The sequence below is a fragment of the Periplaneta americana genome, chromosome 17, assembly GCF_040183065.1.
Source record: "Periplaneta americana isolate PAMFEO1 chromosome 17, P.americana_PAMFEO1_priV1, whole genome shotgun sequence".
Taxonomy (NCBI): domain Eukaryota; kingdom Metazoa; phylum Arthropoda; class Insecta; order Blattodea; family Blattidae; genus Periplaneta; species Periplaneta americana.
Genome location: NC_091133.1, coordinates 50,824,521 through 50,944,723, shown reverse-complemented (window position 1 = coordinate 50,944,723; position 120,203 = coordinate 50,824,521). Strand labels below are relative to the sequence as shown.

Sequence of the window (120,203 nt, the reverse complement as noted above, 5' to 3'; positions counted from 1 at the left end):
ATAACCATCCTTCTTTGTAAAATAGGTTATTTTATTTAGATAATTAAATAAGTATTATATAATATCTTATATTAATTAAACAAACCGATATTTATCATTTATATTCTGTTATCGTTCTCTAGTGATACTGTATAAATAATATTCTAGTTATTTATATTGTAATCGTTCTTTAGCGATATAAATAACATAAATTTAATATTAGGTTTGGAAAAATCCAGTTGCATAATACTGGTATTAGTTTTTCTTTTTGTATTATTACATTATACTATCTTGAACCACAATAAAATTAAAAGGAGTAACGAGGAATTTAACCTGAGACGTTGACATCTAAATTTCGACGTTCGTCCGCTGAGCTACGAGGGCAAAAGTGTGGAAACATTTTCGGAAAAATTGGCCCAATCACACTCTAAGATTTTCTGATAATTCGTAGAAGCTAGTCCAGGATGCGGGGGGCAAAGGCTAATTGAGATTTCCCGGTCTCTGATCGGGTCAAACATCCTGATAGAATTAATATTTAACCCTTGCCGTGACTTTCGGTGAAGTCCGGAGGGCCCCATTAGTCAAATCCACTCTCCTCATCTCCACGCTTGGGCCCCCTGGAATTTAATAAGATGCGAAAGAGATAGTGGTGTGCGGAAAGCAACGGGATGTTACCGCATTTAGGCCTATCCTTCCCAAGAAAAACTGCAAACATGAACAAAGGAAGCTTTTAATAGAAGAAGAAGGATATTCTGCGGACCTCTGGAAAAAGAACTAAGGAAGAGACTAGTGAAGTGCTTTGTGTGGAGTGTGGCATTGTATGGGGAAGAAACATGGACATTACGACGAAATGAAGAGAAACGAATTGAAGCATTTGAAATGTGGATGTGGTGAAGAACGGTGCGTGTGAAGTGGACAGACAGAATAAGAAATAAAACTGTGTTTGAAAAAGTGAGTGAAGAAAGAATGATGCTGAAACTGATTAGAAAGAGAAAAAGGAATTGGTTGGGTCTCTGGTTGAAAAGAATAATAGAAGACATTAGGATATGTGGATCATATGCGGAGACTAAGAGGAAGGCAGAAAATAGGAAAGATTGGAGATTGCTGGGTTTGCAATGAAAGACCTGCCCATGGACAGAACACTTATGTATGTTCAGAATGCCTGGAATATCGTGTCTAAGAACAGTCGCTATTTGCAAAGACTAGTCGATTCCATGCCCACTCGACTGCAAGATGATCGAGATAAGAGGAAGATAGACTAAATATTGAATTGTGGCTTTTTGTTTTGTTTTTTGAATGCTTAATTGTTTGAATGTTTTAAGGCCGACTCCAGTAAATTTGTTTTGTTTATGCCACGAAAGATATTTTTATTGAGAATAAAATCTTTTTTCTTTCCATTTGCTGCCACAATATCATAATGATAAAGTCATGGCATAATATATTAATGAACCTGATGTTAATTACTAAAATAATCGTAAAGGAGAAAGGAGCCATTATGTATAGTTTGTCTCTCTCAAAAACATAACAAGAAAGAACATAAAAAGCACGAGGTTGTAGTCGAACGCAGGACCTCATGAATAAGAGGCCTGAACGCTACCATTACGCTATCGAATCACAGAGAGAATACTTCAATTATAACTGTAGATATCAGGCAACGTGGTCCAACAACATGTAACATCGCCTGTCTCCGAATTATAGCGAAGATACCCGAAGGGAACTTTGTTCCAGGAGAGCGGCCACTTTTTCTTTTGACAGCTGTACACAAGATCCTTCGCACGAGCCCGTACGGCCATTCATGCTGTAACTATGCACAGTTTGAATCTTCAAAGAAAACAAAAATAATACTACTAATAATAAAATAGTAAAACAACAGTTATTATTATTACTACGTTATCATTAATTATCACAATTACAACTAATCTAACTTCAGAACAAATTTAAAAAAAAATAATAAAAATAAAAATAAAATAAAATAAAATGAATCTAAGATATGAAAAGAGAGAGAAAAAAAACACAGTGAAACATATATATATATATATACACACACACACACAAACAATTCAATTCAATTCCTTATTGAGACTGCACGAAATAATCCAACTAATAAATATAAAGGTAATACATAAAAAACATACAGACGCGACAAAAAACACAATAAATACAAAAATAACATTATCCACTAATTACTTCATCATTCCAACACTAATTAATAACTCTTTCCCTTATTTTCTCGGCTCCCTCCCCCTCGGCCAGTTCCACCCTCAACTGTCGAAATTTTGCCATAAATTTTCCCACACTGTCACAAAATTTAACGTTATTTAACATATTGTATGTTGCCAAGTGCCCCCTGCTAGATGTAATGAAGGACTCTGGCAGGAATCGTTTCCACAGAGCTTCTGTGGCTTCACACTCCGACAAAATGTGGTGTGATGTCTCGCCTTTACCTCAAAGAGGACATATTCTCGCCCCCTCTTCGTTGACGGTTTTAAGTGCCCTCCAGGCTCCTAGACGAAACCAGATTAAACCCAGTCTACCTTCTTTGCTACCTCCATAGAGATATAGTTCGGCCCCCCAATTTGTTTTGATCATCGATTGGATCTCCAGTGCAACCTTAGCCCTACATTCCCCTTCTGTTATTTGCCTGTCTATATCCTTCAGGCGTTTCTTGACTTTCCGCCAGACATTTCGCTTGTTCCTGCAATCTTCCCCGATTATAAATCCCATGCCTATTTCCTCCAACCCTCTGTGTAATCTACCTGCCCAGGTTACTTGGTCTCTCCTCTCGAGTTGCTCCCTATAACAGACCGCTCTAATAAGAGACTAATCTCCATGCACAATCCTCAAGTAGTACTTTAAAACTTTTATCTTGCATTCTATTGAGTCTCTATGGTATCCGAATTCTCTTAGGATTCCGCTGTTAGCCGTTCCCCTCCCCACCCCCACCCCCGCTATCTGTTTTAAAAAGTCGCTTTGTACCTGGTTAAGTTTTTCCGTTCTTCCCCAACCCCAAATTTCTGCTCCATACGTAATTGTAGATCTAACTACCGCGTTGTATACTTTATCTAATAAATTTAGAGAGACTTCCGGGATTTTGTTACGTATCTTCAGCGTTTCCATCGCTTTTATCAATGCCCTGTGTTTTGTAGTGTCTATATGTTTATTCCATTTTCCGTTCATCGTCATTGTTACCCCTAAGTAAACAAAACTTTTCACGTTGTTCAGTGCTCGGCCTTCGTATGTCCAGGTCTCCGTTTTACTGTAAACACATCCGTTCTTAAAGGTCATAGTCTTCGTCTTTTCAGTATTTACTTTCAATCCCCAGTCCCTAGAGTATATTTGGAGCTTGTCAATTCCTTTCTGCAATCCCTTAACACTTCTAGAACATAATGTCAGATCGTCCGCATATAACAATACTGGAATATTCACGCCCCTATGACTGGGGCGTCAATGTCCTCTCGTAACATAATCTCTGTTATATCGTCAATAAACAGGTTAAAAAGTAAGGGAGACAGTATGCAACCTTGTTTCACACCTCTGCGACTGGTAAAGCTTTCAGACACTCTGTTCATGTCGTACTTAACACAAAATTCCACTTTATTATAGATCCCTTGAAGTGCTCTAATTATCTTGCCCGACATCCCTTTCATCCATAATTTATACCAAAGAGCTTCTCTCTCCAGTGTCGAAAGCCTTTCGAAAATCCACGAAAGCGCAGTGCAGTTTCCCCACCTTTCTAGACATTTGTTTCTGTTTCAGTTAATCCAAAATAAATATGTTGTCGACTGTGCTACGACCTTCCATAAAAGCCCATCTGAAATTTTGAAATTTTGCCATTCCGAGACACCCACCCCTCCATTCTTTCATACAAGATTTTACAATAGATTTTACCCATAGTAGGCAGTAGGGCCACGCCTCTATATGAGTCTGGAGATCCAATCAAAACCTTACTTTTATAGATTGGATGAATGATGGATGTATCCCAAATTTCCGGGTATTTCCCATACTTAAATAAATCATTAAACACAATTTGCACCCTTTGTACAAATTTATCATTGACAAGAGCAGCCTTAAATATTTCCGATGGCAGACCATCCCAGCCTGGTGCTTTATTATTCTTCAAAGAGGAAACCGCTTTTCTAATTTCTGTCCATGAAATCTCTGCGTCCAGCTCCGGAACCTCCGGAAACCCCAATAATTCTTCCGGTCCTATCACTAATCCCCCCCCACATCTCTCCTTCCCCATAAACGCCCCTAAAATATTCCCGCCATACTTCTGGTGTAATTTCGTTCCTTACCCATCCCCCACCTTTTATTCTTTTAATAGTGTGCCACATTTCAGATATATCCCCGTTCTCTACCACTCTACTCAGCTCACCTGCTTTCCTGAGTTGCCGTTTAGTCTTTTTGAGCTGAATGATATCTTTGTAATTTCTCCTCAATTGAACATGCCTTATCCTACTTTCATCATTCCCCACCCGTCTAAATACCCTTAGGGCTTCTTCAGCCATCTTCTCAGCCATCCTACATTCGTCGTCATACCAGTCATCCCGTATGCTCCCCTTATTCTTTCTTCGTTCCACCATACTATCCGCTGCCGTTCTTAAAATATTTGTCAGCGTCTCCGTCGATTCCCCCCGCCCCCCCCCCCACTGAAGCTGTTCATTTAAGTTAGTGAGAAATATGTCCTGTAGCTCGCTCTTCCATTTATATCTGTGCACTTAACTAGGAACCGCACTGTAAGGACTTTCTCTGAAATCAGCTTATTGTTGCATATTTTCCAATGTCAGTTAGGTGCGCAGTTCACACGCCTACGACAAAGTATAAACGGGAATTAAATTATCCTACGATTCTAGTATACACTACTAAAATTATTCATAAGCGAACTAATTTCAAAGAGAAATTTGTCTCTAAATAAATTCAAACTCTAAATGCGGGTATGATTTCGTGAACTAATTTGTGCATATAGTCGTTGTTCCTGCATTAAATCCTATGTGCAAAATATAAAATTGTTCAGTAGGAGGAAAAACACGTTTATTCATTCCATGGCAGTAGTACATAAGAGACAGTGAATTCTTAAATTTTCGAAAGAAAGAAAGAAAGAAATATAATTACATATAGGAGAGTTTATTATTTGCTGTATCACTATTTAAGTTATTTAATAGAACAAAAATCTGAAAATCGATAAATATGTCACATAGGAGTTATTGCAGGAACAACGATGATATATACAGTAGCGTGCAAATTAATCCGAACACGACATATTTTTACATTTTCTGTCATTGTTGGCCTCGCAGCTGCTCATACCGCTTTAATTGACATCTGTACTACGTGTAATTCCATTGTTGAAGGTCTGTCATTATTTTTTTTATAATATGTGACATTTTGCTTGTCGTTTTGTACTTATAAGCATTTCAGTTGTGTTGAAGACTTAATACTGCAATCCTGTGTACATTCTGTCGTCTTCACAAATGGATACAACTCCACGAAAACGGTCTAAAATTATAACATTAGCACAGCATTCTTCTATGACACAGAGGCAAATTGCTGCAGAATGTCACATCGGTTTGGCTACTGTTAATTCGATCATAAAACGATACAGGGAGACTGGATCCATCACACCCCAGAAAAAAGGAAACTGTGGCAGGAAAAGGAAGACTTCGCCTGCAGATGATCGTTTAATTGTCAGGAAAATTAAATTAAATCCTAGACTAACTGCTGTCGACTTAACCCGCGAGTTAATGGCTACCACTGGGGCGAATATTCACGTCACAACAGTGCGGCGTAGGCTTTTGGGAGCTGGACGAAGGGCTCGAAAGCCTATTAAGAAGCAACTGCTAACCCCTGTTATGTGCAAAAAACGCTTAATGTGGGCAAAATTACATCAACACTGGACAGTGAATGACTGGAAGAATGTACTTTTTTCCGATGAGTCTCATTTCGAGGTCCACGGCCACCGTGTTTCTTACGTACGGAAAGGATCCGAAAAAGTAACAGCAGCTCATCTCCAACAAGCACCCAAATACCCCCCTAAAGTAATGTTTTGGGGTTGTTTTACACATGAAGGGCCTGGAGCATTAATACCTATCAATGGAATGATGAATTCTGACAAATATATTCACTTACTGGAAAACAGAATCGTACCCCAGCTGCAAAAAATCATTTCCGGATGGCAGAGGTGTGTTCCAACAAGACCTGGCACCATGCCATACGTCTCGAAAAACTACAGAATTCTTCAACAAGAAGAATATTCAGGTACTCCCCTGGCCAGGCAACTCACCCGACATCAACCCCATTGAGAACTTGTGGTCAATTTGCAAAAGAAGAATGCAAAAAATGGATTGTTCTACAAAGGAGAAGATGATTTCTGCCCTCATTGGTGTATGGTTTCGCGATGAAGAAATGAAGAATATTTGTGGGAAATTAGTGGAATCCATACCAAATCGTCTCAGAGCTGTTATTAGGAACAAGGGAGGCCACATAGATTACTGAGGTATGTCTTAGATCCTTTTTTTCTCTCCCGTTTGAGTGTTTTTGCATAAGTAATTACGTTGTTCGGATTAATTTGCACGCTACTGTATGTCGTGTATAATACCTCTGTATGTAATATGTATGTGTGTTTATGTATATATGTATGTATGTCCAAATTCACTTAGGAAAACAACATAAATATCTTCTTAAATTATGAAAGCTTCCCTTATTAAACCACCGAAAGTGTTTAGAAGTAATGATACAGTACTTAGAAGTTCTGTCGTAAATTAATTTATTCTCACTGAATTAGGTTAGTTTGCTAGTGTTTATATAATAATAATAACAATAATAACAATAATAATAATAATAATAATAATAATAATGGTGGTGGTGGTGGTGATAGCGAGAGCAGCAAAAGCAATTTTAATTACTTTGTTGTAATGTCGTGGAGGGATTGAATTTATATTTATGATACGTGTGACTTATAAACATTTAGACATTTTATTATATCATTCTCTATTTCATAAGATAAATTGTACCCCAGGTATACTTGTTACATACATTTATTAATTATCTACTCTCTTGGGCCTTATGGGATCGTTTCCTCTGAAATCCATGGTTTTGCTCTTATCCGTAATATTACTGTATAAAATCCATATACAGAGTGATTGAAAAGTCCGACGACACAAACTCCGGACAAAACATGACAGGATTTATCTCCTAAAAGAAGTTTATGAAATAATAGTAAAATCAAGTTCCTCCCGAATGTTCTCTGTTACTAAGGTGGACACGGACCTTATAATGAACTTCAAAAATTGGCGGCCTAATCTTTATAAGAAGATAGTTAATTCTACAGAAACTGAACATCTTCCAAAAGACAAGCGTACTTCATTTCAAATCAGTACTTGCAGATATTTTAAGAACACAAAACAGTTCCCTGTAACTGTAACAACAGCACCGTTTATTGGGACCATTTTTGAGCACACATTCATTTTTCGAGGCACTGGTAAACGGAATGTAACTTTGCCACAAACTAGGGCTTACAGGGATGAACTGAAACTAAATGATGCTGAAGTGAGTGACCTTAAGAGAATCTTGCAGTATATATCTGAAGAACAAATAATTTTATACCGATATTTTGGAAAAAAAATTCATAAAAGTAGTGTTTATTCTTTGGGTTGAACGCTAATATAAACCTCAACTGTATTGAATTAATTTTCATGCACAGACTTTTTCTATGTATAAAAATGAGAACATTGTTGTCAAATATGTAGTAATCTCAAATAATTTTATTTAGTAATTGACAGTTACAATGTAAAAAGTATCATTTGTAACAGTTCTTTGATTTATTTATTATTAATTATAATCTGGAATTTAATTTTATATATATATATATATATATATATAATTTATTTCAAGAAATAGTCTGCCCAGGCATCCTGGGTTGCCAAAAACACAGAATAACACACATATAAGAATAGTAATGATTACAGTAAGATAGATGAGCCAAATTTAAATGTGAACTAGGAGCTTAAGTTTAAGAAATAATAAATTTGTACATATATTTGTAACAATCACACACTAACGAATAGAAAAGGGGGGGGGGGTATTATGATATTCCGTATAAATGATTTTTCAGAATTGCCACAGACCCTTTAATGGTTGAAGTAATTATTTTTGGAATGATGTCATGGATTCCAAATGTTTTGATAGTGTTTACAGTTGATCGTGGGATGGTGCCCCTCGCTCCGATCATTAAACCATGTACTTCCCAGGTGCCTTCCATCTGATATTTTTCTCGAAAATACGGAATAGTAGGCGCATAAATTTGTTGTTTTTCTTTGTTGACCTCGGATGGTTGGGTCTGGCTCATCTCAAATCTAACAGTTGGGTCCAGTATAAAGCCTTTACTATTAGTCTTGTCTAGAGCCACGATGTCCGATAAAAATTTTGTCTTATATTTTGTGTTAAGTTTAGAAACAAAGTAACTCCTGAACGTTTGGGCTTAAATTTAATACATTATATATTATATTTCGTATTTGCATTATATGTTAAATGATCTGTTTAACAGTTTCTTTCAATGTGCAAAAATGCCATTGTAGTAGCTACCTGCATATTTTCATAAATTTGTTTTTTGTCATTTGTGAAAAAAATTATATTTGTTGAGTTACGTTGTTTCTAAAATTACCGATTCAAATAGTGTGCAGATGGCATGCCCAGACGAGGCAGAACTAGCCTGCAATCGAGGTGCAACAGTGACGTAGAATCTCAGAATATCATGCAAACATACGCATAAAATATATTCTACGTCATTGTCGCACCTCATTTGAAAGCTGGAGTTGCCTCGGCTGGGCATGCCTGGTGTACAGTCTCCTGACTCTATAAGTTAAGGCTTACATTGAACTCAGCTGTTTGATTTGTCTTACGGTGTGGTATATGTGAAAATTTCCAATTACCAATTTTCTAACACGTAATTTCTAAAAATCCGAAGCGTTTGAGCATGAATTGTCTTAGTTACAGTCAACCTCGTTGGCGAGTTGGTATAGCGCTGGCCTTCTATGCCCAAGGTTGCGGGTTCGATCTCGGGCCAGGTCGATGGCATTTAAGTGTGCTTAAATGCGACAGGCTCATGTCAGTAGATTTACTGGCATGTAAAAGAACTCCTGCGGGACAAAATTCCGGCACATCCGGCGACGCTGATATAACCTCTGCAGTTGCGAGCGTCGTTAAATAAAACATAACATTTATTCTTAGTTACGATGAATCGCAGTCCTTCAAGGTGCAATGAAATTTTCATCTGTTGAGAGTAATAAAACATACAGTAGAGAAGTTCCCCAGTATTCGAAATTTCAAGAGAAATTAAGCCAATTTCTTGCTTCATTGTATTAAAATTTATGCTTTTAGTACTGTGTACTCTATTTTCTTGGTTACTGATTATACAACAATATGAAATGAAATCGAGAAATTATAGTTACATTAATATAAATCTGTGGTGTTCAGGTAAATGGGTATAAGTCATTTTTGTGCAAATTAAGTTCTGTTCCCTAGGGAAATACACAAATTAAATTCTACAAGTGGATGTGCAAGAAACAAGGGAATTCTAGTATTGATGTGTTTTATTTATGGAGAAAATTATTTGCAATAAGGGTTCGATGTTTAATTTTCATTTAACTTAAAACTAATTTTATGACATATATCTTTATCCAAAACCACAGAAATTTCCGGAGATCGACCGGTTTTATTCGATGTTACATAGGTGTGAGGACTATATGGATTACTCAACAAATTTAATTTATACAGATTTTAAAGAAATTTATAAATATAGTTTACTAACTTACTACCTCAGAAATCAAATAAAACATAAATCTAATCGACATGAATATCGTACTCGAAAACAAAGTCTACTTTCCCATTAATTGAGCCTAAATGTCATACAAGTGCAGCTCTAACACATGGTGCTAGTTCCGGCCCGAGACTTTATAATAAAATTACAAACCATTTTCCAAATCTGAAATATTTTAAAATTTAAAAAATAAATTTATAAAATTATTCATGATATATAGTAGTAACAAATGTGTGTATTTTTTTATCTTTTAATTCCATCGACTATATTCATGTTTTTATTGAATATCACTGGCTTCTGTCTGATTGTCAATATAGGCTATATTAACCCTTTCCAGCCCAATGATTCCATATGGCATCATACACTTTACCTGCTCTGAGAATGCATGTAAAATGCCAAATGACTCCATATGTTATCATAGCCATATTCTTAGTTATTTTTAAGATAGCTGGCACCCCTGAAATCCCGAAACAAAATACTGTCGGGCAGCGTTTCTCCTTCATGTCAAAATATTTTTTTTAATTTTCAATTTAATTTGGGCTGGAAAGGGTTAAATGTGTTTTCCCTCTTTTTCTCTTCCCTTTTTTTTTTAAGACCACATCGTACACGAGCCTGGCTCTTACGGCAGTGACTTGAAACATTTTTGTTTTATATATTTAATTTGCACTCACTTTGCTAGCTAAATAAATACATTAGAAATATAAAATATTGGAAACACAGAAATCAAAAAACGAAAATGAACACGTATAGACGTTTTCCTCAAAATCGTTCGCGTTTATTCCTCTCTCAGTATACTGAACTCAACGAAATTCTGACAATGTTCATTTTTTAAACACTTTGTTATAGGAAAATGCTTTCAACATTTGTTGTCCATTTCCGTATGATTTGTTTCCAACATCATTACGCCGGTGTACCGCGCCTTAATTCGTGATGGTAGCGGCCTAATTTCAATCGGGAGAAGCGTCTCAAAGTAGCCTACAGCTAAATTTGAACGCACAGTGTAGATAAAGAATCGCATTGGTTCCATTGCCGATTTTATGTTCGCAGCCAGATTCGCAAGCTGTGAGACGAAACGCACGAAGCTAAGAAACAAAGATAGAGACGGCTAGATGGTGTGGTGAGGGGTGTAGATCGATATTGAATTTCCCGCGCGAGACTTGATCCAGATAGCTTATTACGATGCGACGCAGCCGAAGATGGGGAATCGAATATCTTCATCTCGGAAATATTATACAACACCTAAGCAGAAACAGCAGCTCTCTATCTCCGCAGCGCTAGCCAATTCAGATACAGTCACTTGTACCTTTGTATCTGCGGAAATGGAAGACTTTGGTTCTTTACCAAACGTTCGAAGTTTATTCAATTGCTTAAATAGCCTATACATATTTTTACTTCAACACGCACGCAAATGTATCCCTTCGTACTTATCATGCAAAAATACAGTCTTTCTTACAAGTGCATACAAGGTGCAATCAATATATTTCCGAACTGCACTTGTATTTATTGTAGCCTACCATTAAATATACATGCGCGCGTCACTAAAGATCATTGCTTTCATGCCTTTTGATTCAACCTACCAAACAACGTCAGATTGTTTTTAAGAACTGAGCTTCTACACGTGATTTTGTGCAAACATGTCAACGATCAATTTTGAGGCGATAACCGTAAAAAGGACCCATAAGCAAAAGTCATGTTTCGAGAAATCAGTGATTAAAAGATTTATTTTTATATAATTGTGATTTGAATGCACTCTTATCAAAATAACAATTTTCATACTGTTACAATAATATGTGTCTACAAGTTTTTGTTAAATAATGCATTCCGACTTTAATAGTGACATATATATTTTTTTATTGGAGCATTTTATAGGCCCTTTTTCCAGAGAACAAGTTTATATTATCAAAATACTTTCAATATGATTACATTTTAGCAGATTTTAAACATCGGTTGAACAGCACACATTACAGAGGTTTACAAGTTCGTAACCATTTTAGTCAAATTATATTTCTTACATATATTTTATAGTTACGTCATAAATTGTACAGAATACGTAAAAGTCAAGAATATCTTTTGGGTACAGAATACAGATTATAAGTTACTTAGTATTAATATAGAATGGATTCACACTCACTCCAAAGTTTATCTTCAGCGTGCACTTTACACTTTAATGCGCATCCTGATGGACTCTCACTCACTTTGAGGATCATCTTCACTGGTGTTTGCTGAGTTCCACAGCTATGCAAGGGTGCATGGGTTCATTCAGTTAGCTACCCTGCCCTTTGTTTACAAGATATTGAAACGAAACTAAGTAAGGAAGTATATTTTAAAACGGAGAATGGAATTGAACATTCTCTCGAAAAAGGGCCTATAGACTAATGAGCCCATTTTCCGGCTGCCACCTCAATTGCAATTTTTCCTGGAATCTCTCCATATACGCCTTATGACTAGTCTTCTTCTCTGCCTTTGAAGTGATGCATTCAGCATTGATTCCAGGCGTTTGCTTGGTTCTAGATAACTTCTCTGTTTTCTATGTCCTGTATGATACCTACAATCAGGGTAGTCCGAAAACTTATTGATTACCTCTTGTACTTATACATTTACGCATACATTTCATGCATACATTACATTCAGAAAAGATGATCCAGTTATTATACATGGGTTGTAAATAAAGTAGTGGAAACACTGCCGGGATTAGGTCATGCGCTTTTGCACATTCACATAAGAAAACTTGAAGCACGCTGAGTTCCTCATAATCCGACAGAAGTGGCATCGATACGCAATAGCTCCACTTCACCTACAGAGATACCACAACTAAGGGGACGTATTCCTGCAACGTATTGTTGTCATTGATGAGACATGCGCACGGGCATACGAGCCTGAACTAAAGCGTCAGTCTAATGAATGGCACCACAAAGGATCACCACATCCAAAAAAGAGTGCGATAGGAACCCTCTAGGGTGAAAGTCATGCTGATAGTGGCATACGACAGTGAAGATATTATTAACCATGCCGTACCTCAGGACCAAAATGACAATGCAGCGTACTACCAACATCTTTTCGAATACAACCTATGTCCAGCTATGCGATGCAAACGTCCACATTTCCTGAGAGACAATCCATCTTTCACCTTGCATGATAATACTCGTTGTCATGTCGCAGGAGCAGTGACTGAATTGCTACAGAGATGGTATAGGGAAATATTCCTCCTCCATATTCCCCTGATTGGGTTCTTGTGACTACTACTTGTTTCAACGGTTGAAAGAACCACTTAGAGGCAAGAGGTTTCCAGATATTGCATCAGTGCTTCATGCAGTAGGGCAGTCCATCAGAGAGATCAACAGAAACAACCTCGCTAAAGGCATTCAACGGTTACCACGGATTTGGCGAAAGATACAGAAACACGCTAGTGATTATTTTGAAAGGATGTAAATTTATTTTCCATGTAAGTTCAATAATATGTTCGTACTTTCTATGTTGCCACTACTTTATTTACAACACTCGTATATATAATTATATTGGCTTCACATTGCTTTTATCGAGAGCTGGACCAGAAACGGACCCATGCACTTAGCCTTATATCGGCCATTGTCACCCTATGTAGTCTATACAAGGAAAAAAATCTCTGCAACATCGTCTCTGCCTACCACAAATTTCATTACAGTCTAGACGCAGATCATACCCTGACCGCCAAAATCGAAGACCAACAGCTTGGAATCTCGAGAGACAGACGCTCAAAACTTTGGCCAATAACAAGTCTGACATTTTGCATGTATGTGATCAGTTGTCTTTGGAAAATAAGACATGTTATAACGAAGTGTGGAAATTGTGAAACGAATTTATGAAAGTTGGCCTATTATCACTGTGAGGCGTGAATTTAGAGCGAAATTCGAATGCACAGAATCAGAAAGCAAGTCTGCTGTTAAGATATTAATGTGAAGGAGATGAAGAATACAAGAGCGTACTGAATGACTGAAAGTGTAGAGGTAAGAAGAGGTCAGTAAAATTCCGAAAAACAGTTAAAGTTTTGACACAGTATTTAAAAAAGTCAATAAAGCGTGTTGCTCAACAACTCAATTATTCACAATCGACAACATGCACGATGATTCGAAAAGATGTTAAACTCTTTCTGTACAAAACTAAAATAAATCAAATCCTTCAAACAGGCGATGAAGATAGAAAAGTTGATTTCCATAGTACCTTTAAGATGTCTGTGGAAACAAATCCTAAGATACCGCAGAACATGTGATGCAATGATGACTGATGGCGTAGACCTTGGACTTTTAGGCTCGTTTAGCGTAGACTGAAACCCCAGATCACATATAGATTGTTCATTCCTATGTTAAAATCAGTTGCACTTTGAAGAGAACAACCTCCAGGATCGCCACCCGTCCGCCGTAAACGAATACGAGATGGCAGTACAGTCGCTAATGCAATTCAAGTTGAGTTTTTAGATGTTTTTATTAAAAGTACGAGGTCTCTTGGACCCTTGCCTTTTACAAAAATATGATTATACAAATTGAAATGTAAAATAGGTTAATTTAAGAAAACGTATTAATAAGACCGAATGCAATTTAAATGGGAGTTATGACGTGACTCCTTATGTAACAACTAGATGGCAGCATAGTAAACCTGACAAAAGTTGTTACCGTCGAAGCCTATAACGCCGAGCAATCTGGGTATACATGATCTAGGCTGAAACATGCGTTCTTTAATTCACCTAGTTTTAGACAATATCATTGCTCGAGAGTGTCTCGTGTTGCATACATTTAGAAATTTTTACATGAGATTGTTGCAATCTATCCTATTCGAGCCTAAAAATTCGAGGTCTACTGGTACATTTCCATTTTAATGGATATATATATATATATATATATATATATATATATATATATATATCAACAAGCAGAATATACGCATCTAGGACAGTGAAAATTAGTCTACCATAATAGGACGTCGTTACATACATTATAATGCTCATTATAGTTTGTGTATTAGTATTAGTAAGCCTATATGGTATTGTTGGGCCAATATTTCTGACAAATACAAGTAAATACGGTGCATATCGTTACTCGTTTAATTAAACAAAACTTTCTTTCTTTTCTCTAAGGAATGAGTGTTTTTTTTTTAAATACGACCCGATACTGCAAATTGCAATCCTGAATATTTCCAATTAGCATTTTGAGCACAGAGTGTTCTCTGATCGGTTTCCAGACCAATTCGGTTATGGATGACCCTGGAAACCATATTCATCCGATCTCAAGCCCTGTGAATACTGCCTTATTGTACTTCCTTAAGTATAATATGTACAAAGATCACACGTACACTACTGAATAGAATATTGCAATTTCGATGTTATTGATCCACAACACAGGAGAGCCTTGTTAAAGTTATGAATAAATTTAAAAATGACTCGTAGTTTCAGACGATTTTGTATGTCAATGAAAAATATATTAAAAATGTAATCACATGATTATCATTTCCTCAAATTTACAGATCTCATAAACACAAAATAGTCAAATTAATTATGTAGTTTTGGCATAAAATTCAGTTAAAACTAAGGTTTCTGTTTTGAAAGGTCACATGCATAGGCCTACATACACACATCCATTCACTTGTACTATTCAGAATGACGACTTCCCGTGTTGTTCGGAATGGTCACGTTAATGTGTAACTTCATTATTTCATAATATAGTCCGGAGCGGTAGGCGTGGTCTCTTGTCCATATCCTGTGCTGGAGATTGTCAACTAGATCTTGTCACATCGTGCGTCTAACATTAGGCCAGTGATATGAATGGACATGTGAGGAACTCAGGAGAGTTGTAGGTAAATGATACGATGCTCTTATTCGACCATCAGTATAAATAGACGAAATCGACGTGATATTTCACAAGTTAATTGAAGGGTTCAGAGCCATAGTGGGCCAAGCGCCATTTATTAAAAACGGAGAAAGCGAGGGTTAAAGTTATGTGAATACTACAGTTTAATGAAGATTGACATATCATTTAGTTTTAATATGTATACTTTATATTACTTGCTATATGTTTCCATTGAATTATGGTAATAACTTCATTTTAACCCTTATTTTCTACGGTTTTTGTAAATGGCGCTTGGCCTACTATGGTTCCGAACTCTTCAATTTAAACTGATCTGTCTGTCCTGCAATTGTTAACGTAACAGTTCCAGTTCATTTTCCACAATGCAGACTGAATGATGTAATTTCAGAAGACAAATTGCCCTTCATCAGAAATTGTGTGAGTTTGTTTGGTTATAGAATTTAATCTTCTGATTCCATGACCTACTCTGATGACTTAACGTTCTGGTCCATCAAGAATTTAGGCTATTCTTATTGTTGAGCTTCTACAAGCGTAATTTCTAATTAATTAAAAATTAAGCTCCAATCCATTATCTACAAACAAACAAATTGACTTCGTGGTCTGTTCCATCCCCTTTATAAATTGTTGTATCAAACTTTTTCTGTATCTTACAAATGTTTTTTTTTTTCTTTTGATCTATAGTGGGGGAACAGCGTTTAAGATACGTGTTTCTCACATTCGACATGTATGTTCTCTTTATTGTTCCAAATAAACTTCAATTTTTAATTTCCTCCTTCTACCCTTATTTCTCATATTCCATAGTATGCAAATTAATTTAGGAATTCTTTCCTTCTCGAATAAGCTCTTTTAACACTTCTTTAAGCACTAATATATTATTAGGTTATTTATATTAAATAAATAACAACAGAATTCAGAAGATAATGGATATAACATTGGAACTAGTCAGTCAGGTAAAATAACACCATAATTTAAATATTAGCACAGTGAAAATTTTCGCCTAGGAGTGTTCCATTCCACTGGTACTATTTTCCCAACTATTTCTTTTAGCCATTGTAACATTTTTATCTGCTATGCTTTTCTTTTATAATCTATTTTTCTATCTTAGACATCCGGCAAGTCTAACAATTCCATATACCGATGCGCTACTTTTTACTTAATAACTCCTTACCGTTTTTTTTTAACTTAAAGTGCTTCTCTTCATACTTTTATTATTACCCATATGTTACACTTTCTCACCCTAAACTGACCTCATTACTCTTTGGGTTTGTATTCATGTTTAACGTTAATTTATTATGAAGTAATAAGCAAACGTAACAGTACCGAGTTTAGATATGAATTGATGCTCTGGGCTACGAATTCATGCTTTTTAATATCCACAAATGAACGCGTAAAAACTGTCCATGCAGATGTGATAACTGCACGTGACACCGCAAGAGAGCGGTGAGGTGTCAGGCGTGTAACATCTGAAAGCCACGTTCTGCACAATGGATTGTTACTACACTTCAGGTCGAACAAATTCCGTGACCCACAGTAATATAGTTTTCAGTTCGTCTGAAAAAGTACTTTATGGAGCAATTTGAAGCTTTTTGTGTGCCTTTATAAGAAAGGGTATTATTCTAAACTCGTAGAATACACTGAAAACATAACCGCAAGTTACAGAATAAGTCATACCGTTCTTTAAAATGCATTAGTGGAAATGAATATAAACAGAATTTGTTTGTTCTATGTGAAAGTAATTACATTATTTTGCAATTACCGTGCTGTTGACTAACCTACGTTCTTATTGTTGATTTCATGTGTACTTAGCACGTAGTTAATCTAAGCATGTGACAGATTAAGCAGTTGTAGATAAAATAATATCTCTCATCCACAAAAAAGTGGTTTTGGTCGTAGATTCTATAAATGTTTGTATTTAGCAATTTCTTTTTAACTATTGGACGGGCTCCGATCATATTCACTATCTACAAACCATTTTTGTGAGTATGATGCATAGGAAATATAATAATTTCTAATTGTAAAATGATCTATTTGAAATCAGTAACACACTGTAGCTTCACATAAAATTAAATTATGATTTTTTTAATTTTCGTATTCCTTAAAATAAGCCTAAACTGACTAATGAGACGGTGAAGATTGTACAGACGTCAAGTTTTCCTAAGAGAATTGATTATTACTCGTATATAAAAAGTATTTATTCTTTTCGTTGCGAATTTTGTCAAAATTATATGCACTACGACTAGATTTTAGCCAAGAAAGGACCAGAGAGTCCTTTATTGTAAGTATTGTACGTGTCAAATCGTTTGTTACGTCTGGGTGAACTACTGATGAATGAAAATTCAAGCATTTTGTCAAGTCTCACTGTAATCCACAGATATGTTAACAGTTATTTAATTTCTAAATGTGATTTCTGTATATAGAAAATAATTTTAGTTATGAGTGAATATTATACGTATAACATAGTTATTTCATCTAATTACGTGCAACAATTTTAACCGTATAGTGTAAGAATTAATTCAGGTGTCTTATTTCTGGAATCATAGAACATGAATTTAGTATACAATTCAACAAACTGAAATTTATCTTCTTATTTAAGTATTTCTACCTATATTAAATTATTTTATTTATGCATATCTTCCCGAATAACAGTTCAGGAAAATAAAATATTAACAGTAACTCTATTCGCAGCATGATAAACTTAATTGTTTATAAACATTGAAAACTCGCATGAAATAAATTAATAAAAATATTAATTACAAATTATTTTCTATATTTTATTTTTTAGTGTGTGTTAAAAATAACTAAACACAAAATGTATTGTTTTATTACTAACAATTATTTGAAAAGAAAACATCAAGATGGAAATGTTTTTACATACTGACCATGTCCAGCTTTATATACCGTAGCATTCATGTGCTAGCCAGCGGTCATCAGCACAGTGCACCCTCGCGTTAGCGTCTCTTACCCGCGGATAAGACATTGCATTGACGTGCATTCGTGGCTGCTGGCGGGTATGTTTCTTCCCTCTCTTTTCTGTACGACGGTGCAAGTGCGAAACACAAACATATACATAAATACAGAATATATAATAGAAATAGAATGAAATAATACATAATTATAAACAAGAGGATACTATAATATTAATAAATTTGAGTACCGAATGAGCAGCGCGTATGTTTGACGTAAAATACGTATTTCCCCCGTATGGGTAGGCCTACACATTCTGGGATCCGTGGTGAAACAAAGAGTGCTATAATTTCAAAGGCTTATTATAACAATGCTATGAGCCACAGTCGAATGATAATGTTGTTAGTAGTTAACAACATGCCCGTTGACAGCATAAGGGCGCTGAAGTTGTGTGTAAAATTAGCTGTGACGCCTGACTTCTCTCACTTATATCTCGGCATCGAGAGCAGCTAAAAACTTGTGCTATAGCTAGTTTTATTCGTGATCGCGAATTCTGCAATATTAAAATGTTAATAGATACTTATGACACATTTTTAACTATAGCAAAAAAAAATTGTTGTGAACTGGAACTAATTTTTGGAATGTCGCTTCATATCGGGAGAAAAATATTGCATGCCGTTCATTAATAACTTCTTATTATGGACCCATATTCTTGATTTGTGAACCGAAATAAAAGCAGAACATTCAAACCAACACAACTGTAGTTTCATTCCCGAAACTGGGTCAATTTTACATGTCGGTGTATCCGAGATACAACACAGAATTGTTTTTACTTAACTTTTAAACCAAGAGATTAATCCGTAGAGACGTCTGTCCTCGACAGAGGAAACTTCATGGCATGAAGAACAATTTATTGGTTTACCATCAAGTCCTTGAAGTCCAATGCGTACACATTAAGCTAGAGAAAATTATACTGAAAATTTACAGTCGCCTCCCAAATTTCCACACGTCTTGGTACAACAGCTCAATAAGTTATAAGAAATATATTTTTTTATTGGGTTATTTTACGACGCTGTATCAACATCTAGGTTATTTAGCGTCTGAATGATATGAAGGTAATAATGCCGGTGAAATGAGTCCGGGGTCCAACACCGAAAGTTACCCAGCATTTGCTCGTATTGGGTTGAGGGAAAACCCCGGAAAAAACCTCAACCAGATAACTTGCCCCGACAGGGATTCGAACCCGGGCCACCTGGTTTCGCGGCCAGACGCGCTGACCGTTGCTCCACAGGTGTGGACTATAAGAAATATAAAATACCGTATTCAAAATCTGTTATTGAAGATTTTTAGCTATTTTCAGCATGTCTAAAATTATAATTAATGAATTTCCCTAATCTGTGAGTGAAATTAATTTGAATGTACTGTACATTAGTTGAATGGATTGTTAGGTTCAGTCAGGGATTATTAAATCTGATACTAAATCAGTGATAGAAGAATATAATAGTACATTATGCAACGAGCCTATAATGAAGGTAATTAAGAAGCGAGTATGGATATTTATGAAACGAGCGCAAGCGAGTTTCATAATTTTCATACGAGCTACTTAATTACCATTATAGGCGAGTTTCATACGACTTTTTATGCTTGACCATATTTCTAACATATTATTAATTTTCTTTGTATCTGACCTTGACCAATGTCCCGTATGTTGTGAGATGTGCGCAGACGCGAAAGTATTGATTTTTTCCGAGGAACAGATGTCCACATTGACCTTGCTAGGCCATAAGAACCTACAGAGATAAGATTGAAATTAAATTAGACATTGAAAAACGAGATGACAAATTGAATTTATTTGAATATTATTTACAATTAACGCTAATTATTATAGTAACAGAACATAACCTTCTGCGACAGTATTGGATTTCCAGCCTCCGTGACTTTTCGCTAATTCTCTTTCGATTGCATATCCGAGAATAATCGATACTTGCGGTTTTATAACGGTAGAAAGCTGACCTGTCATTGGCTGAACAGTTGTAACCTGAGTCGTCATTGGCTGAAAGACCTGACCTTTAATGAGTAGGTGTACTTCAATGACATGCATTAAAGGTCTGCTACCAGGTGTATAATTACTACATTTCGGCATGGTCGAGCATAAAAAATATATTGCTCGATAACCTTGACTGAGTGATCTATAGTTTTCGTTCGAGTCGTGGCTCTGTGATACGGTACTTTTAGTTTAATGTTAAATTCACTTTGAAAACGTACATATAGATATAATAGTTTGATAATGCGAAATAACCAATCTCATTAGTTCTCGATTCTCACTATCATGTAATCGATTGTGCGAAGGAATCGATTGCGTGATGTTACCGTGACAGTAATTTTGTTTAAATGTTGATCATGAAGGACAGGCACTCAAATATTGAAAGTAGATTTTGCAGCGTTTTTGTTTTTGCACTGCCAAAGAAAAACATGTTAAAAATTTGATGGTAAGTTTATTCTGTGCTTCTGATCTTCCATTACTGCGTCACTCCTGTCTTGTGATTGGTTGAATTTTTCGTTTCGACGAAAATTTAAACACAAAAGCTTGAAGCTACCAAGCTTCTAAGTTTATGTCAGCATTATTAAGTGGATAATGTAATTTAATATAATGGCTCTTAGCTTTTATATCAACGTTAAGATTAGATTGATGTTTGCATTGTGGTTGAGGTCGTACTTTCGTATAAAATACACTTTATTCAATTTAATATTAATTTTTTAACTCACCGTCCTCGGCAGGTTTTGAAACCTCGATGACTGGGACAGCATAAAATGTTAGAGAAAATGTAAGTCTATATAGCACAAGTAAGAACGACCAGAAATGCGTAGTAAAGTGATTTTGTTGACAGGCGTGAAAGTAAAACACTACTGAGAAATCCATGATAGCATCAACGCTAACTGGGGTGCAAAGCTTTATGAACACGCTCCCGAATAAATTAGCCTGAAGCTTTGAAGTCTCTGCCTGAACTCTCAGGCTGGTTTTAAAATTCGACTTGTTGAGTACATGATAATTTGTTGAAAACAGGCTAAGTTTTAAGTACCGAATCGATTGTAATGACTTGAATGAAACAGAATGAGAGTGGAGGAACTTCAATTTAAATTTTAGAAACTTTTGATTGAATTATAATTTTTCATAATTATCTTTATTTTCTTTTATTGTATTGTTTTCTATGGGTTTCAATTGCTATATATAGATAGATAGATAGATAGATAGATAGATAGATAGATAGATAGATAGATAGATAGATAGATAGATAGATAGATAGATAGATGGATGGATGGATGGATGGATGGATGGATGGATGGATGGATGGATGGATGGATGGATGGATGGATGGATGGATGGATGGATGGATGGATGGATGGATGGATGGATGGATGGATGGATGGATGGATGGATGGATGGATGGATGGATGGATAGATAGATAGATAGATAGATAGATAGATAGATAGATAGATAGATAGATAGATAGATAGATAGATAGATAGATAGATAGATAGATAGATAGATAGATAGATAGATAGATAGATAGATAGATAGATAGATAGATAGATAGATAGATAGATAGAGTAAAAAAATATATACAGGATGTAACTAAAATGTATGTCAAAATTTTTTCGAGACATAGACTATTCCTCTCATATAGAAGATGAAAAAATGGTATATGAACATTGATCCGAAAACGATTTATTTCCTTTTTACAGCCATTTTCTACAATTTTGTATTTACATGATGATGCGGTACATTATAAAAAAATAGCATACCGCATGGAAATTTCAATGTTTGGCCGGGCATTGCTGGTGACGTTTTGGTGGGATCTCATGTTCTTCCACCCAGTGTCAACAGAGAAAGATACAAAATGTTCTTACAGTACACCTTGCTTATTCTGTTACATCATGTGCCGTTAGCAATATGACGAAACACGTACTTCATGCACGAACGAGCCTTCTGCTTATTTCAGTGTCAATGTTCGTCGATTTCCAAATCAAAGATCGATAGGTAGAGATGGACCATTTTCTTGGCCTCTGCGCTCTCCAGACCTAAATCCACTAGAATTTTATTCGTGGGGTCATTTAAAAGAGCTTATGTGTGGAATCCTGGTGCAAGATGAAGAGAATCTTCAAGCCCGTATTTTGGAAGACGAGACAATACAATATTATCTAAATAAAAATAAGCGCATCCAGAATTCAATGCGACGGCTCGTTAATGCATGTATCCGTGCTAACAGGAGGCTTGTTGAGCACTTTCTGTAAGAGAGATTTTCATGTGGATTTTTATTTCATAATGTACCACATCTTATAATGCAAGCAGAGTTGTAGAAAAAGGTCTGTAACAAGGAAATAAAGCATTTCCGGACGGATCTTCATAGAATATTTTTTCAGCCTCTATATGATAGACATATGCCCCTAAAGTTTTTATATATATTTTAGTTACACTCTGTATATAAATATTTGTTTCCTTGACTTTTTCTGATTCTGTGTGCTTGCATATTGATTGTTATTTAGTCAACTGTCCGAAGACAGGTTGGAATCTCATCACTCATGAGGCAACTAATTCGTAACATTACGGGGTAGGGTGGCCACTGGCCAGTGCCTTTCTCTCACATGATTATTATGGGCAATACATTTTTCTGAAGAATTTTCAAACGATGTTTCACGTATTCAACAACATATCCTTTTGCATTAAGTGAATGTATTTCCACACAAAGTTGCCAACACAGGGAATACCTAAGAAAATTCACGCCATTATGACACCAGGAAACTATAGTCGCATCGCTGCTATTTCCGGCTTGACTCCTCCTCTTTGCTTACACATTAGGAAGTGAAGGTTCTATAAAGTCTAGGTAGGTAGTATCGTTCGTCATTTTTGTTCTTTCGTTGCCGAGTTACCAGACGAGGAATCTATTTGCCGCACCGTTAAACATTATCATGTCGTAGCTCCTATGATAATAAATTAAACGCACTGTAAGTGAGCAAATAATTGAGCTGCAAATAACGTTTTCGTGCGCTTTCTGCGAACGCCAACGAAAAAGCCAAAATGGCGAGCGATTATATTAATATTTATCGAGTCTTAAGAAGTGCATAACGTCATCAGCAGCGAATGAAAAGACGCACACGTTTAAATGTAGCGGACCTGCAACATGATTGGCTGCCGGAATTAAGAGCGAAGGGACTGTAATAGCACAATTCCTTAAGCAGAGAGTCTTTGGCGTCCATGAATAGGTGCACTGTGACGGGGGAATTAGTAGAGTGGATATCGCGGCTCTAGATAAGACAAATAGTAAACATTTTATACTGTATCTAACTGTTAGGTTTGAAATAAATCAAATCCAACCATCTGAAGCAAACAAAGAAAATAAAAAGATATATATGAATCTGTATTCTAGGAAAATATTAGATGGAAGAAAGCTAGAAAGTGAGGGAATTAATGACCGGGGAAAGGGATACAATCCAGTGGTGTAGGCCTATTTCTAAACATAAAAGTGCCTGGCTCTGGAATTTCGGTTCTACCGGCAATAGTTTTCGTCGTCGCCATCATCATCATCATCATCATCTTCATAATAATCGTCATGATTTTTGTAGGAATACCTATGGAATATCAGACGAAATACATGGGTTCGAATCTATATTATAAAGAGGTTGTTAGGTCTGCGGCGTAGACCTTACTATGAAATTATTGAAGTATACAGTAAATAAAACCTGACTTTTTATAAATACAAAATTTGACGATAATGTGAAAATCAGAAAAGATCTCTGGCGCCGCCCAGCCTCGAAAAATAGTACCTTGGTGCCGCCAGAGCTCGCCAGGCCTGAAATACACCCCTGGTACCACCCCGCAATTAATTGTTGTAATTTTTAAAAGCTTTTGTATTCATGACATCATCCCATAATAATAATAATAATAATAATAATAATAATAATAATAATAATAATAATAATGTCACTTTAAACATTAAAGGGACTGTGGAAATCTTCAAAAACCATTCATATCAAATATTAAAGTCTCGCTTAATTTTTTTAGTATGTATTTTTATACGTGTGTTATTTTCCTGAACTCGACATTCTTGTTTCTGTTTGCATAACCTTGACTCAGTACTTATTGTAATTTCTGTCAATTATTGTGTGTAGGCTATATTAGTTGTGTTTTTGGCAAAACAGAAGGCCTGGGCAGATAATGTTTTGAAAAATAAATTATATATAGCCCTTATTTTTATAAAATATTTAACAGAATTGAAAAACATTATTACACGATAATATTTTGAATGATCGTATCTTAGTCCGGTTTCTTTCGAATGCCTTTCACATAACCATAAACATACTGTAGATACAGAAGTCAGATTGCTTTGGTTTACCTTTAACACAAACATACTTATTGTAAACATAAGCATAGTACATAGACAAGAAAGATAAAGAAAAGAAATCTGAGATAGCCCCACAATCTTTCGAAGTATTACTGTGTGCTGATTTTTTCAAATTTGTTAAATATTTTGTAAAAATAAGAGTTTGATAAAAAAATTTTCAGACAAAAGTTGTTTTTTATGCGCAAAATTAGAATCTGATGAAAAAAGTTATTGTGTTCCCATTTTAAAAAACAAGTTGGCCTTAAAACGACTTTGACAACACCACTAAATCAAAAATAACTAATGCCATCCCCCCTTCAAAATTTTATTTTCGCAGACATGTTGTTTTCGAAATAAGCAGCTGGGAAAATAAAAAAATCACCTTTTATAGGTTCTTTTTATAGAGAACTTCAGTTTCCTTTCTTTCGTGTTTTCAGTCAAATATTTTTTCAGCTGAATTTCCTTTCAGGATTTATCGATATGTCAAACGCTGTTTGCGAATTAAGGCTTCACTAAATGAGATTCTGACACAACCTAGCTTTTTAACTTAGTCGAGGTTGGAAGGCTAGTCGTGTCTCACAGCTGGCAGTCCATTCCGCTTGATGTCGTGACAGTATGCAATTTTTTGACGATTGTATGACAGCTCCTCACCAAATGAACATATTTCATTTCAGCCGAAGTTACAACTCAACAAATTTTACATTTCCTCTGCCAAGTTAATTCCAGGAAACAGCTCCATTATTGTATTATAGATGCTTCAGAGTTCAGACCCGTCAATTTTTATCAGGGATTTTTAACTCACTACGGACGAGAATTTGTAGATTATGTTCCATACATTTTGACCAAAAAAGAAATAATGCTTATTCACTTTGTATACTTCTCTTTTGTCTTACGTTAATGTCGGGCTTTCTTTATATTGCTATTACATGTGCCGGAAACATTCTATTTTGGTCATATAAATTAAATGATATTGCATTATTAAAAACACACCAAAGAATATAACATGAATAATTATAATACTCGTACACATAATATTAACTAAAATATGAATGCCTTATTTCATACAAAATCCAACATAATGTTTCACTTTAGAAAACGTATTATTTGTCTTTCTTTTGTTAAATGTTATATTACCTTGTTAACATGTTTCAACCTCCTATTGGCCATCATTAGAACTGGTTGTTGCTGCTCTTGGCGCCTTTTGTTTTGTTTTGTTTTCTATGGGGGTTTGTTTCTTTAGTGTAATGTGGAGTCAAAGAGTGTGTGTGTGTTCTGAAATTGAGTTGTGTGTTGAGAATTTCATTTGGATGTGTTTCTGTGTGCCTGTATATTTCGTAACAAGCAAATACAACCACGCAGGCGTATACGAACTCAAATACAACACCTGCAGCAACTTCTGTATAGGACAGACAGCCAGATCATTTCAAACACGTTACAAAGAATACATCACAGCCATAACAAAATTACAAAACACTTCCACATATGCAGAACACATCACAAATGCTAACCACACTTACAGAGACATCAACACGGACATGGAAATTCTACACATCCAACCAAAAAGCCAGGAACTAAACACACTAGAACAATACGAAATATACAGACACACAAAAACACATACAAATGAAATTCTCAACACACAACTCAATTTCAGAACACACACACTCTTTGGCTCCACATTACACTACACAAACACACCTCCACAGGAAACAAAACAAAAGGCGCCAAGACCAGCAACAACCAGTTCTGATGATGGCCAATAGCAGGCTGAAACATGTTAACAAGGTAATATAAAATTTAACACAAGGAAGACAAATAATACGTTTTCCGACATGATATAGTGTTAAAAGTTGTGTAATCAAGATATATAATGTTTCACTTTTTTTTTAATAAAGATGACGATCCCTTTTTTTATTTATAAATAAATGAATAAATTAGAACTCATATTCACGGCAGGCTGAAGGTTTTTGACATCTCTTCCTCTTGATCAGTTTACTAATATCCTGTTGAAGACCATGTGAGCTAAACTCAAAAGAACAAACAAGTGACATATCTTACGTTAGCGACATGTGTTTCATAAAATTCCTTTTGGAATATAATATTTTCAAAATCTTAATTCATATTTGAGAATAAATACAAATTAAATCCATGACTCGAGTTGGGTTAACAAAATAATAAAATGGTTTGCAACAAAGACATTTACTAAACCAACATACCGGTATCCAGAGTATTAGAAGATTTTTCACAGCATAGCCATTTCTTCAGTATTTTTTCCTTTCCTTCTGACGTCTCTTGCAGCATGAAAGCCTTATAGCAACTAAATTTACATTTAATTAGAATTTTCGAAGCTTGCATTTTGATAATTATAAGCCAGGACTTCATCGGTTTCGGTGTCCAATCTGGAATTCTAAAGAAATTTCAAAACATTTTCGTGACAATCTCGGTTATTAACTTACCATTCCAATGATAATTCTTAATTCTCTTCTTACAGCTCATAATGATCGAAAAGTAGTGGAACGGAAAAAAAAAGTCGTTGCTACTGTCAACAGGAAAGAGCGGGATGTCCAATGCTATTGTTTGCAGTGTGTGTGTCCCCGCCCTCTTAACTACCAGTCAATAATTTGAAAGAGAACGATTTGTGGAAATATTCATTATTGTACATACAAAAGTTAGAGTATTACTGCTTCTTATGCATTCATAATATAGAAATGTGAAGCATATACAAGTTTAACGTTAGCAAAGAAAGTGAAATGTTTTCTTCTATGGCAATGTAAGTTTTGCAGTACTGTACATGGATAACATATTAGTAGTTAAATTGATGTGAATTATAGTACATTCATTATTATCTATTATACGAATCAATAATTAATTTTTGTTATGAATTTTCTAAAACATAATAATAATTTTCTGGTTAATTAGAGTTTTAGATATTTCAAATTTTTTTCAATTTCTCCTTAAAGACTAAAAAGCATCCACTGTATTAGTTCAAATTGAGACGTTCTCTGAAACAAGAACTTAACTACAAAATCTTGAATTTGAGGCATAATTATTAAAAATGTTTGATCTAGTGTAAAGCATTGCGCTGAACGACATTCAAATGTTCCTAGAAGGCGCTGTGTTTGTTGGAGGGGAATAGCATTTTGTCAGGAGAAAGATCTATTATTAAGGATTGAATATATGCTGGAACGAAAAAAAGACATAACGTACGCTAATTCGTTATTCCAGGAACATCGCAATTGTAGAAATTCCGAAGCTCCTACCCGGCTGAATGATGAAGGGTCGCTAAAATGATGGTTCTTTCTCCAACAGTTATTTAAATAAGAAAAACCTCTCATGAAAGTCCTCTTGAAATTGCTCAAATAATTTATTTATATCGATGGTGTATACATACATAGGCTACATACATACATACATAGGCTACATACATACATACATACATAGGCTACATACATACATACATACATACATACATACATACATACATTCATTCATACATACAACCCGTCGTGTGCGTGTGAAGCAGAGGAACAGACCGTCGATCACCTCCTTTTCGAGTGCCCGAAATTGGACAAAGAAAGACTAGCGTTCCAGCGGGAAATGTTGAGGAAAACTGGCAAGTGGACTTTCACAAAGCTTAAAATAATGCAAGAACATGCGCATACATTCACAAACTATGTCAATGTTATAAATTTAGACGAGTAAACGTAGGATAATTTAATCTAGGATAGATAAGAGTAGGCAATAGATATAACGAAAGACTCAAATTTTCACAACAGAATAACAGACCTACATACGCCTAGAGAGTGACAGAAACGAGACATAATGTGTTATATTATAAACATACAGGTAGCAAGGCATGTAGTATTACCTTTATTATAATGGGACATGCGTTTCAACTAATAAAAAAAATACATATATACATACAGGCAAAAAAACATTAATATTCTCATTTCTTGCGGAATTTATAAGGAAAAACACGTTAACCAGAATGAAATATTACATAATTGAAGTACCTACAATACTAGAAAGTAATGGGAATGTATTTATTTCGCTCCGCTCTAAAGAAGTTGATGGTTGAGGTTGAAGGGGGAGTTATGGCGTATCGTTTCGAAGATCGACAGTTTCCCTCTCTGGCTCTTATTATTTTTTTCATTCTTCGAACTAATAAGGAGAAGGTTTTGCTATTTTCACGAAAATATACGTTTTCAATGCACTTGATATCAAAAAAGTGGTTTTCTGTGTGTCGTTCATCTTACTTACTTACTTACTTACTTACTTACTTACTTACTTACTTACTTACTTACTTACTTACTTACTTACTTACTTACTTACTTACTGGCTTTTAAGGAACCCGTAGGTTCATTGCCGCCCTCACATAAGCCCGCCATTGGTCCCTATCCTGAGCAAGATTAATCCAGTCTCTACCATCATATCCCACCTCCCTCAAATCCATTTTAATATTATCTTCCCATCTACGTCTCGGCCTCCCCAAAGGCCTTTTTCCCTCCGGTCTCCCAACTAACACTCTATAAGCATTTCTGGATTCGCCCATACGTGCTACATGTCCTGCCCATCTCAAACGTCTGGATTTTTTGTTCCTAATTATGTCAGGTGAAGTATACAATGCGTGCAGCTCTGCGTTGTGTAACTTTCTCCATTCTCCTGTAACTTCATCCCTCTTAGCCCCAAATATTTTCCTAAGCACCTTATTCTCAAACACCCTTAACCTATGTTCCGCTCTCAAAGTGAGAGTCCAAGTTTCACAACCATGAAGAACAACCGGTAATGTAACTGTTTTATAAATTCTAACTTTCAGATTTTTTGACAGAAGACTAGATGACAAAAGCTTCTCAACTGAATAATAACAGGCATTTCCCATATTTATTCTGCATTTAATTTCCTCCTGTGTGTCGTTCATCTGTATACAGGAATTTCTCCTGAATTAGGGAACGGATTTCATTCATATACGTTATCTATGGGATCGTTTGCATTCTTTATCAAGGAGTTCTTCTTATTCTTCTAAATCAAGCAATAGACTTCTGAACCTATTGACTCCTTCCCACAGTAGATTGGATCAATCGAAAATATCACTCGAGAAACGAAAGACTCTCTTACATAAAATTTCCACATTCTAAATTATCTAATTTTCTCATATAGTTCCTACTTATAACATATTACAATAACGCTTAGCTTTATACTGTGAATGAAGTCTGAGATGGTGATGCAGAACATAACTAATTGCATATTAATATGAAATTATCTTTTTGAGATTCACTGCCCTGTTCAGAGTAAATAGGGTTTAATTTAAAAACGTAGTATTTATTAAAATACATCTGTGCTGTAGCCATTGGTAGTCGCTATATGTATACGCAAAAACACGGTTGACAATCTCGTATCGTATTCTTTCTGTTTCTTTTTTTCTTCCCGTTTTTCGTGTTGGATACCGCCCAACTCACTCGCCGATTTAGCACAATTCAACCGCTCTTCCTTATATGTTTTCAATTCCGCGAAGCAATACATTTTCCAAAACACGAGTGTCGAAGTCTCTACACTGTGTCAGAGTTGATACTATACACGGATGAAAGAGACATATCTAAACAGTACACCGATCATGATTTGAACAAATCACACAGCGTTTACCAGTCTGTACCATTACAAAAAGAAACCAAAATTCAAATAACCCTGATGAATTTATTTATATTCTTGAAGTACAGTAGAACCTTGTTATACGTAAGACAGCAATCTCACACAGCTCAGGCATAGTCTAGCATATACATTCACGAAGGTCGATACATAGTAAATATGCATCCATAGATAGTTGCTAACCACTAGGATCGCTAATATCGCCTCATTACAGACAATTCGAAATAGTACCGGCACAGTCTATTGTTTCTAGCACCCTCACAACTCAAGCTTCGTGGCTATATATACTAGACCGTGGCTCAGGCATCAACAGAGCCGGCACGCTCCGTCATTTTATGCTAGCTTATTCTCTTGCTCACGAGAAAAGTTCCAAACATTGGAAAACACTTGCAGGTATCGCATTCACTCTGGCAAGCTTCTCGTTAATTTTGAATGCTCACATTTAAAAGCATTTATTTTAACATATTTCCGTTCTCGTCCCCGTTGTCGTTTCCGTTCCCGGTATATTGTGGACCAGCCTTTACTCTCTTGTGTGCAACACAGTAAGTGAATAAAAGTTTCCCTTCCTGTTTTTTGTGCACAGTAAAGGATTTCATTTCTGTAGGTACAAATAGAATTTCATAAGTGATATGATAAAGAATTTAAATACTTATAGAGTAGCTGTACCTCACTACTATGACACTCGTTTCTGATCGCTAATCAAGAAGTACAACACGAAAGAGCGCGCATTATATCTAACCTCGATTAACGCCCATGTTCAACAGAATTACTCGGACTACTTCATTAATAATGGATGACCTGCTGACACCCAAAGTGTGGAAACCGACAGTGACCGATGAGCCGCACTACGTTCACGTTTCTTGGACTTCCCACACCCGCGAGTAACCCATATGACACGCATTACTGGTGAACTGCGCGATGCATGAAGCTTCGTATTCCATTCACTCCAGTGCTCTTGTCTTGACTGTGAGTATCTCATATGAATGGGTAACGGTATTGGCACAGTCTAGTACTGTTCTCCAACCAGGAGATCAACCGTGAAAGGAATGTGCTTACTATTGCGTCATCTATTGGAGCGAAGTAGATAGATAATATTACCGTTATAACGTCAGTTTAAAAACCATGCGTTCTCCTGCATATGTTATTTCCTGTATGGAAAGATTAAAAGACCAGGAGATTAACAGTGATCTAATTTTGTAACTGGGGTAGTATCAATATGTGTGTGTATCAATGTTATAGTTTGTGCTGTGAAAGCTAGCCAATACAGATACGTGTGTGACCTTATGACATCAACATTCATTCACAGCATTACCCCACTTCGTCTCAGTCCCCAAAGACTTTCTCGTGTTTGGAGTACACTAGTAGGGTACTGGCGCCTATGATGGGCACCCCTACAGTGATGGGCACAGTGAATTTTTTATTGTAATAATAAGGATTTGCGGGTTAGTATGTAGTTACATTTTGTTCTATATGATTGGCAGTACTGTTAGCAACCATTCTAGCGCATGACCTGTGTCCTGAGAGGACGTGGGAAGCTTCATTTTCAAATTGATTGTGGTCATGTGCATACCCATGATTATTGTCGCTTAAAATTAATAATTCGTTAAGGTTCATTGTTGTCATAAATAGTGTTTGGAGGTTCTGTTGTTACTTGTGCTGTATTCGAAGCTCGATTATTAGCTCCGTCCAGTGTATCTCAGTAAAGGTAAGTGTTTATAACGACAAAAATTATCTTGTAGTGCATTAATGGCCCATGCCCATCACTATGTACTAAAATCAATTGATACACAGTGATGGTCACAGTATGCCCATCACTGTTTTTTATAATTTTACATAATTTAAGTTGTTCATCATGCATATTTGTAGATCTTGGTACTACGAATATAATATTATAAAACGGATGTTTTAGAACTATTCTAAACAGTAATGGGCACAGTGCCCATCACTAAATATTTCTAAGTGCCCATTACTAGAGCAATGACATAAAACTCAGACATAGACTACTTCATGTTTAGAATCCTTTTATGTCGGAAGATTCTGGAGTAATTTCCGTAGTCAGGACGAAACGCTTTGAGTAGCTAAAAATTTTAATATCCAATGGTAAAAATTAACGCATTAATGTCATATGCATTGTGTTTCAATAGAAGCGCACATTCTTATAAATATGCTCTTTCTTCATATAATTTCATTCCACTTTTGGAATACAATGCATAGGCTAAATACACAGTAGATTGTGCTGAACTAATCAATTTCGTTTCACGTAACTATACACAAAACATTTAAATATAGGCTATTATCTTAATTTAAGTCACATTTATTTTCTCTATTTTCGATGTCAGTAGTTGAAAATTCCTACGCTGACTATACTTCATACTGACGGCATTACGTAGCGATATGTTTACTGAGGAGCCTTGTTTCATCTTCCGAGTTGTTTATGGTTACCAGGCATGGAATGATCAAGTTCACTGTGTTATCGAAGTGAAACATTCGCTGCAGGCCAAGGGTTCACGACAAAACAAAACACTCATAAATTGCGTGGTATAACTTCTAAGAAGTCGTTCTAATTATAGTTTGTTTAATCAGGACATGTCACATGGGAAGAAAATTTAATATCATAACAATGCTTCAGAGACATTACCTTGTTCTCCACCAAAGCATAGTACAGCAATCATTCTATGACAACAAATAATCAACATATAGAGAACTTTTATTTTATGTTATTGAGTTCAAAAATACTGACATCACCAAACGATAGATTTAAATTAAAAAATATTTCCTCCAACTTGTTCCTGTTGCAGTAAACTTTAAAAATGCAATATCATAAATTTAATGATTTCCATATATGTATATAGAAATAAAAATCAGACGTGTAGATCTACAGCTTTAGTCAAACTCTATTTTATGCCTATTTTTCTTTCAGTCTCAGAATGCCTAATTTTGGAAAAATTAAGTACACTAAAGATCAGTTGATGTCAGCAGTTGCAGCAGTTCGAGATGGTGAGAGAATTAAAACATCTGCTGAGAAGTTTGGTGTACCAAGATCAACACTCCAACGGTACATTAAGGGGCAGGATAAATCTACATTTGGTCCCAAGTCTGTTCTCTCAGGTGACGAGGAGGAAGAAAACAGTGAAGAGTTCTATGTTCTCTTTAGACTGTACGAAGTATTTGCTAAAAAGAATGAAAAATATGTTGAAAGAAAGGGGACACCCGTAGAACCAGAAGAAATAACTGTTGATAGCATGAAAGTAGTGACAGATAAAGAAAGAGATCAGCCAGAAGATAACGAAGAAATAATTGAAAGACAGTTAAGCAGTCAAAGTCAAGTGGATGCAGTAGAAATAGCAAGTAACGAACATTTCCAGACAGAAGAAGTGGGTGCTAATATGGGTATTCAAGAAGATAATCTACTGAAGACACCAGAAAAAAAATCTCAGCAATGAAGAAAAGAAAACATTGAGACGATCAGAAGTCCGTACATTGGAGGATTGCTTGATATGGCCTGAAACTCCAAAAAGAAAATACATTCGTAAAACTGAAAGAATGCCATACGTTTAATAAAGAAGAAAAGAAAGCAGAAGAAGAAAGGAAAAAGGAAGAGAGGAAAAGGAAAAGGGAGATGAATAATGGAGGGAAAATAGCTAAGCGTAAAAGAAGTGTTGAATCAACAAAACACGTAAAACATGGAAGAAAAGTTACTGAATTGTCAACATTGAGCTCTCACGAGAATCCAAAAGACAGTAGTTTAATAACTGTGAGCCTTTCATATGACCAAAATGTTCAAGCAGCTACTAGTTCCGGTATTGGTACAAACATATTAGAGAAGAGAAAGGACACTTCAGAAGGAGCCGAATAAGCTGCTTTCATCAGGACTCTGTTACACATGCGGCAGGTGTTTAAATAATGAGTGGCTTGGTATTTCCTGCAAAAAATGTCTTAAAGTGTTTCACAAGAAGTGTCTTCAAAACGAATTCAGTGATAAAAATTCAGAAGATGAGAATGTATACTTTTGCAACAAATGTGTGAGAGAATTAGACGACAGTGAAAGTGATTAAGCCTAATAGATTGATGTAACAAAGAAAAACATTTAGACTCATAATTAATAGAGGCAAGGGCATCTTAGAAATTGAAAACGAATAAATTAGTGTTAATTTGAAGGTATATGTCTCATTTTTGTATCAAATATTAAAGTGCCCATCAATGTATACTTAGGTGCCCGAGTCAGAAGCTTGAGTGCCCATCACTATGTTTTTCTCCTATTTCAATATTGATGTAATTTCAAAATAATCAGACACATTATTGTAAGTTCTTTCTTGTGTAAAAGAGTCACAAATATATTCAGTTCTTTATAGGAAAAAAATGAGAAATCTACCTCTGTAAATTAGATGTTCCCAACCAAATATGTGTTGCAATGTGCTTAAAGTGCCCATCACTATATACTTTACCCGTATATACAGTCACGAAGGTCAATACGTAGGGAATATGCATCCATAGATAGTTGCTAACCACTAGGATTGCTACTATCGCCTCATTACAGACAATGCGAAATAGTACTGGTACAGTCTATTGTTCCTAGTACCCTCAACAACTCAAGCTTCGTGACTGTATATACTAGGCTGTGGTATTGGCCTCTGTAGTCAGTTCCCTCTGCAGCAAAATATTTAAAACGCTTATATTCGGCACTTCATCTTCCCTTTCATTGTATGACTGTAGGTTAGTAATGGTAAAATAATTTGGAATATTTCTCAGATTCCATTCGCTTTACATGAACATGTCATATGAATTGGTAATCATTGATAATTTTAAACTGTTTTTAATTCGGCTCTGATGTCTACATTTCTAATGTGGTAGGTCTTCTATTGTTCACTGATTCTTCAAAGGTATAAAATTTCAGCAACTTCTGCCCAAAATTTACTAATGCTGCCCCAATGCTTGCTAATGACACCTAATTCGCCCCCAACCTGCAAACTAATTCAGCACCAACATATTTGGTCACCATGAAGGTTACTAATTCGGCCCCATTAACCAACAATATTTTATTTCCCATTTTATTCAGACTTAGGACTGTTAGTATTGGTAGGCTGTGTTATTGCTGAAATTGTTAAACATTTTATTGGTAAATTTTCTTAATGTTTAGTATTATTAGTTATTTTTGTTAACATTTCTTTAAAATGTCGGTTTAAATTTTAAAATTTTATTAAGATATTAGTTGAAAATGTGTAGAATTAATATTGTTAAATGATGTCCAAGTTTCATTTATGTCAAAGTTAGCGAGAAAAAATTCAACGACTAACTTACATTTGACAAATGACTATAAACGGGACGACTCGGAAATCAGTCAAAATAAACGAACCTAAAACACCAGCGCTAAACATGACCTCACGCCACACGCATGTTTAAATTTCACGTAAAGCGGAAAAACGGAATGTATTTCCTTATGCCCATGCCGTAAGTCAGCTATCGTACTGTCGATTGTTTCATACAGTTATGCTGTGTGCTGTCATTTAGTTCATGTTCTGTATACATACATATGTGTTCTGCCCATGGGCAGGTCTTTCACTGCAAACCCAGCATTCTCCAATTTTTAATTTCTGCCTTCCTCTTAGTCTTCGCATATGATCCATATATCTTAATGTCATCTATCATCTGATATCTTCTTCTGTCCCGAACTCTTCTCCCGTTCACCATTCCTTCCAATGCATCCTTCAATAGGCAGGTTATTGTCAGCCAGTGACTCAACCAATTCCTTTTTCTCTTTCTGATCAGCTTCAGCATCATTCTTTCTTCACCCACTCTTTCCAATACAACTTCGTTTCTTATTCTGTCTGTCCACTTCACACGCTCCATTTTTCTCCATATCCACGTTTTTTAAATGCTTCCATTTATTTCTCTTCATTTCGTCGTAATGTACATGTTTCTGCCCCATAAAATGCCACACTCCATACAAAGCACTTCACTAGTCTCTTCCTTAGTTCGATGTAAGAGTAATGGAACGGAGAAAAATTCTCTCCGGCACCGGGATTTGAACCCGGGTTTTCAGCTCTACGTGCTGATGCTTTATCCATTAAGCCACACCGGATACCACCCCGGCCTCGGACAGAATCGTCTCAGATTAAGCTCCAACTCTTGGGTTCCCTCTAGTGGCCGCCCTCTGCACTACGTCATAGATGTCTATCCCGGCGCAGGAGAGAATTTTTCTCTGTTCCATTATTCTTACATCGTATGATGACGCAGAATATCTGCATGGAAATATCATATGTACTTTGGTACATTAAAATAATATCTTCCTTAGTTGTTTTTTTCAGAGGTCCGCAGAAGATGCTCCTTTTTCTATTAAAAGCTTCCTTGTGTTGTGTCAATTCTATATCATTAATGGACGTTGTCATAGATCACGTTAGGGAGACGCGACAAGTAAATAAAAGTATCATAATAGAACCACAGTCTAGTACATATAGTCACGAAGCTCAATACATAGGGAATATCGCTACTATCACACAGTCTATTGTTCCTAATACTCTCAGTTGCTAAGCGCTTGGAGCATTGTATCGCGAGAATTGCAAAAAATCACCTCAAGCTTCATGACTGTACCTATGTACTAGACTGTAATAGAATATTATCAGTTTCGGCAATGCAAGGTTTTAAAAAATGGAGTGTTTCTTTCGCTGTGTCCATCGTATCCAAAGCAACAGTATGCCTAAAGACATAGAGTAAAAATATGTCAGATCTATTTATTTATTCCAAGTCACAATGGAAGTGTGGAGAGAATATTTTCCCTGATATCTGCTCAAGGGACAAAAGAACGAAATCGCATGCTAATGGAGACAGTCAGAGGTATCATCATGGTGAAATATAATTTCAACGACATGAATTGTGAACAGTTCCACAGTTATTTGGTACAAGAAATAAGTTTGAATAATTTCGAGGGAAAAATTGTTCCGGGGCCGGGCATCGAACCCGGGACCTTTGGTTAAACGTACCAACGCTCTCCCACTGAGCTACCCGGGAACTCTACCCGACACCGATCCAATTTTTCCTCTATATCCACAGACCTCAAAGTGGGCTGACAACCGTCAAGCAACCAACATTTAAGTGCACACTAACTTTGTGTGACTTAGAGGAAAAATTGGATCGGTGTCGGGTAGAGTTCCCGGGTAGCTCAGTGGGAGAGCGTTGGTACGTTTAACCAAAGGTCCCGGGTTCGATGCCCGGCCCCGGAACAATTTTTCCCTCGAAATTATTCAAATTAACTTTACAGGGAGTTATTCCTGAAAGCTTAATTTGCATAATACACGTCACTGTATGTAACAGAAAACCACAATTTAAAGTCACACAAAGTTAGTGTGCACTTAAATGTTGGTTGCTTGACGGTTGTCAGCCAACTTTGAGGTCTGTGGATATAGAGGAAAAATTGGATCGGTGTCGGGTAGAGTTCCCGGGTAGCTCAGGGGGAGAGCGTTGGTACGTTTAACCAAAGGTCCCGGGTTCGATGCCCGGCCCCGGAACAATTTTTCCCTCGAAATTATTCCAATTAACTTTACAGGGAGTTATTCCTGAAAGCTTAATTTTCAAGATATAAGTTTGTCTCTTCAGGTTCTTGTGTACAAAGTGGGCTCCACCGATAAGTAGGATACAGATGTAACACTGATCCAGCAACTAGTGAGAAAACTAACTAAAGGTGAGCCATTGTTTTTATCTTTAATTTTGTTCATACCAATTTTTGAAAAGTCCTCCTTTTTTCAGCAATGTCCTCTGATTTTAGATTCCATGTCCTCCTATAGAATTTCTTCTCATGGTAACCCTATTTCGAACTAAGTAGTAAAATAATTACCCCTCATGAAAAGAAACTGAGGTAGAAAATTGTGATTTATTTTAACGTTGCAGCTCTTCACATAACACTTTCGTGTTCATCTCTTTCTATATAAATCAGGGGATTTCATTTATTTGTACAGTGGAATGGTTTTCTTTCGAACTCTGAAGGGAATCTGAAAAAATTAAAATTGAAAACAGAGTTTCAAGAAAATTAGTTGCATAATGAACACGAAATAAATTTTACATTCGCACTCATTATTACATACAAGATTGAAAAAGTTCTCATAGAAATTCAGCTGGCTAGAGCTGCTAGATATTCGGAAAGGAACCAGAAGTGCTTACAAACAGCTAATTTAGCTGTTAGTGAAAATGGCTGCTTGGATAAATTAATGGTCAGAATGTTCATAAGTTCATTATCATTATATGGAGCCCGGATAACCAAAGGTGCTTCATTCCACTGTTTTACATATATCAGACTAACAAACAGAGTCAAATCTGTTATTTTGCTTAAGTCACTTGCCAACAAATTAAACTGAGACCTGAACAAATATACCCATATCTTCAATACATAAATTCCTTTTCCCATCCATTGAGCTTGATGAGTTAGTCTAGGTGCTCGAAATGACTCACTGCCTGTACCTCTAGTTTGGAACAATAAACACAAAATTAAGTACCTCTTGATAATCTTATCTATTAATCTTTAAGGACTCGAAGGATATAATCTAATATTTCTGTTAATAGTCTTATGAACACTGCATCCTGGAAAAGTTCCGTAGGAACTACAGAATATAAGCCTTTGTTCATTGACTGGCAATCTTTCTTAAACCTTTTAAAAAGTTCATTTTCTGGACAACTTGTTGAGCCAAAGATGCTGGAGAAGATAGAGATAGAATAACTTCCATAAAATGGAGACAGTAAGTTATCCAAACCACCTCAGTATCCAGAGATGCTTCTATAAAGCTGTAAAGTCCAGTATTACTGGCAGTAGTATCGACTACAAGTCTTTTAATTTTGTTTCCAAGATTCCACTTCTTTGCTGTGTCAATACATGCTTTCGCCTGAAATTTTTCCATATCTCTATCAGTCTTGGAAATTCCAAACAGCTTTTCTTTCCCATTTCCAGTAAAAATTGCAATATGTTCGTCTTTTTCTATGGAATTATCGATACAGGGCAACAATTTTCCATTCTAATGTAGAAAAAGCGGTCTCATACTCCTCCATCTTGGCAGCATCTTTTCTTGCCACTTTCTTGGAACACTTCACTGAACTCCTAGAGAGAGTCATATTTGATATGTTATGTCCAAGAGCCTTAGCAACTGAACCAGCAACAAACACAACTGCACGATCTGGTAGATTGACTCAGTCTAAAGCTGAAACTACTTGGGGAGTTTTGAGTATATTCTTAGGTGTCTTTATAACTGCTGTAGATGTTGGGCCAGGTTTGCATTCTGCTTCACTTTAATTTGACTAGGAATCCTAGCACGATTCCACACAGCCACTATTTTCTCACACACTGAATTACAAAAAAAATTGCAATGGTTTTCCTTATGCTAAATGGTGAAATTGAATGTCAGAGTGCATTCAGTATACGTGACAGCCTTATTGTAGATAAATGTTGCGTTGGTTTTCCTAACAGCCAGAGTAGGTGCAGACGTCACAAAATTATCATAAGGACATTGTATTTGCCAGCCACAAATAACTCGGTTATGAGTAATTTAAAAATAAATTCTGTCCCCTGGGGCGACCTCTAAACATTAATATTTTTTGCTAAAATTTTGTATGTGCTTGTTTTAGATAAAAATAAATAAAATTAGTTTTGCGGAGTTACACATTTCCAACTTTAACTTTTTTTTGGACCACCCTAATGTCCATACTGTAAAAAATCTGTTAAGGCTATGGATCAGTGAAATTTCTAACTTGTACATTTTGCACCAATTAACCTGAAACGTTTACCATATATCTCTTACAATGAGGACATGCTGCTATACACAAATTTTCATTTTGATATTCCAATTAGTTTACTTATAATTAATTTTTGTATTTTTTTCAATACTGAATTATAATTGTCCCAATGTTCAAAGTTTATAAATTTTTTTAAAAATTTATATTTAATTTATTCCTGACAGATGTATGTAAAATATGACATATGCTTTTCACATTTTTGCAATTATTTGTTAATTTTTCTATTTTTTAAAGCTTATCACATCCTCAAGATATGGTTGGTGATTTCAATACTTATAAAACAGAAGAAAACACATATGTCACTTTACATCACATGCGTTTGTGGACTTCTGTGCAAAATTTCACTGGGATTGGAGGAAAACTGCATTCATTAGAGCATTTTGAATGTTACAAAATGTTGAAAATTGGAAAATCGAGAAAACGAGTGTCAAAGTACAACATGTATATGATATGTTGTTGTTTTCTAATGCCAGGCGTTTGACAATAAAGTAATTTGGCCTATGTATATGATATACAGTATACTATCGATATCTTCCTTCCTATGCACGTCTACCACATAAATTTTTCTCCTACATAACAGCGTGACATATGAACTGACTGAAAAGTAAAATTAATTGGAATTAAGAACAAAGCCAGTCAGAATGACAGCTGAGTGTCAGTTTAAAGGGCTGCAGGCCACGCATGCTCTGGTCTCTTTAAATTCGTTCTGAGGGGCTTTAAATTGTCATAGGGCCAAAATAAGCACAGATTTAGAAAACTGAAACATAATTTTTGTTGTTTAGAGTTGAAAACAAAATTTCCATTCTTTAAAGTTTTTTTTTTTTTTTTTCGTTAATTTCATCGATCCATAGCCTTAATTACTGGTTTCTCTCGACATGAATAAGGACACTTAATTTTTAAGACAGTCCAGACCTAGCACTATCCCGTCTGGGCTGCAGCAAAGCTGCAGTTGTTGTTCTTTTATAAACAAACCAAGCTGTCTCATACAACATTTATATGTCAAGCAGTTCTATTAAGTGCCATCTACTCATTCTCTCCGCCATATCTTGCTACTGGACTGTTTATGTCTTTAGAATCAGTGAATGTTGACGTAGGTGTATCATAGTCTCCAGAGTGCCCTGTCATGATCTTGTGTACACTTTTGCTGGCCGAAATGCGTAACTTCCTTTGTTGGAACCACTCAGAACATCGATATTGCGCCATTGTCTCAACTGGAATTTTATGCTTCTGCGAATTTGTGATTTTCTCATTGTCACAATAAAAATTCAATTGAATACTTGGCAACGCTCACTCATATTTTTGTACTAGCGATATCTTACCACTACTGGACTGATAATGAACTTCATAGCATCTGAACAGTTTGTGAAATCTTTGATTATCTAATTGGTAAAGACACCGGAAAAGTAGTCCCTTTTCGCCCAGTTCTACAGCACCATCTACGATTTGTTTAACAGTGGAAGTGGAGATAATTGCAGATTCATTTTCACATTTTGACTTCAAAATGTTTTAAAAAGGACAGTCTATATTTTTTATTTGCTCGTAAAGTACTGTTTTGCATAACACTTCCTTGTTTTCACTTTCTAACACGCAATAAATACGTCGCTTTTCTGATTTGTGTTTGAACATTTCTCCTACATTTAGAATATTCTGCAGCAACACTATTAGGCCTCTCCCATTGTTGCAGAAAAGATGTTTTGGGATAATCTCTCTCAGTATTAACATGCTTGTTTCTCTCGAGCCTAAGCCGGATATTTCTTCTCTCAGCTTCTCTTTCACTGGGAATATGTAATTAGGCTACTTTTAGCGAGTTGTGCACTTTTCTTTAGTGTAGAAGCTCTGAAATACGCTGCATCCACTGAATTTTTGTAAAACCCACATATATCTCCATAGACGACGGCATGTGTATATTCAATTGTGTGCTGTGTACTCGCACGACTTATCTCCTGCATCAGCAATTAAGGGTGCTCATAGTCAAATTATCGCCATGCGCATACAGTCTATACTAGTACACATAAAACTCATGACTAAATACCATAACAATTGCTATCAGTGGGTGTCATGCCCTGGTTGAATTTAATAATTAATCAATCAATCAATCAATCAATCTTCCTAATGTACAGCTGTTTACTAACAACATAAAGTCCACTATCGTCCACTGTAGTCTATTCAGTTTTTGTTTTTCATGAGACGTCAGGAACTGGTAGAAATTAAACAGTAAAATTGTTAAGTGCGAAGTTCCTGACCTAGCTTTTGTGTGCGAATGATATGTGCTATGAAAATAAATATAACTCTTAGGGTCGAGTGGGCTTACATCACAGTAAGAAAACCCTAAATTCTGTACCATTGCACTCTGTATTTGATATGGATTGGAGTGTAAATAATTTTATTTTGTATTTTTCAAGCCTAGAAATTGTATTTATTTTCATAACAGTAAGTTTAAGTTACATAATCGGGGAATACTAAAACGTTCTAAGTCACTATTTTTACAAAATCAATTTAATGGTGGGAAGTCATTCTTTGAAGGTAAATACAATTATGTATGCAAAAATATTCTAAGTCAAGTCTCTTTTTATGGTGATATAAGGGTTCTGTATTGCGTAGTGAAAACAAAAACGTTCTGAGTCAGTGACGCAGAACCATTTTATTTCCTTTGGCCAGACTGACTCAGAACCTTTTTGTTTGTATTGGCTAGATTGTTCTCCCGGTAAATTGAAACGTTGACAGCTGAGTTTGTTTTGTAAGATTTCAGTGTTAGTAAGAGATTGAAAATGGATGAAGAAAGTAGAAGGAGAATTAACCAAAAAAGTTTTATTCACAGCTTCAGTCTGAGGTATGTCCTGACAAATCTAAAGATCAACATCATGTTCTTGCCATTGCATTCGAGTATATGTAGAACATGTCATTGCCAGTTATCTCTGTACAAGGCACATTTTATCTGAGACAGCTAAATGTAAACTCATTCTGTATTCATGATGTCAAGAAAAACACCATGCAACTTTGTACATTTACCATGAAGGCATCGCAAAAAAAGGCCCTAATGAGGTGTGTTCTTTCGTTTTCGAATACATCAGCTCTGTCCTAAATGATATAAAAGAAGTTCTTGTTTACTCTGACAACTGTGGAGGCCAGAATAAAAACCACGCTCTTAATAGTGTATTTTTGGCCTTCATAGATTCGGGGAGATTTGAGAAAATTGAACAATTCTATCCTATCAGAGGGCATTCTTTTTTGCCCTGTGATAGGGATTTCGCAATTGTCAAAAAGACAATGAGAAAACATGATAGACTTTACAGCATGCATCAGTTGACCAAAATTATTATAACTTCAAGTTTGTCTAGAAAGTTTATAGTAGTAGAAGTTGAAATATGTGACATTAAAAATTTTAAAGACTGGTGGCAAGAGTTTTACAAGAAGACATGTTTATCCGAGGAAAAAGGAGGGCGACAGGTACAGAAACAAGACAAAGTACAATTTGGTATAAGCTCTGTAATACATTGTACTTATGGTGGTGACACAGCTGTTAAAGGTACCATAGTCACAAGAAGCCACATTGATGGGTTACTGGTAAATACGTACAAGCTATCGCACAACAATGATCCTCGACCACCTTTTCCAGTGCAATTAGCGTACGAGACAGGTAAAGTACATATAAAACCCCAAAAAGTACAAGACGTTAGATGACTTGCCATATGTACCTCCAGAGTACATGGACTTTTATGAAGAGTTGTTAAACTGGCCCACTGGAGGCGTGGATAGTGAAGCGGAGGAGCAAGAAGTAGATTAAAATAATAAGAAATACCTAAAATACGTTTCTATCCAGTACATTTTGTTAAAATGCGAGTTTGTACACAAAATAGTTTAGACAAAATAAATATTCCATTAACAATTTTTCAATTTCTTATTAATTTTCCTAAAAGTAAACTAAAAGGTTCTAAGTCACAAACCCTAATTTTAATTTTTTCTGGTACATTTTGTTAAAATGTGAGCTTTAGTTGACACTTTTGTTCGTACACATAACAGTTTATACAAAATAAATATTCCATTAACAATTTTTCAATTTCTTATTCATTTTCCTGAAAGTAAACTAAAAGGTTCTAAGTCAGACACCCTAATTTGATTTTTTTTTTTTTAGCTTTAAAGAAGAAAAAAAAAATGATTTTGGTCATGATTTAGCTCAAGTTTAGGTCATGTATTAAAATGTAATTTTTTTCATATTTTTAAACAAACTCTGAAAGTAAAGAAACAGTTTTTTTTTTAGCTTTCCAAAAAACAAGGTTGGATGACTTAGAACGTTTCAGTATTCTCCGATTCTGATCTTCGAGTGAAAAAGCACACATACACACACACAAACACACACACACACACACTCACACTATATACATAATAAAAAAATTAAGTTATTGACTAAGATATTGTATTAATTTCAGTTTTTTTATTGAATTAATACCATAAGATTATATCAGATATTTACACAAAAATTCTGTGGGATGTCAATAATATTTTATTTTAAGCTGTAAATAATGTAAAAGTAAGTTTCAAGTACAGTGACAAATGTATGTGTTTTTATGTTAATCATTTTGTTACCTTTAAATATACACTGAAAAAAGTTATTTCTTAGTGTGCAAAACATTTTTAAAATACTTACAGATTGAGAAAAATTTACTTTTTGACTTTGTCATCTGGAGTGACATTTTGTTCTCTCTCACTGGACCCTCAATCCATATATAAGTCTGTAGTAAAGAAGTGCTAGAAACTATTTACACCCACTTCAGCCAAGTAAGTTGCAAGTAGAATTGTCAACTCCCAAATGCAGAAAAACCATGTACATTTTATTTTTGCATCAATTCACAACAGGACATAGTACTAGGATTACCAACTCTAAAATGTATAAAAGAACCTGGATGTTTTTAGTTTAATGTTTAAGTACCATACAAAACTTCCATTTTTACATTTTTATGTTTCATATTTTATATTTTACTTCAGATGATGCAATCTGAAGCTACATATTTATGTAAAAATACAAGTACAATACCGTACCTTAGAATACAACATATTTTGAGTTAGGTACATACCATACTTATTGATAAGCTAATTCTTGAAACTGTAGTTTGAAGAACTTTTACTGTCCTTAGAATCTTGGATTGGCGTTTTGCATATTTCAGGAAATCATCACAAGTCATCTGTCATCGATTTGCAAAAGGGGACACGTCCAAAATAACAAAGTGTTGGGAAATCGCAAAAAAAAAAAAAAAAAAAAAAAAACCGTAACAGACTTAAAAAATTAAAATGTTCGTGGATCCTGAATGTATGTATACATAGTGATCTAATTAGAAATAAATATATGAACATTTCAATTTGTTAACTTAGTTATAGTTTTTGCGATTTTACAACACTCTGTTACTTTGGACATGTCCCCTTTTGCAAATCGACGACAGTCATGTCAAAGTTAATAACAACAAATAGTTCAGTCCTCACTAATTCAACTTTCATGCGATTTCTGGGTTTTGTCCACACTAGCCTATAATGCTGAATACTCGTTCTGGGAATGCATTTGCATTTCCAGTAGGAATTGATAACACTGCTATAATTATATGCAGGAAGTTCTTTTGTACTTTAACCTCAATGTAACTTTATGAGGAAAGCTTCTAAAACTGGACTTTGTACGTCTTATTCAATCATATGACCAGACACCGGACAATTACATTGAAAAACGAACTATCCAGTTCAAAACCAGATGATTGGCAAGCCTAGTTACAAGTGTACACACAATTTTATTATCAAAACGTGTATGTAGAACTCTACTAGGATTGCCAACCCTCTCATATTTCCTGGGATCTCCCGTATTTACTCCTAATTTTTAACAATCTTCCCGCTCCCGTATTATTCATCTTTTCGAGCATTTTTCTCCCTTATTTTTTCAAAATGTACAAAACTGTATTCTAAACATTTGATTTTGCCGTGAATGAGGATTGTTTATATGATGAATTTTGTTCTTCAAGAAATGCATTAAAATGTGCAGCCTTTGTAGAAAGTAATGCTTGCCAAAAATGAGATTTAGTGCTCACCTTTCTAAAATCAAACGGTGTTAATGTTATAAATTTCGAAAAACTGGCTAGTTTTGTCCCCTGTGACAACATGTTTTAGTTCGTATTCGCATTTAGCCTGTTGTATTGTTTATGTTTTTTTTTCTGAAGAATTTTAGATAAGGGCGCAAATAGCCAGAGTAGCTGACGCGCCCTTTTTAAACCGCAGTCACTAACTAACTAACTAGTTTTGTCCTAAGCATACTAAGTAGTAATGCTCACACAAAGAGTGTGTTTCAACTCATGAACAACAATTGGACAGATGTTCGAACATGAGCACGAGACATTTAATGAAATAAGAGCGAAAACTGCAGTTGACTGCAACTATTACGCGAGACAAAATGTCTCAAAATACTTTTAATTTAAGCCTAACTGCCAAAGTGTAGAATAAGGTTGTTTTTTAGTAACTTAGTGACTATTTTATATGTGAAATTTTTTCGATTCCTTAGTCTCCCATGTTTTCTTCAAAAAAAGTTGGCAACCCTAAACTCTATTGAACTTGAAATTGACACCTTTTATTGTTTTATATTAATATCTGGACATGTATGTAGAGGTAATAAAATAATATGTTAGTCTTATTCTCTTAATTATAAACTGAATGACGACAGAATTTTTCTACACCAATTTTCTTCATACATAAAACATTATATTAGTACCAGTTGTTCTGTATGGTTGTGAAACTTGGCCTCTCACTTTGAGAGGAACAGAGGTTAAGGGTGTTTGAGAATAAAGTGCTTAGGAAAATATTTGGGGCTAAGAGGGATGAAGTTACAGGAGAATGGAGATAGTTACACAGTGTAGAACTGCACACATTGTATTCTCCACCTGACATAATTAGGAAAATTAAATTCAGACGTTTGAGATGGGCAGGTCATATAGTACATATGGGCGAATCCAGAAATGCATGCAGAGTGTTAGTTGAGAGGCCAGAGGGGAAAAAGACCTTTGGGGAGGCTGAGACGTAGATGGGAGGAAATATTATGGTCTGTCCAAAACAACTTCTGACCTGACAAATGGCGCCTTTAGCATGTTACCATGGCAACCATTCAAATCAACCAATCACAAGAGACGCGTAACCATGGTAATGGGATGGTGTTGTCTTGTCTATGTTTACAAGTTGCACGTGAATACCAGGGCCTAGTGGTGAATACAGTGGCCGGAATGACTGAGTTGGCTGGTTAACGCATGCTTTGTGTGAATTAAAAATATTATTTAGTTGTATTATTGTTTTAGTGTATCGATAATTATTGTGTTTAAATTATATTACACTATTATCTTCGTTGTCATTGGTGGAGTGTGTGTTTTCTAGTTTCTGCTAGAGTTTTTAAATAGATGACTTGTGCAATGTCGGAAGGAAGGTAAGGCAGGCAGAGAATAAAGAATATTGGACAAGGTGTCCCGTTAAAGAGTCAAGTGCGAGAGATGGTGTGTTATGTAAGAGAGTATTTTGACAGGAGAAAAGATAATGGCGGGCCTCTTTTACCTTTGGCGCAAGTCGTAATGAGAACTGTTGCTTGTGTTAAAATTAATAAGAGCACTGTTACCAATATTTGAAAAGAAAAAGGCCTTGCAGATTTTTAATTATAAATATTTTTACAGTTTACAATTTTTTCAACGCCTTTCTAACAATATTACATTGAAGAATACCAACACTCATAAAAGTAGAGGCTTCGTATTAAATTAAAACTGTTTTTACAGTTTACAGTCCTTTCGACGCTTTTCTAACGGTATTTACATTGAAGAATACCGGTACTACTACTACTACTACTACTACTACTACTACTACTACTACTTATTATTATTATTATTATTATTATTATTATTATTATTATTATCCTATTATTATAGGCTAATAAAATAATAATGTACACAAATTTTAATGCTTAGTGTTCAACAAATTGGTTAGAAATGTATGTGTTGATGTCAGCCGTTCATTACTGCACTCCATCGGCAGCGCGCTCGCTTACACGAAAGATGGGCAACATGACAACATTGCTCCCCCTTCTCTATAAGCTGTCAAGTCGGAAGTAGTTTTGGTCAAGGTATAGAATGAATTTGAGGGAGGTGGGATACGATGCTAGGGACTGTATTAATGTTGTTTAGGATAGGGACAGATGATGGGCTTATGTGAGGGCGGCAATGTACCTCTAGGTTCTCTAAAAGCTATTTGTAAGTAATTAAGTAAGTTCTCTTCATATTTCATTACTTAGTCATTTCTCCGTTTGGACTATGTGGTAAAAATAAATCCTGTGTGCAGTCTATTTCAATATAGGAATGGTAAGCACAATAAGCCTCAGGCTGCAGTGCAAGCCTTTGGGTCCCTCCTCCGTACAAGAGGAAGAAAAAAAGATGCTTGCTCTCACTTTTCTTGGCCAATGTTAAACTCTCAGGGATAAAAGAATGGACTCTTTGGACTGGAAAGCCACACAAAATTACTTAACTTTCACTTCAACCATTAGACAAAAACTAGCTATTCTTGTTTTCAATCAGTTAATGCAAAATGATTTGTGTAAGTCAAACAACACAACTGATGATAAATTCAAGAAGAGATATAATTTTGTTAATATAATGAATGATTCTTAGTACCTATGGCAAGTATATGTTTATCCCTGATTTAATGGCAGATTCTATTAATTTCGTAAAGTGAGCTATTATACATTCACTACATTATAATATTAGTGACAATCTCAACTGTTACCCATTGAATCCTCGTTTATAACAAATGGCAATATTAAATTATATTACAACAGCTAAAATCACATTTCTTGTTCAGAGTTCTGGTAATAACTTAATTCGTAAGATAAGTCTAATATTCTTGTTCGTTAATATCTCCAGAACTAACTTTAAGTACTGGTATTATTTCTTACTTTTATGGCATTTAAAAGAAAATGTAGTTTATAAAGGAATCTTCCATGTCATTAAAAGTTCGTACTACACGAGTAAATATTACGAAAAACAAGTGATCTACATAAATGTACTCGTAGCTGCCAATACAATATATATAACATAGAAAGTAGATTTCAAATGTAGCTGAAGATGTTGAAATGTGCTGCTTGAAATACATTTCTACTTGTCAGTTAAGAAGACAAACCAGATGCGACCCATTTTACACAACAGTGTAGACAGAGATTGGTTTACTTGTAAAACTTTAAGTATATCAGTGTGTTCTATGAACTGTGTGTTGTACTATCGTTAAATCCAGTGCCTTTGCCAGCAGTAATCCAATATGACAATGCATGTCACAGACAGGATTTTTTAATTAACAGAAATGGGTGAGAAAAAAATGGACTATGGACAGGAGTGTCAAGTCCGTGTACTTCAATAGTCTGACAAAGAAACTACGGATGCTGCTTCTTGTGTCTCATTATTCCTATGAGCAGCTAATGTTTCATTTGACATTTTCTTTAAGGTGTCAAACCATGTACGGCTTTTAGAGAGAGTTTCAAGCCGATGGTTTTGGAAGGTGCACTTGAACGTATTCTTATACATAGTTGCTCAAGTGGCAATTAAATACTTTTTGCTATATTTTATATTATCGTCACTCTCATCTCTGAGCTACCTCTACCCGGAAGGGTGCAGGTGCAGACGTGATACCTGGCAGAGGTTCTGTCGAGGGCTCGGGATCTCCTTCAGGAAGCTTGAATGTCAATTCCTTCAGAAGGGACGAGAAAATAAGGAAGAGCATATCCCTGGCCAGTACTTCTCCTAGACAGGCACGCTTGCCAACTCCAAATTGCACAAGCCACTCATCACGCACAAATTTTCTATTCACGTCCAGGAACCTCTCTGGTTTGAAGACCTCAGGATCTCCCCAGTGTTCTCGGTCATGCAGAACAGACCACAAGCTAATGATGACTGGAGTGCCCTGCAGAAACATCCACATATTAAATTTCATTGCAAGGAAAGATGTTAGGAACAAACTCTGTACAATAGTAAAATATCAGTGCCCTGAAGGTGATACCTGTTTTCTCGCGTATTGGGCGTGTTTCACAATACAGTAGAGTCCCGATTATTATCCAGCCTTCCATGTTATGTGGATCATTTTAAAAAAATACAGTAGTGTACGTATATACAGTACCGAACAATAATGAAGTTTTTAAAGTCAATTATATACTGCAGTGTATTATGAATAAAAAATCGTTTTATTACGTACATGTGAGTAACTTCTTTCTACATTAATGGGTCCCATCTTGTCTCTTCAATATCCACATAGCTCTCTCACCCTCCGTATTATCCGGAGCTTTGCTTATCCGGATTGCCCTTGGCCTGTATAGTCCGGACAATCGGGATTCTACTGTAATTCAGTTCTTTTAACACATCGTGATTGTTATCCCGTTTAAGTTTACTTTCTTGGACTATCTTCTATCTCGAACTGATACTCTTAATGAAAGTTTATCGAGCATCAATGACGATCCTTTGTCAAGAAAATTTGGGTTAAATCTGAATCCAGATAAAAGCCAAGCCATTCTCTTAGGCAACAAAGGTTGCTCTGCCTTCAATCTATCTCTCTCAACAACACAATCATTCCTTTCAGTGCTAAGCTTACTGTAAAAAACCTCGGCATCTATTTCGACTCTAAAGAGCCTTACCTGGAGGTAAGTCTGTGCAAACCTAAATCCACAGGCAAGTCTCCGTCTCCTCGTGTATGAGCGAAAAGTATCGAGGCTTTTGGCCTTGAGATAAGTCTTGTGACTTCTAGGACTGCATGAAATTTTTCTACTGTGGAACTCTCCAAATTAAGCAGTATATAAAGTAAACATAGAAACAAACAATACTAAAAGCATCTGGTCGATATTTCATTGTAACTCATCGACATACAAACATACATAACGTGTTTTTCTACATAACACAAGTCAGAACTCATAGACGTCTTGTAACATGCTGTTGTTTCACTTTTATGTGACATATTGCATTATCGCTGTCACTCCATATGGTGAAACTAGAAACAACATCTTGTGGTCACTAAATGAAAGTTCGCGATATTATAGGTCTCCAGGTTTCAATGGAGAGAGAGAGAGGGAGGGAGGGGGATATATATATATATATATATATATATATATATATATATATATATATATATATATTACACATCTTTCTTTTCTTTCATAGCAGTAATATTCATAACAGACGACATTAAACGCATTTTCAGATTTAGAAATTTTACATCATCCAAATGATCAAATGAAGATTATCCTTGTTTTTGTTGTTGTTTTTGTTTTTAACTTCATTGGGGTTAGCAGATTTTTTTTGTTATGAATGAGTGTGTATATAAATATCAGCCACTTCAAAGCCAGACTAAGCTGCAGAAATTTCGGTCAGAAATTTCTCATTTTTATTTACCTTTTTAACAGTGTAGCCATTAAGTTCAGTGTCTTCTAAAGGTGCATGTGGTAGAGATAATGGAGCAATGGTGTTTATCCGGCATACTTCAGCAATTGTTGCTTCCACAAATGGTAGTCTGGAACATTACACATTCACAAAATAATTTAGTGCTATGATTTTGAAGGAGAAAGTGACATTTAATCATACACATAAATAGCTTTGTAAGAGTACCACCTACCACATTTACTTCACCGAATTTTTCTGCCTTCAAGAAGCAAAGAATGACAATATAGTTTATTCTTCTCTGTTATCTGCTGTAGACCTATTTTCAAAATGTTTTCATCAAAGAGTTTAGACACTTAAGTTACAACTAGAATTGATTTTAAAATCTAAGCTCTTAAGACAGTGCCTCTTTCTATATTATTAACATATTATTATTATTATTATTATTATTATTATTATTATTATTATTTTAGTTACAAATAATCCCATTTAGGGCTACGGAAAGTACTTAGAAGCATTTCTTTGCCTTCCTTTTTTTGTTCGTAGTTCTCTCATTCTTTGGCTGTGGACATCTTTTTATCTCTTAACTCCACGTTTTTCAGTCTTTTTCTTGGGTTTTTGCTCTTTGCCAGCTTGGCATTTATGAACTCTGATTCCGAAGATCTCTGTTTAAGATATCTTCCTGTGTGATTCCTGCCAAAAGTCATTTTTTATTTCGCCAATCCACTTTATATAGTAGACCTACGTATCTGTTTGTGCTTTACTCTTCTTTTCATAAAATTCAACTATTTGTTTATTATTATTATTATTATTATTATTATTATTATTATTATTATTATTAACATTATCATTATCATCATCATCATCATTATCATCATCAACATTATTATTTAAAATGTTCTGTTCAGACGAATATAATTTACTCCTACCGAGCAGAATTAATGTAAAATATATTAGTTAGCCAGAAATACTACATATATGTCCATTTTCGTTTACAGTAATAGTCCTTTTTAAAGTAATATTTGAATTTAAATTATTAATGATTTATGTTTACTGCTGGTACATTATTCTATATGTCCAATACAATCAATATACATTAATTGTATTAAGATATTAAGTATTGATGTTTTCATACAGGAATTTCTTCAATGACAGATTCTTTTCGTTGCTGTGAGCAGTGGTGGACAGTGGGTTTGAAAGTTTAAGATGCCAAGACGTGACTGATGAGAGGTTGCACCTTATGTATTAAAAAATATAGGGCTTGTCACTTAAGATACCTCATTCTTATACATATTATTAAGAGACTCCAATGGGCTGATCACAATATAAGAATGGAAAATCAAGAATCCCCAAAAAAGTACTACATGGAGACGTTGATGAAAAAAGACCAGTTGGAAGACCACGTAACCGATGGGAAGAAATACAGAAATGTGCAGCTGACCTGATCCATATAAGAAACTGGATGGCAACCACAAGAAACAGAAATGAAAGAGAATAATGGAGGAGGTCACGGTCCGAAAACTGGTCGAAGCATCATAGAATAATGATGATAACGTACCTCATTACTATTATGTTTGTACAGAAAATTCACTCGAATATCCTCTTCCTTTACAAATCGATCAATTAGTTCACAACATAGGCTACTGAACATCTACTACCAGAAGAAATGAGAGACAAATCTGCATTTATTTCTAAACTATCAATATATTTAGTATATTGTATAAATAAATATATCTCGTAAGCAAAAGAAACAATAACAGGAACATCCGCAAACAAGAGAAAGAATCTATCAACGTGAAACAGAACTTTTATGCAGGGAAAGAAAACTAGTAATACATGACGCAATTTTATAAAACCAAGAAAAAAAAAAGAAAAAGAGGGAAGGGGTGAGGGGGGGGAGAGAGAGAGAGAGAGAGAGAGAGTCCGCCAATATAGCTGAACGTAGCCAAAACAACCAAGACTAGCATTACACTTGTCAGCAGCTAGCCAGAAATACATAGAGTAGGTTTTCTCCTTTCATGCCTTCTAGCAAGGTCCACTGACCAGCTATCTTACTGGCTCAACTGCTGTTGTCATCGTTACTGGAGAGAAGAATGATATAGTTGTCTCGTCTGTCCTGCTCTCGCATAGAGACTCCAGGCTGCTTGATGTCGATTGTACAGGTTACACTGATCTGTTTTTTTCGATACAAATTATTTGTACTATTTATAGCAAGAGGATATCACCAGCTGAATGGGTAGGCTTGATGTAGCCTACATCTTACTCTACTGAATAGTGAAATGAATACAAAAAAAAAAGTCCGTCATTTGCTATAGCTTGTCTATGATCTTAATTCAGCTGGAATAAATTCTGTCAGATTGTGTTCTGGTAAAATATTAAGGGAGGCATGGCCTCTTTTGCCTCCCCTGAAAATCCGCTGCTGGCTGTAATTTATCATTAGCTATGAAGCGTCTAATCCGAATTACTTCTATTTTTGTGCTACACTTTTGTGAAGCCGAAACTTTAGTTGGTCTACCAGGAATTCTTTTTCATTCTTATTTTTATCCTTTAGTACTGTAAATTTAAGTCACTTTAACTTTTACTATATAATAACGTTATTTATTAATTAATTATTTTTCTTCTTCATATTCTTTATCATTTAGTACTGTAATTTTAAGTTATTATTGCTAGAAAATAATTTAAAAACTTGAATTGCATATAAGATGGTACCATTGAGAACAAAAAGCAGCATGTTCACCCGACAGTCCCTGAGGTCAGTGGACAGAGACCGGTCCTCTCTATTAACTCGAACAATAGCAATCCTAACTGTCCACTGCCCTGTACCGCAGACATACTCAAGGCTGCGCTTTCTTCCTCTCCTTTGTCACTTAATGTTGTTCACGTGAATGCTCAAAGTCTGTTGTGTCATTTTGACGAATTTTCTTCTATCTTCTCACCTTTAGACATTCACGTTATTCTTATCTCCGAATCTTGGTTACATCCTAATCTTCCTTCCACTCTCGTAAACCTTCCTGGCTATACGCTTTGCTGTAATGACAGAGAGGGCAAGAGAGGAGGAGGGGTGGCTGGTTATATTAGATCCGATTTAGACCTAAAATTATTCATCATTCTCCAAGCCAGTACTCTGCCAAACCCGAATATATGTTCATTGAAATTTGCACCTTATTTACAAAATGTCTAGTGTGTGTCGTATATAAACCCCCACATATATATGACGTAGATGATTTCGAAACCTCCTTGCTAAACGTAACGCCGCAATATGAGAACGTTATAATAATGGGTGACTTCAATTCAAACTTACTTGACTTACATTCTAGTACGACTAAAAGACTTCAATCATTCTTTCAGTGCCTTGATATGGTAATCTTACCCCTAGCTCCCACACATCACACGGAAGGTACAGACACATTACTGGACTTGATAATTACTAACAATGCCGACAAAATACTGACACATGGACAGTTGCCTGCACCAGGACTATCAGGGCATGATATCATTTATCTATCGTTTAATCTGCAGTGTCCTAAATCGACTCCTAGAGTAATTACTTACAGGGATATTAAAAGAATAGATGATATTGCACTGAAAGAAGACGCTGCACAACTTCCATGGCACATGATCTGGACATTACGAACTGTAGACGAGAAAGTAGACTTATTCAATACGTTAATACTTCAACTTTATGACAAACACGCACCATTAAAGACCAAACGTACCAGAAAGACCCCAGCCCCTTGGATGACGACTGAAATACGTAGCCTGATGTCCAAACGCGACTTAGCCTATAGGAAATACACCCGCAATAAAAACGACGAATATTTTAACTTATATAAACACCTAAGAAACAGAACGACTCAACTAATAAGAAACACTGAACTCAAATACTCCTACAAACTTATAGAGCCCAACACAACCCCTTCCGAGTTATGGAAAAATCTGAAGGTTATTGGACTTGGAAGGGCTAGTGAACAAGCAGACATACCCATCCCACTTGACCGATTGAACGAACACTTTGTAAAGGACCCGACCTTAAACAACACAACGAAACAAGACACAGTTTTGCCTGACTCAGCTCCCCCAACTCGAGACAAATTCTATTTTACTGACGTCACTCCTGTTGACGTAATGAAAGCCATCCGACGCATCAAGACGAAAGCTCAAGGCCCGGACAACATTAGCATATTACTCATACAGAAAATACAAGACATAGTAATACCTACAATTGCACACATATTCAATAGTTCCTTAATCACTTCAACTTTCCCTAAAATATGGAAGCAAGCTTTCGTTCTTCCTCTTCCAAAAGTCAAAGTTCCCACCGGCCCGAACGACTATAGACCAATCAGTATCCTGCCAGCCATATCAAAAACACTGGAAAGAATCGTACACAGACAAATTACCAACTACATGAACGAACACAAACTATTCGACAAGTATCAGTCAGGTTTCAGAGCTGGACACAACACAAGCACTGCTCTACTTAAAGTGACAGAAGACATTTGTGAAGCAATCGACTCTAATAAAGTAACAATACTAACACTTCTTGACCTTAGCAAAGCTTTCAACTCTGTAAATTTTGACATGCTCACCCATAAATTGAGAAATCTGCATTTGTCAGAGACTGCTGTGAGTTGGTTCGAATCCTACTTACGGGAAAGACAACAATGTGTTGTATCCGGGAATCGAAGCTCTTCCTGGCTTAACATAACATCAGGTATACCACAAGGTTCGGTACTCGGACCATTGTTGTTCACAATATATGTCAATGATATTACATCTCATGTAAGGCATTGTAACTATCACTTGTATGCTGACGACCTTCAATGTTACATCTCTTCCCGCTTAGATCGAATAAATGACGCTATAGATAAATTGAACGAAGACATTGACTCGATTGTGACATGGACAAAGAAATTCCATCTTAATATCAATCCTGGAAAGACACAAGCAATCATATTAGGACACAAATGGCAAACCGACGCTGCAAAGCACCTCGACATTTCCCCCGTTAAAGTAAGTACAGTGCATATCCCTTTCAGTTCTTCTGTAAAAAATCTTGGCATTCACATGGACAATAATCTCAACTGGGACATGCAAATCACAGAAACCTGCAGAAAAGTATATTCTATTATCCATGTGCTAAAAAGGATAAATTTTCATCTTCCCTCTTGCTTAAAAAAGTCCCTTGTGCAGACGCTTGTATTTCCCTGTTTTGACTATGCTGACATTTTACTGACTAACCTTTCCAGCGACAACAAAACGAAACTTCAACATGCTCATAATTTGTGTGTACGTTTTGTAACCAATGTTCGTAAATATGATCACATTACCCCATTCCTGGAAGCAATAGATTGGCTTAAACTAGATAAGGAAAGAAATTTACATTCACTTCTCCTTCTCTTCGAAATCTTGAACTCTTCTATTCCTTCATATCTGTCGTCTCGCTTCACTTACCTTTCTTCCCACCACAATCTGAACACACGCTCTCGCCATGAAACAATACTAACAATACCATCCCATCGCACCTCCTCATACTCATCCTCTTTCACAATAGCCCTGCCAAGACTCTGGAATTCGTTACCTGCTAGCATCAGGGACTGTCGAAATAAAATTCAATTCAAATGCAAACTTACTAGGCACTTGGTCAGTAATTGAGACTCGTTCAGACATGGTTTCTTGTAAATAGTTCTCTTAATCTATCACAAAATATTTTAATATCCGGTAATTTCATCACTATAGAATTTTGTTATTGTAGGTTTAATTTGTAATTTAGTAAATAGAAAAATATTCTTTGTTCTTAACTTCTATTATAAAATGTCTAGCTTTCATTAATCAGGTATTCTTGTCGTACTTTAATTTTTATTGTAATTGTAAATTTAATATTAATTGTAATCTTATTGTTCATGTTATAGTTGTAATCCCCTGGTAGAGGGGCAGAGAAGGCCTGATGGCCTTATCTCTACCAGGTTAAATAAATAAATACTAATACTACTAATACATATCCTCTCTGACTGCAATGTAAGTCATAGCAGTTGTGGTTCTGGTTGAACATTTGTCCAAATTTCCCTTTTTAGGTTCTTCATCTTTCTTTCTTTCTTTCCTTCCTTCCTTCCTTTCTTTCTTTCTTTCTTTCTTTCTTTCTTTCTTTCTTTCTTTCTTTCTTTCTTTCTTTCTTTCTCCTGACATTCTCATACAGCGAAAATCTGTGCACCATATTTAGAAAGTAGGATATTCTACATAATTGTTTTAGGCGGGACAAATTATACAATTCCATTTTCCTGTCTCTCACTCTGCTCTGCCTCCAGCAATAGGCCTATTTGTAAAAACATATCTTAATTTAAAACTTTCATGATACCAGGTTCTCACAGTGCTGTATTTATTAATATTCTCCATACTATTCTTAATATTTTGTATGCCTACCGGTACCTACTAAGTTATTTTGAAGAACAAAAACAATTTCTCAGATGTGAAAAAACTACATCCCTTAGTGTATCGTAATGGATGTGATGAGCAATAATAATAATAATAATAATAATAATAATAATAATAATAATAATAATAATAATAAACAGTTCTATAGTATGCGCGCAAGTGCATGAAGGAACATTTTGGATTTTTTATGTACCACATTTTTACAGCTTGCACCCCATTTTTAAATCTCGCACCCCATCCACACCCCCTTGCTTTGATCCTGGCGACGTCACTGGTTCCTATAGTAACCTTTGACATCGTATCAATTACGACAGTTGTAGATATTACATAATTTTGTCAATGGTTAAGGTTACACGTATGTTCGCATGTGTACACACATCCCACACAAAGAGAGAGAAAGAGAGAGATAGATGAAACCAATAGGAAAAATAATTTTATTTATCTCTGATCGGCTGGAAGTTATTTTTGGTTATTCTAGACTTTGTGAATCTACTAGAATCAGCAAGTGAAATCCTTCAGTTAGGGATGGAACTAGTACACCACCCATCAATTAGTCATTGAAAATAGAACTTCAACTATATTAAAATGCTGGCAATGTTGATCTGTGCTTTTTTATATTTCTACCACATAGAAAATTTCTGTTGAAAACAGAAGCTCCTCTGAGATGATGGTTACACTTAGGGACACGATTTCATTTTCATTTCCAAAGGCACCTAAGCTTCCATTTTCTCGAAATTGATTTCTTCCTGATTATATAACCTTCACCTACCTAGGCCTGTCGTCCAGACATGGCTTCCTGCTGCGTCCTACAACTGTATCCAGTTCCTTCTGCACGGCCTCCTGGACTTGTGGATACAACACCATGTACAACAGGCAGAAACTCAACGTGTTGCTCACAGACTCTGCCCCAGCGGAGAAGAGATCCATGCACAGGATAATGAGTTCATCCTCTGCACAAATCAACAAACATTTAACTTACAGCTAAATGGTTGACTGTACTCTAACATGTCCTATACATATTATTTTATAACAGCATGAATAATTAATCTGTTAAATTTCTCAGATTCCGAATATAGTTCAGAAATTGTATTATTCCACTGCTACTTTCGAATATAGTTCAGAAATTTTATTATTGCACTGCTACTTTCGAGCTAGCCTATTTTTCAAGTTATCAAATGTTGTGAACTTAAGATTTTGTGTTAACTTGTGTTTTGACAAATTAAATTTATTAATCTTCTTAATGTACTGGTACCCAGCAGGGTGCTGATAACTAGGCTTCGAGACTTCGGACCCAATAGAACAGTTCAGTGGGAAATCTGCATAGTGGTATAGTGGTAAAGCGTGCAGTGGGTGGGGTACTGTAGAATGAATGCCAACAAATATGCAAAGAAAAACGCTCTGAATTTGAAGGTTCTGACGAATAATTTGGTTTTCATACAAACCCATTTTCAAACTGTGTCTGAAACTATTACACGGTTAGAAAAGTCAGAGCAAGAGAGCTGGAAGCCCTCAAATTAATTTAGAAAATGACGCAGAGAATTAATGAGACACCAAATACACCGGTTACTGACCGTGTAAAACAGAAATATAAATCAATTTTATGTAAAAATAAGGGATATAGAACATTGTGTAACATAAACAGTAAATTAGTGGACATAGAGTCACCAGAGAATAAAGGACTGTCTCTTTAGAGACCGCAATGATGTTAGGTTTTTCTGTTTTGCTCCTATCACGTCATGCGACATAGAGTGCAGCTTTCTACAGTACAAACTTTGGCAGATAACCGAAAAAGATTTACGTTTGAGACAGTGAGAATGTATCTTGTAGTAGGTACATTGCAATTCGGTACTGTAACTGCACTTCCTAAAGACGACCAATAGGATAAATGAAGAAATTAAAATTGCTACATGTTTATTTCCACCATTAGCACTGTATATAATTAAACACAATTAATGCTTATAAAAGACAGGAGAATAAATGCTTTTCACATTCTTTTGACATTGTCATTGTGTAATGTACTCTTACTTTCAGAATGTACATATGTGTGTTTCCCCATTCTACCGTACTCTACTCTAAATAGCAACGTGGTTACCTCAACACATCTCTACCTACCTGCAGAGTCAACAACCTATAGTGCATGCACAGTAAACTTATTGTATCGGGTCCAAAGTTTCGAAGCCTGCTGATAACATAACTGTAGCCTACAGCAAGGGTTTCTTCCATCAAATAAGGTGTGCTTTGATGGGTGTTCATTATAGATACTGGTACTGTAGATGTCTCCTCGAGTTGAAGTGTGGTCAATATGTATTGCAGAGCTAAGTTTTATGCAATTAGTATTGATGACTTTAATTCTCTTCATTTAGGATTTATGGATGGCAGTATAAAAGAATGTGTTCCAGAACTTCATGACTATTACACCATAGGTAAATAGGAGTATAAGAATACTTAAATAGGTGTGTAACAATGTGACTTGTTCTGGCTCTCGTTAAAAATGTCTGAGTATGTCAGGTCATTTGATTCTTGTGTATGGCCTGTAAAATTTTGCCTTTGTCAGAAGAGAGCCAATTATTGATCAGTAGGTTTGTAAAGTGAGAGTCAATTGAAGCAAAGGTGCTGAACAAAATGCCATTGCAACGGTCTTGATTGCAATTGCATTGCCTGTTTCTCAAAGTTACCAACTTTCTTATTTCCAAATATACCACAGTGGCTAAGTACCGATATCCATGGAAACATTATTTTCTTTTGGATATTCTTGAATTTATTCTGTTGATTTTTGTATGTGCAAATAAAATTAATGTGTATTTGAGGTATGTTAAATATGTAGCCCTACGAAACCAGTAAATATGCAAATAGGCCTAGATTCATCAGAAATTTTGGAAACATGTAAGAGCAGCTTCAATAGTCAAAAGTTCAACATGAAGACTGGAGAAAGATGAACATAGTATTAAGTAAATTTCTTGATATTTTGGAATGTAATGTCCTGCTCCTGATGTCCTATTGTCATGATTTCGTGATCCATCTGTATAAATGTGAATCTAGTCTTCATACCAGTATTTACTGCAGATTAATTCCATGGTATCTGACCGAAGCAGTGCAGAACCATTTTTAATTGGTTTCGTGGAATTTGTATACTATGTTCTGAAATCATTCTATCTGTTCTTCTTCGTTTATTTTATGAAATTTGTATACGATACTCCTTGACAATTTATAGACCATTGAATGTCTGGATCCAGTGGCGTATGCAGAATTTCATCAAGGAGGGGGGGGGGGGTAATATTAAAATTGTTTACAGTTTAGGCCTACATGATCAGTATTTTAAATTTTGAGCATTATTTTGTTGTTGTTGTTGTTATTATTATTATTATTATTATTATTATTATTATTATTATTATTATTATTATTATTATTATTATGTGACGGTAAAAAGGTAAAGGTATCCCCTTCTCATGCCATGAAGACACTTGGGGGGGGCATATAGGTAGAGCCCCATGCTTTCTGGAACATTGGCACCACGCTCTGACCACCTTTTTTTCCCCGAGAAAGACCTGGTACTCAATTTTATAGGAGGCTAAGTGAACCCCGGGGCCATTCTGGAAGTTTGGCAATGAGAAAAACCCCATCACCATCTGGGATCGAATCCCAGACCTTCCAGTCCGTAGCCAGCTGCTCTATCAACTGAGCTACCCAGCCGCCTATTACGTTATGGTATATTTATTAATATTATACTGTGTTCTAGTAGAACATACTCATGAATATCCTTATAAAATCTTTGAAACGTAATTTTTTCACAGCCATCCAATTTTTAACAAATTTTAATTTGTGTTTAATTCTGCATAGTAATAAAAAAAAAGCCTGCATTTTTATTTAAGAGACAGAGCAGCTATTAAACAAAATATTGTAATAGTCTTAGTCAAATATATAACTAAAAACTTCATAATTAAAATATAATATCTAATTTACCAGCCATTTCAAACTCATTAATATTATAAAATGCTTCCATCACAAGCCAGTTTTTCAATACTCTATTAAATTTATTAATACTACAGGATGCTGCACTCGGGGAAAGTAAGTTAAAAAGCTTAATTCCAACAACCCTATAACCATAAAGATTTACATATTATGTCTATATAATAATTGCATCTAATGGCTATACCCAAATACTGTGTTGTTATTGGTATGGTATTTGAATTTGTATACTGACGATAGAAGTATCCTCCTCAAGTTACAGCTTCCTTTTTTAATGTTAGTTTAAACAGCTGATATTTGTAGACTTTAGTGTTGTTCTCATGTTCGGACAGAATAAATGAAACATATTTGGCATGAATTACAGGACTAAGCTTTGTCTGTTACCTAATAAATTAGACTTAAATTCAGACCCTTATTTTTCAAGGCCCGGTAATCCAGCTGACCAATACACTGCTTAGAAGATTTATTTTGGTGTGATGAGCCACGTTTCAATAGTCTTGAACTGTAAAAGACGAATGATATAAGTAATATTTCTCCTTCTCAGTTATAAATTTTATTCATTGTAATCAAAAATCATCTTTAGTGTTATGTGACACTAACTCCATGAAACACGAATTAAATGTAAAAGTAACGCAGTCGTATACTGCATTATGTATTCTTGAAATGCTTAGGCTTTAGATAATCATGTATTAGTTAGTTTCCAATGGCTGGATCTTGACTTAGCGTCATCTTCCTTCTTGCTTCCCAGTAGAGGCTTATCTGGTCCTTTGATTTCTGTTTTTCTCTGTCTAATTCTTTGCATGTTAGGAGGTGGGTGGCGTCCTTTGTGGAGTTGTCATCTTTGCAGAGTGGACAGCTTTCAGAGTTTACTATGTTGATGCGATGCAGGTGATATGACAAGCAGTCGTGTCCTGTATAGTCTAAATTTTGCTGTTGCTTCCATTCTATCTCTGTCGATATTGATCTATTTCTTCTCAAGATTCATTGCTTTTGCTTTTGTGATGCATATTGGCTATCTAGTTCTGACTTTATTATTTGATTTAGGCTAAGCAATGGTCCTGTTTTGTTGGGTTGTTCGAAAAGTTTAGTTCCTTTATTTATTTATTATTTTTTTTTTTTTGCAGGATAATCATATATAACATTGACATTTTTAATTTTATTTCATAAGAAAGTTTTGAATATAGATCTACCTGTGAATGTAGAATTTTCAACACTACTTTCAGCTTCCATCTGGCGCAGAAATACGTCCATGAAATCTCTTGGGTTATTCTCCTCGAGCATCAGTTTGTGTTCGTGAATCGTGTTCTGTAAGACAAACATTAATCATGAATTGAACAATGGTAGCTCTCGTGACAGAACAGAAAATCTCTTTCCAGAAACGTCCTCAGGTTTATAACTCAGTATGGGCAAAACACTTCCTAAATGCCCATGATGTTAATTTTTAAGATTCTCTCTGTGCTAATTATCTTTCCCCTGATGTATTTTAATGAAACCAACACACTTGAAAAATACATACTGCCGTGAACATAACAGCTGTAAGTTTTTAAAAATTTACATAATATAATAAAAATTAAAAGATTTTACTTTCCAGTAGGGGAGATTACCCTTACTACCACACTCTCCTTGCAGACGCCCATGTCTTTTTGTTTCATTTCAACTATCTGTATGAGATCAGGTGATAATTTTGATGTTAAATTTACCTCTTCTGTTCAATTGCTTAAAAAGATTTCATTTTATTTTAATACTACTAAAAATACTTTGCTAGTTTTAAGATAATTTTTATAGTTAGCACTTAATTCCTCTGTTTTTTTTCTGTTAATCATAAATGATCTTGCCACCCTATGTTTGAATTGTTAACATTTTTGAAAATTTAAATTATTTTTTGCAGAATAGCTATTATTCCTACAAATTTTAATATTTTTGCCTGAAGTTCCATTTTTATATCTTTCAAACACCCCAAAACAAAACTTACTATCCAGTGTTTTCATTTATTTTACCCTCCAAAACAATTGAACATTAATTTATATTAATTTCTAAAAACAGCCAAAAAATTAGCAACATCTGCAAAAAAAAAAAAAATACCTGTATTTAAGAAATGTGACACTTTAAGAAAATCCTGATAATAAGTTTTGTTACACATTAAAGAAGTTTCACAAAAAAAAGTCATTCATGTAGTACAAATTTTGTAGGAGAAATAGCATTTTTAGCAAAACAAAATATGCAAAAAACGAATGCAAACAATGAGCTTGAAATTTTAAATGAATATAGATACATGCATATGCCTTTTAAAAATGGCCACCGAAACGTGCAATTGGAAAGCATAAGTGCATGAAAAATGCTTCAGAGTTACCTTAGACCATAAACAATTTTTTAATGCTAAAAACCAAAAATGTGATTTTTTGACCAGAAATCACAAATTTTCACCTAGGCATAGTTGTAATGTAACAGTTTTGAAATAGTTTTACTACTACTGGTATTCCAATTTTTATGGTCAGTGAATATTAGGCCTAAACTATAAAAAAGAATACTGTATCTTAGTTGCTTTCTGTTAGCTGATTAACACCTCTTTCTTAATTGAAGGAGCTGTTTTTATGACTTTTCCGTTTCATTAGTAAAAAAAATCATGCCGAAAACATAGCCAAGCATCTCTAATTTACCAATTTTTTATAACACAATATTACGTAGATAGCAAAAGTTCTCTATTGTTAAATGAAAACTAAATGTGTTCCTGAGCTCATATTATGTAGACAGTGGCATATTTTCAGGGAAGACAAGGGAGGCGGTGTCTCCCCTAACATTTTACCAGAATTTTACTTCAAGTTGAAGTAAGATCATAGACAAGTTACAGCAAATGACGGACAGTTTTCCTTTTATATTAATTTTACTATTCAATACGACTAAGAAGTAAGTTATGTCAAGCCAACCACATCCAGTTGGTGATTCACGCTCGCTATAGATACTACAAATAATTTGTACCGAAAGAAATACCACTGTAATCTGTACAATCGACATTGAGCAGTCTGCAGTGTCTATGCGAGAGCAGGACAGAATACTGTCTCCCTTGGTAACCATGACAATGCAGTTCAACCAATAAGATAGCTAGCTAGCGGAGTGTTTGAACCTGACTAGGACATGTGAGAGGAGGCGAATTTAGAGAAATCCTACACACTGCTGACAAGTGTACTGCTAGTCTCGGCTGCTTGGCTATGTTCAGTTGTATTGACAAGCGCTCTCTCTCTCTTTCTTAGCTTTAGAAAATCGCGTTATGGATCGTTAGTTTTCTCGCCCTGTGTTAAAGTTTTGTTTTATGCTGGCAGATTTTTTTTCCTTGTTTACTGGTGATCCTGTTATTTTTTCTTTTGTGTTACGAGATATAACTTATTTATTTATACAGTTCTGCATCATAATCCACAGTTAATTCCCGATTTACCACGAAAATCGTCTGTAGCTGCATTTAGATTGGCAACAGGCCATGATTGTTTGGCCAAACACCTGCATAGAATTGGAATATATCAGTCCCCTAACTGCCCATTGTGCAACTCAAACCAAGAAATGGATTCGGAACACCTCAAAATCTGTGCTTCAGTGGCTGGCCATGATAATATCTTTGAAAAATATTGGAGTGCAAGAGGTCAAATGACTTTATTGTCAAACACCTGGCATTAGAAAACAACAACAAATACTGATAGTTTAGAAATAAATGTAGATTTGTCTCTAGTTTCTTCTAGTAGTAGATGTTCAGTATGGTGTGATCTAATTGGTCGATTTGTGAAGGGAGAGGATTGTCGAGTGAATTTGCTGTACAAATATGTAATAGTAATGAAGTACTTGACAGACCCTATATATTTTAATACATAAAATCCAACCTCTCATCAGTTACGTCTTGGGCTCCTCAACTTTCAAATTTACCGCTCACTACTGTATATAGAAATGAAGCTACTAACCATAACGTAGCCTAAAAAAGTTGTAAAATAAGTGACATCAGTGAATTTCATATTAATACAGCCATATTTTTAGAAAGTGAATGAAGCCATAATTGAAGTAACTTTTTTTGAAATCATCATTGGAGTAACTTTTTACAAAATGAATAAAGAAGCCACAATTGAAGTAGTAATTTCTTACGAAGTTAATTAATGAAATCATCATTTGGATTTCACACCACACCATTGCAGGTGGATCTACATGATTATGGTGATTGCGATGAAGTTCAGTATCAGAATGAGGTTGATGGTTAATGGAGCACACTGCCCCAGACACCTATTCTATCCATCACAAATGTCCTTACGACTCTCTAGCCATTTGGTCAATCACAGTAGCTTTCAAGGATCGAATAACAGTGTGTAGAGTTCAGATTTTATTTATAAATGTAATAATTTAACAAACACTTGTAATGGAATAACTATTGTCACTGGTGAGGATCTTACTACTCACTGTTACTTTAAGTTGCACAAGTACGTACCCTGAAGAAACTCTGCAGCTCGTTGAATGACTTCATGATCTTCTTATGTCCACTCATCTCAGGAGCAATCTTTTTTAATATGGGAAACACACTTGTCAAAATCCTTAAAGTCGATCCAGAATGAAACAAGAAGTCCAAGTGATGCAACAAAGCTTTGAAATCGGTATCATCGTGTGCATATCTCGTACCAGCAATCATGGACCATAATACATTGATTGTCGGCACGCTGAAGAGACGAGATACCTGCAAGAAACATTTCAGAATATTTATTTTATTTAACTAAGGAGGAAAAGTTAGAGTTTCCACGTGTATCCTACGTCTTTTTTTCCCCTATGTTATCTCGTGGGTTAACCTTCCAATGTAACTCTACAACAAACACAATTTTCGTAAATATTTTTTGGTAGTGGTGATGATTATTTCTTACCGTGCACCAGCAAGTTAACAATCAACAAATGTCATGGAGCTTATCTATTAGATAAATTGAGACATTGCAACTAACTAGGTCAATTTTTTTTTTCTTGCAAGCATACACAAGATACATTATCATTTTTAGGACTAAACATTACTTACTCATTCTCATGGTAAATAATTGAAGGGTTCAGAGCCATAGTGGGTCAAGCGCCATATATTAAAAACAGAGAAAATAAGGATCAAAGTTAAATACCATAATTCAATTAAACATATAACAAATAATATAAAGTATGTACATCAAAACTAAATGATATGTCAATCTTCATTAAACTATGGTATTCACTTAAATTTAACTCCTGCTTTTTCCGTTTTTAGTAAATGGCACTTGGCCCACTATGGCTCTGAACCCTTCAATTATCAGTGCAAACATAATTTTTCAGTTCAACTATTTGTAACATTATGATCCATGCTTAATGAAATCATACTTTAGAACAAATTCTAAAATATCACTAATTTGAATTATACAGGTAAAAAAAATATGGCACGTCTAAAAGTAAATTAAGATACAAGTCTTTTCCCATTATTTTGACGTTTTTGTATCAACTCAGAGTAATAACGTAACCTAACCGAATATAACGGAGTTATATTTTAAATGAACTATTTCAATAGGAAGTAGGTTCAAACTATACATAAATATATTAGAACATGTAAATTATGTAAACAAGAATGAATATAAATACTAACCAGATTGTGAAACACTCTTCTTCATTAATGTAATGGTATTATTGTATATTATATGTCACTGCCACTGGGTGTATACCCAATTGTAGTGTTAATAAATACATACATTAGACATCTCTTTCAAGATGTTACCTTTTATGTACCCACACAAAACAGACGAAAGTATTATTTATCATTACCACCATCACCACTACCATTATTATCAGCAGCAGACACGGCTTGAGCCTTTTGGCCCATTCCATCCCAACTATATAGAAATGCTGATTCCACTGTTGTCTGGGACGACCCACATTTCGTCTCCCTCATGAAACATACCCCTATTAAATCATGTGCCCTCTCCTATGAGGAGGAGAAATATGTCTGAATTCAACAGTGTTAAATAAGCTTTACTTGCAGTTTTTAATTTTAAATAAGATCTTGTTATAAAACCTTCCATAAAACCAGAATTCCAAAAGGCTTTATACACAACTATATTTTACAAACATTAAGTTACTAGTAAATTAGTTATCTATTTTATTCATAAATGCTTTTGTTAAAGATAATATTGTTCACAATGAACTGGTCACCATATTCATTATCTCCTGGCTTAGTTGCCTTGTGAGTCATGCCTTGTTGATGTCACTTATTAGGTTCAAACCTGTCTTCGAACAGTTGACTAAGCCAGTGGCAATTCCTCCATGAAGGATATGAGAATGATCCTACAGTTTAATTTCGTGTCTCTGAGGTTAAAAAAGTATGTTAACTCCTGCAAAAACATTTTAATTACAGATTTTGATTTTCAATGCGTCCCGACGTATTAATTTCCTTTAAGCTTCCACTTTCTGTCGTGAGTTGTCGCCACTGCACAGCTCACAAATAATTTCCCAGGAACCATCCACATATCTTACAGCAAAAGGCACTTTGTGTTCGAAATAAAAATAGTATCAATTCATTCAGAACTGTCAGTATTTTTACCACATACTTGAACTTAATTTATTTCGCATATACCTATACCAGTATGAACATAGAAATATATATAGGAAACTAAAGCAGAGCTACCTCATAAGAGTCCTGAAAAGGCTCTTGGGGTTGGGGGATGTTATGGCTCCCATTTCATGAGACAATCTGCATCGAATATCAGTCCTATGTACTGGTCTCCTTTACTCCCAAGGAAACCCACTGGTACTCATTTATGTTACAGAGTGCGTGAACCTCAGGGCCATAGTGTGACCGGAAGGTTTAGATCAATAGGAAAATCCATGACTCCATCAGGAATTCAACCTGCGACATTTAAGGTTGCAGTGCAACACCTTAACTGTGACATTACATAAGAAATACCGGTAGTATGTCCATTGGCCAATTCTGCTACTGACCTGAACAACTTTCTGCTCCTTCATTTCGCTGGTCAAAACTTCAGCTTCTTCAAGAATAACTTCTTCAACACTCTTCTTTCCAAAACCAAAATCATTTAAATGACGAATCGTAAAGCGACGCTGTTCAACCCAGAAAGGTCCATCCGTGAACAGGACACCTGCAAATAAATAATAAATAATTGATATCAGTTTATCCTTACGTTAAAAACCAAACAATTTTATGATATTTTTCACCAAGCAACGTCATATCTTATCTTTAACGAGATGAGCCAAATGCCATACTGGTCAATCGATAGAGTCAAATGAATTGGTTGTTCTCCTTCTAATGCACATTCCAAGCAAACAAAGTTCGAGAAAATCTGCTGAGCTGCTTTTTCTGCAGATTTTACATGGTACAGTCCTATGAAACTGTGCCTTTAATGCATTTAAGTATTCTAAATCTAGTAATAAGGCTCTGCTGATGATAAGTACCATTGATTAATTTCTGCCCATGTAATATCAGTTTTAGCAACCTCTTTACATACCGGTATCTAGAAGACTCAAATTTTGTTGATAAAATAGTCAAGAGCAATAGAAATATACAGATATAACAAAAATCCGATACCTCAGCAATTGTATGTGCCTGAATCACGCCAGTTTTTTATGGAAAATGTATCCTCAGCTAATGACCTTCAATCTGCCGACATTCTACCACAACAGATGTTTAGACAAATGTCAGTACTGATCGAGAACTGAAGGTCTGCAATCAATGCATCGTATTGTTGAAATTGACTATAGTCATGAAAACTTTCTAAGGTGTACATAAAGAAATTGTTTCAGAGAAAAGTGTTGCAAAATTTCAATTAAAGTTCTGGGATTATTCATTCCCTGAAAAAAGAATACAGGTACCGATTTATGGAAAATTAATACAACAGGTAAAATAGTCATATAAATGTTTTGTGAAAGTGAGGTATAGACGATATAGTTTTATTTTATTTGTGAGACGTTTATCAAGTGATCTTCGTGTAGAGTGTCACAAAAATTTCCAAAGGAAGCTTCTGGATTCTGCAGTCCCTGACAAAACATTGTACCATATTATGGGAGAATTTCGTGATATCAAGTTCGTATCATTAAACAAGAGAAGAGTTTCTTAACAGAGGAAAAATTAGACTTAACTTGTGCTAGATTAGAGGCTGATGTTAGAAATTCTTTATAGTGATAGCTCAACAGATACGACTGTCGAAAACTTCACCATGTTATGCCCAGGGTGCGAATTAAGATTTCTGATGGGGGGAGGGGATAGAATTCTAGATAGAGAATACCATACATAAAATTATTATTATCCTCATTCGATACTGCTCAATGCTTGGTCGCACTGAGTTGCTTGTCTTACATCTTGATCATAATAATAATAATAATATCCCTAAACAGCTTAAGATAAGATGTGTAATTCCTAAGTTATTGTTGTCAGCTTGCCGGTGCTGATAATACAGAAATATTTTTTTCTTTGCTTACTTTATACTTTATAAAGTTCATATATACTCGTATTAAAACAATTACTGTATATTTTATGAGGGAGGATAGAAGTTATCCCTGGCAGGAATGTTAATATGAATTTATGAGAGCGGGATAACTTTTCAACAGGGGGGGGGGGGGGAATCCCTGGTCATGCCACAAAACTGCTCAAAGTCAAATTATTTTTTAGCATTTCACACATAGGCGGAGATGGGGGGGAATGCCATCTCCAGGTCAAAGTGATAAAGGCTACTGTCTCTCTCTCTAGCCTTCGGTATGAAATCATATTTCTCAGAAGTTTATCTACAAATTATTATACAAATCGACGTTTATGTAAATGTTATGTTTCTAAATATAGGCATCCATTATACGATTTATTTTTTATACTGTGGGTAAGAAAGAACTGGGACAAGCTTGGAATATTTTCTGGAGAGAGTTCATTCAGTTCACTTCATGTAACAATGAGTTCGCGAGATATCCGCACATTTTTAAAAGTGTAGAACAAAGTGGAAGTAAGTGTATTACTAATAATGAAGCACCTGGTAATACTACGGATTAGTGTTGTTAAGTATTGGTGCATCTGCTATTATTTCGAGTGATGTCATTGAACCTACGACTAGTGGCCAAGCAAGTGATACTGATACCATATTTGGACAGAATCAGTGATGGCACAGCTCCCTAGTTCACACAAAGCTCTTAAAAGCATGCTAACAAAAATTGGTAATATTTATTTGATATAATTGACGTTTTGCTGTACTTAGCTAAACTAGGTGTAGGTTTCAGAGGCATAATGAATGTTTATTTTTTTCATGTGTACCGGTATGTAGATAAGTTAAGCTTACATATTTTATGCATATTTTTATGAGTGTGGAAGCATTTGTATGCTCATACATTTATGAATTATCTTATTTTATCATCCTATTGTGGCTCCCTCCTGAGGAAATCATTCTATCTCCGCCTATCATTTCACATGAACTCTATTGGTTTTTCAAAATCATATTTTGAGTAGGATTACCGGATCATATATTTTTCACTAATTTTAAAACTTTTCGGATCAAATTACATTTTATGTTATTATTTAGCCTACCAGTAATATAATTTCTTACGTTCTTGTGTCAGCTCTGTATTAATAGGGCCTACATACATACAAATATAGGCTACATACATACATACATCATATGTACGGTGTACATAATAATAATAATAATAATAATAATAATAATAATAATAATAATAATAATAATAATGTTATGTATGGTTGTGAGACTTGGACTCTCACTTTGAGAGAGGAATAGAGATTAAGAGTGTTTGAGAATAAGGTTCTTAGGAAAATATTTGGGACTAAGAGGGATGAATTTACAGGAGAATGGAGAAAGTTACACAATGCAGGACTGCACGCATTGTATTCTTCACCTGACATAGTTAGGAACATTAAATCCAGACTTTGAGATGGGCAGGGCATGTATCATGAATCCAGAAATGCATATAGAGTGTTAGTTGGGAGACTGGAGGGGAAAAGACCTTTGGGGAGGCCAAGACGCAGGTGGGAGGATAATATTAAAATGGATTTGAGGAAGGTGAGATATGACGATAGAGACTGGATTAATCTTGCATAGGATAGGGACCGATGGCAAGCTTATGTGAGGGCGGCAATGAACCTGCAGGTTCCTTAAAAGCCATTTGTAAGTAAGTAAGTAAGTTATTGTTATTATTATTATTATTATTATTATTATTATTATTATTATTATTATTACTTCGGAAAGAGCATAAAAAAACTTCGTTTCCAAAACCAGAGCATTCCAAGAAGAGTGTGTTTGAGTGACTACTTTATATCACTATACAATATTGTTAGAACATTTTTGTAATTTGTGTTTCAAATTGATGAGTAATTTTATGTCCCTTAACACAAACTGTTCAACTCTATTGAATTGAATTTAACGGAGGGGGACATTATGGGCCAACACTGTGACCTGTTAAGATTTATTGCGCTAACCCTCTTGTGATGCATTCCTAAACCCACACTGGCTGACCACACTAAGGTTCTCTGTGTGCCCAGGTTTCGAGCAGGCAACCCCACTCGTCCCTAGGCCAGCACCCTCCATGCGTCGCCAGCCGGCATTCGGGGAATGCTACAAAATGATAACGAAATGAAGAAATGGTAACGGAATGATGTTCAACTCTAAACAAGTATTTTAATCAATTTCAAGCTCTGTTTTGTTTATATTTTACTTTACTTTATATATTTTACTTTACTTTACTTTACTTTAATATATTTTACTTAAATCTAGTAGGCTCTGATGATGAGCATGAAGCACTGAAACAGCTGTAAATCGGACAAATATTACATATTTAACACGAGTAAGTCCACTAGTTTATCAATTAATTACATTCAAGAGTTAAAAGTGGTGTACGCAAGATTCAAAATGGATTAAAATAGCAACTGAAATGTACAAATCAGCATCTAAAATGTCTATAAAATGTTTCAGTTTTCTTTACTTAACAATATGGTAATGCAATTCTGAAGATACGAATAATGCATATAAGCAAGAACTTATCAGTTCAGAAGTTCACTGTAAATAACAATTAGTGGCCTTCCATTGGACATCTTGAATCGTAGAAATGGCTTTCAATTTATCAGCTGGTAAAGGAGACAGAGGCCATGCGACATGTGGCAGCCTAGTTTGTGGCATTTGTAATAACTTCCATGTATATTAAGAGTGTAGAAGGACATAATATTATGATGGAAGTCATGCACTGTCTCCTATTTAGTGAAACTCACCAAGTCGCTTGTTGAAGTTCCTCTCGCGAATGTTTACATTGTCTGGACGGCCCACGAACTCCTCACGGCGCAGTACTTGGAGAACTTCCCTGGGCCCACACACTGCAATTGCCGGTGATGAGCCCATCACGATTCCCACGACAGGGCCATATTTGTGTAGCCAGGGACCCGCCATGGCGAGGTGGATGTGCTTGAGAGGCAGAAATGGCAGAGCACCCAGGAATGGTAGACACGGAGGTCCTGTACATGACACATGCTACAATAAGGGAGACGAGGAAGAAAAAAATAAGATGATGGTAGTAGCCTACTAAGAAAAACATCAACAAGAAAATCGAAGTCGGAAATGAGGAAGACAGTGTTGAGGGGAAGGGAATGGAAGATGAAAAGAAAAACGAGCATCACGAAGATGACATGTACGGTAGGCCCTACTTTTTCATATGTTTAATGAATTTCGCAACAATTCAGTTTCCTTATCAAGTTGCGAATGACCGTACTGTTACGTTACAGTTTATTTCGTTTAACTATCATTTAAAAGATGTGCATAGATGAAAAATTTTTATATGTATCCAAATATGAAAATGAACTTTCATTCTCGGGGTTGCAAAGGAAAAGCATGTTTTGTAATTCGAAAAGTAAAACAAAATATAAATACATTTGATTTATTTTATACATTGTATGGTTTAACTTGCTGTGGATTGAACTTCGGCGTAGCTCAGTGGTTAGAGCACTTGGTACGTAGAACCAAGGACCCGGGTTCGATCCCCGGCGCCAGAGCGAATTTTTATCCTCTAATAATAATCATTGTTAAACAAGTTTTAAAATTAATTAGTGACTCGGGAAGCAACAGAATTAGCTGCAGTTCATCATGGCAACATTGCTATCATCAAAGATCATAGTCATGCAATAGTTTTAGTGGCAGTAGACAGAAGATGTTGCAACAATGCAATGGCCCTCAGATGCGAGCTGGAGTGGAGAGCAATACAAACACTGCACAGGTTCATTGGCTTTTGGCCGTCGGAGAGTGTTTAAGGACGAAACTTACGAGTAGTGTTGCAGTTATAACACGTGCTCGAAGATGCGGAAAAGAAAATGTACAGTAAATGTAAATTTACGTGTTTACAGCAGGAAAACTTGAACACGAAACAGTACCTTAGTTGTCCTTCAGCAACATAGGCGTACGTTTCTATTTTTTATTACAAAGCTTATAAAATAATGTTTATGTTTTGGTGTTAATCGAGTCTCGTGAGCTGCCGTATTACTACGATAATTACTGAAATATTAAAAACGAGTTTTTTATATAATGAAATCTGACGTATTATTTAAGCACGAGACTAAATTTTATAAACTTCAGTTGTGCAGAGAGTCAAGATTATATTTCAAAGAAGCCTAATGTTTTGCGTAATAGTTTTTGAGAGAAGTGTATAGATGAAATTCATTTATACTGTGCTAGTTGTTATTCTTTGCGTACTTAAATAGTTTAAGAAAATATAAAAATATTTGTACGGTAGACCTATATTATGATACTGTACATCAGTTGCATTTTAGAATTTGATGTTTAATTCTCCTACATTACCCTACAATATCCTACATTTTGAACCATTGTGTCCTACATTTCATTAAAATAATCTGGTAACTCTACTAAAGGGGAATAGGTCTACCCTTTTTTATGGATCCTTACTTAATAATGAATTCTAGCTCAGTGTAACCAGTATTGGTCATAGATATATTTTAACTGTTAAAAAATATGAAATTGTTTTTGCTAAGCTACTAGTAGGCCTACTGTAACATAGACGAGCCTTATAGGGTAATATTGGGAATGATCAGTTAGCATGCCTATAGTTTCATGGGACTGGGAGTTATGGCCTTGGCGCCCCTTCTCCTGTATTTCCGTTTCTCTGGAGTGTTGCGTCGACATTATTTTCCCCTGAAAGTGAATTCAAAATATCTCTTGACGTGTCTAAATTTAACTCTTAGGAATTACGCTATGAACTGAATGTGCTGTGCAACCGAATGGAATTTGTAAATGTAACAGGCACGTCAATCTTGCTAAACTACATATAAAAATACTCTTAGTTAGTTAGTAAGTTAGTTATTTAGTTAGTTAGTTAGTTAGTGGGGTTTAAAAAGGGCGCGTCAGCTACTATGGATATTTGCGCCCTTATCTAAAATTCTTCATAAAAGAAAAACACAAATACGATAACCAGAATGCTAAAAATAACTATAAAACGTTGTCACAGTAAAAAAAAGAAGTAAACAAATGCAGTATCAACAAGGTGATTCATAAAATTCATAAGAGTGAGCAGTTCTCAGACTCTTGGTAGTATTAAAACGAACCAATAAAATTCTAATAGTTCTAGTATTAAATTTAAAAAGTTACGCAGGCCTATGGATTTTATAAAAATTGAAAAATGGTAAATTTAAATTTGTATATTCTTATTGCGTAGTAGACATACGACAAATTGTATTATATACTTCTTAATTTCAATTCAAGAATCCGACCTTGAGCACGAATTCTACTCTTTCAGGGGCGAGCTAAAATTTTTTCTGTTTATATTATATTTTATGTTACAAATATTAGCAAAATAAATAAATAAATAAAACAAAGACTACCAGACACAAAGTATATAGCATATTTCGAACAATAAAATTTTATAAAATATTTGGATGTAAGGTGTCCGAAATGTCAGTTATGTAAAAACAAATATAAAACAAATGTAACCTCCGGATGTAAAGAGCCCGGAGCTTAACCAAAAAGGGGCAATATAAACTATACCACCCTGTATAAAAATCACAAAACTGCATTTGCACAATTAGAATCATAGAGTCGGTCGAATAGCATATTGTCGACGGTCACGGCCATATTTCTTGCAATGTAATAAGATATGCTCGACCGTAATTGCTACATGGCATATCTCACGAGGTTCGCCACGTAATAGATGGCTATGTGTCAAACGACAGTGGCCAATCCTCAATCGGGTGAGTAAAACTTCTTCGTGTCGTGACGCTCTTGTTGATTACTCGTAGTGTATGAATCTTCACCAGAAACTGTAAAATTCTTGCAGATTAGAGTGGCCATTTCGATGACTGGTAGGGAAAGAGAACGGCGTTTCTGTATTTTTGAAAGAGTGAAAACATTTGCACGGAATACAATTAAAATAGGCCGACTTCGTGCACTTAACAGTAGGGCTATATAGAACTTGAAAGAAGTTATCATGTACCCTAACGTTTTGCAATACAAGAAAGGAGAATTGTTTTTATTTACGGAACGGATAAATTAACGTAGTAGGCCCTATACTTTCCTCGTGAAAAATGTTCATTCATATATCGGTATTCTCTTATTAGGTTTTATACAATAAAGCAATGCTTCTTAAACTTAGGTATTAGCACTGAGGAGCGCGGACACCATTTCTTGGATCAGTATTTTCACGGACCCCTTCAAAGTCTTCAATGGAATGATGATTAGGTTAGATTTTGGGGTTAACATTAAGTGAATATAAATTCTATTATTATATATATTATATATTTTTATAAGTAGTAATAGTTGTTATATTTTCTAAAATTGAATCAATATTTGAACATTTGAATTGAACAAAACGTTAATAATAATAATAATAATAATAATAATAATAATAATAATAATAATAATAATAATAATAATAATGTCCTGAAAAAGGTATATGACCTTCATTAATATTATGTCACAGAAGAGTTGAGCAAAACATTATCGGTAATCTACTGTCCATACATTCTTTGTATAATATCCTAATACTGCATATGTATATTCAAAAAGAAATTTAGTATATTTTGACAGGTTTCCCTCCTTCACTGAGGATGAAGGAACTCTTTTTTGTGTGCTTAAAATGTATTTTATCTCAGTATTAGTTATCTTTATTCTCAAGCCTGCTGTCGCATTTATTCGACCTTTTTTTGACAGTTTTGATACACGAAAGAGCAGATAATGCCAGCACTCACAAGAGAGTCGTGGGAAACGGCATTAAAATATGTATCAAGGCTCATTCTGAGAGTTCTGTATGTTCAGCATGAACTTCGGCTAAAAATAAAAAAGTTAACTTTCACTTCAGTGTTTTTCAATAAAGCAGATATTCTATTTTTTTTCGGTGAGATTGTGAGTCTCCATGATGATAAAGGGAATTTGAATGCGCTTTTTGTTAGAATAATAACCGGAAAATAATCTCTGAGTTTATCTTCATCTGTATTATGATAACGCTTATTTATAGGCAAAACTTATAAAATGTTTCTGGTTATTGTGTTTAAATTTACAGTCTTACTCATATACGACTCAATAACTTCAATAACACAAAAGGCTGTTAACAACAACCGAATGAATTTTAAGTTGTACTAACAAAGACTGACATAAAAAAAATAAAAATCCTTCTGCAGAAAGGAAAAAAGTCAATATCCAAAATATTTGCGGACTTCCAGAACGAGCTTTGTGGGACCCAAGGGGGTCCGCGGACCCACTTTGAGAACCACTGCAATAAAGTAGGCCTATTTGAGACGCGGTCATCGTCTCATACTCTTCAATCTTCCGTGACTGGCCATAAAAATGACAAAAGTCAGTGTCACCATCTATAAGTGGTAATTCTATAGCAAACATTTAATTACCAGGAGGAAAATTTTTCGGCTTCATGTTTGCCCAGTAATAGAGCAGCAGCACGGCCAACACTGCCACGAGGATGGGCAGAAGCATGGTGAGATAGATGCCTGCAGCCTGGAAAAGAAAGACATTGATTGTATCAACAAAACGCGATGACTGGAATTGTGCTAAAAACAGCCGAGTCTCTCATCGAGGACCCACCACATAGCCAGAGCTGCTCTGAATACTGAAATTGGCATTGGTTCCATGTCATTAATAGGAGAACATTCATACTTTCTATACTAAACAAGTCATGCTCTCAAGAAATGTAGAAAGAAACACAGATTAAGTCATATCACAGTTTCGTCCTGAAATAATTGTGAAGCATTACAGTATCTTAGTACACATATAGCTAACACAAGCAGATAATGTAGGGAACACGTGTATTCTCAATGTTCTATCAAGTAAGATTTTTTCATTCTTTCAAAGCCTCACAAATGTTGAAACATCTAAAGTTTCGAAGCTACGTGTCGGCACCATTATCCCGTCGATGAAGACAAAGAAGGCGAATCTTTGTATCTGCTTGATTGTTTACCAGGAGCTGTTCTCCGGGACTGGAAACATACAGCAGACAGATTTCCCGTTCCTTGTTATTCCTGACGAAACCGATTATATGATTCTGAAACGTTGGTCTTTTACAATGCAAAAAAAAAAAAAAAAACTGCACGATATCAGGGATACAACACCGGCACATAGAATACGTCAACCAGTTTTGGGAATGAAACTAAGGATACCTGAGTACGCAGCGAACCTTAGTGTAGTCAGCCGGTATGGGTGTGGGAAGCCTAACTTGAGGCTTAGCGCAGATCGCAGTGCTGGTCCACAGTGCACCCCCTCCCGTAAATTCAATTCAAATCAGGCATACAGTTATGTTGGTTTAGGCCTAAATGTAGGCTGACCATATTTTGATTTCCCCAAACCGGGACGCTGACTGTGTATACATATTTATCTTCCGGGCGATATTCAATATTCACGGTCCAGGTTGTTAAGTTCAACAATTCTGTACAACTGATAAGTTTATGAAAAACATATTAATATTAACTTTTAAGTCATTGATCGGCATCAAAATAAATGTACTTTAAGCAAGCTCTTCCAGGGTATGTTGTTAAGTTAAAAAATTGAAAGTATTTTATGAATTTTATTATGCGATAAAATTGTTTCTTTTGTTTTCAGAATAAAACGGTTAAACTTCAAAAATAGTTGTTATTCATTATGAATGTTGATGAAGGTTAAGAATTATTTTAAACAATGTTCATAATATGTTACTGCACTGTCTTTATTCCTTCTTGGATTAATGCCTTTAGTTACCACTTGATTGAATCTTCCTTAACAACTGTGTGTTGGTTTTTATTTTGCCATAGAACTGTGTGCAGATGAGCTAGTATTCATTTTACAATGCAAGAAGTAATAATAATAATAATAATAATAATAATAATAATAATAATAATAATAATAATAATAATAATAACATATTACTATTATTATTATTATTATTATTATTATTATTATTATTATTATTATTATTAATTATTAATGCTTTTTTTCTGGAAAAAAGTTTACCAGAAATCTGTCACTCGATCACATTATTCAACAAAAACGTAGGTTTAAAAATATTAGGCATACATACCTTATATTACAATAAGTTCCAAACGGAGCTCTTCGATTTTAAGCTTAACGGAAATTTTGCGATTTCGAGCTATAGCTTCAAGATCAATAACGGAAGATGGCAGAACTAGATTGCATGAGTTACTTTTGCACCAACGATAATAATGAGAAAATGTAAACTCTTGGACTCGGCAGTGGCGGCAATTTTAATTTTCAATTTCACTTATAAAATATATCTCGTTGAAATTTGTAATAGCAAAAAGTTTACCGGAACGCGTTCCGGGCCGTTCCGGCTGAAAAAAGCGCTGACTATGATTATTATTATTATTATTATTATTATTATTATTATTATTATTATTATTATTATTATTAGATAGGGATGCCAACGTTTCTTCTACCTATAGAATACATCCCTCTGAAATGTTATATAATGGCATCAGTTTTATTTTTGTTCGTAAAATAACAGAAAAAACTCAAGTGAAAACAATGCGACAGAGGACACATATTTATCCTTGAGAATCACACATCCGGTCGGTGCTAATTGCCCGTGCTAACAAATACTTCATGCGAAGTTCAAAGCTGTAATGTTTCACTTGCTTCCTCTTCAGTAAGACAACAAGAACAAATATTCCTGAAATTTGACTACGATCGTTGATTGACAAGAGAACCTTTCACTTAACGTCGACACCTTCCTAGAAAATTTGCGGAAGTTTGAATACCACAAGGGACAAAAATGTAGGTCTATGAATATAAACGTCACAAAAAATTATATTCGCGAAACTATGTATTTGAATACGCTTCGTATTTGTCGTTAAGGAAGGCACACCTTGCTCTACACTAGAGGCAGATTAGTGGGAATTGTCAACATTTCATTATGTTGATAAGACGTGTCTATTATAATTTCTGCATGGTGTTATCGTGCTACTTTTGTGTAGAATTCCCCAACTCCTTCATGGACAGAAATCCAATATAATAGTATAAAGATTAAGACACAGTGTTTATATTTTAATTACAAGCGTGGTTGATGAAAAGTGTAATGATCACGGAGAATCGTGTCAAGTAGGATGTGTGTTCTAATGCCAATACAAAAGGAATACTCAATGCGGGTTTTCAGTTACTTTTGAAAGCTATTTTTTATATTTCACTTTTCCTTTATAGTCTCGATACATGTACAATTTTAAGGAGCTTTTCGGTTCTATTTTAGAAGGTTTTCTTGTGAGCTTAGTGGCCCCCGATCTTGGAGAAATTAAGGGTAGGACCAAGTAGTTGTGTATGTGGGGATGATTTTAAACAGTAAAGAAAAGTGAGTTCGACACAAATCGTGGTGCCATGTCTTGTTGAGTAACATTCGTCCTTTCTGAAATATCTATATTAACTATTAATGCTAGGCCTATATTATTTTGTTTTGTTGAGTGGCATGTTCGTTATTGGTCTGATTCTAACTTGGCATTCACTGTAATTTCTAACAATAAAGAACAGACTTATGATAGATTAAAGTTTTTTTGCTAATAGCACGCTTAATATAAGCCAAGTCAAGAGCATAAACTGGAAAAGATAACAGCAGAGGAAGAGAGGAAAGAGTGAGCTATTAGGTCTCATTTCTTAACGGGGTGGAGTACTCGTATATTACACAGAAATAGATTATTATCCCGAACCCTAGCGCTACGGCCAACCGGCTAGGCGCATTCATAGCCCATATCAGCCGATTACCTTAAGATTCACTGAGTGTCCAGGCGGCGATCGGAGAATGTTATGGAGATTGAACGGCATAGTGTTAATGTCCAACATGGATAATCAGGAAAACTCAGAGAAAACTACCAATTGCGATCTTCTCCGTCACAAGTGTCACAGTGAAAAATTCCAGACTTGATCTGGACTTGAGCCAAGACCATCTGCGTAAACCATGACCGCCTGCCTGACAAACTTAAGGTGTAGATCTAGACTAAACCACTTCACCAATTTAGGGATTTACACAAATAAATACAGAAAGCAGTTGTCAGACCATCTTGCTGTAATATGTTATACAAATAATTAGTTTTCCACTGATATTTTAACAGCAACTAAAATCTACATAGGCATACTGATAGGGTCACAGGCGAAAAGATAAGTTATATTTAAGTTTATGGAGTTATTTTATTTTTATGAAATTAAACCCCACAGAAAGAATGATGTTGAAACTGATCAGAAAGAGAAAAGGGCATTGGTTGGGTCACCGACTGAGAAGAAACTGCCTACTGAAGGATACACTGGAAGGAATGGTGAATGGGTGAAGAGTTCGGGGCAAAAGAAGATATCAGATGATAGACGACATTAAGATATGTGGATCATATGCGAAGACTAAGAGGAAGGCAGAAAATAGGAAAGATTGGAGAATGCTAGGTTTGCAGTGAAAGACCTGCCCATGGGCAGAACATTTATGTATTTATGTATGTATGTATGTATGTAGTTTTATTTCCGCTTTACATATGTACTGTACGTCACTAAAGCGTTCGCTAGGAGTGAGCGTACATCACTTGAATACCTAGCAGCGGCCGGGACTGGGGAGTGAGGGTTAAGAATTGAGAATTAGCCACGAAATCCCGTGAAGGGCAAAGGCCTCCTGATTATGCAGGGTGGTTTGTCAAGCAGTTCCCGGTTAGCCACTGCGGGAAATGGTCACTTTTGTAATGTACTCGTAATCATCATCATCATCATCATCATCATCATCATCATCATCATCATCATCATCCCCAAGTGGGCCTTGGCTTCTTCAACAATCTTCCTCCATTCGTCTCTCTCCTGTACTTATCTTCTCCAATTTCTTATTCCCATTCTTGCCAAATCATGTTACACCATCCAACCATCTCAATAAAATTTGGGTCGTCCAGGTCATCTGTGTCCCCACGTTTCATTGAATAATACCTTTTTTGGGATGTTATTCTCCGTATTCCTCATTACACGCCCCAACCATTTTATTCTCGAGGATTTTTAGTAGGTTATTTTACGACGCTTTATCAACATCTCAGGTTATTTAGCGTCTGAATGAGATGAAGGTGATAATGCCGGTGAAATGAATCCGGGGTCTAGCACCGAAAGTTACCCAGCATTTGCTCATATTGGGTTGAAGGAAAACCCCGGAAAAAACCTCAACCAGGTAACTTGCCCCGACCGGGAATCGAACCCGGGCCACCTGGTTTCGCGGCCAGACGCGCTAACCGTCGAAGATTTTATGGCGGCGATTAATGTACTCGTAATAGTTTGGGATAATAGTAAAAAACGCTAGTCTCCCCTCCTGGAATTCTGGATCGCCCTGCTTCAAAGAAAACTATGCTAAATATTAGTCCTTCGCCCTTGGTCAGTTTGAACCCAAAAATCTCGGATCCAATGAAAAGCATGGTAACCACTAACCACAGAGGACGGACTACTGCTGGTCGTGCTATGTGCTGTAAACCATAATAAAGACTTTTCTTCCGTCGGTAACCACAACGTGGTCGAATAATAATTATAATGCAATGATGAGAATGTTTATATAATATTTATTACCTGGTGGTGATGTCAGTAACAGTGACAAGGACGGATGAGTTGTGCGTCACATGGTGCAGTGAATAGGTCTACTGCACGAGTGATTTCCAGCATTTTGTATAATTATTATACTGTTCGTCTTGAGAGGAAGGAAATATATGTGAAAGTGTGTTTAGAGTTAATTGCTTAATTTAATTGAAATTAGCAAGTGAACTTCTCCTTTGCGGTATACTATTACCGACGTTCTTTACCAAGATATTTTATTTAACCTGTCTGTGTCATAAAACTCTCTTTTTATTTTCGTAATTACGCTTCTCACATGCACCAGTCATGTCCTACAGTATCGAAGTGTTTTATTACTTATTGTTAGTGTCTGTTTGCCAGTCATGTGCATGTGAAGCTCCTCCTACGCCATGACCAATCCTATCCAGTGGCGGATCCAGGATTACTTAAGGGGTTAGGTACAGTTTACAGCAGTAAAATTTTTGGAAATATTCAACATTTCTTTCTCCATTACTGTATCTTGTACAATAATGAAAAATGGTATGTGTAAAACACTGTCCTTCTGCTATATGATTTTAAAAAAATTATATATTTTTTTTTCAGAATTCAAAATGTGCAGTTCGCTGTGCAGTGATGAAGCGTTTCCCTCATAACTCATAATCTTGTTAACTTTTTCATGTTCTCTCTCTTTTATTTTATTGCTGAAACTCATGTTTACAATATCATGCTCTTTCGACTACATTCCTTAATAAATAATATTTCTTTTTATTTTGTATTAGAATAAAATACTGATATTTGACAATTTTTTAAATGAATTTATTTTTTATCAATCCATCATAGAGCAGTGATCTTGTATCATAATGTAGATATGACATGCATAAATACACACAAAAAATTGCATCACAGAATATTGAATAGTTTTTTAGTTATGTGGGAAAGGCTTCAGCATTGCACAGTGCACTGATTTAAAAAAAATGTATTTTTTTTTAAATCGTAAAAATGTTTTTTTCATATAGCAGAAGGACAGTGTTTTACACCTACCAATTTTCATTATTGTACAAGATACAGTAATGGAGGAAAAAATGTTGAGTATTTCCAAAATTTTACTGCTGTAAGCTGTACCTAACCCTTTAAAGAAGGGATAGGCTAACTTTCTTTTTCTATTACCGCCACTCTCAAGTCCCGGCCGCTGCTAGATATTCAAGGGATGTACGCTCACTTCCAGCAAACGCCTTAGTGACGTACATATGTAAAGCGGAAATAAAATTTTGGGGGTTAATTTCATATAAATAAAATAACTCCGTAAACTTAAAAATAACTGTTGTCTTTTCGACTCAAAGAAGCTCCCCCCTCCTTAACCCCTCTCTGGATCCGCCTATGTTTTAAAGGGAAGTAAAGGTAAGGTCCCGTGTTGTTGAATTACGGCATGTAAAAATATCCCGCGAGCAGAGGAATATAAAATGATGCACTGTACTTTTGGTCCATGGAAAATGCTCTTTTTTATTCACACTTAGTTTTATGGTTCGCCACTGTCGCCATGTATGAAATGAATAGTTATAAACAGGCTTCGAGACTTTGGACCCGATACAATAAGTTTACTGTGTATGTACTATAGGTTGACTCGCTGCAGCTAGTGAAAGGTAGAGATGTGTTGAGGTAACAACGTTGCTATTTAGAGAAGAGGACGGTAGTATGGGGAAGCACACACATATTTACGTTCTGAAAGTAAATATGCGTTACAAAATGACAATGTCAAAAGAATGTGAAAAGCATTTATTCTCCTGTCTTTTATAAGCATTTGTGTTTAATTATACACAGTGTTAATGGTGGAAATAAACATGTAGCAATTTTAATTTCTTCATTTATCCTATTGGTCGTATTTAGGAAGTGCAGTTACAGTACCGAATTGCAATGTACCACAAGATACATTTTTTAGTAGATTATTTTACAACGCTGAATCAACATCTGAGGTTATTTAGCGTCTGAATGAGATGAAGGTGACAATGCCGGTGAAATGAGTCCGGGGTCCAGCACCGATAGTTACCCAGCATTTGCTCATATTTGGTTGAGGGAAACCCCCGGAAAAAACCTCAACCAGGTAACTTGTCCCAACCGGAATTCGAAACCGGGCCACCTGGTTTCGCGGCCAGACGCGCTAACCGTTAATCCACAGGTGTGGACACTACAAGATATAGCTATTTTCAGTGTCTCAAACGTAAATCTTTTTCGGTTATCTGTCAAACACAGTTTGCAATACGCTCTACGTCGCATGACGTGATAGGAGCAAAACGAAAAAACCTAACATCATTACAACTTTATTCCTTTATTCTCGGGTGACTCTGTGTCCACTAATTTGCTGTTTATATTTTTGTAAACTCTCGATATAAAAGTTTCTAAACATGTACCAGCATACAAGACTGGAGAAGAAATTTAAAGAGAAGTTTTCATGGCTATTTCAATCCACGTACTTTCTCAGGAAAACTGGTGTGATGTCTGTTAAACTGGCACGAAACGAGGGCAACACTCGACTCTCCCCGCGCCTCCTGACTTCTCTCTCCACCCCACCCACATTCTCCATCTTCTTCCATTAGTTGTAGGTCAGTCTCTCTCACACTTTTACCCCTCGCGCGCATGGATTTGTGTCCACATCTATTGGAAACAACACCACCGGCAGTCAGCTCTTCAAGCATTCATATTCACGTGTTAAAATAATTTTACTTTATGAAATATAAATATCGCCACGGTCGATTTCGTCATTACCTACTTGATATATCGAACATGCCTTCGATATTCGATACTGTTAATTGTTTATAATACGGCGTTTGTAACTCACCGAGCGGAAGTTGCTGCGAGGGCCTTGCACGCGTCGAACAGACTGCCGGGATCGTTGGTCACGCGCAGTGGTCACACCGTCACACGCAATATGGCAACGCTGCACTTCTCCCCATGTTTATTTGGCGCTTGAGGCGTCTTGAGCTGCAGTGTGTGTTGACATGAGGTCGCGATCACTTGCATGGAATTTATTTATCTGTGTAATATGTAAATGAAATGTCACGCTACACCGGGCTTTCCACCAAAGACAACACGGGATATCTCATTGACAATGGACAAATATTGTCATGCGCTGGATAAGAATCTTGGGCTTCCAGTTTCACGCAACATTGACACCGAGCGTCTTAACTACTCGAAAGAACACAGTGCTCGAAAGAAATCGCTTACCATTGTTTATATTATTTCTATTATTTCTCTGAGCATGAGTTTTTACTCCTTCAAACTTCAGGGATGACGTCTGTTTGTAATTTGTAAAAGTTGTTTTACTAGGAACAAACTTGAGTGTTTCTTTCATAAAAGTGTCTATGACAACAATATACTTACGCATTATTATTGTTATTATTATTATTATTATTATTATTATTATTATTGTTATTATTATTATCATCATCAGTGGCGAAGCTCTTAAGAGGCTTTTGAGGCTTAGCCTACTCAAAAAATTTGAGTTATTTTACTTAGCAACAGTAGGCCTATAAGTTTATAATTTAACAATGTTACGTAACACTTTGTTTGACTCCGGTCCTTCCATATATTAAGTTCACTGTTGGCGGTCATTCCAGGTTGCAGAGTTCAGTGCGAGAGGCTTGTGGCAGAAGCCTCTGCTACGACGACTACGACCTTGACTCGCAAGTTTGAGGGGGGACCATGGAAGGGTTTGCTACATCTCGATACGAGAAGCGGCTAGCCTCAACAATAATACATTGTGCTATATCGGTGTCCTGTTAATGTGCTGTTGCGTTGTTGAGTGTTAGTTTAATCAAAAGTGCATGCGCGCGCGTGTGTATGTGTTACATATTATTACTTGTAGAATTAAAAGCGAAACCGTTTTCAAGTATGAAACAAAATGTGCTTACAAAAATAGGAGATCGACACCATCTTTACGGTCAGCGCGTCTGGCTGCGAAACCAGGTGGCCCGGGTTCGAATCCCGGTCGGGGCAAGTTACCTGGTTGAGGTTTTTTCCGGGGTTTTCCCTCAACCCAATATGAGCAAATGCTGGGTAACTTTCGGTGCTGGACCCCGGACTCATTTCACCGGCATTATCACCTTCATATCATTCAGACGCTAAATAGCCTAGATGTTGATACAGCGTCGTAAAATAACCCAATAAAATAAAATAAAAATAAATAAAAACACCATCTTTACATATTAAAATAGTTGGAGGAAGACAAAATATAAATCTTCAATTTTCATGGTATAAGAAATATCCTTGGTTAACAGGGTGCTCTGAGACAAATAAGTTATACCTGCATTCTGCTTGGGGGTTAAAATGAGTGGTTATCATCTTCTTGTGGGGTCTGTCACAAAAAAATTTTGATAGAAAGGTCGAGAAACATCTGCTCTGTAAAAAGATATAAGGTAAGCAGATTTTTTTTTCAGCCTACCCAGTATTTACACCTTATCTTAGTCACTGTTATTATTCGTTAAACTACCAGCATCTTCAAAGCACGACAATCTACGCTGCGACGCAGGCAGTAAAGAAACGTCTGCTAGCATAGTCAATGACAATTTTCGTCCATGCTGTCTACCAATATTATTTCTAAAACGCTTCATTTCATATTTGGTGACAGTGGCGACACCATGGGACTAAGTGTGAATAAAAAAGAGTATTTTCCATGGACCAAAAGTACAATGCATACATTTCATATTTCTCCGCTCGCGAACTAGTGGAAGCGGCAATACAGAGCGTAGCTACACACAAGCCTGCACGCCGTGCGACCTGTGAAGTAGGCCTATATAAAACGTGCTATCTTCTTCAAAGATGATGTTGAAAGTGTTCTCCATTTTCTGTGAGGCAGACGTTGTAGCGCTTAAGACATTTTGTTTCACACTTCTGCAGTACGGCTTCCGAAATGTTGGCTATTTCTTGTAGAAGGCCTACGTTGTTTTGCGATTCATTCAATGTTCGTAGATTTTATTTATAGACCTTGTCTTTTAAACTGTCCCATAAATAAAAATTGCAGATCGTTAAGTCTGGGGATCGAGTAGGCCACAACCCTATAGTAATCACCAGACAGCGTAACTTGTTGCCCGATGAAACAGGTTTGCTGTTTATTACAGGTACAGGTTTGTTTACTTGCGCGTGAGTAGAGTCATAGTCAGCGGTGGAGAGGGATAGGTAGAGACCACAGATTTTCGTATAATGATATAAAGCGTAAAATAAATACAGTATTTTCTGGTAATGTATGTGAGTCTGTACGAAAATGAATTAATCATTTAAATTTGTACTTAAAGACTGAAATATAAGAATTATTTTAACATGTGAGTAAGCGGGTGATTCAGAAAATTGAAAATTACGCGTTACATGATTCATATTCATTTTTTGTAAATTTAAATGAATTATTCAACTCAGCAAATATTGTAAAGATAAATGTTGATAATGTTAATGCACTGACAGAAAGGATTAAAACAGCTAGTTACTTCAACGATATAAAAAGTACTGATTGCATTTGTTACTTTGAAAGAAATATTTTTGAAACAATCAACCAACACTTCCAATGTTGAATCTGACGTAATTGAGACATTACGAGATCTCATGTTTAATTGCCCTGAATTTACATCTGCTGTGTTGAAATGTCTCTGGGTTCCTTGTGCATCTGTTGATGCAGAAAGGTTTTTCTCAATGTATAATTTAAATGTTAGTGACCTAGGCACAGAATGAAATAAAATAATATTGTTACAGCAGAAGTTACATTATACAAATGTTTTTTTTTTCTCCGTGTTATAAAGTTGTATTTAATTTTAATATGTAGAATAAATTGTTGTATGAAAACTTTTTTGTAATTATTTTGACGTCTAATACATAATGCAGGTTTGTTTTTTCACGTAAAACTCTCTTTCAAATTTATACGAAATTATTGTGATTATCTTATAACTAATTAGCGATAAAAAGGCGAAATATAATAGTCCTACAGTATTTATAACGATTTTTTTTTCGAAATTAATACCAAATTCTGTAGTCTGTAGCTCCTGATGTAAGTTACTTGTCGCAGTTGATAAAGCGTCGTAAAATAACCAATTTAAAAAAGTTACTCATCGACTGCAACACAAAGCAAGTTAACAGCGAATAACTAATGCACCATAGTACAACGCTGCACGACCACGACCCACGCTGCCTTTTACTGTACTCCAACCAGGAGAAAGTCTCGGGGGAATGAGACACAGAAGGGTAATGCTGTGAATGAATGTTGATGTCATAAGATGTCATAAGGTCACACATGTGGGAACACGCATCTCCATTGGCTAACTCTCAAAGCACAAACGATAACACTGATACACACAAATTTATACTACCCTAGTTACAAAATTAGATTACGGTAATCTCCTGGTCTTTTAATTCCTCCATACAGGAAATAACATATGCAGGAGAGCATATGTGTTTAAACTGACGTTAAAACGGTAATACGAGTATTATCTATCTACTTCGCTCCAATAGGTGATGCAATAGTAAGCACACTCCTTTCACGGTTAATCTCCTGGTTGGAGAGGCACTCTGGAACACAGTTAACCTGAAACCACTTGCCCCTCTCTCCTATCGGGCACTAAGTTTCACTTTCTAGTAATAACCCTCTCATCAAACACTTCAGCAATCGTACGAAATGAAGTTCGAGCTATATGGACTGTAGCTCCGTCTTGCTGAAATACACCATACATTCCTCCCCCTCCTCCTCCTCCTTCTTCTTCTTCTTCTTCTTCTTCTTCTTCTTCTTCTTCAGTTAATTATGGGGGAAAACTGTTCCAAAATTAAGATTTTGTATCTGTCAGCATTAATTATTTTATGAAAGAAAAAGGGCCGATTCATTTATAGAGTATTCGGACCTTAAATTGCAGTACAGCGCTAATGGAGTGACTTGTTGCGACATCAACTGCAGTGTGTGCGCAAGAGTGGCTTAAGCGGAACATCACAACTATAATTGCGCGCAAGAGTGGCTTAAGCGGGAACGTCACGACTACACATTAAATATCTAAAAATTAGAGTTAAATCCAGACTGACATTTACCCAAGATTCATCTGTGTAAATTATAGGTTTATTTTGTGCCCTTAAACGTTTTATCTTACTTACTTACTTACTTACAAATGGCTTTTAAGGAACCCGAAGGTTCATTGCCGCCCTCACATAAGCCCGCCAGCGGTCCCTATCCTGTGCAAGATTAATCCAGTCTCTATCATCATACCCCACCTCCCTCAAATCCATTTTAATATTATCCTCCCATCTACGTCTCGGCCTCCCTAAAGGTCTTTTTCCCTCCGGTCTCCCAACTAACACTCTATATGCATTTCTGGATTCGCCCATACGTGCTACATGCCCTGCCCATCTCAAACGCCTGGATTTAATGTTCCTAATTATGTCAGGTGAAGAATACAATGCGTGCAGTTCTGTGTTGTGTAACTTTCTCCATTCTCCTGTAACTTCATCCCGCTTAGCCCCAAATATTTTCCTTAGCACCTTATTCTCAAACACCCTGAACCTATGTTCCTCTCTCAGAGTGAGAGTCCAAGTTTCACAACCATACAGAAGAACCGGTAATATAACTGTTTTATAAATTCTAACTTTCAGATTTTTCGACAGCAGACTGGATGATAAGAGCTTCTCAACCGAATAATAACACGCATTTCCCATATTTATTCTGCGTTTAATTTCCTCCCGAGTGTCATTTATATTTGTTACTGTTGCTCCATGATATTTGAATTTTTCCACCTCTTCGAAGGATAAATCTCCAATTTTTATATTTCCATTTCGTACAATATTCTGGTCACGAGACATAATCATATACTTTGTCTTTTCGGGATTTACTTCCAAACCGATCGCTCTACTTGCTTCAAGTAAAATTTCCGTGTTTTCCCTAATCGTTTGTGTATTTTCTCCTAACATATTCACGTCATCCGCATAGACAAGAAGCTGATGTAACCCGTTCAATTCCAAACCCTGCCTGTTATCCTGAACTTTCCTAATGGCATATTCTAGAGCGAAGTTAAAAAGTAAAGGTGATAGTGCATCTCCCTGCTTTAGCCCGCAGTGAATTGGAAAAGCATCGGATAGAAACTGACCTATACGGACTCTGCTGTATGTTTCACTGAGACACATTTTAATTAATCGAACTAGTTTCTTGGGAATACCAAATTCAATAAGAATATCATATAATACTTCCCTCTTAACCGAGTCATAAGCCTTTTTGAAATCTATGAATAACTGATGTACTGTACCCTTATACTCCCATTTTTTCTCCATTATCTGTCGAATACAAAAAATCTGATCAATAGTCGATCTATTACGCCGAAAACCGCACTGATGATCCCCAATAATTTCATCTACGTACGGAGTTAATCTTCTCAAAAGAATATTGGACAAAATTTTGTACGACGTCAACAAAAGTGATATTCCTCGAAAGTTATCACAGTTGGTTTTGTCCCCCTTTTTAAAAATAGGTACAATTATGGACTCCTTCCATTGTTCTGGTACAATTTCCTTTTCCCAAATAGCAAGTACAAGTTTATAAATTTCGCTATATAATGCACTTCCACCCTCTTGTATTAATTCTGCTGGAATTTGATCGATACCTGGAGACTTGTACTTTTTCAGATTTTCTATCGCAATTTCGACTTCTGAAAGCGTGGGTTCGGGTATAAATGGCTCAGCAGTTTGTATTTCAATTTCGTCCCGATCATTTCTATTTGGCCTATGTACATTTAGTAGTTGCGCAAAATAGTTTTTCCATCTGTTTAGGATTGATGGAGAGTCTGCAAGCAAGTCACCATTCTCATCCTTGATCACGTTTACCCTTGGCTGATATCCGTTCTTAAATTCCTTTATACCCTTATATAAATCTCGAATGTTTTTATTCTTATTATTTGTTTCTACCTCATTCAGTTTTTCCTTCAAGTAACCTCTCTTTTTATTCCTAAGTGTACGACTTGCTTCCCGTCTTTCATTGAAATAATTATCTCTCTTCTCCTCAACTGGATCCTGTAAGAATTTCAATTTTGCCTGTTTCCTTCTTTCTACTACCATGCAACAATCTTCATCAAACCACGGTTTCTTTTTCTTAGTTTCATAATAACCTATGCTCTGCTCAGCTGCAATTTTGATACTATCTCTGATATTTTCCCACACGCTATTAACATCTAATTCTTTCTCAACTTCGTCGGAACTTTCTAAAGTGGCAAACCTATTCGAAATTTCGACCTGATAATTTTGCTTAGCTTCCTCGTCCTTTAATTTCAAAATATTGAATTTAGTAATATTAACTTGTTGCTCTACTCGCTTGGCTACTGATAATCTTTATCTTAATTCTCCAATCACCAAATAATGGCCAGAATTACAGTCTGCACCCCTGAAAGTTCGAATATCTACTATACTAGTATGTCTCCGTTTATCTATCAAGATGTGATCTATTTGGTTGTGTGTCAATCCATCTGGAGAAGTCCAAGTATATTTATGTATATCCTTATGGGGGAATGTTGTACTTTTGACAATTAAATTTTTCGATGTGGCAAAGTTGACTAATCTAACTCCATTGTCACTAGTAATAATTTCTTTGGTTTCGATGAAAGCACCTTTATTACCTCTTCTTAGATACCGAAAGTCTGTATCATGCAAGAAATGATACAATGTGTAGTTGTGGAAAATTGTGGCAAAGAATCGTCTTCACTTACCCTTGTCAGAATTACGTTCAGTGTCGGAGGTATGTTTGTAAATAAAAGAGAATGAACCACTCGACATACCCCAATCTGCACAATAGCATCATATTTAATTAGTCTCGTGATTTTCTTCTGTCCTTTCTTTTTTGTTTTTCCTTAGAGTTCGCAAAGGACTCTGTTTCAGTTCCTTCCTTATAAATTAGTATATATTGTTCACTCAGAATAACCTGTCGCTTTAGCAGTTTCTCTAACCGAGCCACTCACATTCATTATCTTAAAATAATAGTCCAGGACGTTCATAACATTGCTGCATTTCTTCCCCCTAAGCTTACCTATGGAACGTTTCTTCTTAATTTGAAAATCCATTTTACACTCTGATATCTTATAGGCATATATATATATATATCTTATTTTATCTTGAACAAGTTTTATACTAAGAAACTGTAAGCACAAGCACACCCGCACACGCAAACGCACACACGCACACACATAAAATTACTCTCCTCACTTGTATATAATTGGATATACCGTCAACGCGGGCTACTTTGACCCTTAAGGTGTTACTTGAACCCAAAAGAAAAAAATGTTTACTTACCATTGGAGTAACTTAGGTGAAAATATTTGTCCAGATGAAAGTTTACAGAGAAAAAAAAAACACAACTTTCGACACCAAACTGTTATTTTATATCGACGAAAACATTTTTTTTCTTCTGGGTTCAAGTAACATCTTAAGGGTCAAAGTAGCCCGCGTTGACGATACTATAAAAGTTACTAATGATCGTCAATGCACGTGACCGTCTCAAGATTAAAATGTAACCTTGAGCTAACGCGGTGCGTCAGAACGAAACAGAACAGATATCCACCCTTTCCTAAATCATCCTAGAACTAAATGAGCTACAGACTTGGGGTTTGTTTTAAAAATAACCTCTATCTTCGAAGGACATTTCTTCCCCTTTGACCCCTTGTACAAGTCGACACCAAAAAAGTTTTCCGCTGGCTGAATTTTTCGTGTGTTCGTGTAAAAATTTCTGACTATGACTGAAAAGAAAGAGACATTCTGCATTTTCTTATCATTAAAATGTAGATTTAAACTCACGTACTTGGAGAGTGAATATTTCTTTACCAAGAATAAAAAGAAAAAGTTTCTAACGGATTTAATATAGGATTTATGACGTGATATGTTTCGTGCACCAAAGATTTTGCATGTGGGGTAAATTTTCATTATATTGACATTTTAACCCTTAATTACTATGGAAGACTTTTTCATTAACTCCAACAGATGCAACTTCAAATTCTGTAGGTAACTATAATATATTCACGTGTTTTTATCGATTGCTATATGTTTTACGGAAATGTGGCAACCTCGTTTGATTAGAAAAGGATAGCGCTTATGGTGAAATTCATGAGAAGGAAAGAGACGAATGGATTTCATTCTCTGCTGTACTGCAATTTAAGGTCCGAATACTCTATAGGCGTTTTGGGTCCTACAGCAATTTAATAGGGGATCCTGTGTACATGAAACGTAGAGATATCTGAATAACATACGTGTGGGACGTAGGAAACAAAATAGGTACGGAACTAGAAATCCGTTCTGTGAATAAAATACATATAATTTCTATAATACATAACATAATATGCATTACGCCAGGGATGTCAAGATCAGAGCACGTAAAAGACTCTACGTGCTCCCAAGCGCTCACGGGTTCCAATGAACCTATTCTGCAGGCAGTAGTGATGAACAAGAAGGGGTGAGCAAAATGTACTCTATTGGCCTACCACTGCAAGATGAAATAAACTGCTCTTCAGTAATAGATAATTTAATATGTCAGTAGAAGAAGTTTCAAGTTGAAAGTTTCTCGCCTTGACAACTCCTTTTTGAATTACAAAGATCACGTGCGCATCTCTCAAGGCATCTGTCAAATTCCACCTATCTCATCTCTAAATTGTCACAGTACTGCAGCATTAAAACTCTCATGTCTTGGTATTATTAACAATTTTTCTCACTTCTATCCCTTATAGCGACTCATTTTTGTGCAACCCCTCTGGACTTGTGACTACCAAGTTTTAATTAATGTTAGAGGAGAAAAATTCGCTCCGGCGCCGGGGATCGAACCCAGGTCCTTGGTTCTATGTACCAAGCGCTCTCACCATTGAGCTACGCCGAAGTCCAATCCACAGCACCGGATCGAACTCCCCTCCTCCAGTGTTTTTCCCTTTGTGGCCTGACTCCAAGTTGGGCATGTATGTTGACATTTTATTAAGTTAACTGCCATTATACAAGGAGCGCACTCAGTTGAGTGACTTGGTGGCCGGGATTCCACAGTAATGTACACAGTAATCTGTACAGAAATATGCACTGTTGCTAGAAGAATTTACTAAAGATTATTATTTTTTTGGTTATACAGAATATATCTGTTATGGTAACAATTAATGGCAGTTGATTTAATAAAATGTCAACATACATGCCCAAATTGGCGTTAGGCCACAAAGGGAAAAACACTGGAGGAGGGGAGTTCGATCCGGTGCTGTGGATTGGACTTCGACGTAGCTCAATAGTGAGAGCGCTTGGTACGTAGAACCAAGGACCCGGGTTCGATCCCCGGCGCCGGAGCGAATTTTTCTCCTCTAACATTAATTGTTACCATAGGACCAAAAAGATAATAATCTTTAGTAAATACCAAGTTTTAGCCTAGGACAGCCTAGTGCAGCGGTCATCAAAACACTGCACACTCGGGCTAGCGTCTCTTACCCGCGGACAAGACATAGCCCTAGCGTGCTATCGTCGCTGCTGGAGGATATGCTGTCTCTGTATCCCTTATGCACGACGGAGCAGAGTTCCTTACCCTCTGTCCACTCTACCCATTTCAGCGAGTGCTCACGACCCCTGGCCTAGTGGTATAATCCTCCTCTGCTTGCCACTATTAACCAATAATAGACTATATAACGTATTTTGCTACTCGTATTATGCAGGGCTTGTTCTCGAACAATAATATATTATTTTTTCGAACAGAAAAGCTCAAGTTCATACATTGCAAGAACGTTTATTTGTAACTTATCAATTATTTTATTTCTCCATGCTATTGTGAAATGGGCTCCAGATTGGCATCAGATTTTCTAATGTAGAAAAATCCTGTGCGTGGGAGTTTTAACATATGTTATATGTTTCCCACATGATTCACTTACTAAGCAAGATTAAATTTTATCATATTGTCGTGGATAATATCTATAAATATACATTAACAGATGCTATTACCTCTTATCATGATGGATGAACTAAATTCTGTTGAAGTGGCCACTCAACAGTATTTACATAATTCGTATCATTCATACTACGCAACGATGGATCATATGTATGTAACTTCAATTTCTCAAGTCAATTTAGCATTTTGTGGACTACGTACCGTAATTTTTGTATGTAAGACTCTTTTCTGTATAAGGTATATCCTGAAAATTAGGCCATTTTTATTAACTATTATTAGGCTTACATGGCTTCTAAATCTAGTCATTTTACAGCTTTTACACATTGCGTACTGGTACACTTTCTTTGCATATGTTTATAACAGGACTCAAAATGGACCGGAGCGGACAGGAACTGCGTTCCGATTCGTGAATTTCAGGAACATTTCCATTCCGTCTCGTGAGAGGTGACTATCGTCAATTCCGGTTTATTTTAATTTGGTATTGCTTAGAAAATAATATATGACCGTTAATCATTTTGCAAAACAACTGTATCACAATATTTTTCACTTGCATAACTTAAGTTTATTTTCAAAAGATCATCGAAGTAAATCATTCCGAGGTGTGTGCATTTTATGCAACAGAGTTTATTTTCATTGATAGATGTAACTACCGTTCGTGGTTTCTGTCTGTGTGAATTTAATAAACGGACTAAAATTTCCGAAGAGTGACCGAAATTTGTATATTAATTGAGTGGCTCAGTGCTAGATTTGCCTAAATCACAAATTTTTAGCCGCAGATTTCTGCATAAAATGACTAAGTTATTTATATGTGTGTGGCAAAGTAGATGTACCAAATAAATATTAGAATATAATAAATGAGAAATCATTTTCAAATGAGAGCATATAGTTTTGAAAAACGAGGTCTAAATTTAAACTTCAATAACTTTTTTGAGTGTAATTGTGGCTTAGGCTACTCTGGCACTGAACCACTCCATGTGTATATAAATATTTGAATGTTTATTATAAATACAGCATGGTAATATTCCGCTCCATCTCACTATATAGTGATTACATTCCGTCGTAGTCCACCGCTGTGGAATAACGGTTAGCTTGCCTGACGGTGAAATGAGCGGGCCCGGGTTCAAATCTTGGTTGGGACCAGTTACCTGGTTGAGGATTTTTCTGGGAGTTTCCCTCAACCCATTAAGAGCAAATGCTGGGTAACTTTCGGTGCTGAATCATGGATTCCTTTCACCGAAATTATCACCTTCAGACGCTAGATAACCATAGATGTTGATAAAGCATCGTAAAATAACCAAATAAAAAAATACCTTCCTTATCGTCGTCAACACCACCGAGTCCACGATATTAACAGAGCCTTCCGGCTCGTGAAAACTCTATTTCGGGCCCCCTTGTTTATAAAATACACTTTAGGGTCTACCGCTGTGGAGTGACGGCAAGTCTAACGGTGAAATGAGCTGTCCCGGGTTCAAATCTTGGTTGGGACAAATTACCTGGTTCAGGGGTTTTCCGGGATTTTCCCTCAACTCACTGAGAGCAAATATGCTGTATAACTTTCAGCGCTAGACCTTGGGCACATTTCAACTTCATCTCATTTAGACGCTAGATTTCCATAGCAGTTGATAAAGCGTCATAAAATAATCAATAAAAAAGTCACGATTTCTGCAAACGCCATGCAGCACAGTGGATCAAAACGTAAATCTAGCTGATCAAAATTAATAACTTATAAAAAATGAAGCTGTGTTGGAAAGAGTGAAAGAGTAGATGAAGAAAGAATGATGCTGAAACTGATCAGAAGAGGAAAAGGAATTGGTTGAGTACCTGCTTGAGAAGAAACTGCCTACTGAAGGATGCACCGGTAGGAATGGAGAACGAGAGAAGAGTTCGGGGTAGAAGAAAATATCAGATGATAGGCGACATTAAGATATATGGATCATATGAGGAGACAAAGAGGAAAGTAGAAAATAGGAAAGATTGGAGAAAGCTAGGTTTGCAGTGAAAGACCTGCCCTTGAACAGAACACAAAATGAAATGAATATTCTGTCTAACAGGTTTTTATGAAATTTCACACATGAGTTACAAGTAGCATATATTTTTGTGTACGAACTCTCATTGTGCTTGTGTAAAAGGAACTATTCCTTTGTAGGAGGTAGTTTAAAAAAATTGATAAATTTTCTTCTACCTAACAGATTTTTATAAAACTTTGTACAGGACTTACAGGTAGAATATACTGTTTATGTAAAAATCTCTTATTATGCTTGTGTAAGACAACTACCCCTTTATAGGGTGGTTTTAGATAAAATTAATTACGTTTCTCTTATGCACCTGATTTTCATGAAAATTTATACAGAAATTACAGGGAGCATATATTATTTGTGTACAAGTACGTACTCACTGCATTTGTGTTAGAGGAACTACCACTCTCTAGGGGGGTGATTTTAGAGAAAATTAATAACTTTTCTCCTCTGTAACAGATTTTCATGAAACTTTGTGCGGGAATTACAGATAGCATAATTTTTTTGTGTACAAGTTATCATTACGTTTATGTAGAAAGAACTACTCCTTTGTAGGGGATGGCTTTAGACAAAATTAATAACTTTCTTCCTGTTTAAGAGATTTTCTTGAACACTTGTACAGGAGATACAAGTAGGATATATATACATGTGATTTTACTTTCAATTAACCAACTTTCTATAATTCTAAACCTGTTTGAAGAGTAAATGCTATCACAAGATATTTGGAAGTCGCGTGAATCATCAGGGTACAGTTTAGACTTAGAAGGAACTGATCATAACACAAATTTTTACCGTGTTATAAAGAGAGACTCGAAGTTTCAGAGATGTTAGCTCCAACGTAAGAAAGACAAGGAAAGGGAAAATTATCTGTTGAATGAGATACGAGGTTTCAGGCTTGGAGAATAACTCTTGGTAACGAAACCGACAGATAGGTCCCCCAATTCTTTATTTCAACGGCGATGGAGCTGTTACATACTCCCGAAAAGTTATGTGATTCTGCATCTATGTTGTGGTGATAAATTTTGCATCACGTTGAACATAGTGAAAATATTAATTCAGATTTATTTGATTTATTTGATTTATTATGAATGATAGTGATACTTTTTAACTTCGCTTTAGAATATGCCAGTAGGAAAGTTCAGGATAACAGGCAGGGTTTGGAATTGAACGGGTTACATCAGCTTCTTGTCTATGCGGATAACGTGAATATATTAGGAGAAAACCCACAAACGATTAAGGAAAACACGGAAATTTTACTTGAAACAAGTTAATCGATAGGTTTGGAAGTAAATCCCGAAAAGACAAAGTACAGTATATGATTATTCTCGTGACCAGAATATTGTACGAAATGGAAATATAAAAATTGGAGATTTATCCTTCGAAGGGGTGGAAAAATTCAAATATCTTGGAGCAACAGTAACAAATATAAATGACACTCGGGAGGAAATTAAACGCAAAATAAATATGGGAAATGCGTGTTATTATTCGGTTGAGAAGCTTTTATCATCTAGTCTGCTGTCAAAAAATCTGAAAGTTAGAATTTATAAAACAGTTATATTACCGGTTCTTCTGTATGGTTGTGAAACTTGGACTCTCACTCTGAGAGAGGAACATAGGTTAAGGGTGTTTGAGAATAAGGTGCTTAGGAAAATATTTGGGGCTAAGCGGGATGAAGTTACAGGAGAATGGAGAAAGTTACACAACGCAGAACTGCACGCATTGTATTCTTCACCTGACATAATTAGGAACATTAAATCCAGACGTTTGAGACGGGCAGGACATGTAGCACGTATGGGCGAATCCAGAAATGCATATAGAGTGTTAGTTGGATGACCGGAGGGAAAAAGACCTTTGGGGAGGCCGAGACGTAGATGGGAGGATAATATTAAAATGGATTTAAGGGAGGTGGGATATGATGATAGAGAGTGGATTAATCTTGCACAGGATAGGGACCGATGACGGGCTTATGTGAGGGCGGCAATGAACCTTCGGGTTCCTTAAAAGCCATTTGTAAGTAAGTAAGTAAGTAAGTGATAGTGACGTGTCGGTAAAATACTATTATTGGATAAGAAGATGGAACTTTATTTGTGTAACTTTTCCTTGTATAATACATTTAAGTACAAGCCTGAGTGGTGCGATGTTTTTGGGTATTTGCACCGCGCCCTCAATGAAGAGACATGCAACGTTTCGGAGCTACATGTCGGTTTCGTCATCACTGAAGATACGGAATAGAAACGTGGAAAGATATTTGTCTCTAAATAACATATCAAAAATGCACCATAATATTTCACTGTTGCAAAATCAACAAATAACAATCCATATTCTTGACAAGTTGTAGGCTACTCAAAATCATTTCATTAAAAAATTTGATCATAACATCAAACATAAAGGAGAAATCATGCATTTTATTATGCTGAGTATATTAATTTGGGACCCTATGTAACATGATTTCATGATTTACCGTATTACACTGCCAGTTTACAGTCTGAATTTTTAAGTGGGACGGGAAGTTATGTTATCTGACTTTATGGCCAGCCTAACAAAATAAAATGTTTCTAGAAATGTTTTCTCTACGTGTTATAAAGTGGCTCAAATCCAAAACTGAATAGTGGGTGTGTGGCTTAAAAACATTCTTTCGTCCAGGTATGTGGCTCAAATCCACACTTTTTGCTGAATGCAGAGAGACGATTTTATTTCCTTAGATAATTGCTTTATTTTACAAGTAAAGGTAATAAATAAAAATTACATGAAATTTTTCAATAAAATGAATCATACCAATAGTTTGTCAAACAAAATAAAAAATAGACTTGAAATACTATACATATACATAACATAAACGTCTGTTTAAAGTACTACACGGATAGAAAATTCTTATTCTTGTAACAGAAAACAATAAACATAATGTCCTTCCTATAATTCATTTCACTCAAATATCACTGCATAAATTAATTGTTTACAATATTAAACTTATTATACTTAATTGTATCACACGAATTAATCTGATTTGTTATTAGTAGTTACTGTACTATACTGACAAAACCTGAAAAAGCAGCTGCTTTCTGCTGATTCAAACCGGTTCCAAATGTTTAGTTTTGCTAATACACTGCTCCGTCGATTTAGTAGAATACGTTTGACTTTAAAGAAAGCAGAAAACAGTACAATGTGGCCTGTTGTTGTGAAAAGAATCCAAGACCCTGCATACCGGTAAGGCATCGTGTCACAGACACTTTCAAGTCTGAGTATTTCTGACAAAGTAAATCTTATTCAACGCCTTGAAAATGTCACAAATGTTAGGGATATTACTGGAGAGAGTAAGGTAATATTATTAGTTATTTTTATCTTTTCTTTATTTATTTAATCCTTGATTTTTCTTTATTGATTTATTTTTTTTTAATTTATTCTTTCATTCATTCATTCATTCGTTCACTCACTCACTCCTTTTTCCGTTCTTTATTTATTTATTTATTTATTTATTTATTATTTTATTTATTTATTCATTCATTCGTATATTCATTCCGGAAATAAAATTAATTTGTATTAAGGTTGTATCATATTCGCAATTTATAATGAATTAAGAACTCTTAAATGATTGATTTTTTACTGTCCATAGTATTCCCCGACTTTCTTGTTCTACCAGTCTACCAAAAGATGATGCTTACCGATTGCAGGGGACTTGCTCCGTGTATCATATAGTGAACATTGACTTTGTACTAAATCGACAGAGCAGTATACCAGTAAATATAGAGCGTTGCCTGAAGTGTACCAAAGTGAAAATACAGCAATAATTTTATTATGAATACATTATATTTTACTAATAATACTAGGATTACGGGATTTTTTACACTGAACATAGGTTTATTACAGATGATACAACATAAGGCACCTATTTTGACTGTACCATAATAAAGTGCTTTCGACTCCGGCCCCACACTTAAAACTTCGTTATTATTATTATTATTATTATTATTATTATTATTATTATTATTATTATTATTATTATTATTATTATTAATGCAGAACAACGCCGCAAAAATTAATCTTTGTATATTACCACCTATGAAATCATAGTAAACATACTAGCGAGCACTTCACTGCCGTTTGTTTGCAACGACTCTGAAGGGATGGTGAGTTGCACCGACGCCGTGCATGGCAGCAGTGGGCGGCACGGGGTCCTCCTCGGGCAGAGTGAACCAGAATTCCTGCAGAAGCGCCGTGAAGATCAGGAACATGGAGTTCTTTGCCAGTACCTCCCCCATGCAGGCCCGCTTGCCCGTGCCGAACGGAATCATCCACTCGTCCCGCACGAACTTGCCGTCTGCATCCAGGAAGCGTTTGGGTCGAAACTGCTCCGGATCTCCCCAGTGTTCACGGTCGTGGAACAAGCTCCACAGCGAGATGAACATATTGGTGTCCTAGAGAAAAACGACAACCAGATTACTATAAAATGCTCCATCCTGACTTAATCAGCCTTAACCCTCTATTCTCTGGGTCTAGGGCATTTCGTAACTGGAAATTTCGTCACCGTTATAGTATTTCACCTATTTTTCGTCATTAGTTTTTTGGTCATCAACTACATTTTGTCATCATGTTTTTTTCTCACTGAGGAGATTATGTCACCGGAGATATTTCGTCATCATATACATTTTGTGATCATTTTTTATACTGAGGGGATTTCGTCACCAAAATAATGCAGAAAATTACATTTAGGTTGTTTTCATTATGAGTCCAAAACCACCACTATATAATTATTTTAATGCTCTGTATTAACATGGAGTTTGAAGTTGCATACATTAATTTTGTTTTATGGAGTTTCAACCAAAATGTCCACTGAAGTTGTGACATATGACACGTAGGTAACCAAGGATGTTAGTTTCTGTTCTATAGGCTTCATATTTATCGACATTTCATGCAATTCTGTTATCTAAGGACGTGTATTTCTTCTTTTTTTTTTTTTCTGGGTGGAGACTGACCTGTTTCTAATTTCTCAATGTCCTGATGTATCCTTGCAGTCTCCTCCTGTAACAACTGAAGTACATGGTAAAATGAGGGCTGTGCTTTGCCCATTAAAGTATTGAGACGTCTATGCCACGTTTCGCAAGTATTTGTTGTTCTGGGGAGATTTTCCCTGGTACGAATGTAACAATTCCATGTATTTGGAGGGAACATGGGCTGCTGCCTACCTCTGCCACGTCTACGATTCATGACATAATTATCCTCAAAGTAATCGAAGATTGGGGTTAGCTTATTCGTAACATTTTATATAGCCTAGGTATCATCAAGGGAAGCGACACGAAAGGAGGAAAAATTGTGGTGGCGAATAGTGATGAGGAAATTAAATTAGTGATAAAAGTGATTTGGTGACAAAAGTGAATCGGTGACAAAATGTTGCAGTGGCAAAATATAATATGTGACGAAATCACCGGGTGACGAAAAATCGGTGACGAAAATTCCAGATCTCCTATTCTCTGGAGGCAAGCATTGAGGGTTCAAAATCGGGTCAAAGACGGTGAATTTCAAATGGATAATAACCGAAGCGCGGGTCCACCGAATAAGTAAAGTGAATGATTTCATTAAATCTCTGTTCAGTTTAGTAACAATGCTGCATAAGAATAAGTGCAGGTGATTTTAATTTTAAGACAGCCCCTGGCCTAGTTGTCTTGTAAGTGGTGCTATGTTGATAGCACTTACGAGGCTCAGACCTGTCTTCGGACAGCTGACTTAGACAACAATAACAACTTTATGTAAGGGTTGTGACCGATACTCGTGTTCCGAGGCTGCCATCGGAAGTGGGTTCGAATCCCTCTTCGACTGATTTCCTGGTTGTGATTTTTTCTTCCAGAGGTTTTCCCTAAATATAAGATGATTATCAGGTACCGGTAATATCGTGATGATGAATTCCAAAGCTCATATTACTAAATAACATTTGCTATCATTGTTATATTTCCAGCGACGCTAGATAACAGCGCAGTTGATAAAATGTCGTTACATCACGGACACAAAATAAAGAACTTTCATGATTGTCTAATTATGAGACTATGCTGCAGTAATTAAATGGGCCTATGTATTGAGATACTGTATGCCTTATGGATATCGCGAAATCCTTTTTTAATATACAATAATTAAGTGTACTTCTTTATCGGCGTTCGTAGATTGACTGGAAGGGTTTAACAATTCTAACCACTGTTTCTTAGGTCTAGCAGCGATCTTTATTTGTGGTATAACTAGAATAAAATTACTATGTGTGTTACAGTTAGTTTCAACATTCTTTCTGTCATAGCAGACCTAAATGACAAAGAATACTATGCAATTTTAAATATCTGATACAATAGCTGTAACAGGAACAAAGGTTCAATTTGCAATTTGATAGATCCTAGTATGAGAAAAATTACTGTATGTATAAGAATCGTACTTTTTATGGCAAATAGAAGACATTAGCTGAGCTGAGGAAGAAAAAGAAAGAGACGGGAAATAAAAAAAATAATAATCCTCAACCTTCTACTGCATAATTATGTAATGAAGCCTTTTCTACGTACAGTAGGCCTACATTTACGAAACATATAAAGTTAAAAAAGGCCTAAATTAAGCTACGCCAGTAGAGGAGTAATAATTATTTTGTTATTAAGTACTAGACATAATCATCTTATGGGACGTCTTGAGCTCTGGGTGACGTCACTAGAGGTTGGAATTAAGTACATTACAGTGGGGACCTCACGAGATCAGCCCTGATAGGAATGTGGAGTAATGCCAATCCTACACGCAGGCAACAGCCAGAGTAACGCCACTCTTGCTCGCAGAAAACGACATAATGACACACTGCTAACTAACCAACGTGAAACATTCGATTAACTTTTAAAATATAAACTAATAGTTTCAACTTATACAGGGACATCATTTTATTTTTACTTCAATTTTTATTGTACCTGAGTTTTTTAATGTACTTCACTCCCATCCTCTCTACTAGTAAACATCCAACCGTTCTCCACACAGAACCGAGGCCGCGTAAGCAGTACTGAGTTAGTGAGTATAGTACGTTCCAGAAATATGTTCGCGTTTTCCAGTGACGAAAGAGCTTTCAATATTGAATCATATTTTCGCACAGGTACTGTCGTCCGTTTGTCTACGTCGCATCCCGGTTTCCCCCACCTGCTTCTGTTCGTCCCTCTGTAAAGTCTAGTAGCTGGGCTGTCTTAGCTCTTTTCTGAAAACATTAATATCTTTTAGGAATTGGACGTCTACGTAATATTATACAACTGTTTAAAATAACTTAAATAGAAGGGCCTCGTTAAGTAATTAACTGTGACGTGATTTCCCCCCCCCCTTCTACGACCCTGCGACAAAACCACTTGAATGGACAGTAGATAGCATTTCTGAGTAATTTTATCTTTTCGGATCGGGCAGAAGTGAAGATTGAATTTACAGTACGTAAGGGAGTCTTTTATAGAGTAGGTATAGATTTATTTCAACATGAGTTACTCGTACGATGGACGAAACTGGTAATTGGAATTAGGTACAGTAGTCTATAGTGCGATAATATGCACAAAAGAGCTGAAGCCTGTATCGAAATGAACGGCCACCATTTTAAAAAATGTGCTGTAACAGTACAATATACACTGTATAATTAATACGTCCGAATGGATAGTTCAATTCGTGAGTAAAAACACTAAGTGTTATTACAGTTCTGTATTTTGATTAAACAAAAACCTAATGAAAATTATCAAACTCAAAATTGCGACATTTCCTAGTTTATATAAATAGATGAACTACTTTTCTTCCCTCCTATACCTAGTAAAGTGATTTGTATTTTACGCCAGTGTCATCGAACTGCAGTCTTGGAAGGGGGAGCAAGCGGTGTTTCCGGTTCTAGACCTTTAATCCAAAGATATAGCCAGGTTAATATTAAAAATGTTGGTAAAAATAAAATGATGTCCCTGTACAATGCATCCACACAGAACTAGTCTCAAACTACCCGATATTTTCAGCCACAGTATAATTAAACATCATATGGTGACTGAGATGTCATTTGTTTAGTGTCATAAAAGATTAACTCATAACAACTTATCCCTGATCAGTTCTAGGCAGAGCGGTGCTCCATTCATCAATACTTCCCGCACAGCACCTAATTAAAATACACCTCGCAGAGACTTTGTCGTCAGCTCTCCACAATAGGGTAATAGCGATATATCTTGAGATATAGCGACCGTTAGATTGGAAGTGATGATGCCTACTACGCATGCGTTACACTGATTCTACATTCTAGTTATAACACATCAGTTATATTAATGTTTTTATGCTCGACACCTGGTAGCAGACCTTTAATGCATGTCATTAAAGTATACCTACTCTTTAAAGGTCAGGTCTTTCAGCCAATGACGACTCAGGTTACAACTGTTCAGCAAATGACAGGTCAGCTTTCTACCGTTATAAAACCGCAAGTATCGATTATTCTCGGATATGCAATCGAAAGAGAATTAGCGAAAAGTCACGGAGGCTGGAAATCCAATACTGTCGCAGAAGGTTATGTTCTGTTACTATAATAATTAGCGTTAATTGTAAATAATATTCAAATAAATTCAATTTGTCATCTCATTTTTCAATGTCTAATTTAATTTCAATGTTATCTCTGTAGGTTCTTATAACCTAGCAAGGTCAATGTGGACATCTGTTCCTCGGAAAAAAATCAATACTTTCGCGTCTGCGCACATCTCACAACATACGGGATATTGCTCCAGGTCAGATACAATAAAATTAATAATATCAAGTTAGAAATATGGTCGAGCATAAAAAGTCGTATGAAACTCGCCTATAATGGTAATTAAGAAGCTCGTATAAATATCCATACTCACTTCTTAATTACCTTCATTATAGGCTCGTTGCATAATGTACTAATACTTTGCCGTATAGGAATGCCCTAATACTTAATTCTAACGTTCACTGACACACATTAAAATAATGTTTTTTTTTTATCATTGGTAGAAAATTGAAACTCTCGAGAGTTTAAGATCTTCGCTAATAGTTCTTTGATAATTTCATTGCTTATTTCTTATTGATAATGTCATTATGCGAAATACTTTGAAATGTTTGCAGAACTTTCCAGCACATTGCTCTAGTTTAAAACTATGACAGTATTACTGTACCTTAGGGATATTGTAGCCGTTCAAGGTTGTATCTTTGGTACAGCGGTGTGGCGGTGTGATTGGAGACGTCGGGTTAATACGTGATACTTCCGTTAGGACCGCCTCCGCGTAGTGCAGTTGGGGTCTATCCTGCAATCCGGGATGCCTGTCCCTTCCCACCACGGCGTCCAGTTCCTCCTGCACCTTCTTTTGTACGTCAGGGTGCAGTACCATGTACAGCAAGCAAAAGCCCAGAAATCTGCCTACGGACTCGGCACCAGCGATGAAAATGTCGTTGCAAATGACGATCAGGCCCTCCTCTATACGAGAGTGACAATGTTATAGATCAGAATGGGAGCAATTTCCCAGTTTTATGCAGTGCTACATTGAGACATTTCCCTCTGGAGGTGAAACACAAGTTCACGGAAATGAATTAACATTACAACATGCAGTAAAATGCCATAAATCAGTAGTGAATTGCACCATGAATCAGATTACTATAAATTAGTAGCGAATGGCATTATGAAGTAAAATTCTATAAATTAGTAATGAATTCCATAATGCAGCAAAATTCTACGAATTAGTAGTAAATTGCAACATGCAGAAAAATTATGTAAATAGTTTGAATTCAAGGACGTAATATTAGAACTGAGAATTTAAAATATCAACGGTATTATTTTTTATTCGTACAAACACATTCTCAAATGTGGGAATATCGAATATTCATTTGACTGTACTTTATTCTGACCATCTAGGAGCAAAATTAATTTTCTTGGAGGGGAGTGGGATTCCAAGCCACTCTTTTAATTCATTGCTACTCACCTGTGAACGTAGAATTAGGGTTGTCGGCCTGCTTCCTCATTTCGATGAGGTATTCATCTATCAAATCTCTCGCACTGTTTTCATCTAATGTTGTTTCGTGATTCCTTATAGTTTTCTGTGAACAATACAGAACATTTTCTAAGATAAATGCCTTTTTAATTATTTCTTAACTTAGTACAGTACATGAAAAAAACATATTATTAATATCGAACAAATTTTATTTTTCCTTTATGTATACGGAAATTTTTGTATTAAATATTTTATAGATACTCTCAACAGTATAATTCGTTTTGTTCTAAGCCGTAGCTATGTGGTGTAAGGCGTCATATCTTGATCTAGCGGTATGGAAAGAGTACTGGTTCAACTCTTCATGGAAGAAGAAATTTTTTCATGAAATTTATACTAGAATATGAGACCGGTGCCCATCTCATCATGATGAATTTGTGGAGTAGCGAAATCCGATTTTGTAAGCTGCTATAACTGCTGTGGGGGGGATCATCATTATGATCACACGTTACCCTCTTACTGGTTGGATGATCGTTTATCTCTGCTGAGGCATGTGCATGAGAGGCCAGTAGTTGACTGGGCCGCCTTGGTCTTTCATGGACTGTCGTGCCACACACATTCCTTAATTTAATTTAGGCCTACTGGCGTCTGTCTTAGGTCTGTAGACTAATCAGTACTCTGTCTCCGATTAACGATTTATGCGAAAGATATACAGGATGAACCGCAAGTAATGTCACTAATTTCAGAGGATTATTCTTTGAGAAATTTCAAACAAAAGGTTTGATACAATTTTGTTCGTTTTTGCTTCCTTTTCGAGAAAAAATTGTTTTATATGAAACATTTCATAGGGTGTTTTGGAAAAGCTATTGATTTAATTCCCGATATGCATAGTCAATTTATTACTATAATAGATGATTGAAAGAATTTTAGTTTTGTCCTTTAAATGTGCAGAAATTTGATCTGAACAAATGTAACTTTTCGTTCTGAAAAGGAATTTTAAAATGTTGCATTTGTTCGGATCAAATTTCTGCATATTGAAAGGACAAAACTAAAATTCTTTCAAGCATTTATTATCATAATACGCTGCTCTCATAAATCGACTGAGCATATTGGGAATTAAATAAAGGCTTTCCAAAAACAGACTATGAAATATTTCGTATAAAACCATTTTTTTCTCAAGAAGGAAGCGAAAACGGGCAAAATTACAGTATATTAAACTTTTTTGTTTGAAATATCTCAAAGAATGACCCTCGGAAATTGACATTACTTACTTACATTACTTACTGTTTAATTTATAGTTCTATCTTGAGAGATAAAATAAAGGAAGTATTTATCATTTGCATAAATTGAATCATTTTAGCAGAAATTGTTTCTGCTTCAGAATGCTTAACGATTTCTGTGAAATGTGGGAAGTGAAAGTTTCTCTGGTTTGTTGGTTACGGACTTCTTTCAACATTTTTTCATGTTAATCTTCTTGTAGTTAAATTATTAAAATTTGTATTTATATTTATTGAGGAACGTGGTATCGCATTGCGCTACGCTACGAAATTGAAGATCGCAGATTCGATTCACAATGAGATAATTGATTTTTTAAATTTATATACTACATGGGTCGACTCAGCTTCAAAACAATAATGAGTACCAAGAAACTTTTACTGATAGTGAACCGATAGTAGGACTGACATCCCTACTGTTGCTAATGCCAATTGTTTGCAACGTCTGCAGCCTTAACCTTCCGCTACCCAGTGTGCCTCCATGGCCTGTAATAAGGATAACTTTACTAACGAACTTTATTTTATTTATATTTGTTATTCATTTTTTTGAGCTGCCTCATTTCCTATTATTTCCTGCAACTGTTTTCAAAGGCGAGCTTTAATTCCACCCTGAATCAAGACTTTGATTCTTATCATGTATTAAATTATAGGCTACAGAATACATCAACCCTTAGGAAAATAGTCCACATTTTTTACTTCATAGTTTTGAAACTTTGATAATATGATTATTGGGTTAAATCAATCAATTTATGTCATTGAAACGTGAGAATCAAATTTTTGTTCCCCAAGAAATCTTAAAAAAAAAAATGTTACATATAATCTAGCTTTATTACAAATTACTCTAGAGAAATTTCTTTTGCCAATATGATCACCTAAATATGGAAAATATCACATACTAAAATTATTAAATCTTGAACCATTTTTAAGATATGTTACATTATAATTATGAATGCGTTAGAAAAGTATTACAATACAAGATGTATTTTTGGGATCAACTACTTGTAATTGATTTGAAAGAATAATTTTAGTGTACAATACAGTCGCATGTTTGAGGTTCAGTTTTGTACCTCAATGAAGTCTTTCGCAAAATTGGAAGACTACTTTTTGTCTGTCGAAAGATAAAATGAGCTGACAATTTTGAAGTAGGAGGAAACAGGCACTGAAGATGGCGTTTGTTGTAGAAATATAGTATGCTCGTATTATAAAGATCCAAAAAATTATGAAATTATTGAGATGCTGCGGATAACTTAGAACAAAATACCATAGAAGATATTGAATTGAATGGTGGGAGAAGAGGAAAGTGTAGATCACGAGAGTGTACGTTGGATGAGATTCGACGAAGCTTGTAGAGATGAAATATTCCTAATAAAAAATTTAGATGATGGATACGATGTGTGTGTCTATATAAAAACTTCATAAGAAATTGTTTGAAGATGATTCACGATTTACCGTCCCTTACGAAGCTTATTTCGGAGGACATTCTGAGCAAAAAATGTCATTTAAACATTTGTCCTAATCTCAGTATTTTCAGAATTACACTAATTTGAAGTTGTTTGTAAAATATTATTCTTGAGCTTTAAGGGTATAAGAATGTTACACATAAAGAATGAACTATTCAGGAGTATCATTTCTTTAATTAGCTAGTATTTTGAAGCTAAAAATGCGTTGTGAATTCCATAGTTGCTCCATACAGAATTTTTTTTTCGATTTTTTAACTACAAAATTATATTTTCTTACGCATTTATCACAGCAATTGTTACAAATCACGCCAATCTTGTAAATTCTTTAAGACTGTACATTAGGATGCATAATTAAACTGCAAAGGATCAAGTTCCTAAAGTCGTATGAGTTGTAACAATTTTTGCGATAGCACTTATCAGAATTATGCAATTTTTAGTTAAAAATTGAAAAATAAAACCTGTACAAAGCAATTAACAACACATTTTTAGCTTCAGAACACTAGCTAATTAAATAAACTTCTGAATAGTTCATTCTGTATTTGTACTATTTTTTTACTAGTAAAACTAAAGAAAAAAGGTATTTTACTAACAACTTCAAATTAATGTGGCTTTGAAAATATTGCGATTAGAACAATTATTTAAATTATATATTTTGCTCAGAATGACTTCGAAAATAAGCTCCGTAAGTGACGGTAAATCCTCGTGAATCACCCTGTATATATGAAAACTAGGAGAAATGACGTGCTTTCAGATGAGGCAAAAATATTATTTAGCAAAATTTGAATAATATTGACCAACTGCAGTCATTGCAACAGTTCAAGTGTATGGTTGACATAAAATGTATGTAAATTAACTAAAACAGCGTCCTTTGTCATACCCTCATATAGTCTTGCATCTTCCAGATTCCTTCCGCGGCCTTCCTGTAGCCAGGAATATGGTGTCTTATGAATGGAAACAGGTTCACAAACGCGCCTATTCCACCGCCGCGCAGAAAATGTTGCAAGTCGGCGAGCAGTTTATGTAGCTCGGGGTCGTCCCGCGCGTACCGGACTCCAGCCATCATATTCCAAAGCACGTTCAGGGTGGTGATCGAGAACAGCCCTGTCACCTGCAAATATACAATTTACTTCATTCTTGCATACACTCTTTTAACACTTATATAATCACTGATTAACGTTATTGAACAAGTAATAAGTAATAATTATATATAATATAAAAGTAATAACTATTTCACTGTATTAATATTATGAGTTTTGGTGGTAAATTACCTAACTGAGTGGTTTCGACGTGGTTTTTCGGCATCCTCTGAGTCTTAGTCTGACGAAAAACCACGTCGAAATCAGGTAATTTACCATCAAGACTCATAATATTAACACAATAAAGTAGTTATTACTTATTCAGTAGGCCCTAACGTTCATCAGTGATAAAATTTACATAAATGTGTTCAAGAAGATGATATAAGAAAAGGCCTATGTTAAGTTGTAATACAGTGTCATCAGTTGATAACAGACCGCAATCTCTACGGTGTGATTCTCGAGTCAGCACACAATTATTATTTCCTTTCTTCGGTATCGCTCATAGATACATTTTAAAACGTATATTTCATCGGCAACATAACAATGTTTTGATTTACTCAACCTCAAATAAATAAGCAACAAAAGCTGGAATTGTCAGTCTTTTCCAAATATTTTTGGCATCTTTACGCAGTGCAGTTTTCTGATATGTGGTGTACTCTTAGTAGCGAAGGAACCATAGTACCTATACCGAATGGAAGGAGACGAAATAAGTCGTTTTGAGGTATAGATTAGGGAGAGGAGTTAAACATTAAGGTATAATATTATTGTGGTCGTTTTGAACAGGTTTTGAGATATTCATACAAAGTAAATTGAACAGATTGTAACATTGCAACACACATTCAGATAACAATAGCAGTTGTCAATAAATTATGTACGTAATTGCATGAAAAGCTTAGTGACCTATCGCATCACAGAGGGACATTAGTGGCTGTGTATTTCCTCCTTCCCGCTCTAGTCTTGCTTCCGGCTGACTTCAAGGTCACTGAATGAACAGTTTGCACGTCTTCCTGTCACACACTTTGTTACCGATCATCAACGAAATCGTCAATGTTACGCAACAAATCCATAAAGGACATATTATATTTATTTGTATTTGCGTTGTCAACAAGATGTTAAGCGCTGTGATTGGTTTATTGGAAGTTATTTTTCGCCATCTACTTAATATATTTTCGCTTAGACACAATATCGTGAGTAAATCTCTTTTTTTAACATAAGAATGTAATCTTTATGTGGACTGGCTATTTATAGGACTGGGGGAATTAAACTTTTACTGCGATGTTATAAAAGTAACGTGAAGTATGAATTACGATTTTTTACCTTCAGACTGTTTACAATGATAGGAATTTTGCGTCTTTGGATTTTTAATATTTGTGCTTTAATGTAAACATTTTTTCTTTCAAATATGATTTTTAATTAAATGCTAAAATATTAAAAACATGATTTAAAACACATTCGATAATGATAACTTATTTTGACATAATCTTTTTATAAGTTTGTGTTACAAACAGTGCTTAATTTCTGGCGTTCTGGTACCTTTTTTGTTGTATTTTTCATCATGAAATCCGAGAAATATATTAATAATTAATTTTTATTTGAACTCCGCTTAGGCCTTGAAAGGCTTAAAAGTTGGGTGATTCCTGTGCACTGGATAGCAATCATCTCCAAGCCGTTATAATAGCCTATATTCTACACAGAGTTCCATCTTTTTTCTGCAGAAGAAAAGAAACAAAATAGTTTGAACTCCTGCATTTATTTCATTAATAGATTCCAAATTGGTGCAATAACATATAGTTATTGCTGCAAAAGAACCTGTATTTATTATTTTGCTTAACTCAAAACAAGAACAAGTTTTCGTTCAAACAATTGCATTAGTATGTTAATTATATTATAGTAATTGCATTGCTTCAATTTTGATCTAACTCAGTGAAGAATGTAGTTAAAGGTTGGTGGAGTCTTCCATAGGTAAGCCTACTCATGAAGTATATCTGGATGGAATTTTAGTTCCTTGTATGAGTAATGATTAGAGAGTGAATTTTTATACTCGAAACACAGGAGTCATATTAATATTCGTATAGAGACAATAGCAATAACATCAACTAGTTACAGTACAGTCTCTTTCCATACACAAGTCGTCACTTAGTTTTCATTGAGCAAAGGCTGTTTATTTAAATTTTACCACACATAAACATCTGCAATAGTGCAAATTAAATGACATTAATTTAAGGAACTCTAACAGTTCCATAATAGCATTGTTTGTAAAGTAGTTTCGAATGTAGTACTTTTAGACTAATGGTACAAACTCCTTTATGCAAGATACTACGTTATTAGAAATTAGAAGATGCAAACGACACTTTGTACAACAGCACCGCAATACCAGAAAATACAACGACCAGTTTAAATTGTTATAATCGAAAGAAGAAAGAAATTTTCCCTCAGAAAGTAAATATTGCGGTAAAGGCTTCGTTGTAAAAATGCTGTAGGTATGGTAACACTTCATTCTGCTGGAAAGAAATTTGTTACCGTCAGTACAGATAATGTATGTACATTGGGAATTATATTGTAACAATACACCGTGTTTCGCTTAGAGGGATTGAGAAATAAATGCTCACCACTTGAAACCAGAGAAAGATATCGTTGAAATTTACATCTGAGAATACATAGAGAAACTGTTCAAAGTATAAGCAACTAAGTCTGAAAACAGCTGCATGCGTAACTGTCATTTGTTTGTTGCTAAAACAAGGCTAGCACCATTTTGTAGGAGAACATGCTATGGTCAACATGTGGACACCACAACAGAAAGTTCAGTGTGTGCTATGGCTAACAGAAGAAAAATCTGTTACGCGAGTACAACGCCGTGATCGTCGTATATGGATAGGTAGATCGGAAGACGAGGGCCAGTTGCCTGGCCAATCAGGTCACCCGATCTGAACCCCTTGGACCTTCTTTCTGAGGCTTTGTTAAGGATGCTGTGTACCAAAGAGACAGAGCTAATACTTTGGAGAAACTGAGACAACGCATCACAAATGCTGCTGCGCTAGTGACTCCACAAATGCCACAGAACACTTGGCGGGAGGTTGAATACCGTTGTTTAGAAGTCGGCAGAGCAACTCAAGTCGCACACATCGAGTTGTGTTGAGCATACTCCTAAACTCGGAGAGTTGTTACATCAAGCTATGTAAAAAGTTATGTTAATAAACCATTATTTACACTTGAAATTATCACTTATTTCTCGATCCCTCTAAGCGGGACACGGTGTAGGCCTACAATTATTATTTTAATTACATACAATGAGTTGTTTTTCTTTTTTTCTTTTCTAAGGGGCTTTCCCGTTAAGTGTAATTGTTTATTAAGCTGACTGTACCTCCAAGCATAGTTGCATATTGATTGTTGACTTTCAATATCGGTTATTATATTAGTTGACTATTTCGTGGTTTCGGGACTAAAAATTCGCTTTCCGTGATGAAATTTATTAAAATTCTATCTGTGTAAATTCACAATGTACACTGTACCGCCTACGACTCAAGATGTATAGAAGGTCAAACTTTGTTAGCTGCCGACATTTCATCGCTAGGATCACTGATACAATCTCCTCGAAAAGAAAGCTAGATACTTAATAATACGGAATCAGACAAGTATTGAGACTTTGCACCCCCAATGAGACAAGCGATTCATTCAGCATGTCTATGACACTTCGACATCGCTAGCAACATCCACATTCACAGTGATAGGAACATCTTCGACGTGTCTTTACCGTAAATGTAAAACAATACTAGACATCGGATTGACAATGGACAAATATCAGTGCTCAACCATAGAGTTCGAACTATGTATCGTGACTTTCCTCAGTGTTAAGACTGAATGTCTTAGTAGCCCTTGAACATTTGAACAGATGTACAAATATTTAGCAATGAAGATATTTATTTTTTCTGTACCTGCATCACTTTCTGTTTCCGAATCTCCGTTATCAGATCCTCCACTTCTACTGCGATGGCTTCCTCCATGGTACGCTTCCCGAAGCCAAAATCTCTCAAATGTCTGATCGTGAAACGACGTTGCTCCATCCATAGTGGGCCGTCGGAAAACAGGATTCCTGAAAAAAGAGAATTCATTAACTGGAAGTAGCGGCTAAGACAAAATTTGTAATTTTTGTGGGATGGAGATTGTGAGTTCGAACTTCATTTAGACCTACTGTTTGGACCTTCCGTGTTATCCGTATGCCCGTCAACATATTTTGCCTCAGACGGTGTAGTACCAACACCATATCACAGAAATTTCGGCGTGTATCAGTGCAGAGTCGAGGAGAAAGAGTCTAAATTCTCTTTTTGCTTTAATTCTTTCATTTCTTCCGTTCAAATTTCTATTCTATTTTGCCTTCTACTTTGACATCGATTTTTTTCTGTTTCTTTCATTTCTCTCCTTGTTTTTATGTCCTCTAACGTTTTTTCCTCTCTTGCCTCTGGTTAGTGAGCTGATTGGGCCTAGTGAATCGGGGCTGCACTGATGTTTGGGTTAGAATCTGATTTGGACGTACCGGTAATTTAAATAAACATGTACTAGTCGTTAAAACTTAACTGAAGAATATTGCTGGAGAATTTTTTTTAATGTATTGTAAATATTCATAATTTAAATATGTTTGCAACTATTGCATTGATTAAGGCTAGTTGAGTGGAAGAGAAGGCCTTATGGCCTTAACTTTTCCAGCGAAAATAAAACATTCTATTCTATTCTATTCTACCGGTACAATATTAACAGATTTTTTCTTTATCCAAAATTATTTGTTAACTATGAGGTGAATGTGAATCAAGTAATTCCATAGCAATTCCTTCGATCATCTCGCCATCATATATTTCATTGACGCTACATAACCGTGCACTCCATGCAACGTCATTAAACAAACATTTAAGCATCCCACCTTTATTTATTTTGACGTGTAACGTTAATATTCGATATACACTAATAATCGATTTCGGCTGCGGTCGAAATCCTTGTAACGTCATATCCGATAAACTGAGAAGTACGAACGAGTCATTCCTAAAGATGACATAATAAAGTATTTTGATGCTCTCATTTCAGTGATTTATATGTCTATACAAGGGGCCGTATTAACAACAGTTGCGTGGGATTGTAATTTCGATATCAGATGGGTTACGAGAAGATTCACATGAAACATTTTTTTAACTCGTGGAACCTTAACAAAATATTAAGCTTATTTCTAATTTAATAAAAAATTATTCGTACACAAATGGGGTGAACAATAAATAAGAAGAGTATAAAAGCAGAAATAGTTAATTTTACATAACGTAATTCTGAAGTTGTCACTGTGGCATCAACTTCCAAATCTGTCCAATTATCTATAATGTAATTTATTATTTATTATTACAATTTCAAACAATTCATTTACGTCATATTGGTGTGTGAATTGTTTCGACTGTCAATTGCATTGTCGTCTCCAGAGTAGGTCTCATAGAATGAGGAAGCGATTATGAACTATTTAACGAGGAGGCTCGCCTTGTTAAATTTAAATGCAGGGAGTATGAAGACAGAAACGAAAAAAATATCGAACTTTACTTCAAACCCCAAACATCCTTATAATTCCAACCATGCTCACAATAACAATCACGAACAACACAAACGTTTTAGGCAATTATGAGGATTCTGTGAATCCCCTATCGTTTTTTTCTTCTTTGTTGAAGCTCAAACTTATTTTCTTAAACTAATTTTTTCCTTCCCATCCATCTTTGTGGTTATTTTTTTCGTTATTTCCTTCATTTTGTTCTTAATTTGATTTATCCCCCTCCCTTGTTATTGCCCTGAATTTTCTTATTTTCTCTCTCATTTTCTTACGTTTTTCATTCTTTTCACATTTTAAAATTTCTTTTCATTTTCTTCCTTGACTCTTCGTCTATCTCAAGAAAACAAAATCTACTTTAAAAAAACTTGTTTGAAAATCATCAAGACCATTAACCTATATTATTTTTTATGATATACACTAATGCTATACTCACCAATCTTCTTGTTGAAGGATCTGTCTCTGATAAATACATTCTCATGTCGTCCTTGGAACTCTTCTCTGCGCAGAACTTCGAGCACTTCTTTTGGACCACATACTGCAACGAACTTCTTGGAACCCAATATTAGTCCCACCAAGGGTCCGTATTGTGGCAGCCATTTTTCGGTCATGTGCAAGTGAATAAATTTGGTGGGGAAATTTGGAGCACTTCCAACAATAGGGTAATATGGAGGACCTGTAAGGAAGCAAAATCGAATTGAAAACTTATATCCTGTATATTATATTAATGGGATCCTACAAGATCCACTTCCGTAATTCTAATTATTAATACGAAAGTCAACGATAATTATTGTTAATTAGAAGCAGAAAATCTCTTCGTGGAAGTTCTTGTCCACTACTTTGTGTGTATTTGTTCTATAATGTAAACGATATTATCTTGGAATTAATAATTTCAACTCTTTGTGAACACTTACCTGGAGGAAAATTTTTCGGTTTCATAGTTAGCCATGAATAGAGGATAATGAGAGCTACACCGGCTAAGAGAAGATAAAACATTGTGCGTGTTGGTGTCTTGAGAACTGAAACAAACAATCATAGGTAACATGAGATTATGAGATAACTCGTAAGGGAGATCGGAAGCATTTCCACACTTATCAATTTTCTATACTTTTTGATCCGATAGACAAGACAATAAAACTTCAGAATATTAAAATATATTTCCCAGTGTACATATACTCGTACATTATAGTTCTGCGTGACAGAACTTTGTGCAATGTTCCTCCGAAAATACATTAGAAAAGCGAAAACTTAGATGTAAAACGTAAACTTACATTGCAATAAGTCTGTCGGAGCACCGGCGCTGCGACACTACGACGCACCTCAGTGCTGTGCTGTTGTTTTAACAACTTCAGCTATAATTTATCTTATCTGTCACTTGTATGCATTGAGAACACTCCAAATATATTATCTTTGGATAATGACTTAATGAAGTACTTTCATTAATAATAGAATCATAACAGATTTCACAATATTTCATCATTGCATAATAAGTTGTAACAGCTCGAATAACATTCGAATCAAAGGGCAATGTTACCAACAGCACAAATGTTTTCCTACTGAAAACGAGCTAAAACATATTAAAATCATACACTAAACAACTAGAATTCATATTTTCGTAATGATCATCCAAATAACATAAAATATATGAAATAATTAAAGATTTCTTGTAAGTTAGCCCAAAGATCGATGATCAACAAGTCATCATTTATATCATCAGTGACATCTAGAGGTTGAGGTGGTAGTGCTGTAGATGTTGAAGCTACAGTGGAAGTTGGACTTGATTATAATTTGTATGCTCCAGTTGTTCCTCTTCTTAAAGAATCGACGCGGATAGTTCAAAATTCTGACCGCATTGATTTTTTTCTGCGTAGACCAGCATGGATTCCCAAAATTGCATTCACCATGCCTGTACTTATTCTGCTTCTAGATTTTGTTTTAACATGGTTTAACTGATTAAAAATTCTTTATACTTCTGAATTCGACCAAGTAACAACCATCCTCGACATTACTAATTCTGCTTCTTAAATGAATTTCGGTCACTTGTATCACGATAATTAAATATCTCACACCAAAAAATGAGAGAATTGTTACTTAAACACAAACACCAAAATAATAAAATGACTATACTTCAACCAGACAGCACTTAAAAAATTAGATTTTTCACTAGCATCTAAACAGATATTTTCCAAATAAACTATTGTTAAAAAATATATTTAGTCGAAAAACCGCCAAGTTGGCAACACTACAAACGGAATGATAAGAGTGAAGAGGACGACACAGCATGACAGGCATTTATTACACAGAGTGTCGAATCAGCTAAATTATAGTAGGTGGCCAATATTGCTTAGGAGCTGGCCGTATGTCACCAGAATGACAATAAGTAGGAGAATTATTTCATTCGGTAACTTTCAGCAGTTTCAACGGAGAGTTATAATATGCGTTCCAGAGAAGAAAACATTTAGGACATATGTGTATGTCCTTCCGAAGCACAGTAAAGGTCAGCGGGGTCGGGATCGAATCCTGGTTGGGACAAGTTGCCTGTTTGAGGTATTTTCCGGACTTTCCCGAACATTATTAAATGATGTAGGTAACTTTCGGCGTTCGGTTCTCGATCTCATTTAATTATCATCATCATCGTCATAATCAGATACAGAAAGAGAAGGGAAACAAACGTATCTCTCATTTATTTCCTTAGTGTAGTATGGCATATCAAATTACCAACAATTATTGTTCTGGTCAGGCACTTGAAAGATGTTGGTCCAGTGCATAGGTGGAAGGAGGGAGGAGAGAAACTTCCCGTCCCAAGTAGCCTACGTTCAGAATGAAAGTATGAAAAAGTATGGTGTAG

At 35.6% G+C, this 120,203-nt stretch overlaps 1 protein-coding gene across 1 annotated transcript; it reads right to left on the bottom strand.

Annotated features, from left to right (window-relative positions):
- Positions 1–49,650: 49,650 nt before the first annotated feature.
- Positions 49,651–118,869, bottom strand: LOC138692742 (uncharacterized). The gene is made up of 18 exons (XM_069815934.1): positions 118,627–118,869; positions 118,270–118,374; positions 117,792–118,031; positions 115,719–115,876; positions 111,588–111,818; positions 107,971–108,085; positions 107,170–107,468; positions 102,128–102,447; positions 89,262–89,356; positions 85,965–86,068; positions 77,992–78,097; positions 73,366–73,605; positions 69,093–69,250; positions 66,589–66,831; positions 63,320–63,434; positions 58,933–59,113; positions 51,747–51,864; positions 49,651–50,271 (listed from the first exon to the last, which is right to left on the bottom strand). Exons 2-18 carry the CDS (start codon positions 118,349–118,351, stop codon positions 49,951–49,953), a joined length of 3,126 nt encoding a protein of 1,041 aa, XP_069672035.1. The 5' UTR covers positions 118,352–118,374; positions 118,627–118,869; the 3' UTR covers positions 49,651–49,950.
- Positions 118,870–120,203: the final 1,334 nt, after the last annotated feature.

Bases quoted from the DNA above. Each gene is read 5' to 3' on its own strand.
- LOC138692742 (XM_069815934.1), bottom strand. From the start codon at position 118,351: ATGTTTTATCTTCTCTTAGCCGGTGTAGCTCTCATTATCCTCTATTCA. The intron at 66,832-69,092 runs GTCAGTAGCAGA...TGTTTCTTGCAG, and splicing joins AGGAGCAGAAAGTTGTTCAG to GTATCTCGTCTCTTCAGCGT. The intron at 51,865-58,932 runs GTAGGTGAAGGT...GTAATGTTCCAG, and splicing joins TGTCTGGACGACAGGCCTAG to ACTACCATTTGTGGAAGCAA.